This window comes from Candoia aspera, chromosome 5 (assembly GCF_035149785.1).
Source record: "Candoia aspera isolate rCanAsp1 chromosome 5, rCanAsp1.hap2, whole genome shotgun sequence".
NCBI classification, from domain to species: domain Eukaryota; kingdom Metazoa; phylum Chordata; class Lepidosauria; order Squamata; family Boidae; genus Candoia; species Candoia aspera.
The window spans coordinates 101663447-101802785 of record NC_086157.1 but is presented as its reverse complement, the minus strand read 5'-3'; the positions used below and the strand labels follow the sequence as shown (position 1 = coordinate 101802785).

The 139339-nt window shown below is 40.3% G+C and overlaps 1 protein-coding gene across 2 annotated transcripts; it reads right to left on the bottom strand.

The window, feature by feature from the left end:
- Positions 1-20480: 20480 nt before the first annotated feature.
- On the bottom strand, positions 20481-100157 carry PGR (progesterone receptor). 2 transcript variants are annotated; one of them, XM_063305862.1, is made up of 8 exons: positions 97897-100151; positions 92351-92502; positions 70672-70788; positions 31337-31642; positions 29068-29212; positions 28453-28583; positions 26076-26233; positions 20481-21301 (listed from the first exon to the last, which is right to left on the bottom strand). In XM_063305862.1, the coding sequence occupies exons 1-8, from the start codon at positions 99378-99380 to the stop codon at positions 21146-21148; spliced, it is 2649 nt and encodes an 882-aa protein (XP_063161932.1). In that variant the 5' UTR covers positions 99381-100151; the 3' UTR covers positions 20481-21145. The 2 variants fall into 2 exon arrangements, with proteins under 2 accessions (XP_063161932.1, XP_063161933.1); XM_063305863.1 differs by lacking the exon at positions 26076-26233 and having other exon boundaries at positions 21141-21301; positions 97897-100157.
- Between the last annotated feature and the right edge of the window lie 39182 nt (positions 100158-139339).

Sequence of the window (139339 nt, the reverse complement as noted above, 5' to 3'; positions counted from 1 at the left end):
TTCAGGGTCATTTTTTTTCCTTCAGGACATGTCTTACTGTTCCAGCCTGTTCTATGCTTCCTTTAGAAAAATGGTGGTAGAGAACAAGGTGGAATCTCAAGTGAAAGAAGATGACAGCAACGCTAGGGCTGAAGGCCACATATGTGTTGCCTAAAGCAGAGCAATTCAAGTGCATCATATGAGACAGAAAAAAAAAACCACAAGTATCTCTCCCCAGTCTTGATAGCAGAATAACAACCGATTAAATGGTTTTGTCAGGGTGGTTCAGGTGATCCATGATTATGTGAACCTGTGCCTTCAAAGCAGTGTGTGTGTTTTTCCCTCAAGCTGCAGAAGATGACAAACGAAAATCTATTCAGTGCTAGCGAAACAGCCATCGATGGATCCTGAAGTTCATGGAAGGCCAAAAGAAACAGCTGTTCCCTCTGTAAGACATACTGTATTTGCAAACAGCCTTTTTGTAAAAATCAAACGAGCCCAATACTACAAATCCTACATTCAGAAGGATTTCATCAACCTTAGCCCAGGTTAATACCTTTCTTACATTGATCGAGGAAGGGAAATTCAAGAAAATGCCTTATGTGGACAGATTATGCCCTGGTGGTGCTGCTACCATCAAATGAACAGCCCATGTTCTCCTTTACTATCAACTTTATATGGACACTCTTCCTTATATCCCTGCTACTAACAAATAATCTCAGGTACTCATACTTAATTCTATTTAATACATCTCCCTGATAAAAACCACCTCTCACTTACTGTGGCAGACTTTTACAGATTACAAGCCCCAACAAATTAACAGCTATGTAAGTGCTGGTGCTTTACGGTATATATGATGCCCTCCACTGTTTTACTCCTTTTTCTGTTCAGTTACATGTGTTTCTTAGATTTTTATGATGCTCTATGAACAATTTAAGGTTGAACTGATCAGATCATCCTAACTTTCTAAATTATTTGAAGAATTATCTTACTGTGTGAAATGTATTTTATTTCAAGAGCACTTTTCAGGAGAGGTAGACCTCGCTTAACGACCGGCTGCTTAATGCCATTCAAAGTTACAACGGCCTCAGAAGGGTGCTTTACAGCCTGTAAAGTGCTTCTCACTATTGTAAAAGGTCCCACCACCCCTGCATTCACATGATCACAATCTGGGTGCTTGGAAACCTGCTCGCACTTAAATGTTGCACCACCCCCTGCAGTCACATGATCGCCATTTACAATCTTCTCTGCTAGCTTCCCCAGAAAATCAATGGGGAAGCTGGCAGGGAAGGTTGCAAGCTGCTGCTGCTGCCTCCTGAAAGGACTCCCTTTCATTTCTGCTTGGATCTCGGCTCTGGAGGCTGTTTCAGGAGTTCCCTGCCGAAGGATTCCAGGTCCATGCAAGCAGGCACGAAGGATTTAGCTAAATCCTTCAGCAGGGAGCTCTTGAAACAGCCCCAGAGCTGAGAGGGAGCTGAGATCCAAGCAGGATTCTCAGCCCCTGAGCAGAAAGCGGCACTGTATGGTAAGGAGTGCGGGGTGCCTCTGGCGGGTGGGTGAAATCCTTTTAAGATTCCAGCTCCATGCATGAAGGATTTAGCTGAATCCTTTGTCAGGGAGCTCTTTAAACAGCCCCCAGAGACAAGAGGGAGCAGAAATCCAAGCAGGAGAGACACACGTGGCCTCCCAGGTCCCCGTCTCCCCCGCAAGCATCCTGTGCTCCTTAGCTGGGACTCAGTCCACTTAATGACTCATGAGATCACTTAACAGATGCATCCAGGAATGCTGATATTGTGGTCGTCGAGTGAAGCAGTCATGTATCAACTCAATGACCAAGATTCTGGTCCCAACTGTGGTCATTAATTGAGGACTACCTGTATTTGCAACATCAAATGTTCTTGCCACAACTTAAGGGAAACAGCTTGAGGAGGGTCAAACAATGCAAGTGCTTAAGGTACATATCTTTTAACTTGTTCCACCCTCTTTGATTGTTTTTGTACATCTATGATGAACTTCTCAGCAGATGACAGCTTTGGCTAAACCAGATCAGGCTTGATTGATACTTGGATGGAAGACCATAGGGAATAACAGTACTATTAGGAAGTTGAAGAAACTCCCAGAAAAAAAAATGTGACAAGCCACTCTTGTACTGTTGCCAAGAAAATTGCATGATTGTGTTCATGTAATTACAACTCAAGCTCAGTACAAGGACACCTTTACCTTTTTTAATATGATGATACTAATTGCTAACTTATTTCTAGATACCAAACCTATCTTTCTGTGTCTGAAAGGGAGAGAAAAAGAGAACCATGGGATAAGAAATGAGTTCTCTAATCTCAATTACCTCTTCCACAAGTTGAAGAGGGGTTTTTTTCCCTTCAAAATAATCCAAAAAACAAAATACAGGATTGATACAGATTTAGTCATGTTTCAAATAGAGTAATTGAAATCAGCAAGACTTAATTGAATCAGTTGGCCTCCTCTAAGCATGATGTACTCTGGATCCAATCAGTGTCTCAGTTTCATGTGTTGGTACATCATGTATAATTAGCACTTAAGGATAGAGAAGACAATAATGAAATGAATGTGCTTTGAGGAAGCATTCCTTCTATGGTGTGCGCATATTTGTAATTTGTTTTGATCAAACAGCTTTTCCAGGATTTTGACGCACCACCCAAACCAGTTTGTTAAATATAAAAGTGGAATGATTACACACATAACCAGTGGCTTCTCTCTTGAAAGTATAAATTTTGAGTGATAAGTTACTATATTTGGAAGCTAAAACTACATTTTAATGATAATATTTGGAGAATTCAAATTGATTATCCTTTGGGACAGTCTCGCCCACCCCCAAGATCCATATGGTGCCCTCCCTTAATATTGAGGAAAGTGGTTAAAATTGATCTTTTCATAAGGATTCAGTGTTTAGATTTTGTCAGTGGGTATTATCCACTGCTCTGTAGTGTCATCTTGCTTATGATAATGTAACATTCATTATAGATGTATCATTTGATTATGTGTATTTCTGTTGTAAACTGCCAGGAGTCTTTTCGGAGTATAGCGGTATAAAAAATAAAAGTAAATACATACAGAGGAAGTGAAACATTATATGTGGAGAGACATTAGGTCCTGTGTACTACTTTCTCCATTAAGGTCTATTGAGAATTCTTACTGGCAGTGGCACAAAGGCCATATAAACAAATTAGCAATATTCCATTAATGCTGGGTCGAGGCAGTGTTGTTCTGGATGGACTAAATAAATAAACCATGTGTTTACTAAGGGAAAAAATAGCCAAGCAAAACAGCAGATTTAACCTGATTAATAGAATAGTCGACTTTTAAACCACAAGCCAAGAAACTATGCAGAAGTAATGAACTGCATTTATTCAGCTAGACATATTTGCATAGAATATCATGTTTGTACATGTCTTGCATTTGTGCATGCTTATGTATCTATATACTACACCCTTATGTCTGTTGGTCTGTAACCTTCAGTTGGGTGAAACGGTACATCATAGGGCAACAGTTTTTGAATCAACTTACCTCAAATGGGCTAACTTAAAGAATGTGTCCAAAATCCAGGACTCATTACTCACATGGGATTGAAATTTGGCAACGTTGGGGCCGCTTCAGCGCCACCATGGCTCCCGACTACACTTCCCACAAATCCATAGGTTGTGTGGCGTAAGGGAAGATGGGAGGGGCATATCCCTGCCCTCTTTCCCTCCTCCCTCTGGCCCCTGTGTCCAATTGGCTGGTGGCAATGCCCAACAGATGAGCGGCGATTGGCTGCTTTGGAACCAAGGCCAAAATTTAAAACTTCCTAACAATGGTGGGCAGCAAGGGAAGGACAAGAGAGTGACTTGGATGCCTACTGGCAAAGTAGGACTGGGTGGGGGGCTCAGGCGGTCCTTCTTCCTCCCTGGAGGGAGGGGGCCCTTGGGGACACACCAGGATGGGGAGTGGAGATGCAGTTTCCCTTGCAGTCTGTGGCTTCCTTTGTTCCCCCTCCCCACAGCAAGGTGGCAGGCAGTTCCATGGGTCAGCCGAGGAGGAGGAGGATGAGTGATTTCCAACATTCCCTGCCAGCTTCCCACAAGCAAAGTCAATGGGGAAGCCCGCAAGAAGTTGGAAGTCACTCACATTCCCATTGCTTTTTTGCCCACCTGTGGTCATTTTGTTTGTTTGCTTAGGTTAGGAAATACCTCTGAAAGGATGCCTCAGTGGGTCACGGGTTCTCTAATACAGATACAAATTTAGGTGAATACATTTCTTGCAGGACTGAAGAAATTATTCTGTGGAATAGGTATACTTTTGATTAAAATAATGACATCAGTTAGATTTAGCTTTTCTTTACCCAAAGATTTGGATTCCCTTATCTGAACAATCATTGTAATATTTCTGGTTGGTAGCCATAAACAAATGTGAAACATAATAATGTCCTGAATGTGGCAGCATTTCATAGCTTATATGCTATAATTCTAAAGTATGGCACTTTTTGTTCTTTATTATAAAAGCATTGTAATTGATCTGGACAGGGGAGGAAGCCTTCTGATGAAGGTTTCAAAATGCTCCCAGCTTTGTTAAATATTCAGAATATAACAGATACAAGTAAGGTTTAACAAATATTATTTCCACCTAAATTGATAGATTTTTTTCTAGAGTTTTGTGTAATATTTGTATAATATAATTTTATGTTTGATCTCTGGATTCTGTATCCAGCAATAAATAAGTTACTGCAAGTAAATAGACATTTTTGTTTATTTGGTGTGTTCAGAAAGTGAGGGAGAAAATTATCTACACTCTATGCATACATACATGCATACATAAAACAACCAGCATATAATTCCTGGAGAATTCTGCCTCTGCTGTCAATTCTGTAGTAGTGAAGTACTTAAAAGAATTAAATAGTTTATTGTTCCTTTTTCCCACCTTGTAATCATTTATTATTTATCTGCAGAAAAACTCACATTCTTGGTTTGTTAAGATTGAGCTGATGATCCAGATAAGTTTGAGATGGAGCTGATGATCCAGATAACTCCTCCGTGAGAATAGTTGAAAAATGGCACTGAAAAATGTTCTGCCCTCAAGATTTTACCAAAGGACTCTCCCAGAGAGGTTGAAATCAAGCCTCGTTAAGCAATGTTGGTGCTAAATTTATGTTTAGCAAAGGAGGTGTTTGAGGCAGGTCCAACTGCAGTGCATTTTGGCCGCAATTCAGTGTTTTATAAGGTTGGGAAATACCAATCCTAGAAAAATGTACACCTGCACTACATAGTTTGCAGAAATGTTGATAATTTTTTTAAAGACACCAGCAGAGTATTTGGAATCATTGGCCTCAGGGTGCTGTGGCTCAGCATTAGGATTGCTCTGCGCACTCTCAAATAGTAAATCAGATAGCCCGTATCCCCCTTGCTGAATGTTGGTGATGAGATTCCGCCCTTGAAAAAGTGGGGAGCAATGGAAGTAGGTAATCTTGGGGGGAGGCAGGGAGCAAACCACTATTCTTATCCTTCATTCCTTTAAACCCCCCAAAGAGAAATGTGCACCATCTTACTAGATGACCTCCTGTGGCTAAATTGTGGGTTCCAGTTTTTCAGAAGTTGTATATTCTTGCTCTCTAACAGATTTTGCAATGGCTTAGCCCAAAAATCCTGTCTGGAAAGTATGAAAATTGAATTTCAACTTATCTGGATGATACCAGGACCTAAAAAGTAGCTCCATCATTAAAAAAAACAAAACTTTGTGTTTACTGTCAATTTTAGGTGCAATCCAAAATGTTATATAATGTGAAACACTGGATGGACATGTCTGATGTAAAAAGAAAGGACCACTTCTAATGTTTAAATTCCAGAAAAACCTCTCTGTAAATAATTCCTTATGTATATAGAGCTTACACTCAACATAGTAATTGGTGGTGGTGACAGACCAAATGCCCAACAAAGTCTTGTACCTTTGCACTCTGCAAACCTGAGTTCAGCATAGATGCAAACAAGTTATATTCTGGACTGTCATATCTCCCACCAGTTATTTTTGAAAATTTGATTGGTGGTTTCCACAGAGAAGAGGGTGGGATGCATTTGTGCAATTTTGTACTTCATGAAAGACTCCTGAAGTTCTCTGTACCTTTAGAGATAAAGCATGACTGCTTCTACAAGTTTATGTAGAAGAATTCCACCCATATTATTCATCTAGGTATTCTCTCTGTGCTACCCAAGCATTATTTGAAAAGAAGTCTGTTTTTGTGTGGTGTGTTAAGAAATACTAAAAAGTTGACCTATAATAGGTCAAATTGTTGAATAACTGCTCTTATTGGGAGTAGCCCTCCATGTGTTCAGGTCAGAAACTTGGTCATCTGCTACCTGGGCCTAAGGTTGCCTTCCCCATCCTGTGTCCCTTCCATATTTGCTATGTTGGCAGGGCTGATGGGGATTCTAGTTTATAAGACTAGAAGACTAACTGGAGATGCTCTCCAGAACCAAGCTTGCCTGCCTGAGCACTGTCCTCACACTGAATTGCAAATACCTGCCTGTTTGAGAATGAAGCATATTAGCAGAAGCCTTTATGCTACTGGATACCTGTTTCAACAAAGGTATAACACAGAGTCAGCAGTATTCATGCTACTAAAGAAAGTCTAACTGTTATTTAGGGTTGAATTAACAAATAGTCCTTAGGACTTTGCAGGAAATTTCTCAGTCCATGTAAAAGTACTATTCTGTTCCCATCTTGTGGTGCTTCAGTACTTGCACCCAGGTACTTAACTGGCAATTCAGTTGTCTTTTAACTGAAATATTGCTTTACATTCTTTAATGCAATGTCAAGAATGCTGCCTTTTCATTGTCCTTACAATCTGTAGGGATGACTGACTAACTTAGCAGGAGTCTGTTTGCCAAAGATCATGATGTACTTTTTAGTATAAACAGCACAGAATTCATAGGAGCCTTTACTGACCTTCACTGTCTATACAGAAAGACTTTTTTATTCTCTTTAAAAGCAGTTTGGTGGCTTCTAAAGAAACAAAATTTACGGAGGATTACAGAGGAACAGAGACAGATTATGAATGAAACTATAACAATAAGGGAAGTGTCCGAAGCCACAAAAAATGAGGATCAATGTAGGTTTTTACCTAAAAGACAGTTAAAGGACAATGATAGAAATGTGTTGGACATTTTGGAGTATTTGGAGCAACACAATGAAAAAGCCTCATTGATTTTCCTAGATGCAGTAAAGGCCTTTGACAACTTGAACTGGGCTTTTTTGTTCAAGGTTTTGGAAGATAATGAATTTTGGAGAGAACTTTATAAAATGGGTAAGATCGATTTACGCTAAACAGGAAGCACAAATAATTGTTAATGGAGGTCTAACAGAACTCTGAGATGCAACAGGAACAAGACAGGGATGCCTGCTGTCTCCTCTCGTTTATTTTGGTTCTTGAAATGCTGAAAAGAGATATAAGACAAGAGGATTATGGGAGTAAAGATTAAAAAAGAAACTTGTAAGTTAAGGGCTTTGCAAATGACGGTATTGGTTCTGGAAGATCCTTTAAAAGGAATTGAAAATATTAATGGGCAAAATTAAAAGAACTTGGTGCATTAGCAGGTTTCAGGATCAAACAGAAGACAAAGATGTTAACAAAAAATATGAAAATAGAAGATCAAATGGATCTGATGAATAAGGCAGGTTTTAAGATTGCGAAGAAGGTAAACTATGTGGGTATCACTATGACAAATATAAATTGTATGCTATTTCAAAATAGATTGAAGTAAAAAAAATGAAACTACAATTCATTGCTGGGGAGAGTTTCTGTGATAAAAATGAATGTTTTGCCTAGAATGATGTTTTTGTTTCAGACAGTACCTGTTTTGACAACTGATGCACCATTTAAACAGTGGCAGAAGGATACATCTAAATATATCTAAATTTGTGTGGCAGAGGGGAAAAAACACAAGTTAAATATGAGGTGTTAGAAGATGCAAAGGAAAGAGGAGGATTGAGTTCTCAGCACAAGCAGCATTTTATAGATGAGAAATAATAGGCAAACACAAATGGCTAACTTATTGTAAGATACTAGAATTTTGTCAGGGGAAATGTAAAACACAAAGAATTGGTGGCAGAGGGATATAGTTGTCAGTGGTTCTCTTATTTACAATTATTAGAAAGATTTAAAGTAGACAAGATAATTTATGGTTTTGAACATTGTAAGACTGATTTTGAAATAGAATTGTATACAAATGAACATGTCATTGCTGAAATGTATAAACTTTTATTGAAATTTGAAACAGAAGAAGGGCAAGTGAAAGAATGTACGATAAAGTGGGCTAAAAAAATTGGTTATAATATACAGATGGAACAATGGGAAAATATGTGGCTCAAAGGACTGAAATTTACATTGTTATAATCTTGAGAATTTTTATAAAATGATGTATCTTTTGTATATGTCACTGGAGAAATTGTCTAGAATGTATAAAGACACTTCAAATTGAATGTGAGCAACAAGGGACATTTTCTCATGTTTGGTGGATGTAAAAATGCTAGAAAATTCTGGATTCAGATACATACACTGATTCAGAGGATTTTGGAGATTAATATACAATTGAAGCCAAAGATTTTTCTTTTAGGATTGATGGAGAAACAGTTGGAAAAGAGTAATGGAACTTTGCTTTTGTACATGATAACTGCAGTGAGATTATTATACACACAAAGATGGAAAGATTCGGCATTACCTTCAATGGAGGAATGGTTGGTGAAAATGATGGAATTTGCCATGATGGCCAAATTGACTTCTTTGATCAGAGAAAAGACAGTATGTTTATTGCGGACTGGAAATCACTTATAGATTTTTTGTGTGAAACAGGAAAAAAAATGAACTCATGATTTATGGTTTTGATGATTAGACAGGGTTATAGAAATTTATGTTGTAGCCAGAGTAAGAGGTAAATTTATTACTGTACTTACAGTATAACTGCTGTAAAGATTAGAAGCTACTTAGTTTTAGCTTTTTTCCTTTCTATTTTTCTTTTACTTTTTTCCTTTCTTGCATTTTTAGCTTTCTCTTTGATTTCTTTCTTTTCTTCTTCTTACTTTATATTAGTTTGTATTAGTTTTTATCTTCCTTTTTTAAATTTTTAAATAAAAATTCTTTAATAAAAATCTTTAACAACAACAAAAAAAGCAGTTTGGTGGCTGAGAAAAATCTACCAACCTAACTAAGAGGAGTATTAATTAGTTGCACTCAATTGTGATACATTTCCTGTGCCATTACTGGAAATATATTTGAATTCTCCTTATAAACTGGTGGGGGGAAAGAAATATAGAAATATTTGTGCTACAATATTTCATAGAAGCAGAATGTAAGGGTTGGACTAACCTCCTGCTCCATACAGGGATTCACTATTACACTATCGCTCACAGATGACCTTCCAGCGTCTGTATAAATGTATAGATTCCACCACCTCCCAAACCAGTCTGTTTCCCTGTAAAACAGTTCTTACTGTTAGGAATCTTTTTCCTGATGACCAATCAAAATGCACGTCTTTAATTTAAGCTTATTCTTTCTTCTCCTGACTTCTGGAACAACTTTGAACAACTCTGCTACATATTCTGCATGACAGCCTTTTAGATCTTTGAAGACCTGTCCCCTCCCCTCCCATCTCTCCTCTCCTCTTCTGTTCTCCAGGCTACTAGACGGTTACAAGCACTAGTTTAAGTACCCCTGGTCAGATTGTATATTTCCATGAACCTCTAAGTGAACATAGGCCTATGCAGAGCCTCTGCAACAGTGCAAAATTGAAGACGTCTTCCTTCTGTACATTTGAATACATACTTACTGTTCACGTGCAATAGTTTACAGATTCAGAATAAACACAGGGAATGTGGTGGATGCAAGAGTTAGGCAGTCTGTCAGTCAATAAGTTGTAACACCTGCTTTGGCAGAAATACAACTTCTGAACGTTTCCTGTCCCCAGCTAACCATTTTTCTGTTCTTGATTTTCACATCTCCCTTCCACCACCTCCTACAATTCTAGCTAAGAAATATTATTAGGTTTCCTTGCATGCACTCCATGTTTGAGAGCAACTCAAAGAGTTTCAGTTATTCTGAAATCTGGGAACTGTAAAGTCTATTCCAAAAATGTTATTTTTCTTGTAAGGTTTCCATGGTTGCTTTGGAAGCATGCTTTGGATTATTGTCTGCTAAAATATCCAACTTCTTTTCAGTTCCAGTTTCTTTCCCTGACATGAGTTTCTAGGATATGGTGATATCAAGCTGAATTCATTCATTCTTCTACTTGCACAGCATTTCCTGTACCACTGGATGACATACAACCCTAAGCATAATAGAACATCCCTGTCCTTAACCATTGGCAAATGTTCTTCAAATGCTTCATCCTTTTTTCTCCAAATGTATCTTACGTGGTTGTTTCATCAGCCCAAAGCACTTTGTTCCAAAACAAATTAGGCTTATCAGGGTTTTCTTTTGCATGCTTTAAACAGTGACTTTAGTGACAATGTTGGAGAAAAGGTTTCTTTCTGACAACCTTCCTGTGCAGATCATGCATAAGCAACATTGCACTTCAGAATCAGCTCAATTTTTCAGTAAGCTGTTTGCACTGAACTGTTGATTCTGTTTTGCAGATCTGATCAGCTTTGGGGGCAGTTCAAGCAAAGATTTTTTTTGGTCTTCTAGATCTTGCCTTGACTTCAACAGTTCCAGGCCACTTCCTTTTTTAATGCTTCTCCCAATTGAAATTGCTAGCTGGACCGGTTTAGTCTTGAGAGTGATTTGTTTTTGCTTTGGCTTTTTAACATGGCATTCCTCTGCTTTGTAAAAGTGATTTACCTTCATTTTCAAATGCCCATCTTGCCACTTAGAGATGCTCATGACTGTTGGAAGTAGACAGAACAAAATCATAACCTGAGATTGTTAGGAAGTTAGGTTAGGAAGGTTAGAGCATTTGTAAACCTGTGAGTTGTCTTCACCCAGCTAATTGTAGGGCCAACATATTGGCACCTTAGTAGTAATGATACAGTGACAAGAAAAAAAAAGCAGTGAATCAACTGGAAGGGTAACCAAACTTCTGAACCTGCCGTATTTGTTCTTTTCTAATTTTGAATCAAACAACTGTACATAAATAGTAAATATTCAGATTTGCAGAATGATGTTCTGTTTAACTTGGCTCCACGTAGAGGCTGTGTCAGCTTTTGTTCACTTAAAGATTCAACGTAAGTATTAAATGTACAGGTTAACCAGGAGTGCCTAAATGTTTGCAAGCAACACCTCTAACTTTGCTCCTGAGTTTTTCTTTCCAGCCCGTATCATCTTGGTTGCTGTCCTCTGGGCACACTGCAATTTTTCAGTGCCCTTCCTAAAATGCAGGGCCTGGAATTGGTTGTAATATTCTAAGTGAAGTCTCACCAATGCAGAACAGAAAAAAAAATTTTCTTGATCTTGACACTATACTTCTCTCAATGCAGCCCAAGATTGCATTTCCTGAAGCTGTATCACACTGTTAGCTCATGTTCAGTTTGAGTTCACCATGATGCTCAGTTCCTTTTTGCATGTACTGCTGTCCAATATCGTTTCCCCCCCTGCTCACTCGTCTTTTTTTTCTACCCAGATGTAGGACTTCGGCATTTTTCCATGATGAAATTTACCTTTCTGGTTTCTTCTCACTGTTCAAACGTGCCAAGATCTTCCTTAATTGTGATACTGTCCTCTAAGGAATCTGTTACCTTACCTATCTTTCTGTCATATGCAAATCGTATTTTCTAACCCCTCATCTGGCTTTTCTTGTGGCCTCCTTTTCTTTTCTGGAAGAAAAAAACTTCAATTGAAGATTTTGTATTGGAATTCTTTTCCAAGAAGAAAATTCCTAATAAGTACAAAGTTAAGATACCATTTTTCCCCTTAGAGATTATCAGTAGCTCAAGAATGTTAAGCAGGGAACAGAGCCAAAATGACGAGTATGTTGAAGTAGTTTTGATATAATAAGGATTGGCTCACAGAGAAGAGAGATAGCTTGAGGGCCTCAGCTGAGCTCATTTTAAGTATAACTCCAGTTATAGGGTATTTTACACCGCTGCATTTGGTCAGCTGTTGCTCAGTTACCACACAGAATGGAGAATCTCTACAAGGAATTCCTTTATTATGAGAAAGAGGAATGAACATCATAGTAAGTATGATCCAAGCGTACATCTTGCACAATAAAAGACAGTTTAAGTGTCTTTGTCCTCTTGTGGATGTGAATAATTACTTTAGGCAGGGGAGGCGGAGAAGAAAAATTCCCTTTGGCCAAAAAAAAAAAAAATGCAGATGATTAAGGTAAGTGGAATGGATGGGGGGAGCTCAAAGTAGAGACAGTTTGGAAGTTATGTCTGGATTGCAGATATCCAAATTAATTTGGGGGAAAGATTAATGTGGCAAGACAGAGCTGAACTCCAAGAACAGCTGAGCATTAAGCAGAGAGAACTAAAAGCATTAATATCAATTTAAAAACAACAAATATTTCAACACTACAAATAAGGTTATTTGCTTTCTAAAGTAGATTGGCTTTTTTCCTCCCCACCTCAATTTCCCAGGGGCCTTTGTTTTTTATATCATCTGCAAACTGCAAGTTGCACCAGAGAAAAGATATACTGGCAAAATCCCCACTGACTTTGGAATACTAGATGTATAATCCATAAGACACTCAGTGTGCAATCCAGAGATGGCATCAGCAGGCTACCAATCCACCTGAAAGGCAAATTCAATTGTTTTTCAGATTCTTGTGCTTCAGATGGAGACTGCTGTAGATCTTTTGGTAGCTGTTATCAGGTGAAGCTGCTCATAATGTTCATCTGCATCTTTGAATTGAATACCTTGCTTTGAATTGAATACCTTGCTTTGAATTGAATACCTTGCTTTGTTTAAATTCAGCCTTTGGCAGACAGGCAAGTTAGCTCTATAGCAATGTTGACAGCTGAAAGAACAAGACCAACTTCTAAATTAAATTAATTTGCTATGTAAAATCCTATTTAGGAAGTATCAATCAAAGTTGTTGACCCACATTTCACCACAACAAAACCCACCTGATTTATCATTTTGTCTCTTTTTACCTGTGAAGGATTGTGATGCTCACCTTTGCAGTAAATGATCCTCAAGGTGCCTGGCCACCATTTGCAAATACAATGGCATTTTCCTCCCTGACTTTAGTGAACAAGAGAACTTGTTTTCAAATTGAAACCTAGATTTCAGGAATTAATACAGAAGCAAGCAAGCAAAGCTTCCTACTAAAATATGATTGTAAAGTTTGGGGGGTGGGGAGCAGTTGTTTTGATTATTTCAAATGAAACAATTTAAATTACAGAGTGGCTTTAAAGATCGGCTTTATTTCCAATAAAGCCATTTTGTTTTACATAATTGTTAAGTGTCTATGTTGTTTTATTTGATAGCTAGGCTAACATTTCATGATTAAAAGTAGTGTGTGTGTGTCTGTGTGTATATATTTCTTGTACAAATTCATTTATCAATTTAGGAGATCACAATAATGCAAGGTTTGAGAACCCCTCCCTTAAGAATTCACATTTAGAGAATCAGTTAACAAGCAACAGATGGGGTTGATTTTTTCGTTCCAGTATAGAAGACAGTTGAGTTTCATCTTTTGTTATATAGAACATACTGAGTTGTGAATAGTAGTTATAGAACTACATTTCTGTATTTTTCCAGGACTGTGCTGCTACCTCACAAGTGGAAGCAAAGCTATAATGAGAAGATGGAGTAATTTCCAGGTGAAGCCTTCCTTTTGCTGAAGAAGAGATACAAAAACTTCCATCAAAGAACTAGGCTTTTGAAAGAGGCTATCTGATAGAGAATATAATGAACTAACTGGTATGATACAAAGCTGATACTGCACCATATTCTGTCCCACAAAATAGTCTCCAACTTGGAAGCAATACTAATGGGGGTTTTTTTTTTGAGAGAGAGAGAGAGTGTGTGTGTGTGTATATATCCATGGATGGATGCCTGCCTGCCTGCCTGCCTGCATAAATAGAGTGAGCCAGCATGGAGTAGTAGTTCAGGATTAGTTTGCCAAGGAGGATCTTTGCAGACATAATCACTCACACTAAACTCCCTTACAAGGTTTGTAAAATCCATGGGGACATCTTAGACCATCTTCTGATGGATGCACAAATCCAAAGCATCCATGATAAACGTTTGAACAGATCCGGGAATGGAAGCCTATCCCCTTTCAGGTGTTGGTTCAGGTGTTGAACTGCATTTACTATAAGGATGCACTTTCGTAACATTCAACCAAAAGCTGCCTTTGAGTAGCTCAACAGTTGTTTCTGCTGATTTAAAAACAAAACAAAAACACGTCAGGGCCTTTTTCTGTGTAGTGCTTCTACAGATATTTCAAGAGTGCCATCGTATCTCCTCTTAGGCTCTTCTCAAGGCTAAACATACTCAGTTCTCTCAGTATCTGCTTGCAGGTCTGTATTTCTAGACCTTTGATTGATCATTCATTCAAAACATTTATATGGCCACCCACCTTAAACCAAACTCTGGATGGTTCACAACCCAAGGATAAAAATAAAATATACGAACAATGAAATAAAAAGTTTTTAAAAAGTCATATGTGCTTTCTGGAAAATTAAAAGGGTAGGGGGCCTGCTGGATCTCAAGGGGACTGGTGTTCCATAGGGCAGAGGCTGCTATGGAAAAGGCACACTCCCTAAGTCCCACTGGATGGCAGCATTTAAGGGACTGGACCTGGAGTGTGCCTACCCTATCCAATCTGCTGGGAGGGGCAGAGGTCCTCAGAGAGAGGCAGTCCGGCAAATAACCTGGTCCTGTGCCATGTAGGGCTTTAAAGGTAAAAATCAGCACCTTGAATTGCACCTGGAAGGAAACTGGGAGCCAATGCAGCTCACACAACAGGGGTATGATGTGGGTGAACCTAGGGACGCCCAACACTGTGCACCACTGCATTCTGGACCAGTTGTAGTTTCCATGTGGTCTTCAAGGCAGCCTCATGTAGAGTGCATTGCAGTAATCCAAATGGGAAATGACCAAGGAATGGCTGACCATGAGCAAAGCCACCTGGTCCAAGATCATCTGTTCTTAGAATAACCAAATTGGAAGTTGCCATCTGGGCCATAAAATCCAATCCCCTACCAAGTGCATGAGATGACGGGAATCTCTCATTTCTATGGGTAATTTGGTCCACCACCAAACTGCCCTTATTATTATGAAGTTTCTTCTAACATTCAATCAGACTCTACTGCACACACACACATGTATATTTGTGTGTGTGTGTGTGTGTGTGTGTGTGTGTGAGAGAGAGAGAGAATGATTTCTACTTTCCGGAACAGCTCTTGGGACATCCTTTCAGATATTTAAAGAGTGCTATCATATCCCCATCTTTTTTTCCCCTCAAGGCTGAACTTTCCCAGTTCCTTTAAGATCTCTCCATGGGGTTTAGATTATAGTTCCTAATCATCCTTGTTGCCTTTCTACAAATTTGTTCCTATTTATCTTAATCTTTCTTAAAATGTAGAGCCCAGAATTGGGAATAATATTTGCAATGGAATGTGACCAACACAGAATACCTTGAACAATGTCATATCATGATTTGTAAAGTCTTGTACAGTCCTTGCTTACCGACTAGTTGTTCAGCATTCAAAGTTACAATGGTGCTGAAAAATGAGACTTGCAACCGGTTCTTATAGCTTTGGCTGTCATAGCATCCCCAGAGTCATGTGACCACAATTCAGGCACTTGGAAATGGGTGTGCATTTACGACAGTCACCGCATCCTGCAGTCATGTGATCACCATTTGTTATCCCCCACAGCAGGCTTCCGACAAGCAAAGTCAATGGGGAAGCCGGCATGAAGTTGCAAGTTGCAGTCACATGGTGTCACGCTTAATAACCCGCAGTGATTCACTTAATGACTGCAACCGGAACTGATGTCTTAAATCAACACAGGCACATGACATTTTACTTCATGACCGTGCCATTTAGCGATGGAGTTGTTGGTCCCAATTGCAGTCAGTAAGTGAGGACTTCTGTTGATGCAGTCTATAATTGTAATTGCCTTTTTTTGTAGCCATATCATATAGCTGACTCATATTCAGTTTCTAATCAGCTACTATCCCACGGTTATTTTTTTTAAAGTACTGTTAACATACCTGTGCATTTGATTTGTTTCATAAGTGAAAAAGTGGCATTTTTGATAAATTTTGTTATTTTCAGCCCATTCCCCTAGCTAATCATTTTCTTCCTTTTATACCATTAGCTATCACACCAAATATTATAATATTTAGAAGTAATTCTGTATCATATTCACAATGATTGCTGTGAAAATTAAGTGGGTCATCATATTGGCTAATCTTTTTGTAATTTCATTTTTAAAAAAAACCTTTCTACTCCCAATGTGGCTTACAGCAACAGAAAATGGAAAATCAAACTGTAAGATCGTGTTATAGTACAGGATAATTCTATTGTAAGAGACTTCACTCCCCATTCCCAAATATTATGATTCCAACAAGCATGGCAGAAACATTAGAGCGATGCTGTAGTCTTCTTGCTGCCCAACATGTTAAATATTTCCTAATGAATGATCTCAGTTTACTATTAATCCAGAAAACCACAGGATGGAGATAATCTTGTGCTACTTTTAGTTCAACCACATCAGTTCAATTTCCACTTACTGCCTTGCTGGTACCAAGGATGGTTAGATTTTTTTTTCCCCTTAATCAACTTGCCCACAGAAGCAAACAAAAGTTCATATAAACTGCCAAGAGATAAGTGAATGAGGCCGTGACTGATGGCCATGCCACTTATTTCAAAGGTTTCAGCTGTGTGGGTGATTGCACCTTGATAGAGCAGCTGGTTCACATCAGTCAGTTCAAAACATTTAACTCAGTTACCAGGTCAGCTTCTCGTGTCCTTGCAAAGCAATGACATTAGATTCATTTCTTAAAGACGGGGGGAAAAAATGCCCTGAGTATTATGCAAATTATCTGAGGTATTTCATGAAGTGTATCACATGTACAGTGGTTGGGTTCAAGCAATTTAACAATTACTGCCTTGAGAATCCATAGGTGGCCTGATAAACATGTAATACTATACCATAACCCAGTCAGCCGAAGAGGACTGCATTATGGAACTTACAGAATGCCATAAATTGCGAGGGCTGGAACAGTGATTATTATGCAATCCAACCAAACCAACTTAAACCACTATTGGCGCAAATCATATTTGTTCATCATAAATATTGTGTAGCCAACAATGAATCCCAGACACATTCTCTAACCCTTCTCAGACTGGAGGGTAATAAAATAACTTCTTATCTTATGAACTCTCTTCAAACTGAAGAATATTTTGTAAGCTTAACTCTTTGTATATGTTTGATTCCACAGTCATCGTTCATTGGCAACTTGCAGAGAAAATATTAGGCTATAGCCATCAGCAACAAAGAGTAGTGAAATAAATGTAAAAACAGTGAAACCCTTTTTGCATTATTCCTCCTGTTTGGAAGGTCCATCATTAGCCATTAACTAGAATATGCTCCCTTCTGGCTTATTTGCCCAGGAAATTCTGGATTCTGTAACTAGCAAGCCCCTCAGTCAGCAGATTTAGGTTCCATATTCTTCATTTCTGTTGAAGAGCTAGGAGCGCACTGCCAGCCAACGTGGCATGGACTGGTGCCAACAAAAAACTGTAAAGTAGTTTGCAACTGCAGAAGCCAATCTTCTTCTGCAGTTGAAAACGCTTTCAGGAGAATCAGGGTCAACTATACAATCAAGCAAGAGATACTTAAAAAGAGCTTTTTGAAAGAATTGTTATTTATATTACTCTTCCTCTGGTATCTATCATCTCTTTCCCACATCTTTTTAACAAACCAATGAAATTTATCTATTTCAATCCCTGCCTTTTATCAATCTTACACAATCTCAGTTTCAATCCTTCCCAAATCTCCTTTTTAACAATCCTATGGAATTTCCGTCCTCTGAAATGCTTCTTTTTAACAGCTCAGGGGTTCCCAGTTCTACTTCTTTCAGGCTACTCAAAGCACCTCACACCTCAGGAAGACCTTCAAGTAAAGAGAGCGAGTTTGTTGTAGTGGTGAAGGTGCTAGAAACCAGGACAGTGTGAGTTCTAGTCCTCCCTTAGGCACACACTCAGCTCAACCCACCTCACCGGGTTGCTGTTCTGGGGAAAATAGGAGGCAAGAGTATGTCTGCCACCTTGACCAAAATTATATTTAAAAAGTCAGGATAAAAATCTAATAATAAATGTTTAAAAGGCTGCAGGTAAAGCAATGGCTGAAGTTTTAAACTCTCTTAAAAGAATGTTCATTTCTCTTCCCTCCACCATTCAGATGGATAGGAGAGGAAAAGAGGAATTAAATTAGAAACAAACACTGTACTTAATACAAGGTCATCTTGACATAAAGCAGGACAGCTCCATACATATATAATAAATCTGACAGATCAGACTTATTCAGACAACATTTCCACACAGTTTTGAACAAAGCTGGGATGGTTTTGGCTCTGTGAAAGCCTCCCTTCAGCAAGAATGAGAAATCAGCTCTTTGCCAGAGAGGAAAATACCACTTGATAACAAAACCAGAAGTTTACTGGGTGATGTGAGATCCTGCATCATGCTGGGCTTGGGCAAGTCACCTAGAATCTTTCTTTCATTACCTTTCATCTACCTTGTAAGGCTCCTGCAGGCACGGAAGCCCAGGGAGGAACCCCAAACTTGTCTTAATAGAAATGGTGGCATATAAATATGGTAGGAACAGCCAATCAAATCCAGAAGTACTTGCGTTAAGATTGCACCCCCAAAGGCTTTATTTAAAGGTTGTGAAGCCCTGCAGTAAGCCTTTTCAGTAATGGTACCCACCTTGTGAAATACTCCTGCCAGTTACAAACTGTTAGGTCCCTTACACTCGATTGCCACCTTTCCTATCAGATGTGGTCCAGATGAATCGAACAGTATATTCTCTTATCCTTGGGTAGCACAGACAACCAAGTTATTTTGGAATTATGGGAATTGTAATTTTACAGATTTTTCTCTGTTGTACAGATAACTAACTATAAAAGGGACGTGGTGGCGCTGCGGGTTAAACCGCTGAGCTGTCGATCGGAAGGTTGGCGGTTCGAAACCGCGCGGCGGGGTGAGCTCCCGTTGCTCGTCCCAGCTTCTGCACACCAAGCAGTTCGAAAACATGCAAATGTGAGTAGATTAATTGGTACCGCTTCGGCGGGAAGGTAACGGCGTTCCGTGAGTCATGCTGGCCACATGACCCGGAAGTGTCTATGACAACGCCGGCTCCAAGGCTTTGAAACGGAGATGAGCACCGCCCCCTAGAGTCGGACTCGACTGGACTTTACGTCAAGGGAAACCTTTACCTTTACCTTTACAGATAACTATGTACCCTACCTTCAGTTCCTAGAAGCAACGGGGATATAAATATAAATTAACATCATGTTGAGGAAAGACAAAATCAATACATAATGCAAAATCAAAAAATAAGTAACTTTGCCAGCTTATCTATCACACTGTAAAGAGACTTTGTATTTAATAAAATTAAGATTAGTGTGAGTTGACCTTTGGGCCCTAAATATAGGGAAAAGCACCTTCCACTTGGATGAAGACATGTCTTCACCTTTTGCTGGTGCCTTATGCTTATTGAGACAATGTGCACTTTTCACTTCACGCTGGAAATTACAGGCTGCCACCTTAAACATGCTTGCTTACTACTTGTCTAGCCATTTTTAGTGTTGAAATAGTTTCATATGCAGCTGCATCCACTGAGGTATCAACAAAGTCAAGATGGCCATTGAGACCATGTGATTGAAGCTGCCATCTTTACTTTTTTGACCCATGCTTGGATTAAGATGGAGAGACCCAAATTCAGGTCCAGCTGAATCTTGAAAATTCACTGGGTGACTTTGTGTCAGACACTGTCTTAGCCTATATCCTACAGGTGTTGTTGTGGAGATAAAATGATGATGATAAAGCAAATAAATAAATATAAAGTATAAAGCAAATAAACAAGGAAGGTCAATCACTAAGTTTACATGTTGCAGTAATCTATGGATTGTTTGTTGAATTAGCTAATATTGGCTGGCTTCACAAAACAAGTTAAGCTAAAAACTATGGCTAGGTTGAACACACTAAGTGGTTGAAATAAAACTGAACAACTCACAATATGGCTTAGTGCAATGTGTGAAGTTAGTCAATTAGCTCCAACAAAATCAATGCATTTTCAGAGAAAATGCTTTAAGGCAGGATAATTCATATACTGTGATTTTTCTTCTGGAGATCTAAAATGAAAAACAAAGTCAGAAAAATCACTTTGCCCATGCCAACCTGTGGTGTGGTCATTGGTTCCAGGCAATAAATGTAATCCACTCACATTACAAATACAATAGAAATAAGAATCCCATTTTGCAAATGGCTTTTTCTCAGGTGTTGTAAAGTAAGACAAATTGAAAAGTAAAGGGAATATATTCTGAGTTTAGAAGATTATTTCTATTTTAATTTTACTATATTCTGGCATATTTATATACATATACACATATAACCACACAAAGAAAGACAGAAATGTAATAAAAGCTGAAATTTTACTCCATTATAGCAATTTAAAAATGAATAATATGAAGGGAAAATGTACAAGGTGACTTCCTGTTCTTAAAAAAAAACACCTGATCTCAAATGGATATCTGAGCAGAAATTTAATCAGGCCCATTATAAAACATTTCTTGTGACAAATATTGGTCATGCCATGGGAGAAAAAACTTGCAGAGGGAATAAAACGTTCATGATGTGGAGATGTACAGGCTCAGCAAGTAAAGCTTTGCGGGCAAAGTGGACTGGCTATAGATTTGGCCAGACTCCAAACAGGTCCATGAAATCAGTGTCAGTAACTGATCCATGGCTGACCTCTGTCCCATTGATTCAATGGGTCTCCTCTAAGTATGACTGAATCCAGGTCTAATCCCTAAAACGGTAGGCATATGAAGTGACATAGAACTGGGAATATCCTGACACTGCAAAATCTCATCCTCCCAAAATAATCTCCAACAATTTTTTAAAATACACAACTTGTGATGAGAAAGAAAGACCAGAGATGGGGGGTGGGGGGGGTGAGGTTGTAGACAGATGGAGAGGCAGGTCACTTTTTGTGAAAGAGAAGTGGTTTCACCATTCCTGCCAGTATCTTCGGTAGTTGTGCTGCAATCACTTCTGACATCATCTCTGGGAATTCAACACTCAGCGCCCGAGACTGAAGAAATGTGTTGAGACAGTATAAGTGAAGTTGCTTCACAAGCTACATTAAAATAAAATAAGAGGGAGAGGAGGGCAGAAGAAAGAGACTGAAATTATGCAAAAAACATCACAGTGGGTCAAACGGTCCCTGAGTTGTGTGCCCTTAACCTACATTATTGTTTTGTCATATATGCTGGGGACAAACATGATTCCAAGCCAAAATGGGATTGCTTGCTGTAGATTAGTGCCATTTTTGTGAGCTGTAAACCATTGTTTATTGTTTAGCAAACGATGACTTAGTGGGGTTGTGTGAAGACAGCTGTTGTGACCCGAAGAAACTTCATGGCACTTTTCCATGTGGTTAATCACTGATTGGCAAGCAGCAATTTCTTAGCAAAAAAATGTGTTAGATCTGAACCAACCAACCCAAACTGGCCACTGGGTAATTACATAATCAAATCATTTGATCAATGTGTATATTATCAATTAGAAATCATCGGAGAGCCAGTTTGGTCTTGGCAATGGGCTAGAAACCAGGAGACTGTGAGTTCTAGTCCCGCCTTAGGCATGAAAGCCGGCTGGGTGACTTCGGGCCAGTCACTCTCTCTCAGCCCAACTCACCTCACAGGGTTGTTGTTGTGAGGAAAATAGGAGGAGGAAGTAGTAAGTATGCTCCCCACCTTGAGTTATTTATAAAAATAATAAAGATAGGATATAAAATAAATAAAATAAATAAATAATGGCTTGTTATGAACCCGAGTGTCATCTGCCCTTGCTATGCTGCCCTAAATCTCAGTTATCTGTTGCTGACTGACCAAAGGCTGATACCAGTGGAAGCTTATAATACTCTGTGAACCACAACTTAACCAACCACAGCATAGTTTAAGGATTTGTGTGAACCAAACCCATATGGCTTTTGGATTCAGGGTGCCATATGAATCCAGAAAACTTCCAGTAACCACAGTTGAATCATATGGGAATGCAAATCGAACCAGCCACTTTGCCTCACTGAAATCATGGCATGCAGCTCCATCTGGAGCAAAAACAGCCTATGCATACAACCCTCTAGAGCAAGGATACATAATTTTTTTGGCAGGAGGGGGAGGGCAGGTGAGGTCAAGGGCCATACTGGCCTATTACTGACATGCCAAAGGCTATGCTCCAGAAACAGAGTGAGACCTGAACAAAATCTAAATAGTCTACTCCATTAATTATTCCATTTAACGTTAATTAAAATGTCATTCAATTAAGTCCAGCTGGAATAATTACAACTTGCCTAGCTTGAGTGAACTAGGGAAAAAAAATAGAGTTAGTCTAATCCTTGGATGAGAGACTACCAGGAATTCTCAGAGCTGTGGGCTAAATTGAGAAGTTATACATTCTCAAAAGAATGCAGTAGTGAACTACTTTTGAATTGCTGCTAGGAAAACAGCATGATGTATCCAGGTAATCATCAGGTGTTGAGCTCAATTCAAGGAATTATTTGCCTTTTAAAAAGTATTCAGTTAAAAAAAAGTAAATATAGTTAGCTTGATTACTTCCCATACATTGAATAATTCCCTAATTCTGTCACATTAAACATTGCAAGCTGATGGTAATGGTTGGCATGAGCCACATCCAAGGCGTTTGTGGTTCTGTGTAGCTCTCCAATCTGGTCTCAAATTATACAGTCTTCTCCAGAGCAGAGCTTCTCAACCTCAACAACTTCCAGAATTGCAGCATGCTGGCTGGGGAATTCTGGAAGTTGAAGTCCACACAGCTTAAAGTTAGGCTGACCATATTTCCTTGAGACAAAAACAGGACATTGGGATGGCAAAATGGGGCAGGGCTAGGCGACAGGCTGGATCGGCAGGCAGGAACTTCTCTGGTTTTCTCGGGCTGGGAATCTTTGGATTCCTTCGTTTGCGAGAGGCAAGGCTGGGCTGGAAAGTCTGGTAACAGTTGTCCCCGACAAGCCATTCCTCCTCTGGCTGTGCTTTTACATTCTTTTCTTCCCACCGTTTCAAGGTAGGAGCCAATTGGCTCGCCCTTTGATCACCGCCTATCAGTTGATCCTGCTTTTTTCTTTTTAGGTTTCCCACTGGGTTGAGCTCTGTGGCTTTTTTCCCACCATTTCTGCTGAGCTCCCCCTCCTTCCACTCAAAGTCAGACTGCATTCTGACAAGTTCATGGGAACTTTCAAATTTTTAAGTAAGGTTTTTAAGAAAACGGGACAAAATGGACATTTATATTAAAACGATGGGACGGTCTGGAAATGTTAAAAAAACGGGACTGTCCCATTCAAAAAGGGACGTATGGTCAGCCTACTTAAAGTTGCTAAGGCTGAGAAACACTGCTCTGCAGCAAAAGTAGACAGTTTTACAGCTCCTGTGGTTGGGGGGCCTTTGTAGAATTTTGTGTTGTGCACCAACTGCATCTGTTCCAGGACCAGGGTGTCCTGCTCACAGTCACTCACACCTTAGTCACCTCCCAACTGCATTATTGCAATATGCTCTACATGGGGCTGCCCTTGAAGAGCATCCAAAAGCTTCAATTGATCCGGGCTTCTGGGGGAGGTATGGTGAACTGAAGACAACTCTGTGAAAGCAGAGCTGATGACCACAGCAAAGGAGCCTTTCTGGATAAGGAGAGGATGAGAGATCACCCACACGGGCTCCAGACAGCTGCTCCTTGCAAGGAGACTGCAGGACAGCAGTTTTCCACAGGTTTGAGCACTGGGAGATGACAGGATTAGCCAAATCGCTTGCAATCATAGCGGATACTTTTAAAGGACACCAAGTTCGCAATTTCTAATCACTTTTGGAAATTGCTCATTAACTCCTTTTAAGTTATTAGAGACCTTCAGCCTGACAAGTTTGAAAACGCCTTCCATCCTGAACAAAAGAAAATTTTAATCCTAAACTTAAGAACTGAAACTGAAATAAACAGCAAAAAGCCAAATAGGATTATAAGGAAGTTGTAAATGGAATAAGGGTCCAGATAAAATTGGAATATTGAAACTTTTACAATAAGATTTTGGAATTAATTATAAAGAACCAACAGCTTCTCATGGGAAATAGATCCTGTTTTGGTTTTTACAAGTCATAATAGAGATAAGCAATTTTATGATTTCAAAAACTGAACTCTAGAGGGGACTTAAGTTTCCAGGTAGAGGAAAGATTTACAAGCCAGTAAAATGTTGTAAAACATTATTAACAATAAAAATACTGAAGGAGACTTTTGAAGAATGGAATCAGAAAATAGTAGCCACAATATCAACAATGTCAGTAATGATGTCTGCCTCTATGGACAGACTATGTCCCAAAGATGTTACTGAAGAAATGACAGATGTAGAACAAATTTTACCTGACAATGTAGAGATGGTATTGAAAGTGGATTTACAACTGACAGGCCAAGAGAATGACTTAGAAAAAGATGTTTCACTGGATCTACAAAAGAAACTGGCTGAGGTTTTAAAATTTACACGGGAAATAGAAAATGACTATAGATCCAAAATCACAGTTTAGATAGTCGGAAACCACTTTTTAATAAGCTTTGTTGTTTTCTTTTTGTCCTTTTTCTTTTTTTCTTCTTTTCTCTTCGTTCATTGTTTTATGTATTTGTATGTCTGTTTATGTTATTTTGCTTTCTAATAAAGTATTTAAAAAAAGAAAATGACAAACCGAGAGAGGGACCTGGATAGTATTTCTTTATTGGATTTATGAAAGACACTTGTTAAAGCCTTGAAGAACTCTGTCCAATGGGACAAAGAAAAAATGAAGAGAAATCAAATTACAGCAATATGAGACAATGCCACCTTATAGGACCTTGGAGGCATGCCTGCTTGGTGGAGGCCCCTGCTTTTTGGAATAATCTGTCCCTACTGTATGGCTGGCTATGATCCTGCAGGCATTTAGAAAGGCCAGCCATACACTTGGATTTAGAAAGATTCAAGGCCTCTGGAACTGGATGAGTGGAGTCACAATTGTTGAGTGGCAATATATTCTAATGTGGTTCCATTTTATGGTTTTAGTTGGTTTTTAAATAGTGTGTTACTTTTGGGGGAGAGGATTTATATTTGTAGCTGATTTTTGTATGCCCCTCAGAGTCACTTTGTTCAGTTGGGTGGGCATATAAATGCTAAAAATAATAAAATAAAATAGATTTCTTTTTTGAGCCACTGGGCGCTCATATAGGTGTGTGTGTGTGCCTATCTGTCCTATATATAAAGAAAAGACGCCTTAAAGAGGGTAAGACTGGTGACATTATGACATCACAGTGGGTGGGCTCAATATTCTGCCTATATTTAGCCACCTGGAGAGATTAATTTTCACCCCATTTTAAAGGGAGAAATGGATGCTTCAAACACCCACCTTGAGCTCTTGAAGGCTAGATGTAAATCTAACAAATAAACAAAAATAAACAGGCAAGAGGTCTGCCACTACTCTGTCCAAAGTAGCTCTGGTGAGCCCTAAAGGGATGTTGAGATTTAACTATGGATGATTATAATGAACTCTGATTATTGTTTATTGAAATGCTGATGTAGAATTTTCTTATATGTATACATGTTTGTGAATATATGCCTTGCACGTTTTTGTTTCTTTTTCTAACATTTTCTGTATTCTTATTTTTACTTTCTTTTTAACTTCATGCACTGTTTCCTTTTTTCTTTTTGTTTGTCCTTTTGTATTTAATTGATAAAAGCGAAACAAAAATTAAATAAATAGAGTGTGGAGATCCACCTGCTTCCTCCCCCTTCTGTAAAGCATCAGACCATCAATGGAGAACAAGAATGGCATAAAACAGGAGAAGTATCACACCCCCAAGAATGTTAAGAATTATAAAAGAAAACTTACATCATGCATGGAATCCATAAGCTTTGTGAGCTGGTAGAAACGTTGAGAACTGGCTACAACCCCTTTCTGTCGCAACCCAATTGCTTTGACCAGCTCTCTGATATAACTGGATCTCATTTCATCAAACTGATTTTGGCTTCTGAGTCCTTCCAAAGGAACTGTGTTTTTTGGGGGGGAAAGGATATTTTACCTCTGAGGCTCAAATTCCAAGCAAAAGAAATATACTGTCTTCCCAAATACATTCTGATACACATACTGAACCATTTATTCTTCATTAACCAAGCTTTGAGATTTTAATGCTTGAATCAAACTCTGATACTGATTCCTAGTAGTCATTGAACAGAGTCAATCTTTTTATTGCTATTACTTTTAACCACAGTTAAGGTATGCAAATGAGGAGGATGAATGACAGAAGAACTGGCTGAACTAAGCATCCACGTTCTTTAACCATTATTGCATGAACTTGAGCTTGTCCCTGTGTGCTCAAGGCCCAATTCATTCAAAAATGACAAGGGAGAACTGTCCCTACACTGCAAGCTGTTTTTTCCCTGGCATTCCCTGTAATGTAGAAATGGGCTTTTGCAAATCTCATGGAGGTGCCGTATTCTGATACGATGATTAAACTTTGAGCTGCCCGCCCCAGTATCTCTTTTGCCAGGAGAGGTGCATCAACTCCCATCAATCAGTCGGCCACATTACCCACAGGACTCCACAAAACATTCAAAGGGGTCCTTTGCCAAGTGTGCTGCTCCCCATTAAATGCCCAACTTCAAGGGCTGAGATTCATTGTGGCTCCTTGAATGATTTTCCCACGTTGCCTCTACAAGTGTGCTCATGCACAGCCACTTCAGTCCACTTGCAATTCCAAAGGAAGTTTGCCTGTGTGCATGCAGACACACCCCATGCTTTTTAGACCCTTAGTTAATAAGGCCATCGGGGAAGCTAGTTCTCCAGCCAAGACTCTACTGACAACAACACAATCCAGATCTCTAGTTGTTGTTGTTTTTAAGACCTCTGATTTATTAACTCAAGATTTAGAAATTTAACATGGAACCCATTTTTAGAAGTTTTCAAATTCCCAGTCTGCAACTCTTTCTCTTTTCTATCATCAGTAACTTACAGTGATTTTTCCCTTACTTGTAGCAATAGGCTATTACATTTGGGGATAGGGGGGCTGAAATCACCATTCTTTTGGTTTCTTTTTTCCCTTCTTTAAGACCTGAGATTCCTTATACCCAATCACATATTATTATTAGGGTTTCACAACAACCCTGCCCTATATTGTCATCTAAAAATTATGATACCTATGAGAAGGAAATACAAGCTACCCACCCCCAGGGAGGATTTTCAGCATTTCCTCCTGATTTCCCTTAGCCTGAGATCATGGCTTTTCCACTTCATTAGAGACAAAGAATAAATAAACCCTTAGTCATATCTCCATGCAGTTGACACCAACATCTGCAAAATTAACAAGATCACTTTCCAAGAAGAAGAGCCATGGACAACATGGCTTGATTTGCACAACGTAGTGCAGCACTTTGGATTCAAATGCAAAAAGGTTCCTTTGGAGCACGCAGGCGTGTTCACACAGAACCTGACCACAAGTCTTCAAAACAGCTGTGTCTTTTCCAGGACTCTCCTGCAGCTGAAGAGGGAAGCCGTGTCATTCCAAGAAAAGACATAGCTTCTTAAAACAATTGTGGACAGGAGCTACCTGAGTCCCCCTACATATTCCCAAGTGCCTACACAGCCCTAATTTAAGCATTGTATCTTATTCAAAGTGCTGGGTATCATGAGCCCAGCAGCAAATATGTCAGACACCACCTTGCAAGAATTTAATCCTTCTGGTCAGAACATCGCAAGAACTCCACCAGCAACCCTACCAGCATCAGAGGGTTAGGGAGAAATAGACCAGACAGCACTTTTTAAAATATTTTTATAGTTTTACTCTGTTGTAACCTGCCTGAAACCTTCTGCTTTGGGTGAACTGTGAAAACTGCAAATCAGTCAATCAACCCATCAACCCTCGGCTTTTGGCTGAGATATTTTTCAGACAAACGGCTGAGCCAAGGCCCATATTTCTGCTGCCCTGGGAAGCTTGCTCTGACTGAATTTTACTGTGTTAACTCTGGGAGATTACTTTCCTTTCTTCACATGAACTCAAACCCTAATCAGACAGGACAGTCTTAGAGGAAGGTGAACTGACCCTTTTATCTGCAGATGCTTTGCACAGGACCTTCTGCACGCCAGCCCTACCACAGCCTTCTGTACTGTTATTGAAAACTCTGTTTCTTTTCACCCAGGCACCTGGATCAGTGATCCAGGTCCTGACAAAGAAGGAAAGGAAAGAAGAAGAAGGAACGAAGATGTGTCTTACTTGTATTCAGGAGGAGCAGGGCTTTCATGCAAAGGAATTCTTCACTGCTTACTTGTAGCTTGACAAACTCCTGTGGAATTTGCCACATGGACAGGCACAGGGAATAGAACGAAGATTCTTTCATCCTCTGCCTTACGCATCCCCCAGAAAAGCAAAGCAAAAGCTAAATAAATAAGTATCAAGCCTGCTGATTCTTTAAGGTCCTCACTTTGCAATATGGTACTACTTAGAACAGAAGCTCAGAGTAATTCTTATAGCAAGCCAGAATCAAGATACAGTGGCAAGGAGGCTGAGCTGGGAAGATTATCTTAAACCAGCCAGTTCCCTCACTCATAATGCACTCTTAATATTATACCAGAGACTGAATTATCTTAATGACAATGCTGCACTGTTAAACCATTTTAGATACTTAGCACTACAACTTGTGAGAAATAATATATAAATAAGGAAAGCTAGAAAAACTTCTATGATTAATAATAATTTTAGCTGTTTTTATTGGAATATCATTGTTTATCTTTTATTTTGGACTGTTGGCCACACTGAATGCTTTACACATAGAAAAGCAGGCTATTAATTGAAATAATGAATACACAGAAAACCATAAATCATACTTACTCATTTAAGATTAGATCAGGTGCAAAGTATAGCATTTGACCACTGACATGTTTGTATGACCTCCATCCCATTGCAAAGACCATTAGGCTCATCCATGAATACTGGATAAGAGTTATCTGGTCATCAATATGTAAGTTCCGGAATCCTGGAAAGGAAAAAAGGAAGAGAGATGTTAAATATGTAATGAGATTTTGTCACATTTTTGGTCTACTATCAGATATGACAAGCAGGTTTCCTCTCACTTAGCTTAGGCTAGGCCAACATACCGTTACCATAGACAAAACAAACTTACACATACTTAGGAAGTAAGAGGACCACACTATTATCTCCTCTTTCTCCTGGCCCAGAATTCACACAGAAACAGTAATTAAGATGTAGCTGAGAACGACACTAATTCTAGGAATCAGCCAGAAATGAGCAGGTCATCATTTTGTGTAATTAAAAAGTGTGACTTTTATTCATCCCAACTCCTACAGAAGATGTCTCCTCTAATCTATCAGATTCATATTCGGTATGTACAAAGATTAAAGGACAAGCAAGTTTCTACCTCAGTCAGCAATGAAGTTTCTTCAAAGTCCCATCTTCAAACATCTACTACGTGGTTTAAATATTTTGGGAAAGTTTTGAACATGTAGCATAATCATTCTTCAAGACAAAAGTTAATCTTTCAATTCTTTACTGATTCACAGCAGCAATCAGAAAAAAAGCCAAGGTGAACTAAGTAGGGTTATGATACTTTTCCACCATTGCTCTAAAGTAAACTATATAATCCAAACCAAATAGTCATTTATATAGATTTCCAAATGTCTATCCCACCCCACTCAACAGCACACTATATATGCGTACTGTTATTAATAAAATATCTGAAACATAACAATTCTTTATAAGGATATCTCCTGCTGGCTTAGATTCTAAATCATTTTAAGTTTTTAAAAACAACATTGTTTTGGCTCCAACCACTGAGAGTCTCATGTAAGTCAAAATATGGACTAGAATGGTTGAATCCAGTCCCTCCAGATTCTCTTTAACATTTATATAAGCCTGGCTATAACTCCTGTCATCCTTATCCATCATGTCAGTTCGCCACAGTGGATGATGGCGATGGGAATTCTTGTCCGATTTATGGAAGTTGCAGTTTGGGAAGAGCTGGCCTTCATCAAAATACTGAGTGCCGTTATCCAGAGAAGGTGTTTACCATCATCAACCCTGTTCAGTGCTACTTTAAAAACTGTTCTTATCCAACATAATATTTAATCATCAGTGGAAATTGTCAGTGTTTCTGCTTCAGCCTTAATACTGAAAAATGATGAATGCAGAGCACACAGATAAAAGACCAGACAAGGTATGGAAAGATTCAATATTAGAAGAAGAGCAATCAAATGGAACCCCAGGAGCAGTAACTCCAACTACCAGGTGCAACATCCCTATTCCTGCTCAAAAATCTTGAACAAAGGGACATGCATCTCCTTACAAAGGAACATCCATCTCCTTACAATGGTCTGCCACTGGACAGCTCAGACCATTAAAATATTCTGAAAACCTTTTCTTATAATCTAAACCCTGGTGGTGTCCTATCCTCTGGAACAGCCTTTCCCAAACTAATATTCTTCAGCTGTGTTGTACTACTATTTATGGATATTAAATTATTGTGTATCAGATTTATATTCCCCACTTCATTCAGAAGCTCAAGATGGCACATAGAGTGCTCCTTCTTCCTATTTTTCTGCACACTAATGCTGTGGGGTAGATTGAGTGAATGGTCCAAAAGCACTCAGTGAATCCCTGTGGCTGAGGGTGGACCCATTCCTAGGCCAACACCTCAACCATTAGACCAATAGCCATGCTTTCTGGGGGTGGTACGTGTTGTACCCTAACTGTATGGTTAGCATCAGGTTAGAAAATACCTTTCCAAAGCAAAAGAAAATGGGTTTATGTGAGAGCTCTTCAGATGTCTGAATATGGATATTAAATGACTTCTTGATCATTTTTTAAAGCTAACCATAGCTCTTTACTCCTGTCTTCTCTTGATCTCTTGACTTGCCACCCTTATGTGGAACCCACAATTTAATAAAAATATATATTTTAACAGATTAAAATGGTAAAAATCACATTTTAATTTTTATTAAAAAAATTACATTATGTCATCCAATGGCTTGTCAGCATTCTTCATTAAACAACAGTGCCCAGAACTGCACACAGTGCCCTTGGTGAGATATGAAAACAATGGAATAGGGTGACACAATTTCCAACATCAAAAGATCCTACTTACCTGGTAATGACTTGGACCACTTGACTACACAGAGGAGCTGCCTCTCACATAGGTGATTGAGGCTGGTCATCAGCGCACTTGGAGTTTCTGGTTTTGTGTTATCATAACCTGCGTAGACAACTTCTGGCTCAATGCTTTGTAAGACAGTGATCAGTGGAGGGATAAATTGAACATCTTGACTTGGTGAAAAAGAAAGCCTCTGTACCAATGTTTGGCTTTCATTTGGAAGGGCTGCTGGTTGTTGGAGTGCGACAACATCTAAGGCTCTTAGCATTTTGACCTTATTGAACTTCTTAAACTTTCGACCTGTAATCCAAGGATACAGGTATTAGAAGAAGCATAAGCACAAAGCAAATAAAATGTTGTGATCTATAGTATTTGCCATTTAGTTCAATAAGCAAGGTATTTACATCATCACAATGCCTCTTAAAAGTGGAAAAATGTCTTCAGTTCTGAAGTTCTGGGTTAATAATAAATCAAGCCAGGATATCTCCTGTGTTTAGCCCATAAATAGTTTGGCCCTTGTCTCAACCTGTGAAACCACAGCCATCTCCTTCTTTCTGTGTTGAAACTTGCCTGGTGAAAATAGCAATGATGAAAAAGGATGATGTTGGAATATTCATGAGACTCTACAGGAACGCCATTGTGGGTGAACTTGACTAATAATAATTGCTTATCCATAGAGCATTTAATGTTGTATTATTGTCAGTGGAACTAGGAAAGTTGAAGGGGCTACATCTACCATTGGCCACTCCTAAAGATATTTTTTCTTTATCTAGGCCAGACTTTTTCAATGCCCCCTGCTTCAGGAGTTTCCCAACCTGGCTATTGCTGAGATTTTTGGCAACTAAAGACCAGATATCTGGCAAACACACAGATCACAGAAGCTGATCTAGACATACTCCGTTCACCAACTTAGAACAGGAACAGGAACCGATGATCTTTCTATGGCCAGGAACAAGATGGGGAACAATGCCAGCAGCCATAGTCAGCATGAATAACATTGTCAGATGCTGGAACTGTAGGTGAGCAACATCTAAGGACCATGGGATCTCCATCCTTGTAGAAAGTTTTTGCGCCCTCATCATGAATGTAGTGAGTATCCATAATTTTCTTTTCTGGAAACAAAATTTGCCTATAACTTCCCAAATATAGCAACAGATTTATTTTTGGGAACAGGTCTCACAACTCTGAAGCAATGAGGGAGGAGGGAAGGAAGGAAGATGTTTTATGAAATGGATGAGCATGCCCAGTAGCATGCCAGAAAGCAACTAGGGAAAAATATTAAGCAGTTAGAATAGATGACCCCACAGTCAGTATCAAAACTTCCCTGTGAATAGGGAACCTAATGAACACTAGTCAAACTGGTGGATGCAAAATAGCTATTGGCCTGTACTTTAAATTTACCTTGGCTGCCACTTATGTACTTTATTTTTGATGTCAGTTATGCTTTTTAATGCTGTTAGCTGCCCAGAGTCACTATGGTGAGATGGGTGGCCATAGCAATTGAACTGAAGTGAATTGAACTGAACTGAATTGAACTGAACAAATAACCAAATAGTTGTGATGAGACTTAGATGGCTGGTCGGTCTCCACGCCTCTTGGTTAGCAACAACGTGCAGTGAAGCTAGGACTCTGGATGTTTAAAGACTACAATCTTAACAAATCTTCCAAGGAATAAACTCCAAAGCAAAGAGTGGCATCTATTTCTGGGAAAACTGTGCCAGATTGGGCTACAAGTAGAATACAAAGCACAATGGCGTTAGATTCAAGTGGCACATGAAATAATATGAAAGTAAGACATTGGAATAATGACCTATTGATATATTTAACCTTATCAGAAGGGAGGGGTGCAAATCAGGTAACCCAGATGCTGTTTTGGGTTTCATTCTTTCACCAAAGAGACTGGTGATTTCTGGCTGGCTGACAGCCCTTCAATCTAGACCAGACTAGGAAACCAAAGTTATGAATACTAATACTACTTTATTATAAGGTTACAGTAACAGAATCTTGCAAATCTGAATACGCTTCCTCCCTCCCTCCCTTTATCTTCATCAGACCTAGGGAGGGGCTTGTCTGATACATTTTCTCAAATTATATTTCTGACCCAGTGTCAAGTTTCGTTTATCTGATCGTTGCCTTGGTTGCGGCTCTTCCTCCTGTTCCTCAAGGTTATTCCTTCTTCCCATTACACTGGCCCACTGAACAACCCTTTTAATCACTAATGCTTAAATTCAGGCCCTGGTAACCAGTAACAACAGTGAGGTAGTCTCAATTGATCTAGCCAGCCAACCCTGAACTTCTTTCAGCGTGTCTCATTCCCTGGCTGACCAAGGCGGCATTCTGCCAAGTATAGCTTAACACAAACTTTAAGGTGTACATTAATTTCCCAGTGGGTTCTTCTGGGGAAAAAAATGGCCCCCAAAGCTGTTTTTATTGTTGGAGGAAACAGGCTTCCCTTCCCAAGCTGATGAGAGCTCTCCGCAGCTAAGCTGGGAGGACAGATGGCAAACTCAGCTGCCATTTTGATGGCTCTAGCTGGAAGAATGGCAGGGCAGAAATCAAATTTACACCCGCAACAAGAATGAGAAAAAGAAATAGTAACCCTTTCACATTTCAGAGCTACTCTCTCCAGCTTTAATCTGGAAGATGCAAGGTAGAAATATCCTCAAAAATGAGGGAGGAGATATATAATGCAAGACATTATTTGGGATATGTTGGTTTCATTAACAACAATGGAAAAAAGGGAGTAAGATTATTTATAACACTCCTCCAAAATAATTCATTTTGGATTTATCCCCCCCCCCAACTTCAGCCCTCAGCCTGTTCCTATCAGGAAGGAGGGGAAGTGAAAATCCCAAACCACATTAGACAATTCATCTTAAACAGACAAGCTTCTACTAAAAGTGCACGATCTTTCCAGCAGGTGAGGAATGTTTAGCAATTTGTTATTTCCCAACAGAATGCCATGGTTCTGCCTCTGAGGTCACTCTGCCCCTCTGGTTTTCTAAAGCAGAGTGCTCTGAGTGCACTCCAGAAGGCGTGTACCCAGGCTGAGAGAAGAAAGCAGAGGTGATATATTAAGATTTCAGTGTGGAATCTGAAGTAACATCTTGTGAAAAATCTGACTTGGGAAACTAAGTCAGCTCTAAGTTAGAGACTCCTCTTACATATATATTTTTCCTTCATACATATTAATCCACTAGAAAGATGAATGTTTTATATGGATGTCCTATTGAAAAAGCTCCCCTCTACGTCTCCATTTGCAGGTACTTGTTTTTGTTCATTATCAATATGATGTCCCAATCTCCAGTTGGAAAACTACCTTCTACCAAGTTTAGTCTAGCTCAGTTTTGAACTGGACACCTTTTGCACAAAAAACAGGCCCTCAACTGCTGCATTACAGCTTTTTCTTTTGCATGTACAAGGTTCTTCCAAGCTATGGATGGGCGAAGGAATGGGTGCAAAAATAGACTTAAACAGGATTACAATTGGAGTACATTTTTAAATAGTTTTTATTAAAAGCTTTAAGAGCAATAATAAGAACTAATAGAAACTAAAGTAGAACAGAGAAAATGAAAAAGAGAGAAATAACAGAAAAGGCTAAACATGCAATAAGAAAAGGAAATAGAAGAAAGTAGAGAAAGATATAAAGGTATAAAGAAGTAGTTTCTGACATTCTTCACAGCAGTTATAAGTACAATTATATTTTAACCTCTCTCTCTAAAGTTACATCATGACTTTCTTCTTTCTACAATCTATCCTGTCTAATCATTAAAACCATAATCACAAGTTCATTTTTTACAATTGGAGTACATATTGATAACTAGAACCATCATGGAAAACTACACAATCAGCTTGCTCCATTATTCACTGATGTAAGCAATGCTGGAACACTGTGGAGGCAGAGTTCAAAAAGTGTAGAAAAGAACCAAGTTGGTACTGTGTCTGACAAGCTATTCTTGCACCATTAGTCCTGTCTCACAAGGAGTCCTGTTCTTAACCTTGCAGGTTTCCCATCATCTCCCTGAGCAGACCTACGTTCATTAGATGTTTAGGGAACTTTCAGAGTTTCATAGTATCTGTCACATACTATGTGCTACAGCTGAGTTGCAGTTCATTCCACAGGAAATATCTTCAAAAATAATACTCTGGAGTCTAATACTTGCTGCATTAGTCACACATAGCTTCTACAGTTGGATTCTTTCCTTTTATTTGCAAGTAAGTGGGCCACCCTTTACACAGAATTGTTTCTTCACTGAAAGGACTAAACATATTCTTGCAGCAGGAAAGTTGAGCGCACATGCACTGGAAGTTCCACACTTCATAGGAGCAACTGACCACAGAAGAGACTTCAAGAGTTTATGGTTCTCCTTATGTTTTGCTCATTCTTGACTCTGCCTAAGGCATCACAGCAATTACATAACAAATATAAGTAAACTAAAAATAATGTGTAATTATGATCTGATCAGCTTTGCAAGGGAGAAGAGAGCTCACTTCATTTGTCCCTTTGATCACTAATGAAATTACAGTGACCTCATGGGCAAAGCTATTGTCTCTGAGCAGTACCAGAACAATGGAGAGCCATACTGTAAGGAAAATAGTGAGAGAGTTGACCCAGTGCCAACTCTTGGAGGAGTACAGGAATGCAATGTTTACAAGTTAACAAGGAAAAATGCTTAATGCTAGTGCTACAAATGTAAACTGGAACACAAATGCCCTGTTGAACAAAATAGGTCCATAAATACTTCATGCCATTATTCTGGGGGTGGGAGGAGTGAGATATACAAATGTAGGCTGTGGCCTTGTAGGCTAACCAAGACTTTGCACTTGCCAGAATTGTTCTTTTTTCCCCCGATATGGTACAGCAGTGTTTCTCAGCCTTGGCAACTTTAAGACGTGTGGACTTCAACTCCCAGAATTCCCCAGCCAGCTATGGTTTCCTTTTTTGACAATCCTAAATCTTGTTTGCACCAGCAGAATCCAAACAATCCTCAGCAATCCTTTTGCTCCAACTTAAGGAGCATGGAACCATGTTGCACAGCTCACATCTGTTTATACAAAAATGATGGAATCCACTCTATCTTCGCAAGCTAAAGTGATGGTTCTATTTTTGAATGTACCCCTTGTTAATTCTTTTTTTAGTTTTGCTTTAACTGCCAGCAAATAGAGAGCCAGCAATTGAGAGAAACTCTAGGCTAAACTCTGATATTTACAGGGAGGGTATGTTCAGTTTGATTAGGTGTATATCCGGTCTTATGCTGAGGCTGATGAAACACTGGACAGGCTGCAGAAGAAACACCATTATACAGTATTTCTGCTGCCTCTCTTCTCAGTGCAGCATCTGAAATGTAGACAGACTAAAAAGAGAAAGAAAATGTTCATACATCCACCTGCATACACATCCCTTCTCTGTCCTTGCTCAGTATGTTGCAAAGTGGAATGGTGGCATGGAACTGCATGCAGGGACCCAGCCATTCTCTCTTGCTTTCTGCTTCTTCTTACTTTGCTTGGGTGTTTACTCAACAAGTGAGAGGGGAGAAGGGAGAAGGATGTGCTATCTCTGTTCTCATTATATTTCAGAAACTGGAGAGACTTCTTAACGCTGAACCTTCCAGGCTCTTACATCAGAAAAAGAGAAGAAATGGTTCCTCACAACAGAAGACTTGCAAAGGGCAAGGATGAGGAAGGCCAGAATTAGCATGCTCATCCTTGATCTACCCTCCTCATGTATTACTTAAAATAAACTTTACTCTGCCTCTGAATCTCAAATCCAGAATGCAAAACTGAAATTGAGGTATTTCCAATTATGTTACACTATAAGAATGGAAACAAAAATATCACAGACAGGGAAAAATGAATGATCCAGTTCAAAGGAGACTCTAAGGATCAAACTACAGTATGTATCTCTTACAATAGGGAGTAAGCTTTTCCAGCTATGTTTGAAACATCCCCAACTGCTTTCTTTTCATAGGGAAAAAGATAGAGGGTCGTCTTTTGTTTATTCTGCAGAGAAAAAAACAGTTGAACAAATCCACTATTCACCACTGTTGCTGCTAATTATCTCTTCATTAAATGGGGCAAAGTTCCACCTAGTTATACAGCTTGTGTGGCATTTACCCCACAGTTTGAAATTTAACAGCGATACATCTAGTTAATGCATCTAAAACATTTTCCAGTTTTAAAGTAGACAATCTTTGCAAAAATCTATTTCCACACAAGCAGGAAGCAAAGTACTATCCTGAACTGAAGAACTGTGTATATCACAGAATCTCAGAATCTGAGTTGGAAGTCATCTATTCAATTTGCTGCTCAGTGCAGGTTTTGCCACACCATCTCTGACAGATGACCATCCAGCCTCCGTCTGAAGGCCTCCAGTGAAGGAGACCTCACCATCTCATGTGGCTGACAATTCATACAGTTCCTGGTTTCTAACCTGATCTTCCTTCCTTGTCATTTTAACCCACTGGCTCTGGTCCTGCACTTTGGGGCAAAAGAAAATAAGTCCATCCCATCTTCTGTGTTACAACCTTTCAGGTTTTTGTAGGCTGTTATCATAACACTGTTAGTCTATCTGCTAAACACCCAAATCTTCATTCTTCACAGAGCTTTTCTTTCTAGATCCTTCACAGTCCTGGTGGCTCTCTTCTAAACTTGCTCCAATTTGTCACTCTCCTTTTGGAACTATGATATCCAGAACTGGATTGTTGTTTATTCGTTTAGTCGCTTCCGACTCTTCGTGACTTCATGGACCAGCCCACGCCAGAGCTTCCTGTCGGTCATCAACACCCCCAGCTCCCCCAGGGACGAGTCCGTCACCTCTAGAATATCATCCATCCATCTTGCCCTTGGTCGGCCCCTCTTCCTTTTGCCTTCCACTCTCCCTAGCAGCAGCATCTTCTCCAGGGTGTCCTGTCTTCTCATTATGTGGCCAAAGTATTTCAGTTTTGCCTTTAATATCATTCCCTCAAGTGAGCAGTCTGGCTTGATTTCCTGGAGGATGGACTGGTTTGATCTTCTTGCAGTCCAAGGCACTCTCAGAATTTTCCTCCAACACCACAGTTCAAAAGCATCGATCTTCCTTCGCTCAGCCTTCCTTATGGTCCAGCTCTCGCAGCCATATGTTACTACAGGGAACACCATTGCTTTAACTATGCGGGCCTTTGTTGTCAGTGTGATGTCTCTGCTCTTAACTATTTTATCGAGATTGGTCATTGCTCTTCTCCCAAGGGTTAAGCGTCTTCTGATTTCCTGACTGCAGTCAGCATCTGCAGTAATCTTTGCACCTAGGAATACAAAGTCTTTCACTGCTTCTACATTTTCTCCCTCTATTTGCCAGTTATCAATCAAGCTGGTTGCCATAATCTTGGTTTTTTTGAGGTTTAGCTGCAAGCCAGCTTTTGCACTTTCTTCTTTCACCTTCATCATAAGGCTCCTCAGTTCCTCTTCACTTTCAGCCATCAAAGTGGTATCATCTGCATATCTGAGATTGTTAATGTTTCTTCCAGAGATTTTAACTCCAGCCTTGGATTCCTCAAGGCCAGCTTGTCGCATGATGTGTTCTGCGTACAAGTTGAATAGGTAGGGTGAGAGTATACAGCCCTGCCGTACTCCTTTCCCAATCTGAAACCAGTCCGTTGTTCCGTGGTCTGTTCTTACTGTTGCTACTTGGTCGTTATACAGATTCTTCAGGAGGCATACAAGATGACTTGGTATCCCCATACCGCTAAGAACTTGCCACAATTTGTTATGGTCCACACAGTCAAAGGCTTTAGAATAGTCAATAAAACAGAAATAGATGTTTTTCTGAAACTCCCTGGCTTTTTCCATTATCCAGCGGATATTGGCAATTTGGTCCCTAGTTCCTCTGCCTTTTCTAAACCCAGCTTGTACATCTGGCAATTCTCGCTCCATGAATTGCTGAAGTCTACCTTGCAGGATCTTGAGCATTACCTTACTGGCATGTGAAATGAGTGCCACTGTTCGATAGTTTGAACATTCTTTAGTGTTTCCCTTTTTTGGTATGGGGATATAAGTTGATTTTTTCCAATCTGATGGCCATTCTTGTGTTTTCCAAATTTGCTGGCATATAGCATGCATTACCTTGACAGCATCATCTTGCAAGATTTTGAACAGTTCAGCTGGGATGCCGTCGTCTCCTGCTGCCTTGTTATTAGCAATGCTTCTTAAGGCCCACTCAACCTCACTCTTTAGGATGTCTGGCTCTAGCTCACTGACCACACCGTCAAAGCTAGCCCCGATATTGTTATCCTTCCTATACAGGTCTTCTGTATATTCTTGCCACCTTTTCTTGATCTCTTCTTCTTCTGTTAGGTCCTTGCCATCTTTGTTTTTGATCATACCCATTTTGGCCTGGAATTTACCTCCAATGTTTCTAATTTTCTGGAAGAGGTCTCTTGTCCTTCCGATTCTATTGTCTTCTTCCACTTCCGCGCATTGCTTGTTTAAAAATAATTCCTTATCTCTTCTGGCTAACCTCTGGAATTTTGCATTTAATTGGGCATATCTCCCCCTATCACTGTTGCCTTTTGCTTTCCTTCTTTCTTGGGCTACTTCTAGTGTCTCAGGAGACAGCCATTTTGCCTTCTTGGTTTTCTCTTTCTTTGGGATGTATTTTGTTGCCGCCTCCTGAACAATGCTGCCAACTTCTGTCCATAATTCTTCTGGGACCCTATCTACTAAGTCCAGTCCCTTAAATCGATTCCTCACCTCCACTGCATATTCCTTAGGAATATTAGTGAGCTCATATCTAGCTGATCTGTGGGTCTTCCGTAATCTCTTTAGTCTGATCCTAAATTGTGCAAGAAGAAGTTCATGATCTGAACTACAGTCAGCTCCAGGCCTTGTTTTTACCGACTGTACAGATGTCCGCCACCTTTGGCTGCAAAGGATGTAATCAATCTGATTTCGGTGTTGTCCATCTGGTGAAGTCCATGTATAAAGCCGTCTCTTAGGTTGTTGGAAGAGAGTGTTTGTTATGCAGAGTGAATTGTCTTGGCAAAATTCTATCAGCCTATGTCCTGCTTCATTTTGTTCTCCCAGGCCATACTTACCTGTAATTCGAGGTGTCATTTGACTGCCCACCTTAGCATTCCAGTCTCCTGTGATGAAAATAACATCTCTTTTAGGCGTGTTGTCCAGTAGGTGCTGCAGATCCTCATAGAACTGCTCTACTTCAGCTTCTTCAGCATTTGTGGTTGGGGCGTATATTTGGATCACTGTGATGTTAGATGGCTTGCCCTGAATTCGAATTGAGATCATTCTGTCGTTTTTTGGGTTGTATCCAAGCACCAGAACTGGATGCAGGGCTCCAAATCAGGTCTGGCCAGGGCAGAATAGTGCAGAACACTTCCTTCACGTGATCTGGACTCTATATTCCTTTTAATGCATTCCAATTCAGCATTTGCCTTCTTTAGCAGCTGCATCTCACTGTTGACTCATGTTTAACTTATGATCAACACGAGGACACCCAGCTCCCTTTGATATATACTACTGCCAACCCAGGCCTTCCCCATCCTAAACTCATGGCCTTCTATTTTTCCTACCGAACATAGAACTTTATGTTCCTTCTTATTCATTTCAGCTCATTCTTGTTACAGATTTAAATTTTGGTATATTACGTAGTAACAGAAGATACAAGGAAACACACACAGAAAGTATCTGTTAACCTCTTAGCTTTATTGACTGCAATTACTTAAGCTTCACACATTCACATTCATGCTCACCAAGCTCCATTACAGTACTGGCCAAATAATGCAAGGGATGTTGAAGAAGACAGAGTGCTTGGTATGATGATTGCATGCAAGGATAGTCCTTGTATAGCCCTTCATTTCATCTCATGCCAGCAGTCTTCCATCACACATCACTTCAGCTATCATTTCCTTCATGCCTATTGCTGGTATGACTGAGCTAAGCAGGACTTGGTGCTTGGTGGTCACTTTCATTCCTTGTTGACTATCATATGGTATTGTCTGAGTGCAACTGATAATAGCTCGCTTGGTCTTTTGCACTACACGTTTCTCCCCCTGGGGTTATTCTTGGACAATTCCCACTTCTGCCTCTCTTAATATGGTGTCAGCTTGGTTATTATAACACTGCCAAAGTCTGTCTAGATGTTTTTTAAATCTTCCTTCCCAGTTTTGCCTCATCTGCAAACTTCCAGCTCAACTCCCTCATCCAAGTCATTGATTTAAATGGTGAACAACACAGGTCCCACGACAGAACCCTTTGGCACTCTGCTCCATGTTTCCTTCCAAACTGAAGAGAAGCCATTAATGAGCACTCTGTGGCTACAGTCATTCAGGCAACTGGGAGGCAACAGTGGTATCATCCAGCCCATATGTTACTATTTTATTAAGAACATAATGAAGTACACTATACCTCTAGCATTCCCCTGATCTATTAAGTTAATCACTCTAGCAAAGAAGGAAATAAGGTTAGTTTGTCACAATCTATTTGTGACAAGCCCATGCTGGGTTCTGTTAATTGTAGCATGCCTATCCAAGTGCTCACAAAGATGCTGTTTGATAACCTGTTTGAAAACCTTGGCCAGTATGGGCATCAAGCTTACAGGTAGTTATAGTTTCTCAGGTCCTCCTTCTTCCTCTTTTGGAATATGGGGATGACATTTGCTTTCCTCCAGCCTTCTGGGACCTCAGCAGTCTATAAGGAGTTCTCAAAAAGTTACTGACAGGTACTGTGATCATCTCTGCTAGTTCCTTCAGTAGTCTGGAATGTAATTCATCTGGCCTTAGAACCTGAATTCATTGAAATTAGCTAAGAATATTGATGCTTTTGAACTTTGGTGTTGGAGAAGACTCCTGAGCATACTGTGGACATCCAAGAAAACAAACAAATGAATCATTGAACAAGTCAACCCAAAGTCCTCACTCAAAGCACAAATGACTAGGTTCAAATTATCCTACCTTGGACAGATTATGCAAAGACCTAACTCTCTGGAGAAGGTCTAATGCTGGGAAAGGTGGAAGAAAAAGAGAAGAGGATGCCCAGCAGCAAGGTGGATGGACTCAGTTACTGTGACAATAGATGCACTGTTGGAAGACCTGAAAGACCAGGTTAGGGACAGATCACCATGGAGAAAATCTATCTATGTGATCATAAAGAGTTGACAACAATTTGATGGCACATAATCAATCAAGATCTCTCTTACTCTCTTCTTGTCTATCTTATACTGCAGTTCCCTCATTCTCCCAGTGGCATAGTAATATTAGCTAATGATTAACTTCTTAACCAATTCTTCCCTCTTGGTGAGGTTTAGGACCAGCATAGCGGATTACCTTCTTCTTTTCTTCCACTTTCTGTCAAATGGAATTGTCAGCAAGAGAGAACAATAATTTGTAGGATCTTTGACTTTTTGCAGAATTAGATTCCTAGCAGACATCAGGATTATTCAAATCTTTCATTATCATTCTTGCATACTTCTTTGAAAGGTTCCTTATCTGATGCTGAAAGGTTTTATTTGTATCTTTTGCCTACCTATGTGGTCTATAACAAACTCCTACAATGGTTTCACTTTTGTTTCTTTCTCATTTTATTCTTACCTAAATACTTTCAACAGGAATGCTGAATTTCTGTCTAATTATACTTTTTTCTTTACATACAACACAACACCTCTTTCTACTTTTTCCTTTGAAATACATTGTAGCCTTCCAGTGCTGTGCGCCAACCACAGGTATCATCCTACCACGTTTCGGTAATACAGTAGCTACCACCTCATATTTGCCTTTCTGAATTAGGATCTCGAGTTCTTCCTGTTTATTTCGCATACTCTGTGTAATGATGTAGAAATATCTGAGGTTCTCAGTACCACCTACCACTTACTATAATTTCCTGTGAAACAGAGTCCCTGTCCTGAATCCCAACTCCTGCTTCTCCCATTGCATTCTGCTTTCTTGGCCACTGTCCTTGGATACACATCCTCCTGATGAGAGTGAGGGAAGCACCTGACAAATACTTCCTTCTCAGATTTTATAAGATATATCCCATCTCTTCTCAGGAGTCCTTCATGAAGGTAGAATAGGCCACTGATGTAGAATTCCAACCCTTCTGTGGTGACATTACTGTCCAGAATCCTGTTTTCTCTTCTTGCACCATGACCCCCTACTAGAAGGACCAATGGGGGAAAAAAAATCTTCCTTCCCAAGGCCTTTGTAATCTCCAGAAATTCTTTCAAGAGCTCTTCCAGTTACGTCATTCATTCCTTCATGGATTAAGGGGAGCTGATATGACATTGTGGGAGGTGTGTTAACTTCCAAAGTTTTGTTTATAGGAGAAGACAGAAAAATTACAGAACATAGTTTTTGATGAGTTTAATTTTTCCTGGTAACCTCTGTGTCACACTTTGGAAGTCAACACTCCTCCCACAATGTTGTATCACTTCTACACATACAGTAGCTGTCTTTCCACAGTAGGGAATCATCCATCACCACATCACATTCTTTTTCTCAGGGTGGCTGCTTGCTTGCTTGTTTTGGTCCATGAGGGTCCAATTGTCTTCTACAATATTCAATGGCAAAGTTTACTTAAGTGGCTTTCAATCAACCTCCAGAGGCATTAATGTTTCATGGCACCAGGTTCCCCCCTGATCCTCTTGCTTCTTTGGATCACATTCATCCGAATGCTTGCCTCTGCCAAAGGTTTTTTTTCCTGATCTTAGGTATTCTCTTCAGCTCTCTGCCCCTACTAGACAGCACAGCTGTCCTGTTCAGGAAGTTCTCATCTTCCCTCTTTCCTCAAGTCCTTTCACTTTCTCGTCTAATAAGGAAACAATTTTGCACTTGCTGCAGGTCTAGTTTTAGTCCTCTGTAGGCAGGAAGACTAACATTGTACACACTTTACAGCTCACAATGAGCATTCCTTCACTGCCCACATTACTTGGAGACTTCCCTGCTTTCTCCTCTAATCAAATCTCCATGCAAATCTTCCCTGTTTTCTTGCTCTGGCAGTGAGCCCCCAAAAGTTGCTTGTCTGAGTGAAAACCAGCTTGGGTTGAAAGATGATGATGGAAAAAAGAGAAAAGAAGAGGAAAAGAAGGCAAAAACAAAGTGCCTCTCCCTTGACCTCCCTTGTCAAACTCATGTTTGCTTTCCTTGTTTGCTTGCTCAGTGAATGCATGTCTGTGTATACTGTATATGCAGGTGCACAAAATACATTTAACTTTTATAAAACAGGAGGGCTTTTTTCTTCTGCTTTGAATAAAGGGTAGTTTTTCTAATTTGGATTCAGTTTTTAGAGCAATCTGCATTTATTTCTGACACATTCTTTGTCTCTCCTGTTCCTGTGTTTTCAGTAAAAGTATGTCCAGCAGTAATAGCAAAACAGCAAATCTCCTTTGAAACACTGAAAGAAGGAGGAGATCATAGATTTTATTCCATTCCTTGCTTCTAGTCCTGAAATCTGGCTAGCTTTGTCTGCACCAATTAACAATTAGCATTTATTGTATACCATTAAGCAGATGTAATCATTATTCATTGAAAAAAATGGTACGTATCTTTCCAAAACATGGGGATGCTACAGGATAAAAGCAAAAGACAAGGTTAAATTTTAATCATGTTGAAATTGTGGGAAGGCAATCATGTAGCGACTTACCAATATGATAATATGGCCAGCACAATGGATAGAATTCGTTGGAAAACAACTCACGTAACTCAACAATCTGCCTCTGCCAGCAGTAAATTTAGCTCAGCTAATTCAATTTCATGTAGCCTGCAAAACTTAGAAACCATGAATGTATTCTGAACAAAACTAGATATGACATTAATTGAATGAATGCAATTAACTGGCACAGGTTTTATTTTAACTTTCGAAGGGCTGGCCAACAACTTTATTATGGAACAAGCCAAGAGAACACAGATGGTGGTGCTTGTCGGCACCAACAGGTACACAAGCACTCTTTGTCTACCCCAGGATCCCTGTCTCAATTTGTCTAACTAAAATAAATAAATGGGAAGCTAACTACCTTCAGAGCAAAATGCCTCTTGACCTCATATTGGCTATATAAGTATTTTTGTAAAATAAAAAATAAATGGAGGGAGGAGAGTTTTCCAATCCTGCACTTTATTTAGAAGTTTGGGATTGTTCTGAACTATTATAAACCAAGACACAAATTGTATAGATAAATAAATGGGATACAAATTTTATAGAAGAATAAAATACTAAATAAAGTGCATTATGCCTACAGATAAATTTTATAGATAAATAAAGCAAGAGGCAAAGTTAATAGATCAATAAAGTACTAAAGTGTATTTATGTTTTCAGGAAAAAAGCCAAAGGGGAGCTATGAAAAAAAGCCAACTGGGAGGTTAAAAATGTGGTAGAGATCTCACCATTTTGCCTCTTGTGAATAAGTGTGACTGGCCATATTCCTCATAGGAGGTACTGTATGTTGTGACAGCACCTACAGCATGTTCCCAAAAGTCCAGATGAGTCCACCGGCCCCAAAAGATTGCCTAGCTATGGCAAACATCTTGGTTGCTACAGGTCTCTTCATCAGATGTTGAGTTGCAAGTTCAAGCACTTGGCTGTAGAGCAAGCTGCAAGGGGTCATCCTCATGTTTAGGATGATGAGCTTCTTCATGGATGTCCATGGGGAAAGGTGTGCCATGATACTACAACACAAACTCTATCCTTTCTCTACTTGTGACACGGCACAGAAGTAAGAAAGAGGTGGAGCTTGCATTACAACATGCTTCATCATTTTGATGAAACTGCCAGTTGCTCTGGATGCCCAGGAGCTTTTTATTGCTTATATTTGTTTGCAAACCACAACCCAAACTAAAAGAGCTATTCAGTAGCCCAGTGTTTCTCAACCTTGGCAACTTGAAGGTGCATGGACTTCAACTGGGCTGGCTGGGGAATTCTGGTAGTTGAAGTCCACACATCTTCAAGTAGCCAAGCTTGAGAAACATTGCACTAGCCTTACGCCAGATAGAAAAGGGAACCAAGCTATGCCATGGATTCAGAAGCCAGCCTTGCTCCCCTATCTATTCTAGCAACACAACTGCAGAGCCTGATAATGACACTTAATGTCTGGTTCATATGCTTGTTCGGCCTCCAGAACAATTTGTCACAGGTACTCAGAGGTTTCTACAGAAAGGAACACATGGAAGCAAAAGTGGCAATATTTTAAAAAAAATGGCCTCTCCCCACATCACCATTGTCCTTAAAATGGCCATTCTTGATTTCAAATGCAGAACGACTGTGTGTAGCAGTTGACTTACATTTCATTGAGAAATTAAAGTACACCTCCATGATTGTCAGAGGCTTGTCCCAGAAACCACAAAATGTTTCTGGTTCTTCTCCTCTGTGATGAAATGGGGAAGAGGGATTGCTTGCTACTTGGATTGATGGCTGCTTGGAAACAGAGACATCGCCAGCAGACACAGTGGAAATGGGGCTGAACTGTTTTGGCGATCGCCTTATCTACAATTAACACCAACCTGAGGAATGCCGCCTGGGAACTGAGTTGTAAAACTGAAAGCAGATGCAAGGATTCAAGTTCAAAAGAAAGGCGGGAAGACGTGATGAGATCCAGGGTATCTCATTCACTTGTGTCTTTGAATGGCAAGGGACTGTATCTTAATAAAATTTCCTTCCTAAAACCTAGATGGCTTACAGCGAGGATTATTGCTATTGAGATATCTGACCCCACGTTCCTCACAGAAAGACACAAGTCTACCATGGCAGCTTCACCAGACGATCGACTGATCGATGAGGAAAGTTCCACTGGAGCGGTGGCAGCGCTGGAGAGCCTAACATCCCTCCAGGAATGCACACCCGCTCGACCCTTAGAACCTGAAGTAACAATACTAGAGTCGGAGATCTATGCAGACTATGCATCTGAGGATGAGGAAGAAGTACAATTATTGCTGTTGAGATATCTGACCCCATGTTCCTCACAATGATTGAAATAGGGACAAAGGTCTTTAAAAAAACACACACCTCACATTTATCACTTTCTGTTTCATACACAGACTCATACCCTCTCAATAATATTAGTGTAAAAAACAACATCTGAACTCGGGCTTTTTATTTCATTCACATTTTATTCTCTGTGACCACCTAGGCTCACAGTCTTTTCATTTTAAGCCGCAATGAGGAGCTTTAATGTATAAATTAACCCCAACTGAGACCGAGTAAAATCACCCAATCCTGATGCTCTCTTCAAATGATGAGACTCATGACCGCAGTGAAACTCCAGTGTTGCTCTCCATTTTAGAAAGGGTTACATACTTATTATGTATTCATTAATGTTCTATTTCCTTCCTGCAGCTCAAGCTGGCACATATATTTTTCAGTATTGCTAAAAAGGTGAAGAAGCAGAACATGAAAAGCAGGAATAGATGGGCAATTTTCTCAATGGAAGTAAGCCAGAAATGGAGTCCCTCTAGGATCAGAGCTTTTCACCTTGGTCATAAATGATCTTGTCGTAAGAGTAAGTGGAGGTGACCAAGGTTGAGGATGATACTTAAGTATTCAGAGTGGTAAAGACCAATATGCTTGTGAATTGCTCCAGAAGGAACCCTTTAATTTGGGTAAATGATCAACCAAGTGGCAAAAGTGCTTCAGTTTAAGTAAATGTACAATGCAATACAGTATTTTTATTTTAATCTTTGACCTGCCTAAAGTAAAAACACAAAATCTATGAAATTAGTAACTATAATATAAAAATATCCAATGTCTAAAACTCTAAGAGCAGTGACTACAGAGATAAAAATATAAGGCTGTAATGATCTGTAAAAAGCCATAGGGTTAACTAGAAGTTAAAACTTAATTAAAATTCAAGTGTTAAATAAAATATACTACCTAAAAAGATATCTAAAAAGCTGGAAGTATAAGATAGGGTAACAAAAGCTGTAAAACTCAATAACTGGAGGTTAAAAACAACAGTCTAATTGCTAAACATGAGCTATGTATGTGAGACTAACTGGTTCTGACAGTCAATAGATTTTGCCTGCTGCTGTACAGAATTTGGATGGTTTTAAAAGGGGATTGGATAAATTCATGCAGAAGAGGTCCATCAAGAGCAATCTATCTTGAAGATTCAATGTTGTTTCCAGATTGGGGGTATACATTCTTCCAAATACTAGTTGTATGGGAACAATGGTAAGAAAAGGGTATGTCTATCTCCTGCTTGCAAACTCCCCCAAGTTATCTGGTTGGCCATTTTGAGAAAAATACGACATTAAGATGGCCTTGGCCTGATCAACCAAGGCTATTGTTATGTTTTACCAATAACAACACTGGGAGCTTGGTTGGGTTAAAAGAAAGTAAAGGTAAAGGTTTCCCTTGACGTAAAAGAAAACAGCTGACCAAAGTCATCCAGTGAGCTTCTAAGGCTGAAGAGGGATTTGAATTCATGTCTTACTGGCTATAACCAAAGCCCTAAATACAGGTCATCCTCAATTAATGACCACAATTGGGACTGAAATTTCAGTTGCTAAGCAAAGAGGTCATTAAGCAAATCTGACCCAATTTTACAACCTTTTTTGCTGCAGTCATTAAGTGAATCATGTGGTTCCCCATTGATTTTGCTTGCCAGAAGCCAGCTTGAAAAGTCGAAAATGGTGATCATGTGACCACGGGACGCTGCGACGGTCATAAAAATGAACTAGATGCCAATCAACCAAATCATGATCACATAACATTAGGGATGCTGTGACAGTTGTAAGTGTGAGGACCAGTCATAAGTCAGTTTTTCAGCACTGTCGTAAGTCCAAACCGTCACTAAACAAATGGTTTTTAAGTGAGGACTACCTGTACAACCAGACTGCATTTCAACTTCCCTTCTTTTTGTAACCACTCCCTACCCTCTGAGGAGCTAACCATGTTAGGTTCCACTAAATGCTACTATAAAATGTATTGTTTTAGTTGTCATCAGCCAGAATCAATTACAATTTAAAAGAGATACAAAGCAAATAAAATTACAGCAGCATCCATCTCAATTTTACATGATTAACCCTTCTAAACAAAGGATATCATTCTTCTGCAAAATGTTCCTGCCTGAGGTTTGGGGAGGTTTTGGCCAAAACAATTCTGCAATTATGGAACTGTGATGTAATAAACTTAAAGCTTAACAGCTGATCTAAGAGACCACGATGATACAAAAGAGAGGACTTACTGTATAAGAAGACAAATTCCCATGAAATATTTATAGATTAAAACTTTTATAAGTTAAAAGTGACCAAAGTAGGTATCTGCCAATTTTTCTTGACTTCCTGTTAATCAAGATAACAGAACACAACTATCCAGGTGAGGTCAGCAATAAAGGAATATTACTATGAAGAATTAGTATGTTAATATACTTGCATGATGTGATATTCATTTTACAGCTGTGCTATCATTTCTCAGCAAGGCTGGTAGATGATTATACATGTTTTCATTAATCATTTTTAATGCTCCTAGTGCTAAAAGAAAATAAATGCAAAATCTGCACCAATGCAAAATTCATCAGGGTGAAACGAATAATTTCACCAGATTGCTTTCATTTCCAAAGACTGAAAGGAAAGTCATATAAGTTATTTGCTTTACTTTAAAAGCAAGACTTCTCGGGCATCTGTTATGGTTAAAAAGTCAAAACACAGCCCTATGAATGAGGGCCTTAAGTCTTTCTTAAATGGGTGGGGTCACTGTTGTTCTTGGACTCTCCCTTAATTAAATGAGTCGTTCTTTGAGTGAGATGGGCAGTGACTAAATTAGAAATATAATAAATATCAATAAATCAATAAATCAAAAGATCCCACTCCATTTTTTAAAATTCTTGTTTTAAAGCAATTACCTCCATTTAAAATGTTGGCAAGAATTAGGGGCCTTGAGCAGAACACAGAGGACCCTAATAGACACCACCACAAATAAGCCCCCCCAAAATATTTGGTACTTTACTATAGAACATTTATCTAAGCCTACCTGAAACATCTGACTTGTTGAACTCTTGCTGTGCTTAGTTTTTACTATTTGAATGCAAAATGGTGCATTTGATAATACAATTAAGTATTCTTTTTGTTCATAACAGATTTGTAACAGAAATCACTTCTCTTGCTTGAAATAAAGAGGAGGTACTAATTTGAAAGATCTCCTTGGAGAAAATCTATCTGTGTGGTCAGTAAAATCGACACTGACTTGATGGCATATAATCCATCTATCAACTAATGTGGACAAGCCTCACCTTTCCAAATGACTGTAGCCAGTTATAAGCATTGAAAGAAGGGATAATCTCTTGCACCATCTTTCATTCAGTTAATAACCAAAGTTGTTTCTCTGTAACCTTTAAAGGACTAGAAGATTTTGTTTATTGGCTTTTGATGACTGGAGGCTAGTAGGTACTAAACAGATTTACCAGAGAGTGTTTTGCTTCTGGAATACAGAGAGAATAGAGCAAATTCTTTCTGTAGCTGAAACGTAGGCAGCACAGGAGAGAAAAAATTAACTGTGAAAGAGCTGAGTTCTCAACGTATGCACTGTTAGCTTTTGAAGAAACACTGGAGCTGCCTGTTTACTGTATCTCTTTCTCTCTCTATATATATATATGTCCATTTGGGACATTTCTATCTCCAGGACTCTTCCTTTCCAGAGAAACTGACCCTATCATGCAATATTTCTTTGCAAGATCATAGCACAGTGTTTCTCAACCTTGGCAACTTTAAGATGCGTGGACTTCAACTCCCAGAGGTCCCCAGCCAGCCATGCTGGCTGGGGACCTCTGGGAGTTGAAGTCCACGCATCTTAAAGTTGCCAAGGTTGAGAAACACTGTCATAGCATATCAAAAGAATGTATTTTAAATGAGGAATGCCTATAACCTTTAAAGTGGTGGAGGAGAAACAAAAGGAATACTGAAATAAGATATATGTCCCTTTACACTACACACATCACTTTTATATTTTAACAGGATGCATGAGCTTGCTTACAATTACATTTTTTCATCAATGTCTGGAGTAAGATTTGTTAATGGAAATCTCACTCCAGATGAATGAGCATAAGATATAGCCCATTTCGATACTTGGTCTTGGAAGGAAAAGGCAGTAAGATCTTCACTGCCTTTTTACTTAGCAGCTCATTCTGAAGTTCATTCAAAAGTCTTCTGGTGATGATTTCTCTCTCTCTTTCTCTCTCTCTGTTTCCTTTTGTCTCAATGTGGCATCTGAGGAGAGATCTGCCAAAACTTCATTCATTGATAGTATTGTGAGTTGTAATGTATTAATTGTGAATAGAGTGTAATGATTGAATAAAAGGAACCAACTGTGAGTGAATGGGTAGCTATTTATTCTTTAAGCTCTCATTCACACACAACACAGTACTTAGAGTCATGTAATTGATTGATTATGTGACATCAAGTTGCTGTTGACTTCCCAACCACAAAGATTTTCTCCATGATGATTTGTCCCTAACATGATCCTTTAGGCCTTCCAATGGCACATCCATTGCCACTATAACTGAGTCCATCCACCTTGCTGCTGGGCATCCTCTTCTTCTCTTTCCTTCCACCTTTCTCAGCATTAGAGCCTTCTCCAGAGAGTAACACATAATGTGTCCAAAGTAGGATAATTTGAGCCTGGTCATTTATGCCTCGAGTGAAAACTCTGGGTTGATTTGTTCAATGATCCATTTGTTTGTTCTCTTGGCTGTCCACAATATTCTCATGAATCTTCTCCAGCAGCAAAGTTCAAAAGCGTCAATACTCTTTCTGTCCTGCTTCTTTAAAGTCCAACTTTCACTTCATTAGTGTTTTACAGGAAATACCATGGCTTGCATTATTCTGATCTTTGGCGGTATGGACGCATCACAGCCTTTGAGTATCTTTTCCATGGCCTTCATGGTTCTTCTACCAAGTTCTAGTCTGCAGCATATTTCTTGACTGCTTGTTTATTGTTGATGGTTGATCCTAAAGAAGAGAATCTATCTACCACTTGATTATCTTCCTTGTCAATTCTAAGGCTGGTTGTTGTATCTGCTGTCATTAGTCTTCTTTATATTTAATTTTACTCCCATTTTTTTCATTGTGCTCCTTGACTTGTATTACTAGAGCTTACAGATCCTTTGCATTTTCAGCTGTCAGAGTAGTATCATCAGCATAGCACAGGTTATTGGTGTTTCTTCCTTCAGTTTTAAAACCATGCTGTCTTCCAATCCAGCTACTCTTAATATATATTCAGCAGCTTCTGCTTATCAAATTCCTCTTCAAATTGGAATGTATTAAACACTTTTGTTGCCTTCTGCCCAGCAACATGAAGAAACAAGGATGCCTGCAATTTCTCATACTTTTTATTGGCTCCACCCACCACACAACAGAGCTCACTTTGAGTACTGTCCAAGCTTCTTAGTTATGTTCTGACACCATGTTATGTTTGTAGGCATAACAAAGATAGAAATTAATAAGAAAGACAGACCCATTACACAGGTAGGTTTTACTGGTAGCTTGCAAGTTAATCAAGAGTAAAGAGACACACAGCTGGCTCCTTTTAATCTACTCTTTACACTCTACCCACAAGTAAAACATTACAATTCATGACAGATATTTGTCTGGGTACTGCCACTGAGTGGTTTCAAAATCCACCCTGAACATTTTATCTTGGGATTAGCTAACAGGACACATTTCCCCCAAGATGTGATTTAAGATATGCTGCTATAGTGGCTAACCCCAGAACATTCAACTTCTTGGAGAAAATTCTTTATTTGATTGACATCTTGCCTTTGTACATTGCTCAAGGAGCCATATATAATGCACCTATTTTTCCCAGTAACAGCAAACTTGTGAGGTAGGTTGGATTAGACAGAATGACTGGCCAGGGACTTTCCACGTCTGTGGGTAGACTAGAGCCCGGGTCTCCCTGTTCCTACTCCATCACGTTAACCATTACACCAGACTGGAAGAGTTTCAGAACTGTTTGAAAAACCGTTCTAACCGTTCATTACATAGAATAGTGGGGAAGAGCCATCTATATGGCTGTAGGAGAAGGAGGAGAGCAGAGTGTCTGCTGGCTAATTGAGAGGTCAGCTGGCATTAGACTCTTTCCCATCTTGGCATTTCAAGGACTTCGTAAATACAATCATCTTAGGAACTGGTCACTGAATTTGCTGGTTTTCCTATTCCCTACTTTTCTTTATTTTGTGTCCCACATCATTTAGACTGTAAAGCTACAGGCAGACATTATCTTTTATAATTCTTTTATGTTCTTGATAAACATTAGGAAATCAGTTTTAGTAGTAGCAGCACACTAGGTTTATGTAGGCCCAAATTCCTGACCCATAGATCACTATCTTTCAACCGAACATACTACATGGATTATTATGGAGATAAAAAAGGGAGAATGACAGTAAAATTATTCTTTTTTATGTAATTCTTTTTAATTCCAAGAGATGCTCATATCATACATTCACAAAAACAATGATGGTAGCAAAACCAATTATTCATACAACCTTGGAAACATGTTTATCACTGTTGTGGGAAGAAAGCATTGTTCTATATTCGATAAGGGTAATGTGATCTATTTGCTGCATTCCTACACAATGATTATCTCCAATTCTTTATAACCTTATCTCAACAAGGAATAGCAAACATGGTAATATACACTGCTTGATCACTTGGCTCTTCTTGATTGCTACTGCAATTAAACAAACTGCAAAAAATATTCATGGTTTGTATACAGTACCTTTAAGGGCAAACCATTATCTTTGGCTTATTCTTCTCTAAATAAGTCAGAATCATAACCCTGGGTTCTTGGGTGGTGACTCTAGCTTGTTAAGAGACAAATAAAACAGGGATCCCAATTTTGGACAACTCTACGTAAGCCACAGATATGTCTGATTAAATATTCTGCTGGCAGAAGAAAACAAATGGGAGAATTGGAGTACTAGCGCATTTGTTCATCTTTGATAATGTGCCTAGTACAGCCACAAAGTAGTCCTCCAATTTGTTAGCCCTGACATAAGGAATAGAACAGATTGTATTTCTGGATAAATAGCATCTTCTGCAATGTAAGATTTTTGCTGGAAGAGAGCAGGTGAAAATGTAATGGCCATAGTTGTTTTCCTCTATAGAGAGAGACAGAAACATGGACCTTTGCCTTCCCTACCAGCCTTCATCCAAGCCACTGTCTTCATGCCTATGCTCTCCCACTTCATTTCCCTTCTCCTTCCTATACTTTTAAACAAACACATTTTTCTCCATGAAAGGTCCTGCAAAGACACAATGCATTTTGGAAGGAGCAGCTGTACCAGCCAGATATCACTAGGACCAAAAATAGGCATCCAATAAGCAATCAGGTAGGAAAAAAAATAGAATAATGAGGAACATGGCATCTGACAATAGGCTGTCTTGGTCATGTCCTTGGTGCTCTCTGAGCCTCGTTGTTTTCTTGCAGACATTTCATTACCAGACTAGGCAACATCTTCAGTGGCAATGAAACATCTGCAAGAAAACAACGAGGCTCAGAGAGCACCAAGGACTCCACAGTTCAACCCTGAGCTACAAGTATTTGCTTTGATTTGTCTTGGTCATGATGGAACCAAATACTTGTGTAGATTGCCTCTCTCTCATTCCATCTCTAATAACATAATCTTTTATCATCCTTTCCTGCAATTTCTTCCCACCTATTATCTTGCCCACTTTGTCTCTTTCTCTGAAGAAATGTCTGCCTTCATTCAGAATGTTGTAGAGAAATGTTCTGCAATTAAGTCCCATAACAAGACATTAAGGAAAACAAATCCATCTATCAACACCTTTATTGATTTATTCAGCCATATATTTACATTTCCCAACATTGTGGCTTACAACAATAAAAATTCAATGATGAGTAATGTAAACAAGAATATTTAATTCAACATAAAGTAATTGCAATAGAAAGAATAATATTCTCAAACATCAACCATTCTACAGATCTTTTTCATTTTAATCGTTTTTAAAAAACCCTGGAAAGGTCAAAAGTCCTCATCTGAAATGGCAAATGCTCCAAAATTGCCAAAGTTTTCTAAGAAGAAAAACTTTTAAATGAGGCACCATGCATGAAAAAAGCATTTTCAAGAGCCATGTAACACAACAAATTTGATGAAGATGCTCAGCAGAAGTCCTATGAGGATCATCTCAAGATCTTGATGTGTAGAAAGAAGGGAGCCAGTAAGTAAAAAGTAGGGTTTTACATGATCTGGAAAAGGCAAACTGTGATTTGAACAGCGTATTAGTGCATAGGTAGCACCTTCAGGGAACATCTAAACCAGTGTTTTTCAGACTGGGCAACTTTAAGATGTGTGGACTCCAACTCCCAGAATTCCCCAGCCAACATGCTGATCTAAACCAAATACATCTTTTCCTAGGATCACCTGAGAAAGAGCAGCTGTGTGAGTGGAAGAAGAGATGCAGCTGCTTTAGGATGTTCCTGTCAAATTATATGTGCCCACCCATGCATGTTCTGAATCACATTCTGCTCTTTGAATGCTGCACAACCATAATAAAATATTAAAACCATCACTCTGAGTTGGGCTTAGAAACCCAGAAAAGGCATCGGCACATCAAGTCAACAAATCTGGCAGCTTCATTTTGTATACACGGAGGTTCTGGGCCATCTTCAACCCACTGCAATATTGCAAAAGCAGAATTGCCAGTTCATTCTACAATCCAGAAAGGAAGGAAATACTCATTCTACATCATCTCTACAGTAATCTAAATCATGCTGGCTGGGGAATTCTGGGAGTTGAAGTCCATACATGAAGTTTGAAGGTTGAGAAACACAGATCTAAATAATTCATTTTTCTATATTTGAACAAACTAGCAGAGTTCCATTGGGAGTATTATCTGGACTCTTGCAGATACTGGTGCAGTCCTGACACTGGGAAAATATTTCCCTGCACTGCCATTAATTACACAACTGGGACAATGCAGTTGCGACATGTAAAAATTCTTCAGAAATGGAAACATATGTCTTGTGCAGAGGGGCCCGTATTTCCACTGGTGGGGATTTTTGCTTTGCCCCACTTCACTTCCCACCTCCTGGTTCCTAAAATAGCCCCATGCTGGCCTAGTCATGGAAAAACTAGAACACACATGGAAAGGTGCTGAAATGTGGAATTCCTTACGTGTTAGGTGTGGCATGTGGGTTTCATGGCCAGGCTGGCTACAGCTGAGCTGGCATGAGTCAGCAGAAGGAAAAAGGGGGGAAAAATGGGAAAATAAGCTCAGGGATGGCTTTGAAGTACTGTACAGCTGTCACAAGGGCTGATGAGCTGCCTGGCTGTTAACTAGGACTGTTGTGGGGTAGATGGAAGCAGCCTTCTGCTTGGCCAAACCTAATATACAGGTGTTGGGGTTCTAAAGTCATGGGAGAAACCCACCACCTGAGAGAGAGAAAGACACAGAGAGAGAGAGACAGACAGACATGGCCATGTTAGAGCAGCACCAGCTCAAATTCAAATATGGACAGAATGTGCTTGTGGAATGACTACGTCGGAAGTTGCTGGAGAGAGAGATTGCTGTGAGTGGCTAGACTGCTGGAGTTGGCAGTAGCCATTTCCTGAATGAGAGAAGAGGGGCAAAGCGTCAGGCAGAGAGGGCATGTAACAGACCCTGTCCGTGAGAGAGCGTCGATTGGCAGGGTCCAGGAGGAGGGCCTTCTCTGCCATAGCTCCCACCTCTGCAATAAGCTACCTCCAGAGATAAGGCAAGCCCGCACTCTCCCAGCCTTCCGAAAGGGGCTCAAGACATGGCTGTGCCACCTTGCTTGGGGTGGAAGTGGGGATAGTTTGTCGTAGCGGTGGCTGGAGCCATAACACGGCCCTGGGAAATTTTAACATCTCACCATCTTGGGTTTTAGCGTCTTATTTCATATATTTTAGAGTTTTATTATATTGTATATTTATATTTTATAATGTTTTTAATCAATATGAACCATTGTTGTTTTAATGTATTGTAAGCCACCCAGGCAAAACTGAAATAATGAGAAGACAGGACACCCTGGAGAAGATGCTGATGCTAGGGAGAGTGGAAGGCAAAAGGAAGAGGGGCCGACCAAGGGCAAGGTGGATGGATGACATTCTAGAGGTGACGGACTCGTCCCTGGGGGAGCTGGGGGTGTTGACAACTGACAGGAAGCTCTGGCGTGGGCTGGTCCATGAAGTCACGAAGAGTCGGAAGCGACTGAACGAATAAACAACAAAAAGCCATCCAGAGTCGTCTTCGAGAAGAGCGGTGGGAAAATGTGCTAAATAAAATAAAAAATAAATAAAGACATTGTCTGGAAGCTTCCCTGGGAGAAGAGAAGCGAAGACCCAGACAGAGGGACATGCTTCACCCCAAACCCAACCAGGGGCACACACCCAAGTAAACCAGCCAATTTCCTTCTTATATCTCTTCATGAGAAGAGTAGGGAGTTGGTAACTAAGCAACAGAGTGGGTAGTTGCTAGCAAATAACTCTGGGAGAGAGGGAGAAAAAGTTAGAGCCTGTAAAGAAACAGGAAGGAGGAAGAGACTTCCTGACGGGAAGTTTGGACACTCTGCTGTATAGTTTCCCCCCCCCCCCATTTCTCCTGTAAATGCACCTGTATGTCATAAAAGAAACAAAAAAGCCTCCAGAGTATCCATATCTGTGAAGCAATTGTTCTGTTCAAAGTCACACCAACGCACCCAGTTGTAAAAGTATCATCAGTTACACTATGACATTAGGGTAACAAGTCACAGGGGTTAGCTAGGAATGGGGGATTGTTGTGAGAATAATTGGCAAGGGTTTTGGTGCCTTCTTAAGATATTTTTCAACAATCAATCACCTTGTCCCCTAACTCCTAACAATTATTGGAGAGATAATGGGCAAATGTGTGCAGAAATATATGGGGCACAGAAGAGAGAGAACACCAGCCTGCTGAGGTCTAACAAAAACAGAGGAGCAAGACAAGACACTGAAGCCATTTAGTGGCCTGCTAGAACCACTGAAATGGAAAAGAGCTTAACACAGCTGACAAGCTGCACACAGAAAAAGAATATTATCTTAAATAGCTTCAATGAGCATGTCAGAGAAAAACAGGTTATTGATCTTACACACTTAGTCCTCCCAAGCATAAAGAATCACACGCTTAGACACTGTAAGTTTAAAAGTAAGTAAAAGAACATCTTACTGATTTTATTCTTGGTCGTTACATCTATCTTTGGTGGAGAATGAAGTTCCTTGTATCTTCTGTTCTTTCTAAACTTAATTCATCCTAAACTCTCAGCCCTAATTGCTGTGAAGAGCTGTGTGGGAGAAAATGGGAATTCCAGACCCACCACATGGCTCCCGGAGATGGAGCAGCACACAGCCATGTGCTTCGCTCCCGGTGAAGAAGAAGGAAGAGAGAGAGAGGAGGTGGGAGTGGCAACAAGCAGCTTCTTCAGAGTTGCACTGTGGGACAAACTCAATTTACATGCTAATACACATGCTAATGAGGCATGCTGGATTTGCTGACACTTCCAAAAGATACACCCTCACTGGCCATCATGAATGAGAGCAGCAAGGACTGATTGGCTGGCAGTTCTCTGCTCAACTACAGGCAAAAAGGTTGGAATGAACGGACTGAAGGTTTTCTCTGAATTTTAGAATCCCAAATACACAGAACCAATAAATCTTGTACTGTCTTGATGGCCAAATAAATGTCAAGGTAGTTTAAAACAAAAAGGCTGATCAATCCTGTATGTGTTTGAAACTGGTTTGAGAAGGACTGAAAGGCTGTTAATCTAAACCAGTGTTTCTCAACGTTGGCAACTTTAAGATATGTGGACTTCAACTCCAAGTCATGGAAATTCTGGAAGTTGAAGTCCACACGTCTTAAAGTTGCCAAGGTTGAGCAACACTGATCTAAACATATACACAAATGTTATATAAATTATATACACGTGCACACACTTTAGCACATAAGGAATATATGACTTGGACAATCTTCCCTTTTATCTTTTTTGCACGTAATTCAAACATATTTTAGAGGAAGGATTACTAGAGAACAGATGATTGAAATACTGCAGACTAAAAACTGGAGGCAGCTATTTTGGCAGCTGAAATTTGATCCTACTTAGGATTTCATGGAAAAGGATTTGCACTGGCAACTTCTCTTCCTTCTTGTTCCCTTTTTCTGTCTCAAGGAGGTGTTGGGACTACAACTCTCTGTATTCCGAGAAAGTAGGCCAAAGCTCAAAGCCATGCTAGCTAGACATTCTGAGAGTTACAATGTGAACACATCTGGAAAGGTTGGGGAAAGGAGCACAAAACTTCAGCAGAAGCATTTAAGAAATAAAGTAGGAATGGAAATCAGAACTCTGTTGCTGCTGCCATGACACCAAACCTTCTTGGAGCAAAGAAGGAATAATCCGAGAAAGAAAGAAGGTTGGTCATCTTCACTGCAAGCTCCTTTTCTCTGCTTTGCACCACCCCTTTCACCCCGGATGCTCTGAATCAGACAAATTCTCAAATGCTGAAAAAGAATACTAGTGTTACCTGGCAAAATGGGGACACTACAGAAATAAAGATTTGTCATCAGACAGTATCCTTGTTCAGGGAGGAGGTTCACATGTTTAGTCAACCTGAGAGCAGAGCTTCACAAACGGCTTCCATTCCCACTTCCATATACCCAACGTCAATAACTTAAGGAGAAAGGCTTCATATGTGAAAGCTGTACTGTATGTACAAAGGCTTGTAGGTACATAGGCATGCAAACCTTGCAGACTCAGCATTCCTAATCGCATAACGTATTATTTAAAAAATAAATATAAACTAAAGAAACATTAATAATCAATATTATAATTAATAATTAATAAGTGATTAATAATGTTGATATTGATAAAATACATATTATAAAACAACAACAACAGATTTGGGATGTCCTACTCATACCCTGAATGAAGATGTGCCATTTCTGAAGTATGTTTTACAACAGAAATTAAATCATGCTAATTTGAGTATAATAAAGGGTGTTAAGGACTTTGAAGAAGCAGGATAGGAAGAATATTGATGCTTTTGAACTTTGGTGCTGGAGAAGACTCCTGAGAATGCCATAGACAGCCAAGGAAAGAAACCCAGAGTTCTCACTCGAGGCACAAATGACCAGGCTCAATTTATCCTACTTCACACACATGATGTAAAAGTGGAAGGAAAGAGAAGAGGACAACCAGCTGCAAGTGGATGGACTCAGTTACAGTGGTGATGAGTGCACAGCTGGAAGACCTGAAAGACCAGGTTAAGGACAGATCATAATGGAGAAAATCTATCTATGTGGTCGCTAGGGTTCAAAAATGACTTGATGGCACACAATCAATCAAGGGGTGTTAATGGATACTTGATCCATGTTACCAGCATAAACATATGCATAGACTATAAGTTATTTGTTTAGAATTAGAAACCAATTTTATTTCTCGTGTGATGTATCTTTTGCTTGTAGCATTTCCTGTTTCTGCTTTCTAAAATCTGGAGTATGGAAAAGTGATAAACTCCTTTCAAATCCCACTTGCTGAGAAACATATTAAAATAACTTATTTGAATCAGGGCCGCAACTAGGATCTGTGTCATCTCGGGGAAATATGGATTCCATGCCCATTTTGGCACCCCCCCAGCACAGCGCCCAGGGCACATGCCCCGCTTGCCCCCCCCCCCCAGTTGCGGCCCTGATTTGAACTATTGATGTTTTAAACATATAAACCTTTTCCCCACCCCTTTTTGTTCACAATTGCTGTAGTGTCCTTTAATAACGATGTAAGATTACAGGCTGTTGCTTGTATTATTAACTCATATTTTAAACCTATTGAACAGAGACTTTTAACAACTCATCTATAAAACATGTTTTATCTCCTTGCACACACCATGAATGTTGTGACTGAATTGCAGTTTAAATATACATATGTATGAAAATACATTAGTCAGAGTTTTAAATCAGGTTAGTGAAATTGTTTTTCTAACATTATACATCATATAGTTCAGTAATTACATTCACACTTGATTAACTTTTGAAATTAAATATTAATGTTATGTGCTAGCTGGAAAATATTTATCTCTTGTAGAAGCTGTATATTTTTTATCAAGACATCTTCAGGCCAAAGTATAGACAGAAGACTGATTTTAAAATCAACCATTTGAGATTTACTACATTTTGCAAATGACGCTACCAAAATTATAATCCAACAGGCAAAAAATCATACTACTCTACCTCTGTATATATATTTATATTAATGATCCATAGAGAGAGATTCAAAATCCACTTGGCCACATTCTGTCACGAATATTGCACTTCCTGATCTGTGGCACAATTTCCAGGTCAGAGTTGGTGGAATGGAATTCACCAACGGGGTTGAATTGCAAAGTCATATTTCCAGATTTTACTTCCATAGTGAAGAAAGGCATGATTCTAAAATGATGACATTCTCAGATGGTGCAATGGTGTTCTGGGGTAATAGCTACACTGAAATCCATGAAGGCTGTAAGCCTAAAAATACCTGGGGTAGCTAATATCACAGAAAACAGTATCTCCAACCAGAGAAAGTATGCTCACCTTTTAATTGAAAATAGGAGAAGCCAGAATACTGTAAAGCAAAGCACAACCTGCAATTATAACAATGCCTATTGATCCCCCAAAGACCCCATTCTTAGAAAATAAAACACTGGGTGGTTAGAGCCCAGCTTTTTACTGGTTTCTAGTAACTGGGTTATTTGTGACTGGCCACACCCAGCCTAAAAATCATTTTGTGAGAGTATAAATTCCAGAATGCCCACTGACCCAAAAAGGGACCCGCTGGGGACAGGACACGTTTATGCATTGACTCAGCAAACAAAGTACAGAATCCCTGTGAAAGTATAGCTTTCCTACCAATTCAGATTTATTATAAATCCTGAGTTGCATTTAACAAATATTTAGAACCAAGTATGAAAATGAAGGGGAAAAAAGCAATTTGCTGCTAGTTTTTGGTTGCCTTCTTTTTTTCATTTCCACTGAAGTGTTTAAGCAGTACCTAATAGCAGAATCTGAGTCATGCAAATATAAGGACACCATTTAGATGCAATAGTAAGCTTTTTTTTTAACCTGTTCAGTCGTGTCCGATTTTTGGAGACTGCCTGGACAACTCCCTGCAGTTTTGCTGGCAAGGTTTTTCAGAAGTGGTTTGCCATTGCCTCCTTCCTAGGGCTGAGAGAAAGTGACTGGCCCAAGGTCACCCAGCTGGCTTTGTGCCTAAGGCAGGACTAGAACTCACCGTCTCCCAGTTTCTAGCTTGATGCCTTAACTACTACACCAAACTGGGTCTCATAATAGTAAGCTAATTTTCTTCAAATTAATGCTGGGCTGTTTGTATATTCTGTTTTGACCAGTCCTTACTAGTACCAGCTTGTATGCTGGTTAAAAAAAAAAGACTGCAAATCACACTTTGAATCTTAACTTGAATTAATTGTAGTTTGTTGCTACATTTATATGTAGGATCTTCATATGCTAAGATCTTCATCTTAGCTCTGTGTCTGAATGAAACTGCTCATACAACTGGAAGATCTACTGATGGTTCTGCAGACCTCTTCCTTCATCTGTCTAGTGAGACAACCCTTACCTTGCATAAGTCCTTGATGACAAGCTCCCCTTTCTACAAACTGGCTGCCTAGCTTTGCAGAAGCATTACTAAATCAATCAATCAATCCCCCCTTAAACAAGGCTCAAGACTGCATTTATACTTTATGATGGAGATATATTCAAAGCATATATTTGATCAGAAGACCTAAAAGCCTTCTGAAGCCAACTGTATTGTCAATCCACTTTTCCCTATTAAATTTAGCTATTCAAATTTGTTGTTGGTGATGGTGGTTATGACAGAGACTGCTTGGGATCACACTCCGAAGGGAGGCAAAGCCAGGACAAAGTGCATCAATCCAGGAAAAAAACTAAATTTGACTTCATTTACAAGTGGTTTAAATTATATTAATTAAATATAGTTTATAAAGTTATTCCTGAAGCATTTTTAGGACACTGGATGCCATCTATGGTCTTTGGTGATTACATGGACCTGAGCCTCAGGTTCCATCATTTGCACTAAATTCTGTGCAATAATTAACCACACCTTTTTCTACTTTAAGAAGCAAGATCATGATAAACTTTACATCAGTTCAACTCTTGCACTAAATTTTATTTAATTTATTTAATTAACTTTATTTAATTGCTTACTCATTAGCTTTTATTTGCAGGAAGATAGAAAACCTGTGACTCAACAGATGTTGATAAACTACATTCTCAGCATCCTTCACCACTGGCTATGTTGACTAGGATATAGAATGCTGCCGTACAGCAACATCTGGCAAATTCCAGGTTTTCCATCATCCTGCAAAGAACAGTAAATCCTTACAAATAGGGAAAGGGAATAATAATAATGGACTTCTTTTCTTGCTCACTAATCTGCCAAGAGCACCCAAAGTTTCTAATACTGGCTTTTGCGTTTCTTCTCCATTTTAGCAGCTGTTGAGAGAATTTGCTAATAGTTCAGTAGTCGGCTTCCCAAATGTCAGACTTCTCTCAAACAGTTAGGCAAGAAACTACAAGAATATAACAGCTTCTGATAAACAGTTTTATTAGAGAAAAGCTAATAAAGCTGTTATGAAAATATTCCAGCAACTGCGATATATCAAATGCAAGCTTTATTTATAGGGAAATCAAGGTTCAACTTCTTTCCCCTCTTCTACCTGTGCTGTGTTAACAAGCTAAGTCACTTTCTTTTGGGTGGGAGAGACAGTTTTTTCATCTCTCTCTTTTTTTTAGTAATGGACTTGACAGATATCAGGCTGTTTGCTTGTGTCTGTGTGAAAATTGGCTTTCACACCAAAATCCAAAGGTTGCATGGAACCATAAGCACAGAGTTTGCAGCCCTGAATTCTTTTGTACCCTTTTAAAGTTTTGGAGGGAGTAAAGAGAAAATTGAGTGACTTAAACCCCACAGCCATAAAAATTAGTCCAATTAAAATGCCAGTTTTGCCCTTTAAACCCTCTCCAAAATCCCAGAAATACAAAAAAGGACCCAAAAATTTCAGTCTGGCTATTCCAACGACATCACAGCCTCACTGGCTTATGTCCCCTGAAGTCCTCAGACTGAGAGTCCTAATAGGATCCCAAGGCTGAAGAAAAGTGCTAAAACAGCATTGGGGTGTGTGTGTATTTGTGTGTGTGTGTGTGTGTGTGCACCTTCAAGTCAATGTTGACTCCTGGCGACTGCCTGGACAAGTCCCTGCAGTTTCCTTGGCAAGATTTCAGAAGTGATTTGCCACTGCCTGCTATCTAGGGCTGAGAGAGAATGACTGGCTCAAAATCACCCATCTGGCTTCATGGCTAAGGCAGGACTAGAACTCACGGTCTCCCGGTTTCTAGCCTGGTATCTTAACCACTACACCAAACTAGCTACACCATATAGCAGCTTAATAATGACAAAAGAGACAGAAAGGTAATATTCCAACATTATGCAAAACAAATCATAGTTTGTTGGGACATGCATGAAATATATACTGATTTCTTTAATAAACTATAGGGGTTTCTTTAGATTTTCTTAATCTCACCTTTATTATTTTTATAAATAACTCAAGGCGACAAACATACCCAATACTCCTTCCTTTCCTATTTTCCCCACAACCACGATGAACTATATCTTAGTATTAGTGTACAACCAAAACAGACCAATGTAAATAAGTATTTAATGTAAATGAATAATGAACTTATTGGCTGTATGCAGACATCCTGTTCTCAATCCAATAAACTAAAGTTTAGCAATCCAAGAATGAGAAATGTGCCCCACTTTCTCCTTTTTCCTATATCCCTTCCATGTTTGGTTTCCGTGGGCATATTGGTGGAACTGCCTCTCTTCTTTTATGGAGCACCTTTGATACATGGTACATTTGTGAGCAAGGTGACCTTTTCTCATGATTTTTTACCAATTTTCTTTCATAGTAAAGGTAAAGGTTTCCCTTGACGTAAAGTCCAGTCGTGTCCGACTCTAGGGGGCGGTGCTCATCTCCGTTTCTAAGCCTTAGAGCCGGCGTTGTCCGTAGACACTTCCGGGTCATGTGGCCAGCATGACGACACGGAACGCCGTTACCTTCCCGCCGAAGCGGTACCTATTGATCTACTCACATTTGCATGTTTTCGAACTGCTAGGTGAATTCCACCAACAGCAGGTCAATTGAGAGCATTGGTGTAAAAGGCATTGTCTCTATAACTTGTATAGGTCACCTAGTCATGTTTTTTTCCTCTGTGGTCTACCTCTTCTCTCTAGGAAACGATTGACGGATTTAATCATTTCTTTTCTAAACTATTTTGTCCGTCTAAATTTTTATTCAACCCAAAATTCTTCTGGAGACGGTTGATATGGGGAAAAAGGATTCTCCTTTGTGCACTATTATGGAAATAGAATTGCTATTCATAACTGAGATCAAAGTACTAATATTAACTTCTAACTTAACTACTAAGAAAAAGCAAATGCAACACCAAAAGCGTGGCAGAAACAAGAATCTTAGTTAAAACTAATCAGACAAATACCTGAACCAAATACAATAAAATCAGTAAAAGCAGGTATTGTTGTTCAGTCATATAAATGTTCATTAAAACTTGCCTGTACCTTTCACATGCCAATGTTGAACGACTTAGCCTGGTCTCTTTGCAACACATAATGTTAATAAAAAAGACAGTGTCATCGCTATTCATGGCGTCGAACAAAAGATATCAGAACCTACACCGAGATCTTACAATCTAAAATCCAGCTCACGAGTAAACAAAGAATAAAAGGATCGGAAATCAGCATAAACAAGGGAAGAATTTGCAATTATTTCATTTAGGTGTGCTTAGCTTATTTACTGAAATTAATAGAAGATAATATGGAATGCCTTACACAATCCTATTTCGAGGAACATTAATCTTGAGTAGGCAGAATGTTTTAGCATTACCATCAGAATACTATGGTTTTCCAGAAGTCTATACAACACTGTTTCTGCTGTTCTTTCAAAATTCTTTAAAGACCCGGGACAGGGTGGGTTATGATCTGCTCCCTTAATAGAATTTTGTCTTGCCTGTTACTGCCTTTTGTGTTTTGTTCTTCCTCAGTGTGCTGTGGGCTACTAGAGACAATGACGATGTTGATGATAAATGTCATATTGAGGCTTTTGTGTTTTGTTGTCCCTTTTTTAATCCAATTATGTAATCCGCCTAGAGTTCCCTTGTTGGCATACACATTTATTAAATATGAGTAATAATAAGGAAGTGCATTTAATTGAAATAAGTGGGTGAAATGAATTCCCTTAGCAAAAGATTAAGAACAACTGCACTCATGATATAATTTAAATTTATCACATCATAAGCAGCCATGGCAAAATAACTGTATTTTTGGAAGAGACAAAAAAGGTGGCTCTAACAGACCTCTTCCATATGCTGACTTTTCATTCAATTTCCATATGCAATGTATTTGTGTATATATGTGTGTGTGTGAATGTGTGTATATGTATACATACACACACAAAACACACACATGCCAGATGAGGAACAGACACAGGGGATAAAGTGTGAAGTCCTTTCTTCTTCCCTGTCTCTCAACGTTGGCCCCTGGTGGTCAATCTCCAACACTTCCACAGAAAGAAGGTATGTAATTATTACGTCTTCCTACACAGATTTCCATTCTTGAAGAATTTAATGGAAAGATATTGTGACTTGCAATGTTACATGGGTCACTTGATCAATCCAGAAACTGCTGACTACAAAATGTAACACCAGGGCTTCACATTTCTACATGTCTGCAAGCACACCATTTTTTTTTAAAATGGAGAGAGAGAGAGATCTTAGGGTCTTTATGCATTTAATAAAATAACTGTTTATTTCCTAAGTTTAAATTTGTCTAGAAATTTGCCTTTCCTGTCCTTGTTTAATTTGCTATCCCAAAATAGGGGAAGAAAAACCAAGACATTGTTCATTTCAATATGCAGAAATTGAATGACCACTCCCAATCAATTTTAGTTCAGGAAAAATCTCAGCCAGATGATATATCAGACAGAGAAAATGTTGCCATTTTTAGCTTTAAAAATCATTAAAAGAAACCATGCTTTCCTTGAGGTGCTAGTTAGAATTAATACAGAGAATGAACTGCTCAGCTCTCAAGCTGGCAGATCAAACTTATTTATTTACTTTCTTGTAGGCTGAGGCATATGCCTTAGAAGACAGTTTATGTAATCATAAAACATATGATACCTTAGAAACAAGCTAACCCCGACATTGTAAGACTACAGCATTCCAAACAGTAATAAAAAAAGAAAGCAGGATTTCCATAAATACATAAAACTTTTTAAGAGGTACTTAGTCAACAACTTCATATAAAAGGGCAATACATAATAACGATGTTTAAAATCTGCTCCAGATCTTATAATATCTTAGTCATGTGTGTTTTACTGGAAAGGACTATCTATAACTCGAAAGCCACTAGATAGGAAATCCAGTCTCTTGTGTCTAATAACCAAGTCAACCTTGCAAGCACAGAATTACAGCCTGGGGAGGAGCCACTGAGGCCTTCAATTCCAACCCTCTTTTCAGTGCCAGAATCGAAATTAGAACACCCACACAAAATACAATTTCTACTTAAAGACGTTTCCTCATTACTTCCTCTGGTCACACTCATAAGCGACTTTTACAGTTAGGACATCTTCCTAGCTGTAAAACCAGAATGTGCCTTCTCTTTTTTATCCCAGCTCCTAAAGTCTGGAATGATAGAGAGCAAACCATGGCATTCTTCTCTGTGATAGCTATTCAGATGAAGGCTGCTATCATAACCCCCTGCTTGAGCTTCTCTTCACAAAACAAAACATATGCAGTACTTCAAACCCTCCTTGTAGGATTCAATTTTCAGTTTCCTGATCATCCCTATCACTTTTATTTGGACCTGTTCCCATTTGTCTGAATCCTTCTTAAAGTTTGGTGCCCAGGACTAGGTACAATATCCACAATATTCTGCAGAAGAGAATAGCCATCTCTACATTAGATCTTAATGTTCAGGTAGCTTTCATGAGATCCAATAATGCATATTTAAATTATTCAGAGTTTTGAACTGGGCCTGGAACCAGTGCATCTGGCACATAATTAGAATCATTTCTGACTCGCTTTTCTAACCAGCTGCCAAGCTGCCATGTTCTGCACCAACTGAAGTTTACAAATCATCTGCCAAAAAAAGCTCTTCATTACAGGTTGTTCTTGTTTTTCCTTCTGTATGAAAGCATTATATGCATTGCCAAGGCAAGAGTTAATCTTAACCGACCAAATTATGGCCCTAAATGTGACCAAGGTAGTCAATCTTACAACTATAACCTGTACAAACATTTTTAATTTAAAGATGTATATAGTCCTGCTCAGCAGCTTCCATGATGGTTTCATTCATGATTCTAGCTTCTTCTGGAGGACCAGATAGCTTCCTATGACATTACAGACATCAGGAACTATAAATTCAAGGTCACAAGGGGAGAAAGCAAAGAATGAATGAGAAAGTCCACTTCATAATCACAGCTGCCATATGATTGCCTTGAAATAGATGTTTCCTCTGAATTTTCTTTTTGGGATAGGTAAAGGCATGAATTTTTGCAGGGTCTAACTTTTTGGGGAGAGTGAACAGTGGGAATTTGGCAAGGTTTTTAAATTTTAATTGCAGCTGTTAAACTTGTTCAGTAGGGAATTACATAACGCCGTTGTTAATAAGCTTCAACAGCTTCAACGGAGCCCACAAAAATGGAGTTCAGAGGCAACTTTGTGCCCACAAATTGATTAGGCCCTGCGATAAACAAATAGCATGCGAAGAATAATGACTCTGATGTGGAAAATGTTCACTGGAATTTATTTTCGGAGAGCTCATTTTTCTGTAGCCAAAACAAAACCATCCATGAACAGGCAGGTGTCAGCATGCCCAGAAGAACTGCAGTATTTTTGTCAATACATATTTAAATGCATAAAAAGACCTTCCGAGGAAAAAAGTATTCCCAAGTTCAATGAGAACTGTGCGTGCTTCATAGTCATATCGCTTACACTGTTTGGGAGAGGGGATGAGAGCCAATGGAGTGGAATGAATTTTTGTGGGTTTTTTTTGCAAGATGGCTGGCAAGTACTTTGAACAGAGGCCCTCTAACAGAGCAGAGAAGTAGATAAACAACAACTGCATTTTATTGTAGATTCAATTTGCTTATAATGACTACCATTCTGATGTATAAAGCTGCTTCTTTTAAATTACTAATTTTAAAAAAAACCCTACATTGTTAAACTCCATTAATTTTGGCTCCCAAATTTTAACATCCCTGGATAGTTGAGAAGAAACAGCACATGAGCTCATATTCCAGTGACTAAATCATAACATAGTTCCCGATCTTCAACTCTAATGGAATAAAACTGAAAACAGCACAATGAATCAACCATTTCAATTTCAACGAGATTTGAAATGCAATGACTTCTAATTTAATTGAAATTAAATTTGATTTTCAAAATTGATTAAACACCTTGTTCATCCAAGCCTACCCGCCCAAATAACCCTTGGGTTTATAATGCACACAAGCACGTAGGACTGAGGGTTTTTTTTTTTTTTTTGAGGCCTGAGTTTTCCATTAGTTATGTCCATGTCATGAGCACTGATGGTGAGCAGGAGGGGGCCCCTATCGAGGGGGGAAAACGCATGCGTAGTAGCGAGAATTTGAGCTGTCATTCAGAGAGACACAGAACACACCCGCCTTGATTTTTGGGGTTTATCTGTATGGGTTTTCTCATGCTTCTTCAGTTTGTTAGGATTTTCTGTCTAATGTAGCAGTAATAAAACACTAGAGACTTTCTCCTCATCTCGGCGTGGTTCCTGCTTGTTAGGACAGTCCATGCTGATACAAGGAATTAATTAAGTTCCACCAGAATAGGTTGATCAATATTCCCCCTTTCAGTTTGCATGAAAGTTTTCACAGTTTGAGTGATATAATGGTGTCACTGCATGTTAAGTTTGGGATCATGAGCATCTGAAGCAGGGCAAGGGGGAGGAAAAGACATCACATGGATGATGATGATGATGATGATTACAGCTTTTACAGTACATGACATCATCACAGTCTATTACATATGCCACCGCATGGGACTTTTATGCAAAGCAGTTGGTACTGCGGCACATATACTGCAAGACATGCATCAGAAGAACTAAGAGTTACAGACAACAGAACAGGTCACCGAGCAAGACTTAAAAGGTTCTCCTGGCCATCAGACCCTAATTCTGATCCAGTTAAGTGGTGCCTTCAGTGCATAAGATATTTGTAATGATATCTCTCCATGAATCAGAGACTTCAAAGTGCCTACCTCCAAGTATCATGCCAGCTTGACAGCACTTTCTCAAGCGACACGCGGGGCAGTTTTTCCGACGAATCTTATCCACTATGCAGTCATTCCGCCCTGCACATAGATAATTATGTTGACCTGCAAGAAAAAGAAAGAAAAACAAAACACAGCGCAATGAAGTGGTCTGAAGTGCAGCTTTAACAGATGCTCAGGATTGAGGTATCATCCATCCAACAAGAACTTCTAAATCCCATCAATTTGAAGAGGAAATAAGCCACGTGCACAGATACTTTACTCTCCCACCAAGACAATGAGATGCAAACAAAGCTAATGCAAACTTATTCAGGACACAGCTCGTACCGTAGAAAAGGTGCCATAATGGCTGTAATATATACGAAGGAGTAAATCCTGTTGGCACTAAAAATATGCTTCTTTCCTTGGGTGTTGGGGCCAAGTTGATTGGAGGTCCCACTTGGAGGGATGTAATATAAATTTGGACTCCTGGCTATTTATTTATTTTGGTGGTTGTTTTTAACACTATTGTTTACTCATGGGCTGATTTTATGCTGCCCCAAGTTGCAACTGGTCAAGTTGGACAAAGAAAAGACAAATGGCAGCAATCCAGTTTTGCCGCTATGCCATCAAATGGCCAGCATGAAATGAAAATAGAAAAAGATATGCAATTCTTGCCTGCCTCCCAAAGCCTTTGGCAGCCTACTCGAAAGTTCACTTCTCGTACACTGTGGGGTTTCAATCAACCTACTCTCCCCTACTTCAGCCAAGCCTCCAAACAGAATAAAAGGATGCCAGATCTAATCAGGATGGATGCAGAGAAGTTTTACCTGTTTACTGGAATATTATTCTGCACACCCAATTGTTAATAAGAAAAAAAATGATGCCCATTCTAAAATACAGCCTGAAATCAATGTAGCTCAACTTCATTTTCACCCTTTTAAAACCTTTTGCAGGTGTAAAAGATGAACAGCCTATAAAATAGCCTTCAGACAGAATGAGCAACCATAATCACTTCGAGAATTGCAGGGCATATTTCTTCTGGCAAAGCTAAGAATCATTGCAATCAGATCATTTGTTATTTAACCTCTCTTAGACTATTTCTTTCTTCTTAGTAGTTAATTAAATGCATCTTGGAAATAACTTCATTATCTACTCTGGTATGTGTGTGTTTTGGTGGGACGTTTAATGAAAGAAATCTGAATACTTGGAGGCTAAGTGCATGGCCTCTAAGCAGCCACATTTTGCTGTTTTTTTCTTGCTTTGGGTCATATTAAATGGGAACAAACCAATCTGTTCCTGTTTAACATGACTCAACAGATGGAAGACCTAGCATCTTATGGACTTGAACAATGCAAGGGTCACCATGACATTAGCAGCGATCAGTCAGTTGTTATTGGTGAACGGTTTGGTTGTGGACATGAACTTCAAATGTATATTTTATATCAGATCCTTTGCTCACAAAATATGCACAAGCACACACATTTTGTATCTTTCAATAGAGCGCATTCTTGAAAGACAGGCAGAAATAAAGCCTGCCTTCCAAATGCAACAATTATAACTTCTATCACCCCAGTTAGTGTAGAATTTGCCATGCTGAATGCAACTGATGGGAAGTGTAGACCAGTTTGGGAAAAAACAATAACAACAAATACTGAGATTAATGAGGTTCACTCCTAAAGAAGCTTGAGTTCCCTAGTCACCATTATATTTCTAAAGAACCAACATCCCATTCTTGAAGGGGTGTTTATAGTCAACATCTGAAATCTCATATAACTTTGACCTTTATAAGCCCATGAATTACTCAACCAATTTCAACAGCCTATGATACACAAATGAATGAATTGCTTGAAATTCAGCTAGGCTTGTTTATAATAATCCCTCTCCAGTGGATTAAGCATTTATTTACATCTATTTTCATTTATATTTTCCTAATCCAAACTGAAAGCAAGTAAGAAACAAACATGCATTCTGCTCTCACTTTCTCCCCCCACCCAAATCAAGCAACACTATGTCCCATATTACGTTGCTCTGTGTGTGTGTGTGCGTGCACCTTTGAGTCGGTGTTGACTCCTGAATACTGCTTGGACTACTCCCTGCAGTTTTCTAGGCAAGATTTTCAGAAGTTGTTTGCCATTGCCTTCTTCTTCCTAGGTCTGAGAGTGAGTGAGTGGTGCAAGGTCACCCAGCTGGCTTTATGACAAAGTCAGGACTAGAACTCATGGTATCCCGATTTCTAGCCTGGTGCTTAAGCACGACACCAAACTTTTAGGATGTTGCTAGGGTCTACCAATTCAGACTGCAAATGGGGTATCAAATGTTCCCCTCACAGGAGTGTATGTGGAGGGAAATCAAAATCTGCGACATGGCAGGTAGCTCTGTCCCTTCTATTTGTACATGCAATGTTGACACGTATAGAAAACAAAAAGGGAGAGGTTTGGACTATGACACCGTGCCTACCAGCATGTAGATTTTGACACCCGCCATGGACAACACTGGTTTCCCTGCATTAAGTGATGTGAGATAGATGAGAGAGAGAGAGAGAGGGAGGGAGGGAGGGAGGGAGAGGAGGAGAAAATGAGAGAGACTTTCATATGTACAGCAGTAATCTGCAATGGCAGGGTTCTAATTCACCTTTCTCAGACAAAGTAATTTTGAATGTGTGGGGAATAAATGTATGTGAAGGAGCTCCAAATGATTTGATCTCCTATTATCTCCTATCATATTAGGTCCTGAGAGTAGGCATTTCTCCCTGAAGTGTGAGCATCACTTTCCATATATGAAGCAGTAACTGCAATCTTGTCCTCAGTTCCATCAAGAATCTCCTTATGCATTACATTTTTCTCCATCAGTTCTGTGAAGGAAATAATATTTTTTACTTTATCATTTATGAAAAATGCACAGTAAGGAAGGGAGGGGGAGAGGAAGGATCCTGCAAGAGAAGAGTGACCATTCCCAACATACAAAACAGCAATGTTATATAAAAATGGGTTTTTTTACCATGAAGAAATCCTTTCCATACAAATAATGCAGAACCTTTCCTTTTATGGTCTTAAAACACCTATTGCTGTTTTGGGGAAGAAAACCAGTTTGCTGGTTTTACAGCAGTAGACATTACAGTTGTTTCATATACTGCATAATCATTTTAGCCAGACTTTTCACTCAGTTGATTTTGTTAAGGTTGCCAAACAAAAACTTTGTTGCCAGCTCATAATAATTAAAAACCTATGTTTCACATGCAATTTACTAAACAAGCTGCCATCAAGGAAATGCAATTATTGGATCAGCATGGCACTGATCGTGGTGGGGTTTAATTCAACACTGGTCATCTAAGCACTGAACGACGACAACACAGTGGCCCTGGAGCTTATTTTTTGGAAATGAGACATTCATGTGATAATCCCATTTCAATGTAGCATCAAGGGAATAGAAGACAGGCTAATCTAATCCCTCCAAGCCAACTGTAGCCCACCTACCATATCATGGTTCACAACCTCCATGATTAAAGAGTCTTGGGTAAACATGGGACAGTGTCAGGTGGAGAACTATTCACAGGATTGCAGTTCACAGCATGCAGTTCCATGGACCACACACCAGTTGCTCCAGTTCTTGAACCCAAAATTGAGGCACTTCAGATCATCGTCATATCAATAGTGAAGGATAAAGCTATTAATAACTACAATACTAACGCTCTGTTTATAATCTTTGCACTGGAATCTGGTTCACCATTGTGGGAGCAAATGGATCCAGCATAGTTCTCTGTCTACTGACTGAAACATTAAACTAGGACTCTGGTTTACTTCATTTAAAATTAAGTTGATCCACTTGACTAGGACTCTATGTTTCTTTTACTCGTATTTTAATTCTAAACATGTGGTCATTTGTTACTGATTTCTTTGGTCCCAACAGATGTCTTACGGAACAACTTGAATGGATTTTGGTTAAACTTACAGTCATCATCTCAGGCTACATATTTGTGTTTACTGAATGCTGAAGCTAGGAAATGTTGCCATTTCTTTGACCTTTGCATGAAAATTCCTGTGTCTCTGAAGGACAAAATATATGGCTGTTAGAGAGGAAAATATGTTTGCCTAAGTCCAAACTTAGAGAATGATATTGAACTGGCACAATGCACTTAGGTAACTTAATATGCGGCCATATATTTAACAGATTCTCTAGCCAAATTCTAGGTGTCTGTGCACAGACATTTTTCCTGATTTACCAGTGTCTTTTCAATATACAGGAAAAAATAGTCTGAGCTCCGTTAAAAGACATCAAGAGGAGGACAAGATCATCCCACAATATGTTCTATGCTACAACTAAGTATTTTATTCAGTGTGTATATTTAGGAAGGGCAGATGGATTAGATTAGATAAACCAACAGTCTGATTCTGTTGCCCAATTTAGGTATAACCATCACAAGCCACCGTTTTAGATCCTATTTTGTAACAAGTGATTAAATCATCATTTGGGCTTCTCCAGTGAGGATCACAGTCAGGTGTCAGAGGAGGCTCCCTGGATGCTCTGCCTGTTTCCCTGCACTAATGAAAAGAAAGGAAGCCACAGCATACAGATCAGGGGATCCTTTATGGAAGAGAAAGGTGCTCTACAGAGCCAGCTAAGTAGAAAGACTAGGAGCAAGCTAAGTATTTTATTTTTATGAATTTATAGGCCCTTTTAGACAATCAACCCTTAGAGATATATAAGAGCAACAGTCAAAGCTAATGCAGCAATTAAAAATACAGTGGTAGGCAATAAAGTTAATATAACATACAATTACAAAAACTGGTGGATGTTTTTATTCTGGCAAGAAACCAAATATTACCAGGAAATCACTGGAGCTGGTTATGGAGTTGAGTGGCATATCCATTCAGATAAACTAACCTACAAACATTCTCTTTATGACCCTGTCCGCACAACACAATAGGCTCCCTGAAAGCAGGGGGGGGGCAAATAATTTCTAGATAACATACAAGATTATCCACTCATTAATAATAAAGGATAATTGGCCAAGTGTTCATAATTCTAAACAGATAAAACAAGAGAGAGAGAGAGAGAGTGCAAGTGCAAATTTTAAAATACAAACAAGAACACTAATCGGAAAATAAAAATGCACTTCAAAATAAATATAATACAGATTGAATTGGCTCCTACTTCTTTCCACCTTGACTGATTATGTGCCATAAAGTTTCCTTCAGCTCCTAGCACCACACAGAAAGATCTTCTCCATGACAATCTATCTCTAACCTGTTCTTTTCAGTCTTCCAACATTGCACCCATTGCCACTATGACTGAATCCATCCACCTTGCTGCTAGTCATCCTCTTCTTTTTCCTTCCACCTTTCCCAGCATTAGAGCCTTCTCCAGATCTTTGGATAATGTGTAGGATAATTTGAGCCTCATCACTGGTGCCATGAGTGAAAACTCTGGGTTGATTTGTTTGATGATGTTTATTGTTTTGGCTGTCCATGGCATACTCAGGACTCTTCTCCAACACCAGAATTCAGAAGTGTCAATACTCTTCCTATCCTGCTTCTTCAAAGTCCAACTTTCGCTTCCACACAGCATCACAGGAAATACCATAGCTTGCACAATTCTGATCTTTGTAGGTTTAGATACATCATGGCATTTGAATATCCTCTCCAAGACCTTCATGGCTGCCCTACCAAGGGCTCATCTGCAGTGTATTTCTTGATTGTTTGTCCTTTACTATTGATGGTTGATCCTAAAAGGCAGAAGCTATCCACCACTTCAATATCTTCAGTGCCAGTTCCACGGCTGGTTGTTGTACCTGTTATCAATAGTTTGGTCTTCTTTATATTTAATTTTAGTCCCATTTTTTCACTTTGCTCCTTAACTTTTATTAGTTAAGAGTAATGGCATCAGCATAGTGGAGGTTATTGATATTTCTTCCTCCAACTGAAAACCACATCCATCTTCTTCCAATCCAGCTTCTTTTAATATTAGACTGAATAATAAATAATAATAAAGTTAGGAAACTCCCAAATCAAGATGGCAGTGTTTGTTTCCAATAGCACTAAAATGCAAAATTCCAAAATAAAGATTGTTTTACTCTCTGAAATCATAAATTAATACATAAATATAAAACACTCATCTGGCCAAAGTGAATTACAACCCTTACTATGCAGAAGCAGAAGTAAAAGCAGCTGAACAAAATGAAATAGTAGTTATATAACTTGAGCAAGCAAAGCACCAGTGATGTCTGATAACCAGATTAACCACTGAAACAAAGCAGAATAGGAGATCATTAATCTCTGGGCACATGGCAGATTTATTTCAGATGTAGATGGTTCTCGGAACAAGAAATTCATCTCTAACAGGAGGAATGCCATGGATCCAGCCTATATTCAAGTATTGCCCGATACTCCATCATAATCTCATGAATTATTTAGGTGATGATGATGGTGGTGATGATGATGATGATATAAATTCATTTTACTGTAGCCCTAAACAGTTTGGAATGAGCCTTGCCTTGTAGGATTTGGTCAAGACTGTAAGAATCAACTTTAGAGACAGTGCTCGTGACTACATATATTAATAGACTAGAAACACAGGGACTCTGGTTGCTGGTCCCATGTTTACAGAATTCCTTCCTGGGAAGATCCTCACACCTGGATGGTGTTTCAAACAAGCCTTGCACAAGTTATTTAAAGCTGCTCTTAACTGACATTCTGTGTGTTCTGGCTGGTTTTCAACCATTTCTTATTTGAATACTTCATTTTGCAATGCTTTTAATTAGCATGGAAAAGTCTTTGCCGGTGTTTGAATGTTTTAGTATGGACTTGTTGTGTATGCCTATTTTGATAAGCTTTATCAAATTGTACTAGATTGAGTAAACCATCTTACAAGAATGCATACAAATACTGGAAATATATCCTTTCGGATACTCAGTTGCCCTACCTGGTGGACATCGTCCACAGCAAGGGCAGGTTAGAATTACATCCATTCTAAAGCAGTATACAACATAATCAACACTAGCAAGCCATCTTGGAGCTTTTAAAAGAGAAATAGATTGGATGCAACCCAATCTTTCACCTGCTAGAGTGCGCAGTCACGTCCAGGATACCTGCTTTCACAATCATCTGCCCCGCATAGCGACCTTCAATGTCATTTATTTATTTATTTGTCAAATTTCTCTGCTGCCCGTCTCGTATACAATGACTCTGGGTGGCTGAGGTTTGATAGCATTAGCTGGAGGTTCAAGTACTAAAGATAATAGTTATGCTAATTTTTAGAAAAGCTGCTCCGTGTACTGATCTCCCTTGGTAAGAAACCCTAGTAGCAAATGTGGCAGCTTGGAATGACTTCTTAGCAACCACAGACTGTAAACTCAGCCATAGGAAAAGTGAAGGGCAGTATAGAAGAGGCACCTCTCTTCAGAAAAGAATTAACCGTCCGGAGCCTCAGGGCCAGCAAAAGTATTGCTGCCACAGTGTAATGTCTATTGCAACAGAAATGGAAAGTTGCTGAATCTGATTTTCAACTAAGTGCCGTCAAGTCGGCGTTGCCTCTTAGTGATCACATCACAGACCTTTAAGACCATTAAGGTCTTCTTGAGGGAGCTGGATTTTTGCATAAATTGTCCAAAATATGATAATTTGAGCCTGGTCATTTGTGGCTCAAGTGAAAATTCTGGATTGATTTGTTCTGCCTTCCATTTGTTTGTTTCCTTGGCTATCCATGGTGTTCTCAAGAGTCTTCTTCATCACCAAAGTTCAAAAGCATCAATACCCTTTCTACCCTTTTTCTTCAATTTTCATATCCATAGAATCACAGGAAAAACCACTGCCCGCACAATTATGATCTCTGTAGGTAGAGACACACAAGTTGTATGACCAGAGAATGGTTAAAGCAGAAGAAAGTCAATGTTGTGGAATGGGTTAGGGTTAGTCCTGACCTTCATCTTAAAGAAATCTCGTAGAAGGACCTGAAGCAGGCAGTTCATGAGAGAAACCCCCTCAACATCCCTGAGATGAAGCTGTTCTATAAGGAGGAACAGGCCAAAATTCCTCCAAGCCGACGTGCAGGACTTATCAAAAGTTATCGGAAATGTTTACAGGTAGTCCTCGACATACAAACACAACAGGGACCAGAAAATCTGTTGTTAAGCATTGCAGTCATTAAGAGGCATCACATGACCGCACCAGATTTCATGACATTTTTTGCAGCAATGGTTAAGCAAATCACTGCATTAAGTAGTTGCTAAGCAAACTGGTTGCTAAGCAAACCAGGCAGTCGTTAAGTAAATCATGTCGTTCCCCAGCTGGGAAGGTTGCAAATGGTGATCACATGACCCTGGGACACTGCAACCATCTTAAATACATGCTGGTTGCCAAATGCCCAAATTTTGATCACGCAACTGTGGGGAATGTGGCAACAGTCGTGTGAGGACTGGTTGTAAGTCATGTTTTCCCATGCTGTTGTAAGCTGCCCAGAGTCATTGTATGTGAGATGGGCAGTAGACAAATATGACAAACAAACAAACAAATTTCAAATGGCCGCTAAACAAATGGTTGTAAGTAGAGGACTATCTGTAGTTGCAGCTATTGCTGCCCAAGGAGGGCACACCAGTTACTGAAAGCAAAGGTTCACAAAGCTTTGGATCATTTTCCTCAATAAATCAATGAACAAGTATAATGTTCTTGACTCATTTGTTTAAGTGGGTTATCTAGTTTTAGGACTTGTGTGGAGAACAGGTCATGTTTTAGGTCACCTTTATGCATAAATATTGAACATTCAATAGGATCCACCAACTTTTAAGCCCCACTGCATCTCTGCACACAACAAGGGCAATAGTTAGAGAACCAGAGAATCAAAAGTTCATTAAATTAAAAAATCTTTTTTAATAAGAATTTTATTAAGTTTACAGCAAAGTTAAAAACTACAAAAAAGCAAAAAACTACAAAAAAAGGAAAAAAGAAAAAAAGAAAAAAGTGAAAAAAACAGATGAAAAAAGATTTTTAAAGAGATTACATAACAAGGTGACTTCTGACTTTCAACGACAAGAATATACAACAATTTCCATAATTAATCCCTTACTCTATATCTAACCAAGGTCACATTATTTCTATAAGTCATTCCATTAGCACACTATAAAGGTCACTAAACACAATTGCTCCTTCCATATATATACATACATACACGCACACACAAATATATAAACCTCCAAATCAACTTTCCCCCGCCAAAACAACATTTATTTAAGTAGTTCCTTCCTAGCACTATTCTATATATTTCTGACCGCTATAATAAAAATCAAATTATAAAAACATTTACATTGTCTACTTTTATACTTAATAATGCTGTAACAATCTTAGCCCTATTAAGCCTACAACCAAACAACTATTAATACATCTTATAAATCTCAAAACATCAAACAAACTTTAAAAGCAATGGAATAACTCTTAATCCAAATCATTAACGAAAAATGGAATCATATAAGCCTTAATAACAATCCAAATACATATTCTTAATTCTTTATCCCACATCGAAATATACCACAGCATTTACTTGTCTCCGTATTACACTCAGGGCATTTTTCATAGAGAGATCAAACAGCCCAACTGCCTCCCTTAGGAACTCAGACTTCTCAGCAGAAAACCTCCCACAGAACAGAGCCATTTCTTTCCCTAAACATTTCCTCAGAAAAACAAGTTCGTCTGTATCTTGCAAATCAAGCTGTCTTAACCCCTACAACACCAAAGTGTATTCGTCTGGCATTTCATCAAAGACTCCAGTCTCGCTGTCTCCCTCTTGACTGAACTCTTCCTCATCCTCCAGAACATCCTCAGCCAGCTGACACATTTTAAAACTGGTATTTTCTGTAATGTCCCAAATATCTTTCAGAATAGCTTGAAAGGTATCATGAAAATCGGTTTGAGCTCAGAACAAAGTTCAGAACGAAACTCTGAGAAAATCTCCTTAAGCAATTCCATGTTTCAGGCAGTAGATTATGGTGCCCCTTAGATACAGTACTTGGCTAGTGCAAATAGGAGCTAATGGGTTAATGAAAGGCTTCCAAGAGTAACTGAGGAAAGGGAAAGTATGCTAACCAGCTGTGGCTCCCAAAGAAAGTGAACAGAAAACTGAAGACTCAAAACGGCAGATTCAACGTGTAGGAGAATGTTAAATCCTTCAAATTAAATATGAAAATAAGAGCAGGGAGATGTTTGTTTATTTATTCACAGTCCTCCTTAATATTTAAAATGGGAAATAAGCCAAAGTTTTAAAAAAAGATTTTACAATTAATCCAGAAATAACAATAAGCACCAAGAGAGTCTGCTTCTTCTTGCTGTAGAAAGTCTCTCTTGAGGTACAAAAACTTAAAGAAAATATAAATTGGGTGATTTAGAAATGGGGTGGCTTGACCTAGTGTCCCTTTAAGGCTGCAGTGCAGTCTGGATATGATGGCATCCCCAATTCCTGTCGTCTCTTGCTGGATTAGCACTAGCGCTGTTCGCGATCCTCAGGCTACAAGGATCTCCAGTGTTGTGGAGTGGGATGGGATGATTCCAAGCATTTTCTGTCCATGAAAATATTCTAGGGCATCAGGAAAAAGTCCTCCAGATCCTGTCACTCCCAGAAAAACCCTCTATAAAAGAGCAGGAACTTGTCCTATTGATAGACAGAAGCTTTGGTCAAGCACTAGGACTGAAGCAAATTAAAAGATTTCCATTTCTAAAAAGCACAGCCTGTGAAATATATTAATTATGTTATCATCATTCCTCTGGATGCGTAAAACCTTTTTTCCTTTCCAAATGTTTTTCTAAAGGATGAACTGCAACTCATTGGCATGTGGAGCGGCTGCCAGGACAACCTGCTATGTGCAAAAAAAATGGCAAGGCCCCAAGAAGAAAATCCAAGTACTCAGGTCCAGGCAAGACCAAATAACAAAGACAAATCTGCTCCTCCCATTGCGCTAGTGATGTTATCCTCAAGATGCATGTATTTTTCAAAAGATCTCAGAGGACTTTAGTCAAGTATATGATCTCCTCCCTATTCTCTCTCCCCATTTTCTTTTCTTTCTTTAGATTTCTCACTTTGCTTTCTCACTGGCCTTTCATTCTCTTGGACCAAGCCAGTTCTCCTTCTTTTATTAGCTCCTTCCTTAGGATCTTTACAGGGCAAAGCAGTCACCAGGATCTGGGTAATACAGCCAATGGAGACATACAGTGGTAAGAGGGCAGTAAGCCATTAGAAGGAAGTTGTTAAGCACCTATGACAGGCAGGCAGCCAAGCCAATGAGTGCAAAAATGCTTTTATTCAGCAAATCGCTACATAGTCCTTTAACGCCAGTTTCATCTGTGGGAAGTGTGTGTGCATGAAGACAGGCAAGAGAGTGGTCATGGTGTTCAATCAAACCCCATCCCTCTGTATGTGGATGAACATACAAAGTAGTGGGGCGTAGACTGCAGTACCATGGTCATCATCTTGCCAGTTTTGACCCCCCTGCAGATGCCACTGAATCAGTGGCATCCAGAGTCAGACTTATTTGGGATTTCATGTGGATGTCTAAGATCAGGGCCAGCTCAGAGTGCACCAGCTGCCTCAGGTGACAGAGTGCATGCTTATAATAATATGGGTTAATTTACAACAAATAACTTAAAATCTTGTAAATCGAAAATCTGCCCCTATTGGGAGGGAGGTTAAGGTGAATTTAAAGGTATTATTTCATCCTTGAAACCCCATCAACTCACACTTAAGTGTTTTAGGCCAGTGTTTCTCAACGTCAGCAACTTTAAGATGTGTGGACTTCATCTCCCAGCATGCTTGCTGGGGGAATTCTGGGAGTTGAAATCCACATGTCTTAAAGTTGCTGAGGTTGAGAAACACTGCTTTAGGCAATTTGCAACACAAGCTTGCCCATTAAGACTCATCCCCCCCAAATAAAAAATAAGCAAAAATATAGGCCCTGCTTTCTCTGGGGTTTGTAAAAAAGAGTTGTGTTGCAGACCACCACTCTCGGTTAAGCAAAGGAACTAGAATCAGATTTGTGTGTGTTTTCATCTGGTTGTCTATGATCAGGACCAGCTCTACCATCAGTCAAAATGAACCCGCTGCCTCAGGTGACAGATTTTTAGATGTCATGAAAGGACAGCAAGTTAATATGTTAATGTTTTAGGTTTATTACCAGGGATATTTTTCCCTCATGTTCAAAAGTATCACTTGGCTGATTTGGGATATTATATACCTTGACCTGGGGACAGGGTGGACAAGAGGACTGTTTGCTGACTACCATGAACAGCAAAATGTCTTGATCTGGCCCTGACTGTGACTGAACATTTACTTTTGGCTAATGAAAAATGGAAATTAATTCAGGCTCTGGGGTAACAAGTATGCCAACACATAGGTTGTGTGTATAAAATTAAAGAGTTCTAAAAGAACTTAAGGACATATATGCAAAAACATTCAAGACAAAAATATATTACAAGAAAAGGACACATGTTTAAAGTGAAAGATTTATAAAGTCAAAGAATACAAATGTCAGCAAGTGTTGGTAGACAACCTCCTTTTATCCCTATAATTATGAGTTCCTATGAACCAACGTGGAAAAGCAATAGCATCTGCATGACCTTACAGCAACAAGGTTCACCCTCATGACTTCCCAACTGTAGCAGGAACAACCCTCATAACAGGGTTTATATGGCATTTCCTTCTCCCTCTGGAGAAGGCTGTAATGCTGGGAAAAGTGGAAGGAAAGAGAAGAGGACAACCAGAAGCAAGGTCAGGGCTGCAACTGGGGGGTGGGGGTAAGCGGGGCATGTGCCTGGGGCGCCACGCTGGGGGGGGCGCCAAAATGGGCGTGGAATCCATGTTTGCTCCAGGTGACACAGACCCTAGCTGCGGCCCTGAGCAAGGTGGACAGACTCCAGTACAGTAGTAATTAGAGCACCATTGGAAGAACTGAAGGACCAGGTTAGGAACCATGGAGAAAATCTATCTATGTGGTCACTAAGACCCATCAAGTTGTTGTTGGCACGTAACCAATCAATCAATGGCATGTCCTTATGATGTCTCACCCTGACCCACAATGTAGACAATTTAAGTTTTTCTTTACCTGTTCCAGTGTTTTCCCTCTTCTCCCAAACCAATTTTAGTCATGGATACAATCTTGACAGTTCATTAATGATGTGGTGATGATGTGGTCAGGCACTGGGATTTGCCCAGCCCCTATTGGCCACTGCAGGCTGCTAAACACAGGCCCGCTCCCCTCTGGTCATTGAGAGGAGAAAGTGGAGACCTGGCTTCCACAAAGGCATCTGCCTGCATAAGGCTTGAGTGGTGGTTTCTGAGCTGCATCTGAAGCCTTACATCTACAGGGGTTTAGTGCTGTGTTAAAAACCCTAGCTCAAGCAACAGCTAGTCTTGGGCTGAACAGAAGATCTATTTAAGCAGAGAAAGAGGAACCAGTTCTACCAGTTCTGTGTTGCTGATTCTATCACCAATGGGTGCATCACAGGTTTTCCACAGCTTCTGCCAATGGATGTACTTTCTTTTCTTCCTTTTTTTTACTAAGAGGGAGGATAGCATTTTGCCTCCTCCTATATCATCTGTCTACTCCACAGGGTAATTCTCCAGAGGGCTGCAGCTATGACCTCTTGCTACCAACACTGCAATTCCTTTGTGCTATTCTTCAAAGTTGGAGTTCACTTGTTACTGATCATTCCCTCACCTTCCTCTGCACTTGTATGCCTGAGTGACAAGTCACAGATGCAGAAGAAGGGGGCATGGTGAAATTGGGGGGGGGGGACCCCAACAATTCTTATAACCTCTCCTCCATGCCTACGATCTAAATCAGGCTACTTCTGAACAGAGGGCTAGTGCTCTTCAAAAGAACACTAGATCCATATTCCTCAATAGCCCAGATGATGGGTGTCAGAAGCAAAGAACCTCCTTATATGTGGCCTTTCCCTTGCTCTGTCTATCCCAGGGATTCTCGCACCCTTTGCCTATCCCAGACATCCTTGCACTCATTCAACTCAGCCCCACCATATATGGTAAGGAGAGCGGTAATTGTTTTTCCTACCAGTAGATGATTCTCAGCGGGAAGAGAAATGGAATTGGAAGAAATCTACTGATCTCTTTCCTGAACTCGTCCCACATTAAAACAGTAAAGACAGTGTCCCTTGCCAGCCTCTTTCCTGAGGCAGAAAAGGGCTCAATGATTGAGCAGCACAATTTATACCATCAGGGCTTTTCTGCTGACTTGGGAACCAAAACATAGCACCTTAACACACCTGTCTGGTTGTGCCTTCAGTGCATCAGTATAGCAGAAATAACACAAAAAGTTGTATTCCCACTAATTTCATCTCTAAACTTGCAGCAACATTTTAAAGCTATACTGCAGCCATCTGTCTTCCAGAGATTTCACAACTCTTGAATTCCCACATGGCCAGAATTTCCATTTGCAAATTTGCATGTGCACATCTGGATGGTGCCAAGTTGGACAAGGAGATATCCATGCATTTTTGCAGTGTGTTCATCTTGATTACAGTTGATTAAAAAATAATGTTGAATAATTAATAGGGAATAAATAGGACAGGCAGTATTTTTTCTTTGAAAAAACAACAATATACTTCCTATATAATACATCCAAATTCCAGGAAGCCTGCATTTTACTACAAGCTGGATTTTTATGACACTAATTCCTACCCAGAACTATTAATTCTCAGTTCACCTCTTTATAACTTCTTTTTCCTGTAATGGCAATTTAGCACAACTGACTCTTTAAAAGTTCTAATGACGTTCTAAACAACAGAAAATGCTGGGTAGAAGTCAGGGTTAAAAGGCATTATTTTAAATTCTGTGCCAGCCTCTGGTTGATCATCTCTAGGTTCAGAAGCTAAGCAGTGTCAAACCTGGACAGCACCTGGATGGGAGACTCTAGGAAACTGCAGTGCTGCAGGCTAGACTGGGAAGTGAAGAAAAAAGTCCTTGGGAAAAGCAATGGCAAACCACTTCAGAATACTATGCATGTTTACCTGATGCCAAGTATATGCAGAGTAACAGGGGTATGCCTCAAAATATATGGGCAAAACACTTAAGCATATAGCCCCCTTTCAAAATAGGTAGCATGGTTAAGAATGCCTCTGTCCTTCAGAGCTACTATTAAGTAAGAAAAAAAGATTATACTGTAAATCCATCCAGTTTAGCCTTCTGCAAGGATGGAAAATCTATGGACTCCAGATGTTGATGAACTTCAGCTTCCTGAAGCTCCAGCCAATATAACTAATGTTAGGGGAGAGTTTTGATTCAACACCATCTGGAGGATCTTAAGGATTCTGAGTCTTCCAGATGTGACCATTAAGAAGGATCTTTCTTAAATTTCAAATGGTCCCCAACATGAACCTATCATGACAGGTAACAGACTAAGAGGGACCTCCAAAACAAAAACTGAAATAATTCTACTTAACCATGATATCAAAACCAGATATCCACAAAAGAATATTCGAAACACAGAAGCAACAATAAATTTTTAAAAAAACAACTATTGCTGATGAAGATTTTCACAGCAATGTGCTGCAACTTCAAATCCAGACTGTGATCTTCATTGATCTAGTTGGTAATTTGTGGTAATCTTTCTATATTCTGGCATAATTTAAGCTTCTGTTTAATACTTTGTCTTCAACACACCTAGCAGTGATGAATCAATAACTTTTGATGGACTGGCCTGCACTAGCCTGAGGTGTTTTGAGAAGTACCACCCAGTAAATTACTTCAAAGACTAATACCATATAACTGTGGTTATATAGCAACATCTTGCCCTATCCTGGTCACATAACTCACTCAGTTTTTAGTTAATTTTCCAGCTCCTTGTGGCATAAATATTTGCCACAGCCAAAGGCCTACAAATATATTTAGGATGCCTAATTCTACATGCTTGCTCAAATAGCCATTGTCCACCTGACATTTGCCAGATGCACTGTAACAACAGTTCCCAACATTCCCAGCCAATAGCATGCTGGAAGTAGAATCATAGTTTAGTATGGACCAATTGTCAGCAGATTGTGCCAACAGGTGCAACAACATTATTTTAGTTATTTCACTAGAAGTCAGTTCCTCCACAAAAAATAAAAATAAAATATAAAGCATGTCTGTATTTGAATAGCACTTTCAAGGATTTGGCATGAGAGCTATCAAGCTCCAATGTCCAAGTATACTTTGTGGATACCATACAGTCAAATGGAACCCTCTTCAATGGCTGAGCTTGAAAAAGCTAAACAGGATCAGACCTGGTTAGTACTAAGAGGAACATCACCAGGAATCCTTAGGGCTAGAAACTCAACTAGCAAATAAAAAATGCAGTCCAGAAGTACTCAATGGGAAGTTACTTCCACAATGTTGCCATATACAAGTAGTCCTCACTTAACAACCACAATTAGCACTGGAATTTAGGTCGCTAAGCAATGCGGTCTTTAAGCGAATCTGGGCCCAATTTTACTACCATTTTTGCAGCAGTCATTAAGCAAATCATGTGGTTATTAAGCAAATCACATGGTTCCCTATTGATTTTGCTTATTGGAAGCCAGCTGGGAAGGTTGAAAATGGTGATCATGTGACCACAGGATGCTTCAACCGTCATAAATGTGTGACGGCTGCCAAGCACTCGAATCATGATCACATGATTGCAGAGGACGTTGCAATGGTCATAAGTGCAAGGAGCAGTGGTAGCTCAGCTTTTCAGTGCCATCGTAACTCCCTGTAGTTGGTAAGCGAACAGTCATTAAGCGAGGACTACCTGTAGGCATTGTTCATAATTTCACCAATTAATTAAGCTGGACTTCACTTTGTATGCAAAGGCACTTTTAAACTTTCAATCTTGGTTACCTTTGAATCTTACATGACATAATAATGTTAAAACAGGAGACACATTAAGTAGTGTTTGGTATAGAGATGAATGAGATACTGATGATAAGGAAGTATTCTGCACTAAAAATGCTGCATTTATGTCCCCGGGTCTATCAGATCCATTAAAAGGACAAGGTGCTAGTCCAAGGAGTGTCTGACTATTAGGGCAGTTAAACCAAAGTTAGATTATTTTATGGCCTACTGTTATTATTTAGCTCAGCCATCTTCCAATTTGAGAAGACAAATACTCTCCCTATCACCAGCTCCTCTGTAGTGACACATTAACTTCATTCATTCATTTGTTCATTCATTCAGAGTGCTGCCATTCTTGGCCATTTCTATCTACGTTATACCCTTCATCTTATTCTCACACCCCAACATTTGTGTTTTGACTCAAGAATTAACAGCAGGACTGATGTAGCACATTTCTTTGGGAAATGCACAATTTATCCATTATTGCAAGGTATTTATTAAAAAGAAAATACTGAGGTTAAGTAAATTGGACATTCGCTATTAAGGTGATCCTAGCTGCATTTTGTTTATATGTCACAAAAATGGCACTAAAGGAAAGCTGTTCAAAATAATGTAAAACCTAAACTGCTGTAGCCCACAGTTACATTGTGGTACAAATCAAAAGGTGGCCTTGAGGAGCAAAGTACATGTATACTATCAATACCAAAATAATGGGAGTAATCACAGGACATGCTAAAAACAGCTTTTGCCCAGCTGGTATCTTCCAGAGGTGTTGAAAAAATTCATCTTCAGAAATTCACAACCAGCTTGACCAATGGGTAGAATTCTGGGAATTGCTAGAGGGCCCCAGTTTGGCCAAGAGTGTGACAAACCATGGCTTGCACAAGAAATAAGTCAGAGGATCTTGAAACATGTCTGAGCTCTCATCCAGGTTAGGAGGTGACTAGAACCTTTCACCTCTACTTTAATTAACTGTAGTTTGTCAATTCAGCCAGTTCAATCAACCATGGTTTATCTTAATGAAGTTTTATTGAAAACAATCAACGTTGTGGCTTTCAAAACTGGTAAGCCTAGTTTCTGATTTAAAAAGCATAGTAAGTTGTGCAGTTCATTAAAGCAGAAGGAAAATTCTCTCAACTCCAACTTTTGATCATGCTGTTGATGGGGAAGAGGAAGAAGAAATCTGAGGCTCACTGCAACTGATTCCTACTCAAGCATATCAAGTAAGACAAAGTACTCAGTAAGATTATGTTAAGGCTCCTTCCAGTCAGACAACAGAAAGTTTTGTGGCACCTTGAAAAAAAAGCAGCGTAAGATGTACTTTTATGGGCTACAATCTGAAAGTATTTTTGCACACTGTATTTAAAAGCACAATGCTATGCATATTTACTCAGAAAGACCCAGAGCATTCAGCAAAGCTTTCTCCCAGGCAAACAAGTCCCCAGCACTGCAATTTCAACTTCTCATTCAAATTGCTTCCTTTTAGCACTAGACACAAGCCCGTACATTTCTAGGAAGCTCTCAAGAACAAATGGCATTTTCATTTGCAAATCAAGTCCACTGTCTCATCACAATCCTTCTGAAGCACAAAGTTTTCTTTTTTCACAATACTCATACAGTAAAAGCTATGTTGATTTCCACTGAAATGACTGGAATGTAAAGACGGAACCCTGGTCACACAGATCTGTTTAGGTACAAGTTCTGGGTATCCAGAATGAGCCACAGAGAAAGAATGCTTGCTCCTGCCCCGTGTCTAGGAAAACCAAAATTATGAAAAATAATAAATAATCCAAATCTTAGTTTGCAGAGCACACTTCTGGCAAAGGTCAGATAGATAGCCAGGGAGGAGATACACTTTTTTTAAAGGAGTTCACATAGCCTTGAGCAAAATCTTCCAGTATGTAATACAGTTGTGTTACAGAAAATGAAACTAATTGGTCTACTCCGTTTTTCCTTGCAGCAAGATCTTTCATATCATTTGCTACCCAGTTCTTGTCAGTGACTGAACCTTTGGCCTTCTGTATGCTAAACATGTGCCATTACTGCTGTCCAGACCAATTCCTTCACAGTCATCTGGAAGGACCATACACCAGGCAACTACCAAAAGGCTATGGACACTTTGGAACACTGTACTCAACCAAAGGCATCTCAAATAAAAATTGCACAACTTGCAGCTGGGCAAAGCCAGTGTTTCCAAAGCAAGAAATGTTTTTCTACATTTTCAGATAATATATTCATGCATTAAGATGGTTTTAAAAGAACTTTCTTCTGTTTATTACAAAAAGAGAGAAAATCTCTTCTAAAGTAATACTTGCCAGTAAGTCAACTGATCTAAACAATAGTTAAGCACTGCATCTCCAGTTCACTATATGTTAATTGCACACATTCTCTTTAATCAAGGTCTGAATGATAGTGCTCTTGAATGCAGTCTAATGAGGTTCTTTGAAGTCTGAGTGTAAGCAAGAAAGAAATCCTATTCTTAACCTTGCTACATATAATAGCTGAAATGCTGCTGGCATTAATTTGATTGATTGATTGATTGATTATGAACCATCAAGTTGGTGTCAACTCTTAGTGACCACACAGTTTTTCTTCATGATGATCTGTCCCTGACTTGGTTCTTCAGTCTTCCAACAGTCCACCCATTGCTGCTGTAGCTGAGCCCATACATCTTGCTGCTGATCTTCCAATTCTTCTCTTTTCTTCCACCTTTCCCACATTAGAGACTTCTCCAGAGATCTAGGTCTTCACATAATATATCCCAACTAGGATAATTTGAGCCTGGTTATTTGTGCCTCAAGTGAGCTCTGGATTGATTTCTTCAATGATCCATTTGTTTGTTTTCTTGGCTATCCATGGTATTCTCAGGAGTCTTCTTCAACACCAAAGCTCAAAAGGGTCAATATTCTTTGCTTCCATAGAGTGTATCAGGGAATACCATTGCTTGCACTGTTCTGATCTTTGTAGGTATAGACACATCATGGCATCTGAGTATCTTTTCCAAGGCCTTCAATGCTGCTATACCAAGTGCTGGTCTGCAGCATATTTCTTGACTGCTGGTTCCTTTACCGTTGATGACTAATCCTTAAAGGCAGAAGATACCTACCACTCTGATATTTCACTGTCAGTTCTAAAGCTGGTTGTTTTATCTGTTGTCATCCTTTGGTCTTCTTTATATTTACTTTTAATCCCATTTGTTCACTGTGCTCCTTGACTTCTTTACTACAGCTTGCAGATCCTTTGCATTTTCAGCTATCAGAGTAGTTTCTTTAGCATAACACAGGTTATTGATATTTCTTCCTCTAATTTTAAAAACATGTCCATCTTCTTCCAATCCAGCTTTCCTTAATATATATTCTGCATATACTGTAAACTGTAGAAATAAGGGGAGAGTATACAGCCTTGTCTCACTCCTTTGCCAACCTGGAGCCAGTCTGTTTCACCATGTTGTTTGTACTCTGGCTTCCTGACTTGTGTATAGGTTTCACACGAGGACAATGAGATGTCCTGGGATTCCCATTTTTCTAAGCACATTCCACAGTCTGACATGATCATAACGCAATCAAAGACATTTCTATAATCAATGAAGCACACAGTGACTTCTTTTTATTATTCTTTGGCTTCCGCAATTATCCAACTGAGAATCATGTCTCTTGTTCCTTGGCCTGTTCTAGAGCCAGCTTGAATATCTGTTATCTCCTTTTTCATGTAGGGCTCTAATCTGACTTGGATGATCCTAAGCATTATTTTGCTAGAGTGTGTAACAAAGGATACCATATGAGAGTTGGCACACTCTGTTAAGTCTCCCTTTTTTGGTACTGCAATGTCGATTGACCTCCAATCGGTTGGCCACTGTATCGCTCTCCAAATTTACTGGCACGGGTTAGTCAGAATCTTTACTGATTCTTCTTCTGTTGCTTGCGATATTCCTGTGGCTATTCCATCAGTTCCTGTAGCCTTCTGACTTGATAAGGATTGGAGTGCTGATCAAACTTCATCTTCTAGTACTAGAGGTTCTTGTAAGTAGGGAATATCTTCTAAAGTAACTTGGATATTGACATCTCTACTGTACAGTATTTCAGTATACTCCTTCCATCTTTCTTTGATATTCTTTGAATCAGTTGCTATTCGTCCATTGGCATCCTTTAGGATACCAATTTACTGATTTCAGAGATCTTTTGGAAGACTTTCCTTGTTTTTCCATGTTTGTTTCCATCTTCAATGCCTTCACAAATGTTGTTATAACACTTCTTCTTGTGTCTTCTAATAATCCTCTGAAATACTTCGTTAAGTTCCTTTCTGAGATTTTTATCTTTTTTGGCTTTGGCTTCTCTTCTTGGCAATTTCCATGGCTTGTTCTGACATCCATTTCTTCTGTTTCTTCATCTTTGGCAGTCTGTTTTCATATTCATCCTTAATTACGTCTTTGAGTTATACCAAGGTTTCTCTGGTTCTCTAGCAGTGAGATTCAGGACTTCAAAGCAATTCCTGATGTTCTCCTTGAACGTGGTGGGTATATGCCCAAGATCATATTGTGGAAACTAGATGGCTTTCTTCTTTTTCTTCTTCTTTAGCTTAACTTGCACACGGGCAGTCCACGATCTGTTCAACAGTCAGCATCCAGCAATGTCTGTGATGCTATAACTGAGTTCCTTCACATCCTTTTAGCAATACAACCTCCCCACATACACACACGCATATACACAGTTGCTGAAATGCTGTTGGCATACGTTATCCCAACAAGTGTGCCAACAAATATCAGATTAAAATTAACACAATAAAAATTAAAAACTTTCTGTTTGCGAGTAGCATGCAACCAGGAGAAGAAAAACCAACATAAGAATACCTTCCATTGCTCTTTTGAAGAAGACTTTGCAGCTTCCGCAGGTGAGGACACCATAGTGGCATCCAGAAGCTTCGTCACCACAGATAAGGCAGATCTTCTGGGGCAAAGGTTCAAACCCATACTGGGGGCTCTGACCAGCTTCGGCATCAGACCTAAACCAAATAGAAAAAGATGAGAAACTGAAAACCAACAGAGAAGCAGCAGCAAATCAAATCCTGAGGAAATAAAAATCTAAAAAAACAGGACATGGACTAGGTAAATAAGAGAGATTTTCAAAATGGGTGTAAATACAAGCCAAAGCTCTTAGGATGCAGGACAGGATTAACAGCTCACATCCACAAGCCAGCAGGGTGACCCGTCTCTTGTAAATGCTCATCTGCCTCCATCAATGACACTGAAGGGGTGGGAGTTCTAGTTCTAGGAATAAAAATTAAAGCCTTGCCCAGGGGGGATGTAAATCTTCTAATAAATAAACAAATAAATGCCAGAGTAAACATTGTTAGCATTGTTTAGAACTGCCTGGACATTTTTGGAAGCGCCTGCTTGAGCATCTAAGAGTTCAGTTCAAGTTTTTCCTGCTTACGTTTCTTCATATTCCTTTTTTTTTTTAAGGATGAAAACATCAAGTTTTTATTAACAAGTGGAACCTACAACAAAAAGTAGAAGCACATCCTCATCTTGTGGAAAGAGGCCTCCAGCTCAAGGTTTCCAGTGGGGAAGCCAAGAGCTCCATCACTCAGATGAGAAGCAACAGCAGGGTATTCCACCCTCCAGATTTACTCAGTCGTCTCTCCCAGTCTTGAGGTCATGCCTGAAAGAGCAGCTTAGGCTTCAGAGCCTCCCTCAGAATGTCCCTCTACAAACTAGTTCAGCGTTTCTCAACCTTGGCATCTTTAAGATGTGTGGACTTCAAATGCTGAACTAGGTCAATCAACAATTGAATAAACCAATTCCAACGTACAACTTTAACATGTAAAGTTTTTTTAAAAAACCTCATTCAGTTATTCTACCCTGCTAGCATCACTCAAAGCAATGCTCCTAAAAAAAAAAAGCAGTACTGTGCAAAATACATTTTAAAGCCTACACTAAGGTCCATCTGGAGGAAGGCGACTAACATGACACTGAAGCAGAGCTGAGCTCACAGTAAATCATGGCTGGCTAATCCGCAGGACCTCCTGGAGCGCTATTTATTTCCCAGCACTCAGTTGATCACTCTCCTCTTAAGCATCGGGAGATAAATCACTCCTTCCCACTGCTGGCACTGACAGCAGAAGAGGAAGAGTGAATTGTTGGGAGAGAGGAAGGTCCCTATTTGGAAAAGGGAAGGGAAGCAAGGAGGCTTCCTCTCTGGTCTTTAGCAACAGGAAATCAAATAGGATCATTCGGAGGCAATACAAAAAGTATTTAAGGGAAGCTAAGCAAGGTCAGGCCTGGTTAGTTCTTGTATCAGAGACCATCAGAGAATCAAAAGGATGTAGACCAGCCTGAGAAGTCAAAAACCATCTCAGCAGAAGGGTCAACCACTTCCATGTTGTTGCCAAGAAAACGCGATGGACGTTCCCATGAAGGTCCCAAGTCTCAAAAGCAGCTCAAGGGAGTTTTTACCTTATTGGTGTTGGAACATTACGGTGAGCAACTTCCATTTTACTTTGCTCCCTGCACACTTCCAATCAATCCCAATATCCAGATCAGAGTAAGCACACACCCACTCTGTTCAGCTGGCATAAAAATGTAGCCTGATGTTTCTTTCTCCATCATCTAAGGAAGTGTGAGAGCACTCTACTCTGCTCACGAGGCTTTCACCAGCATCCCCGCCCCCTTTGAAAGGTTTTACAAAAGCAAATTCAGATGCATCAACTTTACAAAGAATAGGTGGGGGGGGGAGTGCCAGATGAACATATGGCCCTAATTGAAACACCACACATGGAGGTTGCCTTGGTTCAAACTTGCCATAATCAAGTTATATCACAACAGGTTTGGGCAAAAAGACAAAATGTGCTTAATCAAAAATGGCTGCAAAACTTTCTAGTTGCCTTCCTGGAACTGCAGAGAAACAGAGCAGACCTGGAAGCGTGAAGTGTAAATCTTGCTGTAGTTTGTTGCCATCAAGCAAACCATGGTTTACTGATTGCTCTTAACAATCTGGAAATGCATAAAATGCTGTGATTCTGCATTGTAAGTATTCTGACAGAAGTGTAAAATTTAAAGGAGGTTAGAGACGGATATCATGTCAACTGCCCAGAGTCCCTCTTTGGGGGAGATGGGTGATAACAACATTTGAATAACAAATGAATAAATATCACCTTAACAGTTTTCTCCCCCCAGTAAATGGTATAAGTACAACTCCAGTAAGTAGTAGTTCCACCCCTTCTTTATTAGATTAGCACATGTTCTCTCTTCAGGGCTGCAACTGGGGGGGGGGGGGGGTAACCGGGGCATGTGCCCCAGGTGCCATGGTAGTGGGGCACCAAAATGAGTGCTGGGGGGGCACCAAAATGGGCGCGGAATCCATGTTTGCGTCAGGTGACACAGACCCTAGTTGCGGCCCTGTCTCTCTTAATTGATAAAAGATACTGTGTTCATTTTTTTTTTATTGGAAGAATTTACTTTGGAAGTAGCTAACTCATATTTATCTGAGCACTCTTAAGCTCATTTCTGAAACTGCATTGTATTCTGAGTCCCTCTTTTGAGGGAGATGGGTGGTGGTGAAATTTGATAAATAAATAAATAAATTCTGGTCTCCTAACACGTGTGTGAAAACAGTGTTTCCTTGATACTGCATAAATGTATGTTTTGAAGGGAAGGTTTTGAGTTATCATTTAGGAGTATCAGAGAAGATTGATCCATTACGGCTGGGAAAAGATTGGAAGGGGTCTTTGATGATGTTTTCTGCAACATACCTCTGCAAAGCTGCTGCATGAACCAATTCCCCCCACCCTGATGACTTCCAATACATGAAACAAAACTGCCACATGGCTTCACATCTGTTCCAGATGCCTCCTTCGCCACATCCAGTAGCTGGAATAAGAGTCACCTCTGAACTGCAGCCACTTCAGATACATCTACTATCTATGACACTTATTTACAAAGCGAAAAGTTTTAGTTTCCCACCACTATGGCTAGTTGTGTGCATCTTCCAGGTTTCAACCAGAGGTAAGGCCTACTTAAGGGTCTGACATATTGTTATCAATCTTTAACAGAGGTTACTGTTGCATATAGATTGTATAAGGATGAACACCAACAACAGTGAAAGTGTTGTAGAAACTGCAAACTGTCATGGAACTAAATTTATTTCTAAGCATGGTTTAGGAGAAACAGCTTGGATTTCTCTTGTACGACACACTTACCTGTATGCCATTTAATTTTTCAGCATTGTTTGTATGGTAGAAGCTTGACTTACAATAAGTAAAAACAAATTATGACACTTAATTTCAGTGAATATAATGAGATTTCCAAGCTGCCCTTTCTCCAGGGTGACATATATGGTTTTCTCCTACCCAGTCTATTTTATCCTCACAACAACCTTGTTAGGTAGACTATGTTTTGATTTCGGGTCACACAGACAAGGATCATAGCTATCCAACCAAGGGAATTTAACTTATCCCAATCCTAGTCCAGAAGTCAAATTATACTGGATATCAGTTCAACATTTTAAAATCTGCAGTTGAACAAAACTTTCAACAGACATCAACAACAGCCACCCAGAGTCGTTGCATGCGAGATGGGCAGTAGAGAAGTTTGACAAATAAACAAACAAGCAAGCAAAACCAAAAGTTTTACTTTAAAAAAAAATGGGGAAATCAGATAACAAGCAGCTGTAACTGACACCCTCAGGCTGAAAATGGAAATGGTTCTGCAGGATAATGTGTTGTCACGATCATGAATTACAGTCATTAGCAAAAGTGCATTTAATCATTAACAACCACAGCCTACTTTTGTTGATTTGAAAACAAGTCCTACAATGGAGCAACAGCCCCAAGTTTGGGACTGCAGCCTTAAGCAACTGAAAGGAACAACCAGATAACCATTATTATTCATAAGAGACCTCTTGAAGTGCTATCCCACACTTCTTCAACCTGACGCTCTCCAGATGAACTGGGACTGAAAGTTTGGGAATTCTGAGAACTGGAAAAAGGCCACCTGGAAAACCAAAGTTCTTATTATGATCCCCACACTAATAATGGTTCAAAACTGTCCACTAGTTCTGCTCCTTTCAACAGGCTTCAAGGTTTTAGTAACCTTCCCCAACCTGGTACCTTTCAAGGGGTGTCAGGTGACCAACTTCTCCTGCTTCCCAGAATGGGCAAGTTGCCTGGGGAAGATGGGAGTTGTAGTCCAACAAGAGCCACATAGGGAACATTAATTGGAAGATAATTCCAATTAACGAGAGCCAGTTTGGTCTAGTGGTTAAGGTGCTGGGCTGGAAACCAGGAGACTGAGAGTTCTAGTCCCGACTCAGGCATGAAAGCCGGCTGGGTGACCTTGGGCCAGTCACTATCAGCCCAGCTCACCTCACAGGGTTGTTGTTGTGGGGAAAATAGGAGGAGGAAGGAGTACTAGGTATGTTTGCCACCTTGAGTTATTTATAAAAATAATAAAGGCGGGATAGAAATTAAATAAATAAATAATAAATTCTAGTAAATTTACAACAGTCTAACCAGGAGGATGCAATTATTTTTTTACTGTTTCCTTATAGGGCCATATAGTCTCAGCAGGTGGCAGCATTTATCGGATCCTGTCTGATTTTTAGGAAACGAAGCATGGTCAGTCCTTGTTAGTCTATGGATGGCAGACCACTAGGAAGCCCAAGGGATGAAGGCTGGACTGGGAAGTTTCGTATACTGGAAACTGCCCCTGAATTTTTGCCAAGGAGGCCATGTGGATATGCCCACCAAGAGTCAAGCTGAACATGGTGAAAAATGAGCCACTGATTTTTTTAAACGTATTTTTAAAACTATTCTGATATTGGAGTCAGTGTGTGTGCACAAGTGCACGTGCAGGCAGTGGTTAAAGTATTGGACTCTTTTTCTGGGCTTTGTTTACAGGCTTGCCAGATTTCTCAACCCTCTCTTCATACTTTCCAAAGCGAACACGATTTCTCAATATATTCTTTCAGATTAATGAGGATGATGTGCCATCAAGTTATTTTCGACTCCTAGCAACCACACTGATAGACAGATATTCTTTCTAGGTGTATTTCAACTGATGTGGTGTGGACAGCTGTCTCGGCCACTAGACTTTTAAGGCTACAAAGGGCAGGGGAGTGAATGAATCCAGATGCAAGATTGGGGGTCCCCAGGTGCCCCGTTATCACCTTCTCCCCATACTGGCACGGCATCAAAACAAAAGAGGCTTCCACCGATGGCCTCCCCAGGGCAGATAGCTTCAGAATGGCAGAGGGACCGCCTAAATGTTACTGAAATGGTTATGGCTCGCCATAGTTTGCCAGGTTCCAGCCATATTGGCAGGGCACCTTCGGAAAAGGCGGGCCCTGTAAGAATCCACAGAAGCCGCTCCGAGCCGGGTGGGCGAAGAATCCCCCTTACCTTATATAGCCCAGGTAAGGCGAGTAGAATGGGGGCAATCCGTCTTTCAGGCCCGAGAACGGCTGCTGGCCGGGGAAGGCGAGCGGCTGGTACACGGCTTGAGGCGCGGCGCCCGAGGTAGAGGGCAAAGCGAGAGCGTCCCTCTGCGCTACGCAGCTGGAGGAGGCTTTGTAAGACGCTGGTCCGTAAGAGCCCGGGACGGCGCCCGCACTCGCCGCCGCCACCTCCGCCTTGTACAGGACGCACTCCAGGGACGACGAGGGGGCGAGGGGGACGGCGGAGGCTTCCTGGCCGCTCATGCCGCTCTTCGGCTGCGAAGTGGCAGCGCCCGCCGGAGCGTAGTCTGCGCAAGGGCCCGCGGTGGCCGACGGCAAAGTTCTGGCGCCCGAGTGCGCCCCGCCGTCGGCGCTGCTCTTGGCCACGGCCGCCGCGAGGGCCTCCTCTTTGATCTTGAAGCTGGGCTGAAAGTCCCCGCCGCAGCCGAGAAGGTAAGGCGCGGGCGGCGGCGGCGGGTGCCCCTCTTTGGGAGGGTACACGAAGCTGGCGAACTCCTGGAGGCTGCAGGGAGCGGGCGAGGAGGCCGCGCTCGGGTGCCCGCAGAAGGGGCTCCAGTCCTGGGGCTCCTCCACGTCCAGCAGCTGCCGCGTCCGGGCGGCTAAGTACGCCGGGTTGAGGGGCAGGATGGGCAGGTTGAGAAACTCGTGGCAGCCGGAGGGGGCGGCCAGCGGGGAGCGCCCTGAGGCCGGAGCCAGCGGGAGCCTGCAGGAGGGGGAAGAGGAGGAGGAGGCGGCCGCCGCCGCCGCGCTGCCAGGGCCCGTGGCCAGGACTTCCTCTGCCGAGCCGGGCTGCTGCACTCCTTTAGGCAGCGTCGAGGTGGCGGAGGCTGGGGCCCTGCCCCTCGGGCTCTTAAAAGGAGCTCCCTCCGCATCCTTAGCCGCCTTCCAAGTGGAAGGAGAGGCGGTGGCTGCAGGAGAAAGAGGCGGCGGCAAGGAAACGGCGTCCGCGGGCGCGCCCCCTTCTTTGCCGTCGAAGGGGCGCCGGTTCGGTAGCCCACCGGCCAAGTCGGGGATCTCCGAGCCGAAGAAAGACGACCACGCCGCCGAGGAGCTGTCCGAGTGGGCTTGGCCGGAGGACGGGGTTAGAAAGGTATCCAGGACCCGGTCCAGGGCATCTTTGCCCGACGGTAACCCGGAGCTTTCCTGGACCAAGGATGAGCCAGATAGCCGTTCTCGCTCCTTGAGACACTTTTGCCCCTCTTCCCGCTCCTCCTCCTCCTCTTCTTCGTCGTCGTCGTCCTCTTCCTCCTCCTCGCTACTTCTAGCGTACAGAAGCCCGTCCAGGGTCAGATCGATCGCCTCGACCGTCTCCCTTTCGGCAAAGGGGTCGCGATCCGATGGGTGAGGCGCTCCTAGAAGGACTGAGCCATCCGGAGTGGAAGAGGTGGAGGCAGCAGGGGGCTCCCTAGCGGTCCCCTTGGTTTTCATCTCCCCTGGCACACCCCGAAAGTTTCGCGAGGGCGGCGGGCGCACCTCTCACCAGCGCGCCGCGGGTCTAAAGCTCGGCGGGACGGGCGCGGCGCAGCCACTTCACCCTCGACTTCGGAATCACTTCTGTTCGTCCCATCCCAAGACCCAGCGGGGGCTGCTTACTCCTGGGGCGCTCCGGCTTGGGCAGGCGGACAGCCGGGTGGCTCGGCGCTCCAATTGGGGTTGTGTTTCACGTGGAAGAAAGTTTCAGGGATCCTGCTGGACTCGAGCGCGGACAGTCTACCAGCATGCTTGGCCAGGCGCCGCCGCTACTCCGGGCTTGGCACGGCGCGCCGGGCTGGCGCTTTCCGCTCCCAGAGCAACCGCGTTCCGGCTTGCAGAGAGTCCCGCAGACAACTCGGAGGAGTCGGAAGGAGGCCGCGGGGCCGCACCTGCTTTGCTTCCCCAGGAAAAATGCACCTGCGCGGAACCGAGCGCCGAGGTCCGACGCCGTTTGCCTCCCTGCAAACTCGCTCCCAGCGCGGTTGGGCTCCGCCCGTCCCTCCTGCCGCGGTCGCCGGACACAATTTCCCCCTCCCGCGAAGATTCTTGCTGGCCTTTGGCGAAGAATCAGGAGGCGCTTCCCCCAGCCCAGCTCGGCCACGCTCAGCCCCAGGCGGCTACGGGAGTCGCCCCCAGGTTCGGTGCCCTGCCCAGGGTGAGGGTGAAGCGCGGACTGAATGGCAGGGCGAGAAGACTAAGGCAGCGGAGAAGTCGAGCCTGCCTGCCCGAACCTGAAACCCGCGCTCTCCGCTGCCCTCTGGCGGCAGCTCCTCGCCCGGCAAAACTGGGAAGACGCTGCGACGGAGCGAGCCCACTACCCGGGCGCCCTTCCGCTCCTCCTCTTTTCTCTGATTCCTCCACCGCCAGTAATCACTAGCCACGCCTCCCCTTCCTTGCATCTCCTTTTTTCCCCCCAATTTGTCGAGGGGGAAAGGGGAAGACGTAGGCTGCAACTGTAGCAAAATAAGAAAATGCGAGGGGTGGGTAATTCAGGGGTGCAAACCTGGAGCAAGGGTTTTGTTAGATGTCTTAAATAAATAGGACCAAAGTTGGAGTAAGAGTGGGGGTAGTCACTATCCTTGGCTACTCTTTTGGAATTGCTAGCCGGATGGGAGTAGCTACTGCTCTCTCTTGCTCCGAAATGGCTCAAGGCTGCTGAGAAAGGGAGGATGGATAGTGACCCATCACTTGCAGCAGAAAGATTAAGCAAGCAGGCACAGGGAGGGGGGGGGTTATCACCTTGGGGGCAGCCCCACAGTATCCCTCCCTCCCCCAGGCACACTGCCTAGAAAGGTCAAGAGACTCTGCAATGGTTCACCCGCCTTCCTCACTTACACCTGACGTGCCCTGGCTACATTTTTTTTTCAGTTGTGTTTCCTGTGATACAGCCTTCATCTCATCTCCATCCTTAAGCCTAAAGTCATTCTTAGCTGTCTTGGTGCAAAAGTGACACTTTCTCCCTTATTCTGGTATTCTCCATGGACAGCCTGAAAGGGTGTAAAATCTGTTAGGCTGTGACTGGGAACAGAGGAGCAATGCCACAGAGCAGCAAATTTCACGCTGGGGTAGTTTCTGCAGACCTGCCTTTGTTTGAAGAGTATCTCAACTCAGACAAAGAAGATGTCTTTAGTTCCTGGGTGCTGCTAAGGCTGAACTACCAAATATTAATATTAATTAATTTAGATTAAGCCTACTCCATGGGCTCCCGTGGGGCTGCTGGGCACAGCCCCTTAACTGCCACCATCGCCATGCCTTGGCAGTGCTAAGTGCACATCACTAATGGTTCTCTCCCGCTTCACACTCTCTCTTCCTCCACAGGCCTTAGTCCAACTGACAGGTCATTGGCAAGGAAGGGGCGTGGTGTGAAGCTGGAGGGAGAACCCCCCAATGACCCTAGCCCTCCTTCCCCTGAGTCTGTTGCCAGTCAATCAAGCTGTTTTTGAACGTGGCTCTAGCGGTCTTTCAAAAGAGCGCTAAACCTGTGTCTACAAATAGCCCAGCTGCCCAGCTTTCAGGTGCAAGGAAAGGGGGTGGAATGAAGCAGAAGGAAGGGAGTTCTTCTCAGTCCCTCCTCCATGTTGGCCACCACGTCCCATGCAGTCTCACTGTGCGCCTCTCCCATCTATGTGTCCTGTCAGCCAGGCTATTTTTGGACACAGGATATTGCCAGGCTCATGTTCAGAGACATCCACCTGACAGTTCACAGGGAGAGAGCACTTGTGACCTGTCACTCAGGCAACCCACCATTCCAGGCACCAGGCCACACTGGCCGAGCCCACCCCCCTTCATGATAAGGGAGCAGTTGGAGGGGGGGCTTTTTTCCTTTGCCAGCAGGTGCTGTTAAAGGGAGGGAAAACAAAATTGGGAGGATCTGTCAATTACTTTTGGAACTTGTCCTATATTACTTTTCTGCCAGTATAATGGCCGGAGCATAGCATGTTAATATGACTGTGAAGAAAAAGGAGGATGTTTGTTTAATTGGGTGTCCCTATATTTTCTGAAAGTTGCTTTATTGGCCCACCACAGCTAAAAGTTTTTTAAAAACCTGCTCCAAACCTACCTTTTCTGCTTTCCTGAGCCCTTCTGCTCTGCTTCCCAGCATCATCTGTTTTTTCAGTAACATTTCTGGAGGCAGACTGCAGAGATGACTTTGGCCAACGGCATAGTATTTTCTGTCCCGCTGCGCTCTCTGGCTTTCTGAGGTTTTGTAACCAAAGGAGGCCCGAATCCACAGTGCCATTAAATACATTTTGGTGTGACTCTTAGTAACTGGTAAAGTAGTGCCTATTTAATGCAGATATTCTCTACATATTCAACACCATTATTTGATACGTGTAGAATGGTACATGCTTATATGTAAACGTATATACATATACATGTTCCATCCAATTGTGTCCAGTTCTTGAGACTGCCTGAGAAGTCCCTGCAGTTTTCTTGGCAAGGATTTTCAGAAGTGGTTTGCCATTGCCTCCTTCCTAGGGCTGAGAGAAAGTGACTGGCCCAAGCTGGCTTTGGGCCTAAGGTGGAACTAGAACTCACAGTCTCCCCGTTTCTAGCCTGATGCCTTAACCACTACACCACACGGGCTCTGCTATATGTAAATACAATGTGTTGCTTTCCAAGTGATACATGTCCTTTCCTCTTTGGGAGGTGGGGTATTACTGAGTAGAGAAGAATGGTTCTTCTCAAGGCATGGCTGATTCACCAGGTGTCCATCACAGCCTCCTTCATACATAGGCCAAACTCCACTTGCTGCTTTAGCCCCACTTCCCACAAGCGCTCACAGCCAGCCCACCCACTGATTCTGCCTTGCATCCCTGCATGCACTAACAGCTGGTGATGCTGTTCTCTGCCTCAGTCCCTGCCTTCCCAGACAGTCAGCCAGTGCACAAGAATGGATCGGTGGCTGACAACTGGTCCGTTGAAGTATGCAAATTCTGGCTGGGGAATTCTGGGAGTTGAAGTCCACACGTCTTAAAGCCGCCAAATTTGAGAAACACTGGGGTAGAGACTATAAATCAACCTTTCCTGACCTGGCTGTCATACATGAATTCTGAGAATTGGAATACATCTGAAAGGCATAATCTGGGAGGACTGCTATAGATCTCTAAAAGCAGGTGGCCCTATTAACAAAACCTCAAATTCCATCCAAATTTGGCTTCTTGGTTTGATACTAATGGCATTATTAATGACTTTTACATTATTGTTTTCATCTTTTGAATTTCAGAGGAAATCTGTTTGTTGTTCCCTATGTTAAGCTTTTAATGTGGGCAGAAGTAATGCTTTTTAAACATTTACCAGCATATTTATTTGTTTAGACAGGATTTATTAAGGTGGTTGTTTTGCTCTGTTTCTATTTAAGCTTACATTTATATGATTAAATGTGGAAATACCACAAATTCCCCTCATGAAATGATTAAACCCACTGCCAGATAGTTATAATGAGACAGACATTTTGCCAAGGCACCCTTTCTCTTCCAAAAACAATCCTGATGGGGATTGTTGAGTTATGTTTTCATAGGCTAGATACTCAATCACAGTTTGGCCCCAGAGTGGGAGAGAAAATTGACGGATGAATTGGAGAATACACAGAATGTATCTTCCTGTAAACTACAGAATGGAAAGGTTTTTGTTGCAAGGCTTACATTTTCTTCCTTCCCATTAGGCCTTTGCATTCAATTAATGCCTGCTTCCGCACTTCCTGCTTTGCTTGGGCATTGATCACAAAGAACTCATGCACATGTACATTCAAACATGCAACAGCTTCCACCTGTAGGGTTTCCAATAATATAAAATATTACACATGCCAGTCTTTAGATGTGTTAAAGATCAAGCTTGACTTCTGCTGGATCCACTGCTAGATGCCACAGCCTTCTTCCAGAATGGTTTGAACTCTTTAGTCCAGCCTACAATTCTGGGATGTCCTAGTGATTGCCCATCTATGTAGGTCTGACTTTGACCAGGTTCTTAAGATCATTCCAAGTCAGCTAGATGTTTCCACCAATCTAGGCAATAGATGAGTAGCGTTTTCAATAGAAGTTCATATGTGGTAGCTGTGAGTAGAGCCAAGAGTGGGTGTAAAACTGGGAAGGAGAAGTACTTACCCTGCTTCTTAGCTATTCAACCTAAACAGTTAAAGATTGGATCTAGGCTTAAGTCATATTTTGGTAGTATGGACCCATTAGTCGTGTTCCATGACACATGCTTAGATATGCCATGCTCTACTCAACCCAATTTTCTAGAAATTCACACAGTGAATCATAAGTATCACACAGGCTGGGTTCCTACAACCCCGGGAACACAGCCATTGATAATCTATGCTACTTAGGAGTATTTTTAATTGTATTGTTTGCAGAGTTCTTTAAACACAACGAAGTCCAGATTCAATACCATACTTCTCAAAGACATTTATGTTGATCATAATATCGTTTTTACCCACCAAACCACATAACTGCATCCTTCTTCTCTTAATTAAAAATCTAATTTTGGAAGCATTCCATCAAGTGTTACTTCTCTGTCAATATCATTTCATCATGGCCTGCAGGTTTTATGGCCACTGTCTGGTAAGATAGAAGAGGTTGGCATGCTATCATGTTTCATCTGGCAGGGTAGCAAAACTCTGTCAGATTCTTATCCAGACTAACTGCACTTTAAAAATATATTTCTATGCAATTGGTCTGCTAGGTAGCCATTACCGTCCACATAAAGCAGTGCAGTATAGATTCTTCATGTAAAATACACACATCCTAGGTCTTTTAACATAGAAAGGGCAACTGACAGCCAGTGGGACCTGTGGAGAGGGGTCAAAAAAGCAAAGATGACAACCAGAACTGCATGAGTGAAGCCCCGCTCCTTTTTACCTGCATCAATGCACATCAAAAGGGGCATGTCTTTCATCACGTGCTCATGGCCACCACCTAGACTTTTTTGAACCCCTGGATGTCCCTGCTGGCAGTTCACATACGCCCCTGGTGTCTACCCTGTCCCTGAAATTCAACAGCAAACCATCCAGTATCAATTTTTCACCCATTTTGAGGAGAAAGCAACTGTGCTACTACTACTGCAGGTTTATTAATGGTAGGTTAAAACACAAAGGCGCCCAAGTCATACTCTACCCTTAGTGACATCATCCCTCCCCAGCCTTCTGCTCATTAAAAAGAACAGGAAGTGTGCCCACCCCCAGAGCCAAAAAAGTTACCTCTCCCTGGTGTATTTGGGCTTATGCTGCATTAAAGATTTCTTAAATTGTAGCAATTTGGCTAGAGGCAGGTTGCCATCAAGATGAAGCCGGAAAAAGTAACTCTTTTCCCTCTTCTTCAGTGTTTGCAGAACTAAAGAAAATACATAAAACCAAGTATACAAACAAGGAATGCAATTACATCCTGAAGAAGACTGAGCACGCTCGTTAAGCATGAAATATCACTTGATTGTTAGAGTGGGGAGAGGCAGAAAACCAGAGAGGAGGGAATGGAATAGTTTATCCTGAAAGAACACATGGTTGGATGGCTGGAATATTAAAGAAGGCTACTTCACACTGCAACATTGTGTGGCGGTTTCTACTGGTATAAATGCACAGCATGTGCAATGGTCCACAGCATTTTTTTTTTCATCTTGGGGTGGGCAAGCAAAGGAGGTAAGTAGCTGCAAAAGAAGGGTCACCTCACTTGTGGGTCCCTATTTATTTATTTCCCACATTTCTATCCTTCTGCGGCTCAAAAAATAATCTTGGTGGCTCACACAGAATAAATAATGCAGTGAAAACATCTGGGGTACAACCTAAAAACCCAACAGTCGTAAAAACAGTAACAATGAATAATATGAGACAAAGCATGATAAAACCAAAGAGAAAATAAAAATGAAGATGGCAACCCTCAAAAAGACTTTCAGAATGCCAACCCCAGGTGGGCATAGCTGGTGCCCAGATTGAAATTAAAATACTTTTCCAGGCATTTGATCCTTTTGTAGTCAGCCTGATTTGAAGTTCCCACTCTATGAACTGATACAGACTTACACTTTTTAAATATTTATTTATTTAGGATAAAGATACATATTCAGAAAAGATAATATCAATAGCACTTTTTCTCATGTTCTATACTGTATATTAATTAAATAACATTAAATACACACTAAAACAGTGGTGAGCTCCTAAGGTTGGGAGGTGGGATGGCCACTGGTTGGCAGTAGTTTAGTGGATTCCTGCACTGAGCAAGGGACTGGATTACATGATTTAAAAGATTCCTTCCAATTCATACATTCTGTGATTCTAATGGGATGTTTTTGTCCTAATTGTTTTACTATTGTTTTTATGATGCTTTTTAAAATGTTCTTAACAGTTTTAATGTTTTCAATCATTCTGCAATCCACCAAGAGAAATTGTGTGATTGGGCAAATCAGAAGTATAATTAATGGGTAGGTGAGGAATGTTCCAGATTATTCTGTTTTCCTCCAAATTGTGCTATGCAAGGGTTAGGTTCATCAGTTTCTACAAGTCAGTCCTCTGAACCAGAAGGAGTTTAAAGTGTGCTGGGCATGATCTGGCCACAAAAGCATTTTCTTTCTTCTGGAATACCATGTCAAAACATGTTAATCTGATTCCAGTTCAGAGGATTCACTTCCAGAAAACATATGGTCCAAAAACAGAATGTGCCAAAGGGCTGTAGAAAGGTCTTCACATTTAGGCAACTTCACATTAAAGAAGTAAGTCTCATTCTTTATTTTTAATTTAAGAACACTGTTAATGCCTATACATAAAACAAATATAATAATGTTGTAACTTGTGGCCTCTATTTGAGCCTGAATGTGCAGGGGTTACCTGAGGCCTGACAAATATTTCAAGGGTTCCTCCAGGGTCAAAAGGTTGAGAAAGGTTGCCCTAATGGATAGTAAGGAACAACAAAAGAGAAATTTCTGCTTCTATCAGAAACATGAAGTGATCACCTGAACTGAGGGAAGTCCATTTTCTTTGGGCACTAAGAAGGTGATAAAAGTACTTGGATTTGCATATGGTTAAGGGCAAATTGGCCATAGCATTTAGCAGTCTCGCCAATGAAATTGAATCCTGGAAAAATCAGGGTAGACAAAAGGAAATATTCCAACAAAAGAGAATATATGTAGCTCAGGGTTGAACTGTGGAGTCCTTGATGTTCTCTGAGCATGTTTGTTTGCTTGCAGATGTTTCATGAAATGTTTCATGAAATGTCCGCAAGCAAACAACCACGCTCAGAGAGCACCAAGGACTCCACAAAAGGAAATATTTTTTTTACTTAATGCATTGTGGAATTTGCTTTGGAATTTGCTACCATGAGATGTGGAATTTGCTACCAACTTGGCTGGCTTCAAAAAATGGTTGGACCAATTCATGGATGTCACGGGGATCAATGGCTGAACCGCCCTGATGGCAGTGGGACTGCCTTTGAAGGCCTTCTGCTGGGAGACTAGTAGGCTTCCTTGTGCAGTTGGTTGGACACTGTGAAAACAGACTGCTGAACTAGATGGGGCAAGGGTCCAGTCCATCTGGGCACTGCTTTTGTTCTTATGTTCTTAATCTGGTTCCCAAGATAACCAGAGATGAGGAAGTTGTGAGCTATATCGACTGGGAAGGCATCAGTTTAGAAAAGGTCTGTTCTGGAAGAAGGGTGACTTTTCACAAAGTTCTTCCAAACATAATTTTGGTACAGCTCTTACTATGTTAGACTTTGCCTTGCACAAGTCATAGGGTATGTCCAGGTTAATAAAAGAAATATTTGAATGGTGGAAATTGTGGAAATGGGCAGTGTCTGGTGATCCCTTCAGACAGGACTCAAAATATTGGATCATGCACAGTGGAGTATTGAATCAGCATAACAAACCCATTAAAGGTTCCAGAACATATTTGTCATAATATCTGCATTTTAGGCAGCTGGGATATTTTTTAAGAGTTAGGATTAGATGAAAAACAATGCTGCTTTTGCTTCAAAGATCAGAATTTATATAACTACCCAAATGTCTGTAAACTAGCTCATTTTTTATTTTTAAATAAGTTGTTGATTCCACCTTGTGGATGCTTAGCATAATAAAATTAATATGTTCCAAAATATTTAAGGCTAGTAAACAAAACTTAATCCAGAATCCTTTAGTTCAGTTCCAGGGTTTAACACATGTGAAGAACTGAGATTGGTATTTAAATCATGTGCAAAATAGCTGATAAACGGTACCTACAGTAATGAAGCAATGATTAAGTCTTAGAATTTGTCTTCTTGGCCATAATACTTCTTGCCTCAGAAATAACAGTGGAAAGCAAGCAAAACTGGGAGAAGCAAATGGAAATTGATTTTTTTTCTACCTCACATTCTGAGAATTGATAAAAAATAACAATGAAAGCTTACACAGGGTACCAGAAGTAATCCAGCTCTGTGGTGTATAATCTGTATACCTGATCAGAAGAACAAATTAATATAGGCAGTGAAAAGAAATAAAATTAAAATTGGTTTGATCACCATATTCCTGTGCAGGAAAGCTGGTCAATTAAACGCCAACAAGTGTTTAATATCTCAAGGATGGAGCATACGATGTATATTTGCACATGTATTTCAGCTTCTATCTGGGGCACCATCTTTATAGAAGCACAAGCAGCAGAGTTTGTAGAGACCTTGCCAACATAGAACTGCCTTAAGCATTGATGTCCAAATCCAGCTATGGGAAAACATGTGTACTGTATAAGCAGGAGCCTGTACAAATGAATCACAAGTAAGGTGATAAATAATGCACATCATTACTGTTGCTAGGGCTCAAACAGCAGCTGGAGAGATGCTCCTCAATTTTTCCGAATTCAAATTTTTTTCATTCTAGCTCTAATCTGGATTTAACTTGAATTGACTGATGTGAGCTAATGAAGGAAAGCCAATTTTAGTGAAGTCCCTGCTGAAATCCTCACTCTGGAATGACTGCCATAGGTTTGGAGAGCCTTGTACATAATGGTTGAGTTCACACAACATGCTTAACCAAGTCAATTACAACTCAGTAGCTGCATTTACACAATAGGTCAAGTGTGGCTGATGTTAACTTCATTTTCTTTGTTCTGGCGGTTGGAGGTTGGTTTGGTTTGGTTTGGTTTGGTTTGGTTTGGTTTGGTTTGTTCTCTGACTCCAACTAATTTGGATATATGGTCCAAGGTTAAACCGCTGAGCTGCCGATCGGAAGGTTGGCGGTTCGAAACCGCGCGGCGGGGTGAGCTCCCGTTGCTAGTCCCAGCTCCTGCTCACCTAGCAGTTCGAAAACATGCAAATGTGAGTAGATCAATAGGTACCGCTTCGGCGGGAAGGTAACGGCGTTCCATGTCGTCATGCTGGCCACATGACCCGGAAAATGTCTACGGACAACGCCGGCTCTAAGGCTTAGAAACGGAGATGAGCACCGCCCCCTAGAGTCGGACACGACTGGACTTTACGTCAAGGGAAACCTTTACCTTTACCTACTTTGTGATGACCCAGATCCAAAGCTTAGGCTTTGCTATAAAAGTATGTACTTGAGAATTACTTCCCCAAGACCAATGTGTATGCCTCTTGCTACAAGGCCAAAATAAAAAGTAAAGACTCCTTTAAGCTAAAGGAACCTCAACTCCAGGTTCCTTCACAGACATGTCCATGGAGTTTTCTTGGCAGTGAGATGGGAGTGGTTTGTATTGCCTTCTTCTAAAAAGTTTGCTAGCTGTTATATTAACTACTGATCTGTAGGAGGCATTACATGACCAGTTTCATTCTAATTGGGACTCTTCAGGTATAGGTCTCCTCCATATTATATGTTCTACTGTATATGCTAGCTGGGAATTCTGGGAATTGAAGTCCACACATCTTCAAGTAACCTAGGTTGAGAAACACTGATCTAGCATGAGACACAGACTACTAAAAAGCACAGAAATCTCTAATATGAGATTATGTAGAAAATATAGAATATATAGAAAAAAGGAAGCTGCAAAGCTTCACTTCATTTAAAAGTTTGTTAGAATTCTCAGTCTAGCCCGCAGCTGTGGGATATCCTAGCTGTCTCTCATCCAAGTCCAACCTTGGTTGGCATTTTTGAGATCAGCCAAAAATGTTTGGGAAATTGCTGCCATATAGTTGACCTGACATATTTCTAATTAAAGGTATATGTCCAAGCATGCAGAAGAGTTATTCCAGAAAGTTACCAAATTAACTTTTCTTTTCTAGGAATCATCCCACTGACAGAGCCTTCAATATGATTGGCTTGGTTCTGACTTTGCCACTGTTTATATCAATATTCTGTTTTTTTCATCCCTCCAGTCTTTTGATGTTATGGTGGTCCTCCATATATACTAACAAAATGGAACCCTGCTTAACTTTTTTCAATCTCAACCAAAGTGGCTAAATACTGCCACCAAAGCTGCATTTCATATTTACCATGAAAAACTTCCATCTCTTTAAAGGGAAAAAAAGACATAGGCAAAAGTTTTTTTTTATGTATAAAATAGCCTGCTTTGTTGAATCATTAAGGTTCAGAATCTTTTCAGCTACCTCAAGCCTTTTTGATTGCTGTTTAATAAAATGATGTATCGTCTTCATCTACACATTATATTTTTTGTCTTTATGTCATTTGATGACTTTTAGAAATCCCTCCTAAGAGCAACAGAGATAGGAGGACTATCAGTAGGTGAAAAGAGTAGCTGCTTCAAGTGGTAAATTGTGTGAGCACTGAACCAGGGCCAAGCTCCTACTTACTATCCTCACCTCTCAACCCCACCTGACCTATGTTTCAACTTGATACCCTTCTCAAAATGGTAATTGTTGGGCAACTCTGTGTGGGTTGAATGGTAGTGCTGATGCCAGGGAGAGGTGAGTGGAAGAGGGGACACGGAGGAGAAGCTAATACTTCTCCCACTTTAGCAAGTGGGTCCTCCCTCCCAAGACATTGGGTATTGGGTCCTCTTGAGCTGATCCTGATAGCTTTCCAAAGAAAATATTCATGCAACAGATACTTCCTCATGCAGCTTAAAAGGTATTATATAGCCTATGGCTATTTCTCCAATGAACTCTAGATTTTGTAGTTTGTTGAGCAGGTTAATTACTGTTAAGGTATCATTAAATGCTCTTTCTCCCCAATATGCACACAGAACAGATCCATAACATAAAGGTATTCTATGAGTCTATTGGGGTTGGCTTAATGGTAAAGTTGGCCCTGAGGACAACTGAACTAAAGAGATACCCCCTCCCCAGTTCTATATAGATTGTTTACGCTTAATGAAATTAGCAGTGCTACCTGTGTGTATCAGTTGTGCTCCTTTTTTTTTTTCAGAATTCATGTAATTTTCCTAATCTTTATCTGACACAAAGAGGTGAACATGACAACTTCTCATTCTGAGTAAAATCCACAAATCTCCCAAAAGATGCATTTTGCTGGCATAGAAAAAGAACATTGCAGAGTTTTTAAACAGTGCCCTGAAGTAGTTAAAACAAGCAAACAAATAAAACAACTCAGAGCAGCAAAACAAACAGGGAAAACATTACTTCACTTGATAATAATCATAGCAGTATGTTGGGAAGTTGGCATCATATAGTTTTGGAGACACAAGTCCCAGAGATAGGAGTTGGACAAGGAAGTGAGCTTCTCTGTAATCAAATGGGGAAGGGGGACCAACTCAGGGGCCATAACCTGCATGCCATTCCCACCATCCTATTATGGCCTGCACAGCAATAATAGGCAGGAGCAATATCTTTTTGTTGACGAGGAGAGGTGTGTGTGAGGCTTAAGGGGCAAAATGGGTTTTTGAAATCTTTACAAGGCTTAAGGCCCCAGATTTACTTCATAATGACCCTCCAATGGAAAAATGGGTCCAAATTTCACAAGCTTTGGAGTAAATATTTCATTAAAAAAAAAAAACTTAGGGTGGAAGCACTCAGATTATTGTGTGAAGCTGCCAACTCTTTTCAGGCATGTCTGATGAATTCCTTCGATGAATATATATTCAGGAATTTATATCAGTAAATATATTTATTTAAGTCAGAAGTACATATTGGATAAAGTTTAAACAATAATGGTTTTCCTCTTCTTTAACAGGTATCTTGGCCACCATCCTTATTCTGTCTTCTCTGTATTGTCTTGGAAATTTCATTGATTGATTGACTGATCATATTAGTGTTGACTCTTAGTGACCATATTACATAGACCTTCTCCAGGATGATCTGTCCCCACTTGGTCCTTCAGTTCTTCCAACGGTGCACCAACTGCTGCTGAAATCAAGTCCATCCACCTTCTTGCTGGTTGTCCTCTCCTTTTTCCTTCTCCTTTTTCCAGCGTTGTAGAATTGTCAAGACAGCTGGATCTTCACATAATGTGTCCAAAATAATTTGAGCCTATTCGTTTGTGCTTTAAGTGAAAACTCTGGGTATATTTGTTTGTTTGTTTGTTTGTTTGTTTATCCAATTTGTCCTCGCCCATCTCCTCCCATTGGGGGACTCTGGGAGGTTTACAACAATTCATAGAACAATTGTTCTATGAATCATTTGTTTTCCTGGATAAGCATGGTATTTTCAGGACTCTTCTCCAAAATCGAAGTTCAAAAGCATCAGTACTCTTTCTATTCTGTTTCTTCAAAGTAAATGGGCTTTCAGTAGTTCCTCCAATTCTTTATTGCTTGTTCTAACTACCTCTTGAGTTCTGTAACGGGCTGTGAGGATAACCTTGTTAGACAGGAGGAAGAGCTGCAGCCTAGACAATGGTCTGATAAAATCTGAGTCCAAAGGAGGAATGGTGGTGGAGAAAGTATCTCAGAAGGAACCCTCACTAGTTCTCTGGAAAGGAAAGGCAGGGGAGGGGAAGTGCTTTCAGACTTGCAAGATTCTGTTACCGTAACCTTACAATAAAGGTAGTATTAGAACTCATGGTTTTGGTTTCCTATCTGGACTACCTCAAAGGGCTGACAAATTCCTCTTTCCAAATGACTTTTCTCAACTTATTCTGTCCACCTGTTGCTCATCCTGTCTCTGTCCATTGTTCCATCAAATGATCTGTAAAGGAATTTAGAGATGACTTTGGGGAAGGTATGAAAGAACTGTTAAGGAGTGACTTGCAGAAAACATTACACAGTCTTGATATTGAAGCAAGCATGAGAAAGATACTCAAAATAACTGCCTTGATTTTATTTAGTATAAGATGGGATAGAGAGAAACTTGGACAGGCTTTTAAAAATTCTGCCTCTCTACAACAATAAGGTAACATTCCTGGTATCTCTGCAGTGTCCATTTCTTGACCTGCCCTATCTTGAAGGAATTATTCAATCTCCTTGCAAATAATTCCTGCACCCATTCTGCTGCTGCTCCATCACCTCAAGTGACTAGATCTAAAAAGCTAGTCTAGCAGCATCTGTCCCAGTGACTGCAATGGGAAGGATGATGGGCAGAATGAGCAATGACCAGAATTTGGCCATTTGTAATGTCATTCTCAGTTTGCAGTGAGAAAAGATGATGCTTTGCAATTTAATTCATCTCTGTTGCAGCCATTTTCTCTGTAAGGGAATGGTGGTGGTCTCTAATAAATACTCACTGTAAGTTCTGAGTTGGTACTTGGCTAATCCAAGTACCTGAACAGGAGCAGTAAGAGTTCAGTTTTTATAGTAGTTTTATTAAACATTACAATTAAAAAGATAAAAGCTTATACAAACGAAAAAAAGAAAAGAATAAAAAGAAAAAATAGAAAGTGCAGGAAAGAAAAAATATAGAAAAAAATACAAAAGAAAAAAAAATAAGAAAAGGAAAAGGAATGTATAAAGAAATGACTTCCACCTTCATCACAAGTATAAACAATTTTAGCAACTTATCACCTCTTAAAATACAACAGGTGTATTGTTCCCATATCTTCTTCCCATATCCCATCTCTAATCTATAAACAAATCATTAAAGCCTTGTCGTCCAGTCCTGATCAGCAAAAGTCCATTCAAGGGAAGGAACAGTAAGAGTTCTACTGGTGGTGCCTTAAGTAACAAAACTGAAAATGAATGGAGAGGATTCTGCAGCTGTGATTTGCAGTGCTTACAGCATGTTTGCGTTCCTGCCAAAAAACAACATGGCAACTGTAGCAAGTACAAGCTTATAGTGGTCCTTGAAGAAAAAGTAAGAGCATCAGAACAGCAGATGTTATAGTTCAGCTCCTTTAAGAGGACAGCAGTTTTCCAACTCAAACAAAAGAAACAGAAGCTGATAGAAGAAGCATCCATAAGGAAGACAGTCAAACAAAGCAGCAAGGCCAGTGAACGAGAGTGCATGATAGCAAGATAGTACAGGTAGTCCTCACTTAATAACCACAATTGGGACTGGCAACTGTGTTGCTAAGAGACACAGTCTTTAAGCGAGACATCACGTGACCGCAATGGACTTACGACCTCACTTCTTCCATGTTCATTAAGCAAACCATCCACGGTCATTAAATGAGACATCATGTGACCACAACTTGCGATTTTACTGCTGGCTTCTCCATTGATTCTGCTTGTCAGAAGCCAGCTGTGAAGCAAGCAAATGGCAATCACTTGACCGTGGGACACTGCAGCGGCCATGAACACCCACCAGTTGTCAACTGCCCGAATCTCAATCATGTGATTGTAGCTGCAACTGTTGTTAAGTGTGAGGGCTGGTCATAAAATTACTTTTTCAGCAGCATTGTAACTTCGAATGGTTGCTAAACAGGGCAGTTGTTAAGTGAGGTCTACCTGTATGCATCACTGGAAATGAAAAAGAGATTTCAACCCTTGCAGAAAGAAGAGTGGAGAAAGAAAGGGAGAAAGAAAAAGAGACATTGTAAAATAGGAGAAGGCTGGTGGAACCTGAAGGACAGAGGAACAAAGAGAAGAGTCCTGGTAGTTTTTGAATCTATACTACAAGGAACCAAAGCAAAGTTTTGCCAGCCAGATCCTTTGACTTGCCAGCTGTGTCATCAGCCACAATCAAGGATCAAGTATATGAGAGAACAACCTCCAAGGCTTATCAAGTCCACTGAGAATTATCCCTGTTGATCCGTATGACAAATGATAGTACAAAGGACCGCTCCAATTGTATCACCATGGGCTTCAACAGTCTAGGAAGGAAGCTCAAGACCTTGGGGGCTCAGGTGGACTTGAGCTTTCTCAGCTATGGAAGAGGTCTCCAAAAGGGAAGAAGAATGCAGCAAGTGGATGGTGCTGAACAGAGAGATTTGATTTCTGGGACTGTGGTCTCAGTTATCTAGATTATGGACTGCTGTTGCACCTCACAAGGGCTGAGAAGAAAACCTTGAAGTAACCACCTCAGATAAAGGCTTGTGCAATGTAGGAGGAGGTGGGAAAGTTGCTTCAGTTAGAGTAACTCAATAAAGTATCAGAAAAACACTATCTCATAATGTTCATGGTGGTGGTTTTTATACACTAATGTTCAGAGCATGGGAAATGAACAAGATGAGCTCAAACTTTTAGTACAAGAAAGCAAATATCATATAAAAGATATACAAAGATCTAGTGAGATGAGTCTCCTCATTGGAATATAGCAATTTTAAGGATGCAGTTTGCTCAAAAGAAACAGAAGCAGTAGCAAGGGAGGAGAAACACAGTAAGTTATAAGCAGCCTTGTCAACAAACCAAGGGAATGAATTTGATGGTGTTGAAGAGAGTATCTGGGTTAGAATAAGGGGAGGAACAAATAAAAGCAATACTGTTGTTGCAGAGATGTCTACAGAATCCAACTGTCATGTTCCCGTTCCGATGTTTATGGAAATTTTCAGGAAATTTCTACTTGCGCTGCTGATAACATTCTTCAGAGTGTGGAAGAAAGCACAAGCTGATCAGCTATCTCCTTGATATGAATAAGGAAGACTTATCTGAGAAAAAAAAGTTAAGACAAATGTTGGGGGAAAGTGTCCATGCTTTACTGGAGTCCTTGATATTAAGGGAAATTAAACCTGAGTATCAGATGTGCATCTTGGATTCAGAGTAATAAAATAAACTCAAAGCAACTATTGATTGTGCATTCAACCATTAGTGGAACTATCATTCATTCATTCATTCATTCAATTTATATAGTTGGCCATCTCAAACTAGGGACTCAGGGTGGTTAATAATCATAAAAACAGTTAAACAGTTAAAACCATACAAAAGAAATTAAATACAAATAGCAGCCAAGAGATATCAAAATCCATCGAGGTCAGCACAACCAGGAAACGGGGCCCTTCACACACTTGGGACCCCAGGCCTGGGCACATAGGCAGGTCTTCAAGGCCTTCTGAAAAGCCAGTAGGGTCAGGGCCATCCTAATCTCAGGAGGGAGGATGTTCCAGAGGGCAGGCGCTCCTGGTCCCCGCCAGCTGACATTCCTTGGCTGACAGGACCTGGAGCATGCCCATCCTGCCAGACTGGATTAGATGGGTAGAGACAACTGGAAAAGTTGTCTCTCAGGCAACCCTGTCCCATCATACCAAGTAAGTTCACATCAGTGGTGTTTGAAGAATTATATATTTATTTACAGGACTTAAATGGCCACCTATCTTGTATAATGATTCTAGGCAGCTCATAACCCATAAAAACAAAGAAGTACCCTTCCTCCCATATCAAGCAGCCTCCCAGATCAATTCCCAACTCAATGCTTGGGGAAGAGCCAGGGTCTTCATGGCCTTCCGGAAGGCAGAAATGGTAGGGATCCCTCAGATCTCAGGTGGGAGGCTATTCCAAAGGGCTGGTCCCCATCAGGTGACAACATTTAAGTGAGGGGACCTGGAGCACATCCACCCTATCTAACCTAGTAGGATGGGCAGATACCCTCAAGGAGAGGTGGTCCCACAGATAACCTGGCCCTGCGCCACATAGGGTTTTAAAGGTGATAACCAGCACCTTGAATTGCACCTGGAAAGCAACTAGGAGCCATGCAGCAGTGATGTTGGGAGGATCTTCAGAAGTGGAAATGCACAGAAGCTAACAAGATTATTTTCAACAGGGATAAATGCAAAGTCTTTCATTTAGGTAGGAATAATTTTTTAAAAAAGGGAGAGATAGAGAGAAATAGATGGCAGAGACTGTACTAAGCAGCTATACATACAAAAATAATTTGGGTGTCTTGGTGGATCACATGAGCCAACACTGTGATGCAGCTGTAAAAGAAGCAAATTCAATCCTAGGGCTGCATCATCTGAAGTATAGTGTTAAGATCAGGAGACATCATTCTTCTCTATTCTGCATTGGTCAATCGATGCCTAAAATATAGTGTCCAGGTCCAGTTTTAAGAAGGACATTGACAAATTGGAGCATGTCCAAAGGAGATCAGCCATAATGATAAGAAGCTTGGAAGGAAAAAAAAAAGAGGAATAGTTGGAAACACTGTGGATGTTAAGCCTAGAGGAGAGAAGACTGAAGGGGGACATGGTATCTGTCTTCAAGTATCTGAAGGACTGTTGTGCAGGAGGTGGGTCAGAATTGTTCAGTGTCACCCAGAAGAAAAGACAAGAAATAATTGGTTTGAATTACAAGGAAAAATATTTTGTAATAGAAAGAGCAAGGGCAATACAGGGCTTTAGGTCTGAAGCTGTAAAGGCAATTTGGAGGGAGGATGCACATGTAAGTTGCACCTGTCAGTGCTTTCTTAAGAGGGAACTTCTTAAAAGAGTTGCTGACAGACACCACATGTGGACCTAGGCTCTCTCCAAAGCATTGTTTTCTAATCTTCCAATCTGAAGCACAGCATATTCCTAATAAGAGCTGTTCAACAACTTCCTAACAGGGAAAAGCAGTTTGATAGTGGAACCAATCGCTCAAAGAAATGATGGGGATATGTTAATTGGAATTCCTGCATGAGGGAAAGGGTTGAAATCAATGGGCAAAATGTCCCTTCAAATTGTATGGTTACCATATATACTCACATATAAGCCCATCCATGGATAAGCCGACCCTTGAATTTTTAACCAAAATATCATGACAAATGTGCCACCCGCAGATAAGCTGACCCACATTTTTCATGGTATGTCGGTGAAAAATTCAGGGGTTGGCTTAGCTTATCTGCAGATGGGCTTATCCGCAAGTATATATAGAAAATATGGGAACTTTAAAAAAGTATTACCATATATACTTGCGGATAAGCCCATCTGCAGATACACCGAACCTGATTTTTTGTGCATTTTGGCAGCTAAAATTCTTGGCTTATCCATAAGTATATATGGTACATGATAAATCACCCCTTTTGGAGGAAAAAAAACACAGAATCTCTGAAAATTCCCTTGCCTTGCAATAGAGAAAAAAAATTGAAATTTAAGTGCAGCATTATTTCTTTTATATTCCAGTTGAGATTGCCTTTGAATTTAATTTTTAATTTATTTCTGGAACATCTCAAGCCCTCCAGGAGGAGACTCTTTAGGTTAAATGTACACAATAAAGCAGGTCTTTCATAACACCAGTTACAACTTCTTTGTGGAAAAATGGTCATTATAGTATAAAAAGACATTATTGAATAATTTATTTTATTTTATTTAATTAGTGAAATCTCATAGTTATAAATATTACAATAATGATAATGCAATCATGTAGATACCTATAGCTATAAATATAAATACAGTTGAAACAGTATATTTCTATATGGTCTAAATTCAATCATATGTTAAAGGACTGGGCTGGTCGTATATTATAACTGTAAGACTCTTTTTCTTTAAAGTTTTAGTTCTTGTTTTATCACAATTATAGAAATGATTGAATGAAAAGACTTTGTTTTACAGCAAAATCTCAGAAAAGATTATCTAGTTAAAAGAAACTGCCTTTATTTTGTTTTCTCTGGGTCCCACCACCACCATGTGAAAACAAAAGTCACCTGACTAATCAGTACTGAGATCAAATGAGATTTAATTGTGGATGCCACACTTCATTTGCAGATCTAATTAGTTTATTCCATGGTCCTCACCTCTCCTCTTTGCTCAGAAAATGTACCATTGCTTATCCTTGCAAAATTATGGTCTACAAAACAGGAAAGGAAAGGAAGAAAAACATATGAATTGATTAACCATGGCAACAGCAAGAGTGAGACAGTGATTTTTCTTAGCCAAGAGCTAGAAATAAATTCTAGGTCTAACTACAATGTTATCAAAGTCAACTTATTTTGAAATACATACACACAGCATTCTCTTGATTAACATAGTTGCTGATTCTCATGTTTTCCTTGAACCATAGACTCTGGCAACTGCATGCTTCCACCTAAGAGCCAAATTAAATATAACATATGATTCCATGTATTGCTTCAGCTCAGTGTTTTGCTTTCCTGCTGCCTTAGGGGCCATTGATGGAGAATGCCATCAGGAATAGAAAAGGGCCTAGTGCAGAGAAGGGCTCGACTGCTCCTTTTCCCTTTCAAAAATTACTTATCTTGAGAAAAGATCCAAGAACAAAATGGATATATGGATATCCAGCAGGCACAGTTATATTCTCTGATTTCACAGCTGAAATGCTCAGTCAACTGTTGGCTCAATGATTACCTGAAGGCTTGTGTAAGCTGGTCCAACAGGACTATTCCTATATTCTTATTCTGTTCTCAGACCAACCTACCCCATATGAAGATGGTTGGCATGCTTTATAAATGAAAGGCAGGATGAAATCCATATTCTGGAAAGCTTTTCCTAAGAAGCTGTACCTCAGGGATAGAGCACCTGCATGATATGCCCAAGAAGGTGTTCCATGTAAGAAGGAAGGTTTAATTGAGGGAGGCCCATTCCCTGATGTCACTCCCTTAGGTTCCACACCCTAACCTCAGTGGACCTGATAGATCAAGAGGAGACTTTCATCATGCCCCTGTACCTCTAGGATAGACCATGGATGGTCACCTCCTCCAGTTCCAAGGCATCTTTGGCTGTTGGTTGATTGGATGGATGAGGACTGAACACATATACACAAGTGTATATGAATATTCACAACTGAATCATCCCACTTGTGATCCTGGCAATTCACCAAGCAGCAGATTGGCAGATACTGAAAAATATGCACCATCATGCTGTTGTGGGTGGTGCTAGCACACACAGTTTACTTATTTATTATTAAATTTATATCCTGCCTTTTATTTTGTACAACTCCTTCCTATTTTCCCCATGGCAACAACCTTGTGAGGTGAATTGGGCTGAGAGAGACAACTTCTTTGTGGCCCAAAGTCACCCAGCTGGCTTCTGTACCTAAGGCAGGACTAGAACTCTCAGTCTCCTGGTTTCTAGTCTAGTCTAGCACTTTCACCACTGCACCAAACTAGCTCTCTAGTTTCTATAGGTGGCTGCTGAGGGTCATACATGATAAGAACATGCAAAAAAGATTAACAATTTTGGTAGTATGTCAACATTTCAGGGAACTTTGGGGAACGAACATCTCCTGGTTTCTAGCCTGACCACTACACCAAACTGGTTCTCACATACATACACACACGCTAAATAATAATGCAGTGGAGATCTTAATGCTAAGTAATTAGTTTGAGACTGAAACAATTGTCACATAACTACTGCTTTGATATGATATGCAGCGGTCCTTTTTTATGTTATACTCAATTTTGGATGAAACGTTAAATAATTTTATGCTTGCAATATTGATATCCTAAAATGCTATTAATATTGATAGATTTTTACTTTTCTCTTACAATAGTTTGTTTTCTAAGTAATAGAGCATTCATAATTTATAATCCTATTATATAAATATTATTGCATTGCAATCTGCATTGAAATAATACAATGTATTAAGATTTATAACCTTACAATAAAAGAAAAAAAAAGGCTGCTACTCCTGAATTATACTAGCAACAGTATTTACTTCATTATTTGAAAATTCTTTTTTTCTCCATGTTCCCCTCCAACTCTGTTTCTTTATGCTTGCCCTTAAAAGCTGCTGATACTATGAATTCTTACAGAAGGGAAAGTAAATAACAACCTCTGCTTACATCTTGTTATAATTTTAGCCATTCTTCATTCTAGGGAGTATCTTTTATTTTTTGGAAACTGAAGAATCTTTGTTGGTGGAAAATTCTGATTCGGGGGGGTGGGGGCACAATCTTTCAGGGATGTTAATAGTATTTAAAAATGGGTTGGATATTATGATATGTGTCATCAATTATGGGGCGCAAAAGTAACAAAAATAAAAACATGTGTTCCCATGATCTGGAGTAACCTATTTTCCTCCATGAAAGAAATATGTTTTACATTTACGTCCCAGCTAGCAGTAGATTTTTCCATCTGGCTCCGGTTTCATTTATGAGCTTGTTTTGCATATGAAAACATGGATAATGTCAGTGTGACTTTAGGAACAGTGCCCATTATTTAACTTGTGTTGCCAGAGATAGAAAACATTGGAGATGCTTCAGAGGCAGAGTTCTGATCTTTCTCTGGCAGGTGTAAAAATGCTGGCCATTTGCATGTTCATATGTCACCAGAAATATGAGTTCCACAGTACTGAGGTTTTGAAAATTGACGTCCTGCAAGGCAAAACACCAGCATCTGATACCCTTCTTTGTAAGAATGCCTTCTAGTGAATAAGTATTTGTATTTGGCTACACCTACCACAGCAGCCATTCTGCAGAATAATTAATCCTGCAAAGCAAAACACCAGTCTCTGATATCCTTCTTTACCACTGCATTCTCATGTTCAATCTGCTGGCCATTTGAGAGTCACTTGTCCAATATGGGTGGCCATTTTTGTTGTTTATTCGTTCAGTTGCTTCCGACTCTTCATGACTTCATGGACCAGCCCACACCAGAGCTTCCTGTCAGTCATCAACACCCCCAGCTCCCCCAAGGACGAGTCCACCACCTCTAGAATATCATCCATCCACCTTGCCCTTGGTCGGCCCCTCTTCCTTTTGCCTTCCACTTTCCCTAATATCATCATCTTCTCCAGGGTGTCCTGTCTTCTCATTATGTGGCCAAAGTACTCCAGTTTTGCCTTTAATATCATTCCCTTAAGTGAGCAGTCTGGCTTTATTTCCTGGAGGATGGACTGGTTTGATTTTCTTGCAGTCCAAGGCACTCTCAGAATTTTCCTCCAACACCACAGTTCCAAAGCATCTATCTTCCTTCTCTCAGCCTTCCTTATGGTCCAGCTCTCGCAGCCATATGTTACTACGGGGAACACCATTGCTTTAACTATGCAGACCTTTGTTGTCAGTGTGATGTCTCTGCTCTTAACTATTTTATCGAGATTTGTCATTGATCTTCTCCCAAGGATTAAACATCTTTTGATTTCCTGACTGCAGTCAGCATCTGCAGTAATCTTTGCGCCTAGAAATACAAAGTCTTTCACTGCCTCTATGTTTTCTCCCTCTATTCGCCAGTTATCAATCAAGCTGGTTGCCATAATCTTGGTTTTTTTGAGGTTTAGCTGCAGGCCAGCTTTTGCACTTTCTTCTTTCCCCTTCATCATAAGGCTCCACAGTTCCTCTTTGCTTTCAGCCATCAAAGTGGTATCATCTGCATATCTGAGATTGTTAATGTTTCTTCCAGTGATTTTAACTCCAGCCTTGGATTCCGCAAGCCCAGCACATCGCATGATGTGTTCTGCATACAAGTTGAATAGGTAGGGTGAGAGTATACAACCTTGCCGTACTCCTTTCCCAATCTTAAACCAGTCCGTTGTTCCGTGGTCTGTTCTTACCATTGCTACTTGGTCGTTATACAGATTCCTCAGGAGGCAGACAAGATGATTTGGTATTGTCCTAACAGTCAGGAATCACGGTGAGATGAGGAATAGGTCTCTAGTGTTTATTGCTGCTACATAAGACAGAAAATCCTAACAAACTGAAGAAGCATGGGAAAAACCCAGACAGATAAACCCCAAAAGTTAAGGCGGGTCTGATCTGTGTCTCTTTGAATGGCTGCTTAATTCCTCAGTACTACGCATGCGTTTTCCCCCCTGGATAGAGCCCCCCTCCTGCTCGCCATCAGTACTCATGACAGGTGTCCCCATACCACTAAGAACTTGCCACAATTTGTTATGGTCCACACAGTCAAAGGCTTTAGATAGTCAATAAAACAGAAATAGATGTTTTTCTGAAACTCCCTGGCTTTTTCCATTATCCAGCGGATATTGGCAATTTGGTCCCTAGTTCCTCTGCCTTTTCTAAACCCAGCTTGTACATCTGGCAATTCTCGCTCCATGAACTGCTGAAGTCTACCTTGCAGGATCTTGAGCATTACCTTACTGGCATGTGAAATGAGTGCCACTGTTCGATAGTTTGAACATTCTTTAGTGTTCCCCTTTTTTGGTATGGGGATATAAGTTGATTTTTTCCAGTCTGATGGCCATTCTTGTGTTTTCCAAATTTGCTGGCATATAGCATACATTACCTTTACAGCATCATCTCACAAGATTTTGAACAATTCAGCTGGGATAACATTGTCTCCTGCTGCCTTGTTATTAGCAATGCTTCTTAAGGCCCATTCAACCTCACTCTTCAGGATGTCTGGCTCTAGCTCACTGACCACACCATCAAAGCTATCCCCGATATTGTTATCCTTCCTATACAGGTCTTCTGTATATTTTTGCCACCTTTTCTTGATCTCTTCTTCTTCTGTTAGGTCCTTGCCATCTTTGTTTTTGATCATACCCATTTTGGCCTGGAATTTACCTCCAATGTTTCTAATTTTCTGGAAGAGGTCTCTTGTCCTTCCTATTCTATTGTCTTCTTCCACTTCCATGCATTGCTTGTTTAAAAATAATTCCTTATCTCTTCTGGCTAACCTCTGGAATTTTGCATTTAATTGGGCATATCTCCCCCTATCACTGTTGCCTTTTGCTTTCCTTCTTTCTTGGGCCACTTCTAGTGTCTCAGCAGTCAGCCATTTTGCTTTCTTGGTTTTCTCTTTCTTTGGGATGTATTTTGTTGCTGCCTCCTGGACAACATTGCGAACTTCTGTCCATAGTTCTTCTGGGACCCTATCTACTAAGTCCAGTCCCTTAAATCTATTCTTCATCTCCACTGCATATTCCTTAGGAATATTAGTGAGCTCATATCTAGCTGATCTATGGGTCTTCCCTAATCTCTTTAGTCTGATCCTAAATTGTGCAAGAAGAAGTTCTGAACTACGGTCAGCTCTGGGTCTTGTTTTTACTGATTGTATAGATGTCCACCACCTTTGGCTGCAAAGGATGTAGTCAATCTGATTTCGGTGTTGTCCATCTGGTGAAGTCCATGTATAAAGCCGTCTCTTAGCTTGTTGGAAGAGAGTGTTTGTTATGCAGAGTGAGTTGTCTTGGCAAAATTCTATCAGCCTACATCCTGCTTCGTTTTGTTCTCCCAGGCCATGCTTACCTGTAATTCCAGGTGTCATTTGACTGCCCACCTTAGCATTCCAGTCTCCTGGGATGAAAATAACATCTCTTTTAGGTGTATTGTCCAGAAGGTGCTGCAGATCCCCATAGAACTGCTCTACTTCAGCTTCTTCAGCATCTGTGGTTGGGGCATATATTTGGATCACTGTGATGTTAGATGGCTTGCCCTGAATTTGAATTGAGAACATTCTGTCATTTTTTGGATTGTATCCAAGCACTGCTTTAGCCACTTTACTATTAATTATGAAGGCTACTCCATTTCTTCTGTGGTCCTCTTGTCCACAATAGTAGATCTGGTGGTCATCTGATGTGAAGTGGCCCATTCCAGTCCATTTCAGTTCACTGATGCCCAAAATGTCTATCTTTAATCTTGACATCTCACCAATAACTACATCCAATTTGCCCTGGCTCATAGATCTTACATTCCAGGTTCCAATGGTGTGTTGATCCTTAGAACATCGGATTTGCCATTCACCACCAGCACCGTCGGCCGCTAGCCGTCCTTTCAGCTTTGAGCTAGCTGCATCATCACGTCTGGGGCTAGTTGAACACATCCTCTGTTCCTCCCCAGTAGCATTTTGACCATCTTCCAACCTGGGAGTCTCATCTTCCGATGGTATACTGACATATCTCTGGTTGTACTGATCCATTTAGTTTTCACTAAGAATACTGGGGTGGGTTGCCATTACCTTCCCCAGGGATCGCATTTAGTCTGACCTCTCTGTCATGACCTTCCCATCTTGGGTGGCCCTTCACGGTTTAGCTCATGGTGTCACTTAGGTGCTCAAGCTCCAGCACCATGACAAGGTAACGATCCTTTGCTGAAGAGCATAGCAATAGGGAGTTCAAAATCGTGTTGAGGGCCTAGCTGACTACCAAAATGCATTGTCATCACAAATTCTAAGGCCAAGTCACCTCCTCTGGGAAGCTACCAGTAACTGGCCATGGCTGGACTGTTCACATTAATACACCTTTCTAGGAAAGCAAGCAATAGAATAAAGTTTGGACACTTTGTCTCTGGGATGGGTTAAGCAGAAAAGACTGATCCTTTTTGAGGGAAGATTGAAGTTGTCAGGACATTTTAATGCCAGTGAGGAAAGGGTAAGAAAAGTTAAGCTTTTTGAAACTTCCTAATAAATATTCTCCATAATCTACTTCAGGGGAATCCTGAGTGGTCTAGAAGCAAGTTTTTCTCTCTGTCCAGTTATTTTCTTGCTGATACTTAATTTTTCCCCCCGTCCACTTTTTCTCTCCTTCCCCTTCCTCTGTGACAGGGGATTGGTATGATTTGTTTGTTCGTTTTCCGAAAAGAAGTGTGCCTTCAAATTTGGGGGTTTTCCCAGTACTGTAGCTGGGTTCTCCATCCTAACAGCAGTGTGGAGTACATAAGTATAACAAATTAACAATTGGGACAGAGTCTTTCACAGTGTGCAGTCATGTCTGGGGTTCAGATATGGGGCCTTCTTTGGAGAATTATATGTGATACCAATTGAAGGGAATATGTGATTTCTTCCTTACTTCTTTGTAACTCATGTCTGAGTGTGGGAGTGAGAGTGAAAGAGAGAGATCAAGGCTGGGACATGGAAGGGATTAAATTTTGGCACCAGCGCTGCTGCATTCTTTGATTCCTCCAGAGTTGCTATTTGCTCTGGAATTAAAGCTTCTATATATTCTATACATACAAGAATAAAGGAGGAGATTTTCACTGGAACCTGAATACAAGGAGAAAAGAGAAAGTGCCCATACCATATGTGATCATTCCAATCCTGATCATCAACCTTTAAGGGACTATAAGCAAGTTCCTACTGTATTTTCATCTGATGGAATGGGTCTCCCCTTCCTAGCCAGGAAAATTCAGGTTCTGCAACAGAACTGCCTCACATGCCTTCTGACAATGAAGGCAACTTAACCAGCAATGCAGTGATTAAGTTAATATATTGCACAAGGTCATTATTTGTTTAGTCATCGTTTATCAAATGAAGTACAATTGGCTGGGTTTGTACAACATGCTAAGCCATAGAGGTCAATATGTGAACTCAGCTATGTTGCTTATGAGTCTGCCTAGTGACACATTGGTCTTCTGCTTCTAGAGTGCCCAGCCAGCGTGGGGTCTTGGAAAGCTTTCCAAGCCTTTGACAGTTTAGGGAACCAGAGTAAGATTTTTGGCACCTCATCTTGTATTAAGGAAGCCTGCTTGTCTAACCTTGATTTAATTGTGTTCTGTACATAAGCAGTGACCTCACTTGGGTCACGCAATGTCTGAATCAATGGAGCAAAAAGTACCACTCGTGACCTTGCCATTAATGGCAAAGCTTTGAAAATGCAGCACTGTGTTCTAAAGGCAAATTGCTTATGTTTTCCCCTGATTTAATACTGCATATCTATGTACTGAATGAAAACATGAACGGATCCGTTGGATATTTCAAATCCCAAAAATCCAACTCAAGGGAACTGTGCACAACCTATACAGAACTGGAATCACTGATGTCTATGGAATTGATTTCCACATTAGCAAGCTTGTGATGCAAGGAACCAATTACAAATGTGTATGCAATCCCATTCCATTGTGCAATGAAAGCCTTGAAGAGATTTGTGGGAGACAGAAGCATGGTGATTGCAGGGTACGGGAAACTGCAATGGCAGGTAGTAATAAAACTGAAGCAACAGCACCAAATGGACATGTCGTTAACCTAAAATGATACAGTTAATTGTTAGAGTTGAATCATGGGGTTGAAATGGGCCTCTGTGTCCAATCCCCAAACCAACACAGGAAATTTAGAGCTAAATAACCCAATCAGCGGCCATCCCTACTCAATCTGAAGGCTTCCAGTGATGAAGATTTCCAGTGCATTTCTAAGTAGAAATGACAAACTATTATTACTGCTAACAAATTGTTGCTGCCTATCAAGTGAAATCTACCATCCTATACTATACTGTCCTTAGGTGTCAGGGTCAGCCTCGCAACTCAATAAGACATAGACTCACTTAATGGGTATTAAGGATTTCTGGTTTATTGGAAGGATAGCTAACAGAACGAAAAACGGGAACGGGGGTGTGGGTGTGGAGGTGCCCCTTTTATACCCTCTCGTAGTGCCCTGGGCTCCCCCACCCTGAGTTGTCCCGATCCCTCTTGATGGGACCCTTGATGGCTGTCTGGGCGTTTTCCCGGTGTCCTCCTTTGTCTCCAGCGTCGGTTGAGCCCTTCAGGGCACCAGGTGCGGCTTATCTTCGTTCCTCCGACTTCCTTCCATTCAGCCGTCTATGGGTCCATGGGTGTGGGTGCTTTTGGGTGCTTGAGTTAATCCCTAGTTTGATTACCTCCTTCCTCTAATCCCTAATGATCATGATCTACGTTGTGAGGCTCTTTGTGCCTTGCAACGAGGTCATGACATTAGGTCATTCAATCTAGATTTGCATTTTGGGGTTGTTAGAATAGATTTGCCCTTTCTATGTATCAACCTTCAAGTATATTTTATTGTAAACCACCCAGAGTCCCTTTTGGGAGATGGGTGGTGATAAATTTGATTAATAAATAAATAAATAAAATATTGTTGTCATAGCCCCTCTATGTCGTCATTTCTCCAAGCGAAGTGTCACAATCTTTCTTGTGAGATTTCTGTCCTCTGAACACTTTTACAATTATCCTCTGAACTTGTCTCAATGTGCCTATCCATCCATTCAAACCTGTGGTACTCAAGATTAAGATATTAAGAAATTGATGGATATTAAACCAAAAATGTGAATTATAATGGGGCAAGACTATACAGTATTATATGTATATATGCATCCATCATTTTGACTTTTCAGCATAATAAAGTTGGCAGCAACCCTTTTTTTAAAACATTCTCTGAGGTGTCCAATAACCCTTTACGTTTGCTATGAGAATGTAAGGTTGTAAAAATATGCTTTAATACTCTTTAACAGCTTTTGTCATTTACTAAAATGGGATATTCCAACTATTTACTAATATGTGATATTCCAACTACTTATTCCAAAGTTCTTGTAAATAACTGATATCTATCTCTTTAACTGTCTATAAAAATACTGTGCAATACCTTTAGAATAACCCAAAACAAAGTTCAGTGTCAGTAGTACTGTAATTCAAGAGTTTTAGATGTACTTTACTTTTAACACATTACATCCAGCAACCAGTCTACAACTCTGTATTCCATTAATATTTCATAATTCAATCTTCTTCAATTTATCACATGATTTATTTAAATCAGTGTTTCTCAACCTTGGCAGCTTAACAATGTGTGGACTTCAACTCCCAGAATTCCCCAGCCAGCCAGCCGTCCCACCCAATCATGCAGAGAGGGCATGTTGCAGACCCCGTCGGTAAAATAATTCTTTCTGGTGGGGTCCAGGAGGTGGGCCTTCTCTGCAGTAGCTCCCGCCCTCTGGAACATTCTGCCCCGAGAGGTGAGGCTAGCCCCATCGCTCCTGGCCTTCCAGAAGAACCTGAAGACTTGGCTCTGCCATCTTGCTTGGGGTGGGGAGGGGAGTCATCATGTTTGGGGATGGCTAGTGCCCTAGAGTGCTTGGACTGAGTTATTTCTGCCATTTGGATTTTATTTTTATCTATATTGTTTACTCGTAACTGTTTTTTAGATATTGTATTTTTATATATGGTAATTTTATTGTATATTTATTGTTTTATTGATTATTGTTATAAACTGCCCAGTGTCCTTCTGGTGGGAGGAGATGGGCGGTGACAAATTTGATAAACAAACAAATAAATAAATATTTAAATCAACAAAGATGCAGTACACTTTCATTCTCATAGTCATACGTTTCTCAGTAAAAATTGTGCTGCACCCCCTCCTTCAGAAAGCCCCTATAGTGCACTTCCCAAATTTTGCTTCTTGTCACCAGTCATGGAATTCCACCAAAGACCTTCCCCGGCACACTTAAACAAATCTTTCTGTGTTTTTTGAATTCAGTCTTGCTACCTTTCCCCTTGCACAGGGGAATAATCACCACATGCTCCCATCCATCAGGCAAAGATCCGTACCCTTCATGGCATGGGGCAAGGTTATCTGAGGGACCACATCTCCTTGATTACATCAGTCCCCCCCATCAGATCTAGCAGAGAAGGCATGCTGAGGGTACCATCAGCTAGTTACATACATACATACATACATAGGCGCTGGGCCTTCTCTGCTGTGGCACCCACCTTGTGGAACATTCTTCCTCCCTGATATTAGATTAGCTCCATCCTTTTTGACCTTCTGGAAGTCCCTCAAGACCTGGTTATGTCACCAGGCCTGGGGCTCCCAAGAAACCGGAGACATGCTTAGATGGCTCCATTGCTGAGTTAGCTATCCTTATTCTCTCTTGCTGAGGGTTTGTATATTTGTTTTTTTCATCATTTTTTTTTACTATTGATTTTTATATTTTTTATACTGATTTTTTATGTATGTGTTGTTTTTCTGGATTGTTGTAAGCCGGAGTCGTTGTTCTGTGAGATGGACAGCTATATAAATGTTATTAATAAAGATCATACACATGTCATACAGCCAATCCATAAGTAGACCGCAATCACAGTTTAGGACTTTTCCAGTTACCTGATCTAGATCAGCAGCCTTATTATTTTTCAATACAGCTTTTATGTATAATTCAAAACAAATTATGACTTCTTTCTATCATGTTTCCTTGGACACTGACATTTATAGCATTAATATTCTATAATTTCCATACAATTCACTCATTCTTTCCCTTCAGGTTCATCCTAAATATTTCATTTTTAATTTCATTTACTCTGCTTGAAGCTCCTTCTTTGGCCCTTTACACCCACTTCAAAAAACATTTTTTTAAAAAAAAAATCTCTATAAATTTTTATCTGCATTTTCTCTGCCTCTTTTAACCTTAAATGTTCTGTGTTGACTTTAACTACATTCTTTCCTGTAGAACTGTATTCTTCTCTCTATACATATTATTCAATAATTAATATTGAATAATAATATTCCATATTCCATATTTTTCTCTCATCCTCATGTTTGGAAGCTCTAATGCATATTTTTTCCTCATTCTCATTCTCATTCATCTCTTCATTTCTTTTCTTAAAACACCCTTTTCCGTATTTCCCATCAGTGTAACTCCATATATTTCTGCAGCACCTTGTATCAAAATTATTTTCATTCTGTTTCCAGCATCTTCCACATCTTTTTAAATTACGTCTACTTTCCATTCCATTGGGATACTAATACCTTTTCGTGCAGGACTCACATTTTCTTTTCCTGCAGCTGTTCTACTATATTTCCCCTCTGCTTTCTTTCATCTCTTTCCTTTACTTTCATGTCATCCTTTTCTCAAAATCCACTCCGAACACTATCAAATAACAGTCTGCCTCATATTCAGAACCTCTCCTCTCCCTTATATCATTCACTAATCTCTCAGTCTTTCATTTTAAACAATCAAATCAGAAATGCTTTCTGATCCATTTCTTTTCAGTGTCTATGCATGAATAGACTTATGCTTAAACTATGTGTCTGAAACAAGCAAGCCTCCTTCTAAACAGATGTCCACCAAAAAGCCCCTATTTTCTTTCATCCTGGGGTCTCTAAATGGCCAACTAATTTTTTTCTTTTTGCACTCTCTCATCTTTTTCCTGCACATACATTCATGTTACCTAAAGAATGGTGGGATTTTTTTGGCTTCTGGATGGCATTCATTGACAAAGTTGCTCAAAACTGATTCTGTTATTGAATCTTCTGTAACTAATACACAGTTACTACCACCTATGGATACTTACTTTCATATATACACACCAACAGGTAAGAAGGCAGTAATTCATATTTTCTCACATATATTTTTTACTGATTAGGTGCCACCAAGTTGGGGTTCACCTCCTCCAGGATGAGACCTTTATTTTAGCCACTCATAATTAAAGCTTCAGCTTCATATATGTATTCATTGATTCAACTTCATGTTGGAACCCCTTCATTCAGAATGATGACATCTTTCTCCTTTTTTTAATTGCACAGATACAAAACTTATCTATTCTTCTTTTGTTAAGCTATACTCTTTGCGATTTATTCTTCTTACATGCCAGGTTGTAGTCTACCATATGCTATAGTACCACCAGATGGCCTTAAATATTGACCTTTGTCACCCATCATGGCTTTGGCCAACTAAGGCTTTTTCATCATATTTCTTGTGCTATAGAGAATGTGTAAACTGAGTTACCAGTCTTCCTTTCACCTTTGCCACATGCAGCATCCCTTGCAAATGGTAAGGGCAGTACCAATCAGTTATGGCCATGATGCCATAACCACAACCAAAGCCCAGTTTTACCACAAGCATGTTCATGCAAGCCAATGTACTGTTGTCAGCATCCTATGAGTATATGCAGCATGCTCACTCTCACTCAGGATATTGCAGTTATATCACCCTCAACATAATTTAGATACCTTTCAACGTCATACTAGTATATATAGAGATTTCTGTCCTGTTCAGACTATGCAGCCAAGCAATTTCTTTAAAAACACACTGTATTAAATAACTATTTACAATAATTAAGTCCTGGAATACGAAGACTCAAATCAAAAGCCCAACTGGGCACAACAGGCAGTGAAACAGGACTCTCTCACTGGACAGGGAGGCTGGATACAACTGGAACACAGTGCTCTGGAAACAACAGATCTCGAACTGGAACAGAGTGCTGGAGCTATTCTGGCACTGAATCACTGGCAATATGAGACTGGACTGGAACTAGACTCAGCAACTGGAGCTTGGATCAGGACTCAAACTCAGAACAAGGCTAAGCTTGGCTAAAAGACTTAGACTAGGTGAATTTCTCAGGACTGGAACCTTGGAGCAGGACTCGGTACTTGGAGCAAGGCTGGACTCAGCTGGAAGCCCCAGACTAGGCTGAATTCTCTGGGCTGGAAGCTTGGAGCAAGGCTTGGAACCCACATCAAGGCTGGACTCAGCTGGAACCCCCAAAGTGACCAGGGACCCAGATCCTGAACAAGGTAGTTGTGAAACTCCCAAACACTGCTGAGTCTGCAAAGTGCGGTTGCGCAGGACTGAGGACAAATGGTGGCGTGGGAACCTCTCATCTTGACTACGCTGCTGAGCAGATTGCGGAGTTTCAAGGCTGGATGCAAGGTGGAGGCTGCTGGGCTCGGCTGATGCTGGTTCCTCGGTTGCAGCAGATGCAAGATTCAATTCCTCTTCGGACTGGAGCTCGAACGCTGATTCCTCTTCAGCAACAGACGCTGTCTCCGATGCCGGCAAGGACTCTACTTCTGAAGCTGCAGGCTTAGAGGATCAGTTGTCTTTGGCAGCTCGCTCTCCACGGGCTGCCTTTTATTCCGTTCTTTGGCATCTTGGAGTCTCCTGTAGCCAATTGGGCTGCTTTCTTCTGAGCGTGCTTTTCAGTCCGTCGTTGGTGTGTGCTGATTGGTGTATACAAAACCTCCGAATCTTGCCCAATCAGCACCATGGATTCTTCCCACGCTGCTCATTCAGCCTGGAGTTTCGTTTCTCCGATTCCAACCTGGTAAGTTTCCAATTCCTCCTCTGACTCTGAAAGAGTTTCACTTTCCGAGTTAGAGGCAGGCTTGGTCTTGACAAGAGTTATATTTAGGGTAAACTAGGTAAGTTGTTAAGGGACACAGTGGCACTGCAGGTTAAACTGCTGAGCTGCTGAGCTTGCCAATCGGAAGGTTGGCGGTTCAAATCCGCGTGACAGGGTGAGCTCCCGTTGCTAGTCCCAGCTCCTCCCAACCTAGCAGTTCGAAAACATGCAAATGTGAGTAGATTAATAGGTACCGCTTCGGCGGGCAGGTAATGGTATTCCATTTAGTCATGCCGGCCACATGACCTCGGAAGTGTCTACGGACAAACGCCGGCTCTTTGGCTTTGAAACGGAGATGAGCACCACCCCCTAGAGTCGGACACGACTGGACTTAATGTCAAGGGAAACCTTTACCTTTACCTTAGGTAAGCTGTTGCACTGATGCTGTAAACCACAAAGAAAAAATTAACACAAAGATTTGGAGGGAGATTTTGACCCAAATCCTATTGGCAGAGAAACATTTCCCCCACGCAGTGCCCCCAATAAAATGCTCTTTACCCTGATCATTGATCTTAACCTGTCAACAGGCTAAATTTGGCTCTTTGTCCATGTGCTAAACTAGTCTTGTTACAGGAGAGAAATTAACAGATCTCCCATGAATTGGAAGAGAAGAAGAGAGAGATGATGAATAAAAATCAAGATGATGGCATCAGGACTCTCAAGCTGGCGACTAAGGGATGTTCAGAGAAGTGGGCACCAGGATCAGAGCCCTTTCAGTGGTGGGTCCACTTCCTTTTTGAACTTTTTTTGAACTTCCACACCAGGTTAGTGTTGGAAGTCCTGGCAAATCTAGCATGCCTCATTAACATGTAAATTGAGTTGTCCCACAATGCAGCTCTGAGGAAGCTGTTTGTTACCACTCCCACTTCCTCTTTCCCTCTTCCTCTTCTCCAGCAGAAGCAAGCACACGGATGTGTGCTGCTGTCCTCCATTCTGGGCACCATGTGGTGGGCCTGGAATTCCCCTTTCTTCCATACAGCTCTTGTGTCAGGGCAGCCTTGCTCCGAATAAGACACGGACTCACTTAAAGGGTTTTAAGGATTTCCGGGTTTGAAGCAGAATGCATGTGGAGAAAAAGACGGGAATGCGGGTGTGGTATCAGGGTCTCCCGTTTATACCCCGGTGGTGGACCTTGTTCTCCTCCACCCCCTATTGTCCCCCAAGCCAGGTCCGGATGGGTGATTAGCATTGGTATGGGTCCGACGATGGGTGATTCGGGCGATCTCCGACGTTCCCCTTTGTCTCCTTGCCTTCGTCCGGTGCAGGTGCGTCCCCCGGGGTAATGGGTGGGAGTTCCCCTGATCTGTTAATGGTTTCCATGTCCTGTCCGAGGTGCGCTCCTATTGTCCTGGTGATTGATTTTATGGGTTTGGGTGCTTAAGGGATGACGTGTGTGTTTAAAGGATAATGGTTATCCCTTCCTCTTTCCTGATGTGCATGTTCCCCGTTGTGATGCACTTATGCCTTGCAACGGGGAACATGACATCTTGGCAGGTGTAGGGCTGAGAGTTTAGGGCAAAACTAAGTATTTAGAAAGAAAAGAAAAACAAAGGGACTTCATCTTTTCCACCAAGATGGATGTAATGCAAGCAACAATAAAGTCAGTAAGAGTTTAGGGCAAAACTATGTATTTAGAAAGAAAAGAAAAACAAAGGGACTTCATATTTTCCACCAAGATGGATGTGACACAAGCAACAGTAAAGTCAATAAGAATTCTTTTATTTATCTTAACCTAATCTGTCTAAGCGTGTGATTCTTTATGCTTGGGAGGGCTGAGTGTATAAGATCAATAACCTGTGTTTCTCTGGCATGCTCATTGAAGCTATCTAAGATAATTATCCTTTTTCTTTGCCAGCTTCTCAGCTGTGTTATAAGCTCTGCTCCAATTCAGTTGGTCCTAGCAGGCCACTGAATTGGCTTCAGTTGGTATGTATGGTTTCATTATTGTAGACACTAAGCAAACACCCCCCATGAGAAAAGCAGCATTATACCATCTCAGCTTCCAAGATCTGTCATAGCAGCCAGTTTTTTGTTGCTTTCCTAAATTCCAAAATGGTTGGGGCCATTTGAATCTTTTTGGGGAGAGGGAGATTCAAACCCCTGCCACCATTCCTTGGCAGCAACTGCTTGTTGTTTTCGTTCTGTTCTAGGTAGACAAAGTGGTCCAAGAACATAGCCATTTTCTCAATTTGGTAAGTTCAAAAAATAATGAAAATTGCAGCAAGATTATTGTTTGCACAACAATAGAAGAATAATGAAATCCCCACAGTGGAGGAATGGATTGTGAAAATGTCAGAGTTTGCAGAAATGGCAAAACTTATGAACAAATAACAAAAACCTTTTTTTATAAGAACTTTATTAATTTTCAAAGTATAGCTAAAATACAAAATATAGAATATAGAAAAGCTAGAGCATAGAGCTAAAGAAAAAACTATAAAAGTGCAAAACAGAAAACAGAAACAGAAAGTGACTTCCAACTTTCTCCAATACAGATATGAATAAGTTTACAAATATATTCTCTTACCATTAGTTAAACCTTAGTAACATTATTTCTATCAAAACCAACCATTTAATCACTAAAACCCAGAATTAAAGCTTCATTTTTTTCTAGCAAAAGCAAGTAGTCTAAAAGTGGTTGTCAAGTAGAAATAAATCCAGAAACAGTATTTTCTCTCATCAACACCATTAACTTAGCCATTTGGACCAACTCCGTCAATTTAATAATCCAATCTTCCACTGTGGATATTTGTGAATCTTTCCATCTCTGTGCATATAAAAGTCTTGCTGCTGTAATCATATATAAAAGCAAAGTCCCACATTGTTTCTAGAGCTGCTTCTCCATCAGACCCAGGAGGAACAGTTCTGAGTTTTTTTGTAAGTTCACTTTAAGGATCTTTTGAATAATAGCACATATTTGATCCCAAATTTTTTTAGCCTTCTCACAAGTCCATCAAAGATGATAAAAAGTTCCTTCACCCTGTAAACATTTCCAACAAACATTCATTACACCATATACCCTTTGGAATATCCTTCCCCTGGAAGTGAGATTGGCTCCCTCCCTCCTGGACTTTAGGAAACAGCTAAAGACCTGGTTCTGTAATTATGCCTGGGGCGGGAGAGAGAGTAGCCATTCCTGGGGATGGTTAGTTTCTTAGAAGGACCCTGCTCTGCTTGTAAATCACAGAGAACTTTCAGCCATCAGGGTTTTTATCATATTTATTGTATTATATATTATAGTGCTTTATAGTTTTATAGTTTTATCTATCTTTTATTGTAAACCACCCAGAGTCCCTTTTGGGAGATGGGCGGTGATAAATTTGATTAATAAATAAATAATAAATAAATAAAATTATTTTTATCCACTTAAATAACAAAAACTTTTTTGAAAGAGTGGAAGCCTTATATGGACCGTTTGCTGAAAGAAGAATGAATTGATGATTTATGGATTTGAAGAATAAGAAAGATGAAGACTAAATGACGGGGTGAATGACTTGTAAAATACTTAAGGATGAGGAGGGACAATAAGAACGTCCCTGTTGAAAAGAAGGTCGGAAATCATCTATATGTTTCTTAACTTCAGTTTTCTTTTTCTTTTCTTTTTCTGTTTTTTTCCCCTTTTGGTTTGTTATTATTATATGAAATTTTTTAATAAGTATAATTTTAAAAATAATGAAAACATTGCAGGAAGATACCTAGTTACAGCAACATGGCAAAAATATCAATTTGTTTTTTAAAAAACAAAGACTAGTACAAGTCTTATGCATTAGCTAAATAAACAGCTGCTAGAAATTGTTCAGTGCAGTATAAAACAGCTCACTCCTCATTTCTCTGGATCATTACAGCATATATGTGGACAGATGAAATGTAGTTTGGTTATGTACTGAGAACTCTCTTATCACACCGCAGAGGTCACCCTGGCATTTTCTGAAGCACTACTTAAAACTTCTCTAAAAGTCTTTTATCATGTTGCTTAGATACTTTAATATAATATTCTTTTCAGGCCTACTTGCCCAAACAAGCAGATATGAAGATATAAAGTGACAAAGGGAAAATCAGTCATCAAAATCTCCCTGTATCTAAAAAAAGAGTTGCCATATCTGAGCTGCAAAAATCTAGGTAACCACTAAATGACAGCAAAGAGTTTTATGTATCTCTTTGGTCCCATCTAGTGGTCATTTGGATTTTTGTAGCCCAGATATGGCAGCCTTAAGGCCTATATCTAAGAAAAACCTGTTACAGGTTTTAAATGGTTGAAATTACTTATTATTGTTTATAGTTGTTCAGATTAATCTGGTTGAGGATTGTAACAGCTATAAACTGACATAGCTGAATGATACCAGATTTAAAAAGATGGAGTTAGTGGGAAAAGTCTAAAAAGGTTTATTTGTCTGTTTATTTATTTATGAAAATTTATATGGCTGCCCATCTTACATACATAACCCTGGGCGATGAACAGCAATCCACAAGCAAACAATATAATGAAACCTCTATGAACTAAACAATGAACAAAATTAAAATAATTGTAATACAACTTGATAGCAGCTTGAGCTCAAAAAAATTCAAACTTTGTTGAATATTTAATACTAATTTACTGAACACTTACTTACTTACTTACTCATATACAGTATTACAAGGTGTCTATACTGCCAACCCAACCCCACTCTGGGCTTTATAATTATCACCTTTCCGACACTGTTTGTTCATCAGCTAAACCAGCAGGACAGCATTGCGTTCAGTCTTAATCAGTGTGATTATTTGTCCCCTTAGAATTCGTTAAAAGAAGATTTGGTTTTGAAATTGGGTGATTCACTTCATTCAGTTTAGTCTTTTTTTTTTTGGTGGTGATGGTGGTGGTGGTACTACTCTATACCTATAGCTATGGGAATGTAAAATGTGAAAAATGGACATGAAAAGACTTTAAATAAAATGTAGCAAGAATATGTATATTGTCTAGAAACACTGGGAACATTGTTTTGGATACAGAATCATAAAAGTATTGGCAAATGACACTAAGGAGGCCCCCAAAATTTGAAGTAATACTTTGGCATGTCAAATCCTCCATAATAGGGATGGATAATGCATGATCTCCAGATGTTGCTGAGCTAGAATGCTGATCACCCTTTGTTGTTGGTCATCCTGGACAGGGCTGTTGGAAATTGGGGTTTGGCAACATCTGGAGTTCATACATTGTCCATCCTTATTCTATAATTGTCATAAAGATAGTAGTTTGAAATTTCAAGCATTCCATTATTTTTAGGTATTTCCTAAAATTATTTATGGGCCTCAAAGAATGTTCAGCCTCAGTGCCAGTTCTCATATTCACTGTGATTAGCTATTTTCTACAAATAGAAACAATGATACTCCAGACTATCATACTATATCACTGTGTTGAAAACAGTATACTTTTGAATGCCAAGCAATACAGTGACCTCAACCCTGTGGCCCTTGAACATGTGTCCTACTGGCCTGGGATTGACTGTATTTCCTCTTGTAAGATTGTGAACATCACCCCAAAATTGAATGGAAAACTTATCATGGATTTTCACTGTCATTTCCCCATCAATCTCTATTACTTACTTTCTCCAATGGTGGCCAATTGTAACTTTGAGAACCTTCAAAAAGAGGCATTACAGAGCCGAACAAAGGGCAAGGTAAAAAGAGCTTTAGGACACTGGCCGTTGAGGAAAAAGGAAATTATACTGGGCAGACTGGCCCTTCTGAGAAAACCTTCTTCCATTGTGAAGCTCAGGAACAGGAATGTTGTTCTGGAAAAAATAGTTCTGGAAACAGACAGTAGCAATTTATTTCTCTATCAGGAAATAAATGAAAAAGGAAACAAATGAAAAAGCGTATCTTTGGTAATCACGTGCTGGTAAAGCTTCAGGGTTATTTTGAAGCATTTCATCATTGTAATGCTCCAACTTCTTATTAGGAGCGCTCTGTTATAATATGAATCCATCTTATTTATTTGGTCAATTTATATAACTGCCCTCTCAGGACAGTGCACAATTAAAACAATGAGACACTAAAACAAAAGTAGTAATAAAATATAATAAAACATAAATGATGTCTCTTCCACAGATGGGTTCACAGATCCACCTGACCCAATATCTGGGGAAGGAAAGCAGATTTTCAAATCCTTATGAAAGGCAGGCAGAGTCTGGACTATCCGATTCTAACTAATTAACACACAAGGAACAGTGAATACTATGAATCAATTTTAGGTCATCAAAGCAGTGTTTCTCAACCTCAGCAACTTTAAGATGTGTGGACTTCAACTCCCAGAATTCCCCAGCCAGCATGCTCCAATGCTTTTGCTCACTTTGGCCAAAGAAACAGGACTCGCATAGTGCTGAAACATAGAAGTAACCTCTTAAGAGATTAAACATTTGCAGTCTCTTTCTCAGATGAGTTGGAGCAGGTAAGAGATTTTTCTGTCAGTCACTCAGGAAGGTAGCAGTGGAAATTTGTTAGTAATAGATAGTTATTTTGTTGAATGCTACACCAGTGTTCAGTGGCAGACAGTGAAATGTATTAAAGGATTATAGCTAGGTC

What these genes read in the sequence shown, in the direction of transcription:
- PGR (XM_063305862.1), bottom strand. Translation starts at nt 99,380, where the DNA reads ATGAAAACCAAGGGGACCGCTAGGGAGCCCCCTGCTGCCTCCACCTCT. An exon ending in GTGGTCCAAGTCATTACCAG is followed by an intron (nt 29,213 to 31,336) that starts GTAAGTAGGATC and finishes TTTCCTTTCCAG; the next exon opens with GATTCCGGAACTTACATATT. An exon ending in TTATGGATTCCATGCATGAT is followed by an intron (nt 21,302 to 26,075) that starts GTAAGTTTTCTT and finishes ATTTTAATGTAG; the next exon opens with CTTGTGAAGCAACTTCACTT.